Source organism: Microcebus murinus, chromosome 1 (assembly GCF_040939455.1).
Source record: "Microcebus murinus isolate Inina chromosome 1, M.murinus_Inina_mat1.0, whole genome shotgun sequence".
NCBI lineage: Eukaryota > Metazoa > Chordata > Mammalia > Primates > Cheirogaleidae > Microcebus > Microcebus murinus.
Window position 1 is genome coordinate 77,413,875 of NC_134104.1, and position 128,838 is coordinate 77,542,712.

Here is a 128,838-nt window from a genome sequence, read left to right on the forward strand (position 1 = left end):
GGTTAAAAGAAATTAAGGCCTCTCTCAAAGGTAACTAAGATTAGAGGGCTCGGTTTCCGTTTTCTGTGTTTCTGTGGGCCAAACGCCCGGGCCGGTCAGCGAGTTTCTCTGTGTGGAATGACGAATTCCTCTCGCCTGAATTCTAAAATGATAACTTTGCTTGGTGCCGCAGCTGCGAACGTCTGGCGCCAAGCGACCCAAACTGGCCGTGGCGTTGCTGGAAGGAGATGTGGGGGTAAGTGGCGAAGGGGGAAGAGTGACGCCTTAGCGAAAAGTCGGGAAAGCGGCGAGAAGGGAAGTAACGGCGGCTCCTTCTGGTCTCGGTCCCTTTAAGTGCTTCACTGACTCAGCTAAGCTTCCCCCCTCGGGTCGCGTTTTTTATGAATGAAAAACGTCCTTACATTCATTATATAAACACCCTGTGCTGATTGGCCAAAGGCCCCCGGTGCATAAATTATGTAAAACAGGCCCCTGAAGGGGTGGAGAGATATGCACTGTTGGCCAATGGGGACCAGAGTTGATGAGGCGGCTCGGCTGGATTTGCCCTCAGACAGGGTAAACAAGAGGTGATGGACAGCCGCGGTAACGGCCTCGAGCCAATGGGAACGAGGCTGGGCTAGGCCCCAGGCCAATGGCGGCGGGCGGAGCAGCGGGCCGCGGGGGGCCGGGCCAGCGCTCCAGCCTGGTTGGCAGCTGCAGCGCAGAGTCCAGCCGCTGGTGCGCGGAGCGGTTCTCGGTCTCCGGAGCGGTTCGGCCCAGCCAGCCTTTCGCCTAAGCGCCCAGGCCCGGTGCGCGCGTGCGTGAGCGCGCCTGCGCCGCCGGGGCCGCTGCAAGGGGAGGAGAGCGGCCGCCTCAGGTGAGGGGGCGTTGCGGGGGCAGGGGGCGTTCAGAGGGGGCGTCCAGCAACGGGTCCGAAAGGCCCCCCAGCCGGCAGGAGTTCACGGGCTGATTGGGAATCCTCAAAGTCGGGTGCACTGTCTGGGGTGAGCCACCCCGGGGCTGACCCCTCCCCCCGCGGCCCGGCCCGGTTCGGTTCGGTTCGGTTCCTGGGAGGCGTCGGGCGGGTGCGGCTAACGGTTCCGAGCGCGCGGAGAGCGGGCGTCCGCACGCCGTGGGGGAGGCGCGCCGGAGCGCGAGGTGCGGGGGCTCGGGTGGGGATGGGGGAGCGCGGAGTTGCGAGGCTTTTGCAGTCTCTGGAGATCGGAGAGCCCCGAGGGGACTTGGAGGCTCGCGAGAAGAGGCGCTTGGCGAGCTTTGCAGTCGGGAGGAGGGGGCGGGAAGCAGTTTGCGGGGGAAGGTTTGCGAGGTGCTGCCCCCCCAGCACCGGGAGGGGTTAAGTGACACAGGCATGTGCAGCCCGCGGGGCTGGGGGGCGCCCGGGAACTTATGCTGGCCTTTCAAGTTTGAGGTTGTGGGAAGTGGGCACCCAGCCCCCTGCTCCCACCCCCAGCAGGCTGAGGGCGTTGGGCTGCGCGGCGACTCCCGAGAAAAACCGGGGAGCACCGAAACAGCAGCCTGGGGTTGGTGGGGAGAAAACGGGAGTGGAGGGGGAACGGAAAGATGCTGGGAGCTTCGCGCTGGATTGGGGGTCTGGCCGCATTTTCAGAGGGGAGAGGAAACTCCGGGGGGAACCGAACTCCTGGTCGAGGAGGGGGTTCCAGGAGAGATGTTGGGGGTAGGGGGTGGCTTGGAGGCGGCTGGTAGCGTTGGGCGCCGCACCTCGTTTTTATGAATGTGGGTGACTTTATGAATGAAGCGGGTTTGTTTCGTTGGCCCGCTGCTCCCTGCGGCTTTTTTTTTTCCCTCTCCCTTTTTGTGAATGAAGCATAGAGCTTTCTTCCTAAAACGCTGGGGTGAGGGGCCTGCGTCGGAGGCTGGGCGTGCGTTGGGAGTGGGGGCGGGGGCGCAGCTGAAGGAGTTTTCATGAATGGGGAAGGCTGGGAATTGGGTGGAAGTGTGTCTTGTTTTGTGAATGGGGCCCAGCGCGAGAGATCCAGTTACAGCCTCTACCTGATGTGGCGGCCGCGGCTCGCTCTCCCATTCATAAAACCGGGCCCGCTGCGCGCCACGGGGGAGGGGCCAGATCGCTCCGCTGCGCTGTGTTAAAGTTTTCCTGGGGGCACCCGGAGGGGGGGGGGCACAAAGGAAGTGGTTTAAACTCCTGGATAAACTCGAGCCTTCCCTTCAGGCTTAAAAAAAAAATTATGCTTTGAACACAGTTTCTGTAGCCCTTGAACTCTGAGAGCTGCTTTAAAGATCCTCTTTTGGGTTCGCGTATGGTAGTTTCTTTCTCTTATTTAATTTTTTAAATGCTCTTCAAGGTGATATATTTCATCATGAAACTCTGAAAATACCTCCCCCTCCGGTCTCCTACTCGTCCCTTCCCTGTAACAGACATTTATGGGATTTCTGAGGCCACTTTAATCTGACAGATTTTCATCGGTGACAGAGAACTCTTTTTCATGCTCTTCAACTCACTGCTGAGGTTTCTCAAATTTTGTCTACGGGTTGGTGACATTTGAGAGAGAGAGGCTTTATTCTGAACGTTTTAATGCTGTTTGGAAGGCAGGCAAGCAGGCTGGCGGGAGTGTTTTTCTAGGAAGTTATGAACTGTGTGCTATTTTGCTCCTCTCTTTCCTTTGACTTTGAAAATATCTGATTACTTGAGCCAAAGTGCTGAGGAGGAGGCTGGCTGTGAAGGGTTTCCTTGTATCCTGCTCACTTATGAAAATTTGATATGCTCTACACAGTGTGAAAAACAAATTGGATGGAATTGCCCACTGGGAAAAAATGTTTTTTATTTAAAATTTGTATACAGGTTAAACAAAAGAAATAATCCTTTAAGCATATTTGCATTGCTTAGAGCTGGAGTGAATGAAATAAATTTTTTCCTCCATTTTGTTGACTTAACTGTATTTTGATTTAGAGAATAAAACAAAGTGTTTAGGAAGACGAAGACAAGGTACCTCCTAAAATTGTTACATTATTCCTCCCAAATTAAAAGAAGTTCTCTCTTTTCCCCTCTGACCCCCAGCCTGTCTTCCCAGCCCAAACAGTTATCATTGCTGAAATGAGTTTAATTTAATTTTTTTGGTATGTCTAGGAAAATGGACTTTACTGTAAGAAACAATCTGCATTTTCTTTTTGTGAATCGTTTGCTTTTAACACTTTGTAAAAGACCTTTTGCAGAGACATATTTTAAATACATGCAATGGAATTTAGTTTCCTTTCTCTATTACTTTTTGCAGATATTTTATTCCTTTAGAAGTTGGAAATAACACAGATATCTCCATAAGTTGCCATGGAGATATTTGTGACATTACGGACACTACACCTGTTTGGACAGAGGTTTAGGTTTTAAATAGTTGTGTGTGAAGATAAGTATACCTCTGATCAATTTATTCCTGGAACTATATATAGTGTTTTGCCACTGACCTACAAAATACTTTTAGAAACACCATGTATGTCAGATTCTTAATTGCCAGTACTTTGGAATACTTAAACCCAGTTTCTCTACTTCCCATCACTGTACTGTCAAAAATTAAATTATCTTTTTTTAAAACCCTACTACAAATGCCCTGGAGGATCTTCTATATGAGAGAGTCTTAAAATCACCCTTTTCTAATAAAAATAAGGACTTTTTTTTTGTAGGAGACAAGCAGTACCAAATCTATAATTTTAATGATTAAAAAAAAAGAAAATGATGACTGAGTAAATGGTTTTGGCACTAAGTACACTGTGCACCTCTAATACTATTAATCAAGCCTGGCATTGGTCTGTAAAGCTTACACCTTGAATAGGCTTTAAGTACCTCACAGAAGGATAGTGATTTTGCAGAGGCCCTATAAAAGACCAAAAAATTGTTTCATTTCTCTTTTTTTTTCCTCCTCTCAGTTAAATCTACCAAATTCATATTGCAGGAGGATCCCTTTTCCCCCAGAAATTAATCAATGCTGAAATCTTCCAAAGTGATATTAGAGACGTTGGAAGCACCATGGATGGGTTTTATGATCAGCAAGTCCCTTTTATGGTCCCAGGGGTAAGTTTATGTGGCTTTTGGTTTGTTTTGTCCTCCCTCCTCAATATCAGTCTTCTCCTTATTGGTTTAGTGGGTCAACCCCTTTGGACCTCTTTACTGCACTTGAGTCTTCACTGTCTGTTGGCCTCTTTCAGAAATCTCGGTCTGAGGAATGTAGAGGGCGGCCTGTGATTGACAGAAAGAGGAAGTTTTTGGACACAGATCTGGCTCATGATTCTGAAGGTAGTAAGCTTCCCCTCCTATTTTGTGGCTTCCTCACATCACTCCCAGAACCAGCAGCATGTAGAGTCTTCCCCCTCTTTTCCCCAGCAGAAGAAATATCCTCATTCTGGGGTCTTCTGTTTTCAATTCCAGAGTTGTTTCAGGATCTCAGTCAACTTCAAGAGGCTTGGTTAGCTGAAGGCAAGTTTCTTGGATGTCCTATTTTCCATATAAAACATTTTACTGTGCTTTTTAATAAAACTTAAAGGTCTAAAATAAAAATCTCTTTTCCAGCACAAGTTCCTGATGATGAACAATTTGTCCCAGATTTTCAGTCTGATAACTGTAAGTACCTTTTTGGTGGTGGCGCATTTGTTCTGAAATTGTTTGGTCTTGAACACCATGTCTAGAATACTCCTTACAGTGATAGCCAGCAGATTTGGACAGTGGTATGCATTTAGTTTCTTTTAATAATTCAGAGTTAACCCTGAAAATTTTTGTTTTATTCTTTATTAAAATTATTTCTAAAGTACTATATTGCAGGTAAGATTTACTGAACATAATTTCATCTTACATTTCTTTTTACCTTAAGAATATTGCAAAGCTTCAAGCTCAAAATTATAAATTAACTAACATAATATATAAGATGTTGGACTAAATATCTAGTAGTCAGACATTACTTTATAGCTTTTTTGTTTTATAAATTAAGTCCTTGATGTGAATCGTGAAACTGACATTTTTCTTCTTTTAAAGGTGCAGAAAATAGTTAATGGAAAATTCCAGTTAATATTGGTTTCACCCAACATGTTGTCAGTTTTGTCTGTACTTCTCAGCTGACAAGAGGTGGTCACAGAGTGACCTGATTTACTCTTATTTTTTATGTAGTTGCTATGGCTTTTCTGTTCAAAGAAGGGCAAAACTTTTTTTTTTTAATGGTCATTAAGTGCTCATTACTAGAGATAATAAAATGCTGTGGGAAGCTCAAAAGGTGGCTCTCAATATGGGCAGGGGCATGGTTAGCTTTGCACTGATCTTTTGGGGCTGTCCTCAACAGGTCTGGGAGCTTTTATGGTTGGGGGCAGAGCTATCAAGGACAAAACTGGCTGATGAAATTTGAGCAGCACAGGGCTGCTCTAGAGAGCATTAGTCACTGGCGAATGAGCAGGTTTAAGAGAGGCCTGGAGAAAATGCCGCCTCTTGAGAGTTGCATCATAGAGAAATTCATGTCTCTTAGTCATAGTTTATAATAGCAAGCACCTGAGCCATGCAACGATTCGATTTCTCATTTTGTACCAACAGATTCTTCCCAGCTTTGTTTTATCTCTGGGGTATGTGTGTGTGTGTGTGCACGTGTGTGTATGTGTAAAAATGCCATTGGAGAGAGGGTATTTTGGGGTCTCTGTAAAAGCTGGGTATTCTAATTCTATTAAATGAAAGAACAGAGGTACCAGCTAAATATTATTTAATGATAGGCCTCATGTCCAAGGCACAATGCCATGAAACTTTAAAAGAGAATAAATTGTAACCCACATTTGCATGGTTACCTTGGCTTTATTACAGCTTGCTGTGAATGTTTTCTATAGCAAAGTAAATGTGTGTTAATTATTGCCCTTTGATTATTTTCAAGTGATTGGGAAGCTTGCCACTGAAAGCCTAAATAAAGATAACCTAAAGTACGTGTGTGTGTGTGTGTGTGTGTGTGTGTGTGTGTGTGTGTGTGTGTGTGTTTGCTTGCAAGATGAAAGACAGGATTTGTAATCCAACTTTGTTCTGTGTTGACAGTTTGGCCGAGCCTTTCCAGTTCTTGCTCAGAGCAGCATAAACTGCAGTCTGTTTGGGAGGTGGCTTTCTTGGCAGAGGTTCTTTGAAATGCTTTTATGACACTTTTGTTTGTTTCTCTGTAACCCAAAAGAGTTAAAAGGGAGATGAGATGGCTGCATTCAAAGATTGCATGTGCTGAAGCAAGGGTATGTTCTTTGTCAGCAAACATGATTTATAGTTGGAGATATATTTATCTGTGGGAATAGGCTAAAGTGAAGAAATCAATAAATGTGTTTTGGCTTCTTAGAAATAATTTCTGCTTATCAAATAGAATGTGCTAAGTTCTTTAATTAAAATACCATACCTTAAATAAAGGTGCTTTGGGAGATGTTTCTGCTTACCAAGTATGACGTTTTTACTTTGTTTGCCTTTTGCTTTAACTTCTTAAGGTTGAGCTCTTCTATCTTTTAAGGATAAAAACAGATGGTTGAGTAGTCTAGAAAAGTCTTTTAATAATTCTTTCCCTCTCTCTGGCTCTTTATTTCTTGAGATAGAGCTTGGAAGATAGATTCCAATAGACAGACTTGCCTGAGAGGTTAGGGCAGAACACAAATGTGGAGTGGTGCATCTCTGAGCCATTCATTCTTGCTGGACATTTCACTGCAGTTCATACCTCATAGACACATGGGAGGAGCGGGCAGAGCCCACAGCTGGGCTGCATGCTCTTACTTCTCTCTCAGCACTTTCCCAGATTGGTGTTGTGGACCAGTTCCATTCCAGACGTTTTCTGGAAGAGCCCATGATTTTTCCAGAGGAGGGAAATAAAATCAGGAGTTTCAAATTTAATGAAACCTTTTGAGTTAGTTTGACTCACTCAATTAGTGAACTATAAACCAAACTTACATTTCCCAGGAGAAAGCAAATGTTTTCCCTACAGTATCAGAAACATTTGTAACAAATGTTCTTACCAGTGGCCACTGGTAATAGACTTTCCTTTTAACAATGATTTGGTTAATTTTCCATTTTGTGTTATGTGTGTGTATGGAAGAAAGAGAAATACTAAGTAATGTGGGTGATCATTTTTATTTTGGAATATTAGTTTTAAATATCATGGCTTTTTTCCCCTAAGCACTGTAAGCTCAACTTCTACAAAGATTATATTTTGTTAAGGTTTTCAGGTTTGAGTTCCTTGCCCATAGGATAGGCATCCATCCTTAAGTAGCAGGTGAAACCATTGTTTTTGTTATAGATATGTCCATCTTCCTTCTAGCTTACGGATTTCACCTTTACCTCACAAATATAGACATTAATAAAACTTCCCTAACCTGGAAGCTCTTAAAGGTCAAATTCAAGGGAATAGGAACCTATACACCATAGGGGTTCTGCCTGTGTCCCCCCATTGTCCCTTGGTCCCAAGAAGTCACTGAGGATCCCAAATTAAGCTGGAAGTCGCTTACGGAGACGTTCTTACCCAACCCTCATTGTACAGAGGCGATAATACAAGTAAGATCCAGATAGCTGGAGAGACTGATCAGTGGTTTGGGGGGCAAATTGGAAAGATTAGATGAAGCAAGAAAAAGAATTTATAAAATAATATCCTTAAAGAAGCTCTCACAAAGCTGCGGAACCAGGGAATATAGGCATACTGAGGTGTATTCCAGGCTCTCCCGTTACTTCACATACCTGGAGATGGCTCTCAGGAAAGCCTCAGGGAGACTGCGAGTGTCCAGCCCAACACTTCTGTTCTCAACCTTCTGTGGTCCTGAGAATGTTCTTCAATATCTTGGTGCTTTGAGTTTTTCCATCTAGTATTTGGAAGAGAGAAATTATGAAATAAAAAAAATTGTAAAAACACATTTCCTTGAAGATACATTAATATGTGTGCATATAAAACGGTACATATATCCTATATATTTATAAATAAGTGTGTGTATGTGTGTGTGTATATATATATGTAAAAGTGTGTGTAGCTAAATATGTACATTAACAAATAGAGCTACTAAACAAGGGAATCTGGGTCAGTACATAGATGTGTGTACTTTTTTTTGAGACAAGGTCTCACTCTGTTGCCCAGGCTGGAGTGCAGTGATGTGATCATAGCTCACGGCAGCTTTGAACTCCCGGGCGCAAGTGATCCTCCTGCCTCAGCCTCCTGAGTAGCTGGGACTACAAACTCTCGTCACCAAGCTTAGCTAATTTTTCTATTTTTTATAGAGGTGGGGTCTTGCTCTTGCTCAGGCTGGTCTTGAACTCCTGGCCTCAAGTTACTTCTGCCTCAGCCTCTAGAAGTACTGGGATTACAGGCGTGAGCCACAGTGCACAATGTATATACATCTTTACTGCACATTTTCACAGAATTAACTCAAAGTTATAGATAAGATTGGAGCTCAGAGTCCTTTGATGTGGGTATCACATGATATGTTCCACTCATTTTTTTGAACTGACTGCTTGGGTACTTAAGGGTATATTACTAGACTTTAGGATATATAAATAGCAGTTTTTAAAAATGCAGGTTTAATTCCTAATTTTTTTAATCTCACTAATTTGTTTCAGTTGTGATATAGTGACTATTTACCTGTCAGCATCTTGAATAACTAAAATATTTTATGCTGAGGAAAGGGCATGATGAATTTTTATTTTAAAATCATGGTCTCTATGCCAAATATAATTTAGAGAATTGTTTTAAAATCCAAATGACCCGATTTTCCTCATGAAGTGTTCTTTTTAGATTTATGTTTCAAAAAGAATGAGACAGCTGAAGGAAGTTCAAGTAATTTCCTAAGGACTGGCTAATTAACTGATAAAATCGACTTTTCTTAAATACTTTGCAATAGATGGCTGAGAAAATAGGATTAACTGTTATGACAGCCCTCAAGCCTAAAACACATTGATCTTAAGCCCCTTTCACTAGGAGATTATTCAACTGGATTTTTTTTTTAAATGTGTGAGCTTAATATAGTAGAGGCAATGCCTTTCTTTTGAAAAGGGTATATATATCATTTTGGTTCCACATGTGGTATAGCAAAACTCCACATTCACTTGCTATGTGGTCTGGCCAGTTTCTATGTGAAAGGATCATCCTAAAGTCTTTTTGTTTTGCAAGGTAAGAAAAAACAGCAGGTACTTTAAAAATAAGAGGCTTGAGGGAGAGGAAGCTATTTAGTTTATGCTTTTCTGGAGCGGGTATTTCTGAAGGTAGGGAGAAGGAAGACAAGAATGCTAAAGAAAGCATGAGGAAAACATGGAGGAGAGATTCTTTGACTCTAGGTTTTACAGCATTACTTTCAAAATCTTTGTTAGCTAGCCCACTTACCTTAAGGCTGAGAGAGCACCAATGATTTGAAATCCTTCCTGTTTTGACAGTCTCTAAGATCTTTAGACCCAAGGCTCTTGAAAGGACCCAAGACCTAGAGTACCCATTCATCTAAAAAAGCCCCTATGTTTAACAAAATCTGCTTTCATCTAACTTTAATTCAGTTAGGCTTGTTTATTAAAGCAATGGATTTTTCTCTTACTCTTCTATGTCTCTTCGCTCTTAGTTCTCTAATAAAACTCAGTAGGCTTTTCAGTCATTTGTATTTGGTGAGAAAGACTTGGGCTGGAGAATTACATTTGTGTCGGCCAGGCAGATTACTTGTGTGGGTGCCAGGAGTAACAAAATCCTGGCATCAATCAAGAAATTACCATTTATCCCATGCTCTTTAGCGTTCTTCAGTTTTACAAGATTAAGACATGGGTAGTATAATGAAGCCGAAAATCTGTACTATCTGCCATTTCTACCATCTAATATTATTGTTTTAATTTCAGTCTCAGAAAAAAATGTTATTTGTGGTGGGGTGAAGTGGGGTGTGTGATTCTCTAGCGAGGGACACTTTTCTTGGGTTTTAGTGGTGGTAAAGTATATCCAGCCTCGGAGGCTGACAGCCCCCTCCCGGGCATACGGCTGCCCTTGAGGCAGCTTGGGCCCATCTGTGCCCTGGCACACAGTGCTTCTCCACTTGGAATCCAAGGAGCTCAGAGGCTTGTCATGTTGCAGCTCCCAGCTCCTGGACAAGTGCCAGGCATACTGATGCCATTACCGGATTAGGTTGCTTTTTTAAAAATTCATTTTGTGAACTCATCAAGCTCATTTAACAGAGGCTTTGGTCGTCAGTGTCTATCATTGTCCTATCCCTCTAGGCTCAGCTTAAAGTAGTGGCAAGATACTAGGCCCCTAGTATGTACATGCACTCTTGGCAGGGGCGGGGGGAGTGTGTGTGTGTGTGTTTGTGTGTGTGTGTGTGTGTGTGTAAATTGTAACCATAATGTAAATATACCTTTGGGCCTGAAAGGTAGATGACAATGGACTAGCAACTCAGATGTTAAAGAAAGAAGAGCTCCACATAAAAGGACCCCACATAGCAAATAAAGGGGGCTCCCCTGTTTAGAAGGAAGAAGCATCTGGGGGGGAACTTGCAGCAGAGGGTGCAAGATTCCAGGGAGCAGGATAAAATCTAGCTATTAAAAGACCACTAGTCCAAGGCTGACTGCTGAACAGCTAAGCCATGGAGCAGGGACTCTGTGGTCAGAAAGACTTCAGAGAAATGCATCCAGTGGCAGTGTGGGAGCAGGCAGTGAGAAGACATAAACATAAGACATTTGAAAATAGCCAAATACAAAAACGGGGAAACAACCCATGAGCTAAAATTTATCTCCTGGATTTGGTTTTCATAACGAAGTATGCTTTTCCTTGAAATAAATGAAGTCTGGTTGTCAGACTGGCTCTGGCTGCTCTCCCTCAGGGTGATAGTTGAAGGTTTGGAAAAAGCTCTGAGAAACCAAACCAGTTTTTAGCCTTGTACTTTGCAGAATCTTGGAATAGATTTCACCCCCTCAACCTCAGATCTCCACACACTTCCCTTTTGATGTTTCATGGGCATTCAGGATGGTATTCTAAATCCTTCAGGCTGGATCTGAAGCCAAGGAAAGGAACTGTGAAACAGTCATAATAGGTGGCTCGTCCCCTCCTCCTCTGCAGCCAGAAAATGTAGTAGTGTCTCCAGAGTCCTCCTCCCCTGGGGAGGAAGCCAGGTGGCTCCTGACAATGTAGCTACTGGCGAAGAATGGGAAGGAAAGTCTGGAGAGGGAGGCTTCCAGAGAGAGCTGCCCCCTAGTGCATACCAGCTTGCCTGGGGCAGGAGAAATACCACTGAAGTCTGTTCCTCTCAGCTGGTAGCTACAGTCTGATTCTGAGCTGAGCTGCACTTGATAGTTTTTCTTTTGCCAGAGGGCACTTACCGACCTCACTTCTAGCAGACTTGCTTGCCCTTGCAGATTTCAGCAAAGGTCTTGGTCATTTGCATCTTAGGGAGGATGCACAGTGGGCAGCCCCCCCCCCCCCCAGTGTCTGAATTTCTTACATAAACACAGCGCACTGGGCGAGCAAGCGTCCCGGTGGCGACAGCTGGGCGCTGGGCACTATTAGGTCTGCCCCGGCTAGCTGAGCTGCAGATTCCCCCTCTTGCCTAAATGGAGCATTCCAAATTGGTTGTGAATGGAGGGCGGGGCTCACTTGCAGACTTTTTCAATGAATAACCAGACCCCATTGTGCAGCCTGTGGAAAAACAACCAACTCAAACAACACTGGGACTGTTAGAAATATGCTTGTGATTGGCAGCTTGGAGAGCCTCCAAAATTAGTTTCCTTTGGCTTCCCTGCTGCTCCCTGTTCTCCAAGCCTGGGCTTAATGGGGTTTGAGTTTTCTTTTAAGTACTGACTTTAACCCTCAAACTGCCAGGCTGATGGCTGGGATTATGGGGAAAGGCTGCTACTGACCAACAAAGCCAATGAAGCCCACTCCCCTTTCTTTGTCTCCCATTTTAGACTGTAGCTGTCTAAAGGGAGTGATAATAGAGGAGAGGGTGGTTTACCTTCCCTTTGAGAGGGAGGTGTTGAGACTTGATCTGAGGATATTACCCTTTTATCTCCTTCTCATGGGGTTGTGGCTTTAGCTCCCCATTGAAGATTCCTGCCAGCTTTTCTACTCTGACCTCCACTCTTTACTCCAGGCCTGAAGAACACAGGTGTTTGCATGCCACCATGCAGATATTTCTCCCTTAGGCTGACATTTTAACATGGGGCAGACAAAGGAGTAATTTCTTTATTCCTTGGCCATTTCTCTCTTGTTTAATTTCCCACTGAGATCGGATAAGTGTCATTTTAAAATGACACTTCCCAGGCTGGTTGTGGTGACTCACACCTGTAATCCTAGCACTTTGGGAGTTTGAGGTAGGAGGATCACCTGAGACCAGCCTGGGTAACATAGTGAGACCTTGTCTTTACCAAAAAATAAAAAAATTCTCTGGGCTTGCTAGTGCCTGGGCCTCTAGTCCCAGCTACTCAGAAGGCTGAGACAGGAAGATCTCTTGAGCCTGGGAATTTGAGGTTGCAGTGAGCTATGATGATGCCACTGTACTCTGGCCCAAACAACAGAAAGAGACCCTGTCACAATAAATAAATAGATAGACAGACAGACAGACAGACACTTACCAAACTCTGGTACTCAGCTATGGGGAAACCTCATTATGGCTGCAGTCCTTTTACTGGGCACTAATCAAATGCTTTTCCGCCCAAAATGAACATAGCAGGAAGTACCAGAAACAAAAAAACAAAACGCATCCTCTGCACAGCCCCCAAACCAGAGTGACCTCACACCAAAACAAGGCTAGGTTTTAGGTGTACACGTGCTTCCCTACAGTGTCACCCTCACACATCTTCCAGCATCTTAGCTAACAGCTCACAGACACACCCGCAGAGGGCCGTGTGGGTTAGCCCAGGCATGATAAGTATAAAAAGGACAATCAGTTAAAAAGCAAAACAAAACTTAATAGTAATGATCCAGTACAATTTCCTCAGGATTTTAAATAGCTTTTCTTAATTCTTACTCTTCATCCTCACAACTCTAATAAGGCTGTTTGCACTTGTTTTGCTGTAAGGATTTATTTTTTCCAGAACTATTCCCCTTGCAGTAAATTGGTCTTACAAGCACGTCTTCCTTTCCCTATTAAAAAAAGAATAGTCCTGGGCAGATTGTCCTTTTGTGAGAGAGTTTGAAACCTCTCAGGAGGTAACCCTAGATATCAGCTGTGTAGGAGGATGCTGATATGTGTGCTTCTCCAGAGGGGCTGAGGAGGACTTAGCTTACATAAACACTTTTCAGCTGAGTGCCTGGAAATGCTTTGTAATTGCCTGAAAGAGCACTTAATGAGGGTCTTTTATACTTTTCCCATAGAAAAGGTAGAATAGGAGAGGGGGATGTCTCTTTCCCATGATCACCCACAGAAAAGGCCAGATCTGGAGCTTACCCCAAATTCCTAATCTGAATTTTAATAGAGAATAATGAAGGGGGATAACTTCACTGTGCTGAGGGATATCTTGAGTTAGAAAATTTCTGCTTTCCTCAACTCCCTTTTCATTCCTTTCCTTCCCCACCAGCCATGGAATTTTATTTCTTGAGCAATAAGGAGAAAACAGCATAGAGTTTTGATATATTCCATATTTCAATGAATATTAAACTTAGTCCCTGTTTCCCAATTTCCATGCCTGTTAGAACAGGAAACAAACCATGTTTCTCAGGCTCTAAGTGTCTCCAAAAGCAGAGGAGCCCTGTCGTGTGTTTCTTCATACCCCCCTCAGCGCAGAGCCTGCCCTGCACACAGTCGGTACTGGTGAGTGCAGGTGACATGCCACCACGTTCTCTGCTGGTTCCCTTCCTGCCCCAGCTTTCTACAGCCCTAACACCAGCCTCCAGCTGGAAGGGAAAAACTCTATAAAGGGTCTCAAAAGCTGAGAGTCCTTGGGATGACCTTAGAGATAAATAGAAAAAAAAAAGTTAGGGCTATTTCTCATTTTCTGTTTCCTCTTTTAAACACACACACTAGCCAAGTGTTGCTAGGCTGCATTTAGACTTTGAGCAACTAATGCTATGTTTCCCAGCAAGACTGCATGTGCGAGAGAGCAAGTCACAGTTTAGCACCCTTGACGCACTTGCCGAATTTCTCCTCTTAGGAAAAGGGATTGTAGACAGGAGCGAATGGTTCTTGGGGGAGAAGCTCATTTCCCCAGGGTTTGGAGTTTCTCCTGTCGGATTTTCAAGATGAATTTTAAATTTGAAACTGAAGATAAGATTTTCCACAGTGCTTAAATCCTATTTCAAGTGCTGTTAACATTTCACTTTAGTAGTGCCAGTTTAGATGAGAATTATATAAGTTGGGAGTAAATTATAGAAAGGATGTTAAAGCTTAAGGTTTAGTTTTGCATTTTTTTTCTTGCAGGAAAAACATCCTGTTCCCCCTTATTGTGACTGTGTGTTGCACTGTGAGCAGTCCTTCATGGTAGAATCCCCTGTGGTTGATATAAGGCCACAGCAGAGGAAGCCTTCCTGTCATGCCTAACAACCCTGGACTTGGGGGAACAGGGCTCTCTTGAGACTTCTTTCTCAATCTTAAAAATAAAACAAAAACTTGTCCATCATATTTGTACAGGTTGAATATTAAAATTCGTTGAACAGCTGCCCAATGAAAGTAGTAAAGCATCGGTTCAAATAATGCTCAGATCCTCCTTTTGGTGTAATCAGGCCAGTCACATTTTTATCCTGCTGGTCTCTCAAGCATAAAGGCAACCAAGCGCCCCTCGTGGGAGCCAGCCCTGGTAGGTCTGAAAAGCCCCAGCCCATGGTAGTCAGAAGCGGGCAGTGAATTGGAAACCAGAGAAACCTCTTCTTTTTATCTTGACTCTCTTCATAGTCAACTGTGTATACTCAGACAAGCCTTTTATTTGACTGTTAAATGCTTTGGTTTCTCCATGGCCCACAAGTTCTGAGATATGATACTCTTATGCAAATAGAAATATTCATTCTATACAAAGTATTTTTATGGGAGAGCCCCATATCTGTTACTGTATGAGCCCTACCTTAATCAAAGTTGGTCTTGTTTTTTCCTAAGTTCATTTCCCAACATTTAATTTCTAACTCTTATATTCCAGGCCTCTGGATTTCCATTTTCAGAATTCTAAAGCATAATCCTAAATTGTTAAAATAAATGAGTCCTTTGAAGAAAGGGAACTGTGTAAGTCCAAGCTGTTTCAAGAAAAATGCTGAAGTTTGGAAAGAATACAAACTTTAAGGAAGTAAATCTGAAACTAGTTCATCTGGGTCAAAAAAAAAAAATCTTTCCATTACTATTGGCATTCAGTTTTCTTATTTGATAACAGGTTTTCTGTTTGGAAATGACTACTTGAAAGAGGAAGTTTTGTCCCAAGAATGAGACGCAGCTATTCAGTGATATATACAGTCGTTCTTACCCACAGGTCACCATCTGTGAGTCACGATGCTCCTGATTTAGTACATGTGCCCAAGGTGGGCTCTTCTTACTTAAATGACCACTACTTTGGGGAGGAGGAGAGAAGGAGCATTAATACAAAGAATCTGTTCCCTTCTGTTTTAGCCAGACTTAGAATAGAAACCTTTGAAATCACCTGTGTCATTATTGTTAGTATTGAGAAAGGAGAAGAAAGGACAAGGCCAGTATCTCAAAATCTATTAGCAACCAGACCACTTAGTTGATGACCAAGGCCGTTCCCTGCCAGCTTCTCTACCCTGGCCAGCAGTAGCTCCATATGTCACCCTGGTGATTCTTCTGCTCTGCAGGCCTATTACAGACCATTCTGTGCCTCCCTGTGTACACACCCATTGCCCTGAGCTCGTCCTGGGCTTTCTCAACCTTTGGAAGGTGGGAGCAGCTTTCAGCCTCAAGCAACACAAGAGGTAGACAGCTTTGGGGACCACTTTTGCCCCTCTGAGCCCAGGATATCCCCACCATCTGTCCCCCTGTCTGTCCTTTAGGACCTGGGTGTCATCCTTGACCTGGATCACCTTTCTTCTCTCTGGAGGGGGAGTAAAGAGGAAGAGGAAGCCTTGAGTTCCCCTGGAGTTTGGGGTGCCCCCCCACTTCATCTGTTTAGCCCGAGTAGTACTATCCCACCTATTAGGTTACAATTGTGTGTTCTACAGTGACCTCCCAAGCTGACTTCCATGGCCAAAATTTAGTTTTCTATCTTGTGACCAATAGTATTTTAGTTGGTGATTCGATCGTGAGATACCATGCGCTAGTTCTGCTGCTGCCATGGCTAGAAGAGGCTGTAGGGAGGAAATGTTTTGCTGAATATTGCAATCATTGAGCTGGGCCTAGCAGAAACAAACCTTTAAACCACCTACCCTCCCCCCATGTTACATGAAGTCACTAGATAATATAAACATTATAGTTCAAATAATATGATTCCAACAGTGTTAAGAATACCCCCAACCGAAGCCCTTTCCTAACCCCCTTGTCAAGTCAATCCCCCTTCTCACAAAGAAATTAAAATCCCTTTATATGTGTAAAGCCACCATTTTTATCTTTTCCTGCTTTTACCCTAGCCAGAAGGGCTTTGTTCTCTGGTCTAATACAAGCTACTACCTGGGGGCCTCCCAAGCAGGCTTTGCTGATGTGCTTTGGCACCTTCAGAGCTGGGTTTCTGCCTTGTTGAATCTATCTGTATCTCACATAGCCACATTCCAGGGAGCAGAAAGAGCATAAAATATCCTAACACCGGCCCTGTACAAACACCTCATTCCCCAGAACCAAGTGAACTCTACAGGATCTTATCGTTAAAGCACCAATTCCATATACAGCCAGCATTTCCCCAGAGAAAGCAACATCCTACCAATGCACGGTGTGTATCACGACCTGGACCTATGTTGCTGTAGTCAGCTCAGAGTCCATAGCAGAGATTTAGGGTTATCTGAGGTGAACGGAAAATGCAAGAGAGGCTTCAGAGCATGGCCTCATGGTTTTAACTTCTTCACATGATCAGTTCTCTTAACTAATTTAAAACCCAAATGGGGAGAATTCTATCAATAACTCTTAAGTCCTGTGTTCTGGGAGAAATTCCACTACCTGTGCAGGTGGCTTCTTAAGAGATGTTTCAGATATCATCCTCTAATGCTATTTATACATTTTCAAAGTTGGTTTAGTTCTTTTCTAAGCTCCTTTTCCTCTCTTTAATTTCTAACTCATATATTCAAGGACTCTGGGTTTCCATTTCCAGAATTCTAAAGTAATCTTCTAGTGTCCCTGATAATTGTGTGTTTCTCCCTCCCTATTTATGATTTGAGAGTGGGTGGGTTCTCTGGAGACGCCGTCTTCATACTGTCTTTCTCGAGCAAGGTACCTTGCATTTTTCAATGGGAGCTCACAAACAAAGTTCCTCAGCTTGCATTTCAAAAATCCTCCCCAAAAAGGTCCTGGCTCTTGAATTTCCAAACACTTGATATAACCTCATCTACTCTTACGGGCAAGAAAGGTGTCTCCTTCCCTCACTTCTTTTCCCACTGTGGCAGGACCTGGCTCTAATTTCATTGGTTATTATTTCACTCTGATATCCCCAGCCGTTTGCATGCAAGGTCATCAAAACTTTAAAAAATTGAATCTTGATCTTAGGTTGGTCCTGTTCCTGTACCAATGTAACCCTAACCCTATTTGTTGGATCTGTCCATGTCATGATAAGTTCAAAACCTTTTTCTTGAGCTAATCATATTAAACCCAAGTTTCTAGGTTTAAATCATGAACAATAGGATGGTTATTTTGTCCACAAACCAGTTCCTGAAGCCTCTTTTCTGCTGACTGTAGGTTTTTCCCTACTGCATAAGAGAAATCTGATTCCTGGAGCCAAATGTTCCAGGAACTGGCTTTACCAGTTCCTAATTTGGCTCTGGTGTTATTTATTGTACAGAAGATGATAATTGGCCATATAGGAAGAGCTTCTATTCTACAATTATTCATTGGTGAATTCTGCTACCTCATGGCTGATCCTATACCCTGGAGCCCTGAACAAGACCAGTCAGTCTTATAGTCCTCACAGAGAAACAGACAAATAGAAAAAGAAAACCTGCAGTCATCAACACCATAACCCCCTGCCACTACTATGATTAATCACCAATCTAAAATCCTGAATACTGCAGCTGTGCTAATCCTGAAGTGATCTTTCCCTATGCCTACTAACAGCAAATCCTATCCCAGAGCACAAGCTTTGCTTTCTTCATGTAAGACTTTGCCCAGGACAAGTGCGCCATTCTTGTAGTTTGAGATTGCCAAATGAGCCTGCCCTGAAAGCTCAGCCCCTGTATGTGGTATGTCCACCTAGGTGTTGGTTGCACCAGGTGTTTGTCATATCTCTCATGAGTGTGTGGAGAGCCTTGGTTCCACACCAGGCTCCTACTGCCATCCTGGGTTCCTAAGATATAAATGTATAAGAGATTGTCCCAGCCAATGTATTTTGTTTAAAACCATTTAGGGCTGGGCACGGTGGCTCATGCCTGTAATCCTTGAACTCTGGGAGGCCGAGGCAGGTGGATTGCTCAAGGTCAGGAGTTCAAAACCAGCCTGAGCAAGAGTGAGACCCCGTCTCTACTATAAATAGAAAGAAATTAATTGGCTAACTAAAAATATATATATATATAAAAAATTAGCCAGGCTTGGTGGTGCATGCCTGTAGTCACAGCTACTCGGGAGGCTGAGGCAGGAGGATTGCTTGAGCCCAGGAGTTAGAGGTTGCTGTGAGCTAAGCTGATGCCTTGGCACTCTAGCCCGGGCAACAGAGTGAGACTCTGTCTCAAAAAAAAAACAAAAAAACATTTAGGTCTTCAGCTCCACATTCCTTTCTGATCTCTTAGCCTGATAAATTAAGTTGAGCCAGGTGGAACCCCCAGAAACTCTGTGCCCTTTCACCCTAAGGCTCAGAGCAGCAAAAGCCTAGGCCACCCATTGCCAGCTTCTCCTTGCCCTGGTTCCAGCCCTGCTAAGCCTTATATGGGTAAAAGGGGCCAAACGAGCTGCTTGGGCGGGAAGAAATGAAGGAGAACCACAGGAAAGAGAACTCTAGTTCTACCAACCTTCACAGGTTGGTGATGGCTCCATTGTGTTCTCTTGAGGATCTAGGGATGAAATCTAATGGACTGTCAGCTGTTCTATCATACACGTATAGTCACAAGGAGTGGGAGTTCTCCATTTTTTTCTCAAGAATGCTTTGTGGTCTTGAGTTGGGCATATATTTTGTTCTTATTGTATGTGCTTTACTATGTGATGGCATTATAGATAGGTTCTATTTTTGCTGATCATTTTGTACTAGTGTAGTTGCTATCTTCTTACCCAGGTGTGGATGTGTTGGTAGGGAACAATCATCACAGTGATAGCAGCAGCAGTTTTCATTTTACCTTTTCTAGGGTGTTTCCTTGTCCTTTCTAAGCAGGCCAATGCCAATAAAATATTTGAACACCACTGGCTTAGACATTAAGTATGACTAGCATTTATGCTTGTGTAATTTTAGATTCCCAGGGTTATAATATCCTTCCAATTTGGTAATAGGCCAACGGTGGTTTTCTTCATGTGTGAACGCATGGTTTTGAAGTTCTTAGCATTTCTACTTTTGACATGTCGGTCAACCATAAGATAAAGGATTTTTTTCCTCCAGATATTTCAGAGGAAATGGGATGCAACATCTATTTTATTGATTTATTTTTAAAACATTGCTATATTTGCTTCATCTTTCTCTCTGCATATATATACTTTTTTCTTTCTGAACCATTTGAAAGCAAGTTGCATACATTATATTTCACCCCCAATACTTTGATGTGCATTTCCATAGATTAAGGATATTCTCCTATATAGCCTAAGAAAGTTAACTTTTATTCTGTAATATTCAAAATTCCCCTGTTTTCCCCAAATGTCTTTTATAGCTGATGTTGGTATTGTTTTTGATGTAGGATTCAATTAAGAATCAGACATTGCATTTATTTTTTTCCTCATTGATCTTCTTTAATCTACAACAGTCTCCCTAGCTTTTTTATTTTCCCTGTAACATTGAATTTTTTCAAGAGTCCTGGCCAGTTGTTTTGTAGTTGTTGACTTTTTTAGGGTACATTTTTAAAGAATATATAGAAATGCGAACAGCATCCAGAAGTGCTGATCTTAGGCTTAGAAATCTCCTTTATCATAAGTTGGTTCTCTCCCCTCTCACACCCATGTTATTGTGTGGACCATAAAGCATGGGTGAAAGAACAGAGTGACATAGTTTGAGATAATTGGGTCAGAGATAGTTTGTCCATGTTTGAGGAGAGGCCCTTTGTGGGGCACATTAAAAAGTTTTAGCAGAGCTTGCTGAATAGTTGATTTTACTATTTTAGATGTTCTTCAATATATTTGAGAATTTATCCTTACAAAGGTTAGCTGTATTAGATATTAAGGACAACAGCATATTCTCCCATACCTACTCAATTTTGCTTTTAGAACTTGTGCCCCCTAACTAAATTTGATAACATTGCCAACTTTTATTTTTGGAAACTATTGCCAGGCAGGGTCAATGTTAACCGTTCAAATGTATTTGAACATGCGTCTTACTTGGTATGGAAATCCAAAGTCATCTCCTTTTCCAGATGTTCTTTTTTAAGTACCAGAAACCATCCACTTACCTTATCTCCCTGTGAACTTTCTCAGTTCCCAGAACAGGGTATTACCTACTATCATTGTCATTCACTAGTGCTTCCATAGCAATTCCAAAGCATATTGAGATATTAATATATGTTATGCCAGAAATGAGTTTCTAATCCACTCATTCCTAAAATAAATATTTCTGACCCCTTCTGGTAAAATGGTAGAATTTTAAAAAAATAAGCCTTATCCTGTCTACATCTTTTTTCCTACTAACTAGCTATTTGAGCTTTGTCTCAAAATCCATCAGAAAAGGCCAGAGCTAAGAATAGGCAGCAGTATGTTGGAAAGTAGACCTTCTGGCTTTGTTTTGCTTCTCAAACCACAGAACACAGGGTACACTCCCTCTGGTGACTTAAAGCCCTCTGGTCTTTGCCAGTTAAGTACTCAGACGAACTAAGGGCAAATCAAGGGAGAAGAGGCCATACCTGCTCTACCTGCTCTTCCTTGGTGGGTTCTTCATTTCTGTTTTGCCGGTGTCATTTTTCTATTTTTTCTTTTTGGGGGGCATGGGGTCTTGCCTTGTTGCCCAGGCTGGTCTCAATCTCTTGAGTTCAAGGGATCCTCCCACCTTAGCCTCCCAAGTAGCTGGGACTATAGGCATGTGCCACCATGCCCAGCTCAGTGCCATTTTTATATTTATATGTCCCTCTGCTTGACAGTCTTTTCCTCTGCCTTCTTTGCTCATGTTCTGCTCACTGTCACAACCAAAGAATAGTACAGGCAGATTCTCAGGCCTCTTTCCTCCTCCAAGCCCCCACCCATTCTTGAACTAAACAGGACATACTTCTTCCTCTGCAGGGAAATGAAGTGGGATGGTAGTGTCCAAGACAGGAGCAGTGACCCAAAGCTAGTGGCCAAGAAAGTAGTAAGCTTAGGAATAGACCTGTACTTTAGGATATAGCTCTGGAATCCTGAGAGGAATCTGGCCGTGACTGTGCACATTCCATATCATGTTTGTTCACAATTGCTATGGGAGGCTCTGGAGACATAGGCTGGCCACCTGAGACCTACCCTCATGGACATGCCATTCAGAAGCAGGTGTCAGTGCTTGGGTCAGCTTCCGCCGTGAGGCACAACTTTCCATGTAAAGTAAGAGGACCGTGGCTACTGAGTGTGACCAAATAAGGGCCTCTCCCGAGGTCAGGCCTGCACAGCTGATTTGGGAAAGATGAGTCTGCCCCAGATGAAGGTAATGAAACTGAAGAAGGGAAAAGGAAAACCTCAAAACAAAACCTGAAGGATGACAGCTGGTGGAGGGCAGGCAAAGCCTGCGTGTGAAGCAAGGGATATAAGGATGGGTTTAGTCCTTCTCCACGCTCTCTCCGCACTCAGACATGGTATAGCTGATTGGCAATTTCTTTAACACTCAGCAGCTACATGAATGTGTCATGTATTCACAACAAAGTCAGTGGCCAATTGAAACTTTGATGACTATGAAAACAATAATATAGAAAGCATAAAGGGACAGCTGCTGGATGAATTATCACAAACAGTGTAAGCACTTAGATCACAAACTTTTAATAACCTATCAGAATACAAGAAGACTCCTTATGTCCCCTCAACAGGCGCTGTCCCCTCAAGGGTCATCTCCACCCTGACTTTAAACACCATAGATTAGCTTTGTTTCTTTTTGAACTTTATATAAATGGATTCATTCAGAATGTACCCTTTTTGTCTGGCTTCTTTTTGCTCAGCATCTTTATGAGATTTATCCATGTTGTAAAGCATAATTGTAATTTCTTCATTCTCACTTCTGGGTAGTGCTAAGCTTGTTTCATGTTACATTGAACCTATAGATAAATTTGGGAAGAATTTATATTTTTAGAATGTCAAGCTTTCCAATCCATGAGTATGACGTATCCTTTCATTTATTGAGAATTCTTTAATTTTCCTTAATATTTTATAGTTTTTGGTGTAAGTATCTTACATGTCTTTTATTAGACATTTTCCTAGGTATTGGTGGTTTTGTTGCTATTATAAATGCATTTTTTAAAATTTCACATTGTTTTAGTATATAGAAATAGTTTTGTTTTTATGTATTGACCTTGTATTCGATGACCTTGTTAAATTAGTCTACTGATTCTTATACTTTGTAGATATTTTTATATTTTCTATATACCCAATCAGACCATCTGTTAATAATGACAGATTTCTTCCTTTCTAATCCTTTTGCCTTGTATTTATTTTTCTTACCTTATTGCATTGGCTAGGACCAGGCCTGGTTTTTGATCCTTGCGTCAGGTAGAAAAATCTTGTAAGGAGTTCCTTTTGATAAGAAAAGCAGCCATGAAGTTGGTTGACTTGTGAATGTCATGTCTAAATTTAAAATGGTGTTATGGTGGTCTACAAACCAACATATTGTACTTTGTTATACATACCCACAGGTATGGACTTAATTAAATCTTATCATCTAGCCACCCTTTTCTTTGCCACACCTGACAAACAGAGATTCTCATATATTTGTGCATGGATCCTTAACAGAGTTTTTGTAGTCAAATAGGGATCCAGACAGCTTACAGTATTCTTCCCTCAGAGGTGGTAGTAAGAGAGGATTATCCAGAGCAACTGCAGAGAGAAAGGCAGGGTTTCTAGGGAGAGAAATGCCATCCTTGGTAACAGTGTGGACTCTGGCTAGTCAGTGACTGGCTATAGAAGACACCAGGTCTACCAGGTCTTCTAAAGTGCTTGAAACTGTCTTAATGAGCAGAAAGGTTTGATCAGCTAGAGTATAGAAGGGAGAATGAGAGCTTTTAGAAGGAACATGAGAAGGAGAGGCAAGGATTACAAAAAGTGATGGCTGCTGGAGTCCAACATGATAGTTGCTGATAGGGGTAAAAGAGAGATCCTGAGCATTTTAGTGTCCTAGAGATAGGGAAAAGTATAAGTCCTTGAGTGGATTTAGGTGTACAAGTTGTACTGCCAGGTGGAGAGTGCAGTAAACAAGAGGACACAGCCCTGAGAGTTGGCAAAAAGCATTCTTCTGTTGTCTTGTCCTGTGCTGTCTCTTACTTTTGTCTTTCCCTATTTCTTTTAATCCCTTTTTTATTTAATCTTTGTTCGCTAAGATTCCTTCTGGGAGGCAATATAATGAAATGAGTAAGAACTGCTTAGGTAGGAATCCTAGCTGTGAGACCAGGGCAAGTTACTTTAAGCCTTGTTTTCCTGTTTGTAAAATAGAGGCAGTGGAAGTAGCTTTCTCACTGAGCTGGGAAGATTGAATGAAATAAGGTATGTAAGAGCAACTTGGCACAAAGTAAATGGTAAGGGGGGCTGGCTGCCTCTCTCTTGGTCTCTCTTCCTTGTTCTTTTCCAGTGGTATTAGTTCTTCTCGTCCATTTTCCTTTGTTCTAGAGCACTTTCTCTCAACCAGGTGTGATGTGATATTTTTGTTGTTTTAGTTGAAAAAAAGGTTTATGCCTTCTATTTTTAATGTACAAAGTAAATGAGTAGAATATCCCTAATTTCTGACAGTGTGGTAAAAGATTGCTGAAATCACAGTGGGAAGCCCTTGCCTCTTCTGCCTTCTAATAGCAGTAGCCCTAAGACCTTGAGCAATTCCTTTAACTCCTTTGGACCTTGGGATCCTTATCTATAAATGTAAGGGCTTGAATTAAGTGTACTGAGGCCTGAGTCTGTCTCCAACTGCATCTTTAAGAAGATGCTAAGGCCGAGTGCAGTGGCTCACAGCTATAATCCTAGCACTCTGGGAGGCTGAGGCGGGAGGATTGCTTGAGCTCAGGAGTTCGAGACTAGACTGAGCAAGAGTGAGACTCCATCTCTATTAAAAATAGAAAAATTAGCTGGGTGTGGTGGTGGGTACCTGTAGTCCAATTACTCAGAAGGCTGAGGCAAGAGGATCGCTTGAGTCCAGGAGCTTGAGGTTACAGTGAGCTACAGAACAAGACTGTCTCAAAAAAAAAGATGCCAAAAGTCAGATCCCTCACTAAATTAGACATGACATGAGGAAAGGACCATGTCTGTTTTGTTTACCATCATATCCCAGCACCTCCACGATGCTTGGCCTATAGATGATAATGAATGAATGAATGATCTTTATGACAAAGAGGGTAGTCCATATACAGCAGGATTTATTATCAGGGTACCATCAACCTTGTGGGCACATCATCTATAACTCTGAGCTTAAACTCAAAGTTTCTAATTGTAGAAAATGTTTATCAGCTCAACTAGTCAAATTTTTTAGCATTTCTTTTCAAACTTCCTTAAGAAGTTCATGATCCCTTTTCAATTCCAATTTGTTGCCATCCTTTATAGTCCTAGGTCTCTGTCATGGTTTAGTAAGTCAGCTGTGCAAATGTAAATACTCTATTTTTGAAAGCACAGGGTATAATTACACAACCTCATAGCACCATCTGCAAGGTGCTGTGCCATTTTCTTTATTTCTCAAGGCAGCATCGCATACCTCATTTTACAAATGAGGAAACAGACTGAAAGCAGGGAGCATTTCTTGGGATTCTGAGTTCCTGCTTTAAATACACTACTATCTCTGACTAAGGCATGCCATAATTAGGCTCCCTCACACATCCTCTAGTCCCGCAGACCTTTGAGAATCTGAGCCTTTGTCCTCACCACTCTCAGGGCCCCTGGTGGCTTTCCTGTAGTGCAGATCTGTGAAACTTTCCGTTCTCGTTCCTCCCATGTTCCATTTTCTTCTTTCCTTCAAATGGTCAATTCCTGGGGGAAGAAGTATTTATAACTAACATTGTGCCTAGCCTTGTAGGGTAGATGTGGTCCCCGCCTTCAAGGTTAAGAATGAATGGCTTATATAGAAATATATATGAAATATTTATAGAATTCATATAGAAATATTTCTTGAACTCTTCCTTTGTATAGAGAACATAAGAGTCCACATATAAGGCAATTTGGGGCAGAAGATACCATATAATTTAGAACCAAAATGATGCGGTACTTACTAAGAGTACCGCCTAGATTTGAAGAATTCAAGTTTAGGTTCTCTTTTTAAATGGATATATGCAGTTCCGGAAACCATTATAAAACTTTTCTTTCTGGGCAACTTTGGTTTACCTTCTGGTATTAGTCTTGTCAGCAGAACTGGTAACTTTTCAAGATATTTCTAAAACCTGAAATGAGAAAATTGAATAATACTACAATTGCTTACTTTCTAAACTTAGATACAGCATCGATTGCAAATAATTATCTTTAGATAAGAAAAGTAGACTTTTCAAGGACATGTAACTTTTGTTTAAATTGGGGCATCATTCACTTTTTTCATTCTTTTGCCAAAACTTTCATAGCAGAAGACTGGTAGGAGGTGGGGGGAGTGACCAGGGACGGTGCTGAGAACTGCCAGAATGCCTACCGCCCTGGAGGAATGGCTGTCCGTGTCTTATCGTCTGACTCTCCCTTCTTGTTTACTAACAATATTCAGACAACAAGCTTAGCTATTTTCTGTGTCTGAATGTCTGAAAACATTTGATAACAATTGAGCGTTGGCTGCCATGATGTCATCAACAAAAAATCACGAGAGAGTATCTAATGACTTCTAAATATAATCTGCTGGTTCTCAACTTATTCCATGTATTCAGGAAAAAGCATTTGGCATTATGCAAGAAGGGAATTATAAAAACCTGTCTTTTCCAATTAGTCGCTGGCAGGACTTTGCAGCAGCATTGCTTATAACCTTGTCATCTGTGATAGAATTATCTGTCTCCTGTGTTCATGCCTGGGCCTAGAATTTGGGATCGGAGGAGGCACCTGAGAAACCAGTTTGCTGGAAGACTGTTCATTCTTATCAGGCAGAAAAGTGATGATCATATAGCTGATTCTACTTAGTATAACCACTAAGAATTAACGAACTCCTAAAAGTGTTTTAGGAGTAAACATTGAGTCAAACTGAAGATGTTAGCAGGTCATCAGAGCCACTAACCACTGACTGTGGTTAACTATTTAACAAGACCTTTGATATAGTGCAAAGTGGCTGGCACAGAAGCTTAAGGCCTTCTTCTCTCCCGCCGTCCAAGGTAGCTAGACAGGGAATGGCCACTCTAACTTACTACTAGAAGACAGCCCTCATAGTGCAACATCTTTAAAATTTGTCCTTCTCCTTTAGATAAAATGCTCTCTCTGGAACAATTTAGCTCCCAGATAAGACAGAAAAGGCAAACCTGGTTTTCTGTTCTTTGGGGTTTTTAGCCACAGTATGTAAGGCACTGTGATTTGAAAAATTCTTGTTATTTTGACCTCTCAGCATCATGTATGGAATGCGTAGTTGGCTTCCAAGCCTAAAGTAACAACTCTGTGTACTTATTTCATGAAAAGTCTTTGCTACCATCTACAAAAAACTGGTTATAAAAGCCTGTCCTTGCAGATTGGTCACTGGGACAGGCCTGGAGCAGATGTTGTGAGCACAAAGGTAGCCAGGCCTTCACCTGTGTGTAGTTAGCCTTTGCTAGGTGGTAGATTGGTCTGTTGTTTTATTCCTTTGCTTTTAAAATAATCTGTAATACCTCTAAAGTTGAGTATTTCTTACTCAGAGCTAATATTTAGAGTTACTTGAGAAAGGACATTTTAAAAACTGTATATTTAATTTGTAAATATGCCCCTGAATATGAAATGTATTTGCCACAGCAATTTTAAGCCTTCGATAAGCTAATGTGTAATGTCTGCCAACACATTTTTGCTGTTTTGTCCTTTTTTGCAAAGATAATTCTTCATGTCTGCAACTCTTGGTATTCTGTCACCACCTGTATTTTTCCTGACCCATCACCTGTAGGATTTGTAAGGATTTTCAGAGCCTCTGGGAAGTAAGACCCATGACCAAAGAAGTTTGGGGGAAAAAAGGCTTGCCTAATTCAAAGTGTCAGATGATGATTTCTGACTTTAAAGAACTTTTAATTGGCTTTAAATGGAGGGTTATGTGTTTTTGTGTTTTGCTTTCTCTGACATGTGACTTGACATGAGATCCAAGAACAATCAGCTAGTTAGAAAGTTTGCAGAGGAAGCATTGTGCTCCCTGTTAATCAGCTGTCCTCTCTCTGTTCCTCCCTCCTCCCTCTTCTGATTTCAGTGGTGCTTCATGCCCCACCTCCAACCAAGATCAAACGGGAGCTGCACAGCCCCTCCTCTGAGCTGTCGTCCTGTAGTCACGAGCAGGCTCTTGGTGCTAACTATGGAGAAAAGTGCCTCTACAACTATTGGTAAGTGGGTAAGTGGAGCTGAAGAAAGGCTGCCCAGAAAGGCTCTGGAACTAGCCATGTTCCAGGTGTTGTCCTGCAGACCCTCAAGGTAGAACATGCCCTTCTTTCATGGCAATATAGTCCTCTAGGTGCAGCCTAGTCCCGTTAGGGTCATTGAGCTGCAAATGAACACAAACCTGTGAAAGCCTTGTGGCCCAGCAGGGAACTCGGTTCATAGGGGACCTACTGAGTCCTTCTAGGGCAAGAGCCTCTAATACTGAGATATTTGATCTGTGGCTTCAAGCCAGGTAATATATACTTCATGTCTATCATATGTTAATGTGAACTTTAAGCACCAAAGAAGTAATCTTCAAATCAAAATATATGAAAAAGTCCTGATGCTTGTGCCCTTTACTTAAGAATATCCAGGCCCCAGGAATGAAGCTTTAATTTTAAATCATTCTTTGCTCTAGAAGATAAACATAGATCGGTGTGAGAGGGGGAGGAGAAGAGTTATTAATTCAAGTGATGTTACAGCAGAAATTTATCCTCAGCAAAGGTTCTAATTCCTGGGAACCTGGAATACTTGGGAGAGGGGACCAGAGAACACCTGACAAAGCATAAATTCTTCCCTCACCCATCCACCCCTACACGTGCACACATGGAGAATTCTTTTAGAAGGAGGGAAAAAGGAAACCGGAAGCAGAGGCTAAAATTATCTTTGAGAAAAATCACTAGAAGTGTTAAACAAGTCCCTGTGACGCAGTGTGTTTGTCACTTCTCAGAGGTACAAATATTCCCTCAGGGCTGCTAGAGATTTAACTATGTTAATACTGTCATTTCCTGGCAACAATGGGCTGCAAACTAGGTTCTGCTGGACCTGGTTACCATGCTAATGGCTTCATTTCAGCTTAATGGTTCCTTCTCTTTTTCTGTTTACAGTGCCTATGATAGGAAGCCTCCCTCTGGGTTCAAGCCATTAACCCCTCCTTCCACCCCGCTATCACCCACCCATCAGAATTCCCTGTTTCCCCCGCCTCAGGCAACTCTGCCCACCTCAGCCCCTGCAGCTGGCCCTGTACAAGGTGTGGGCCCCGCCCCGCACTCGCTTCCAGAGCCTGGACCACAGCAGACATTTGCGGTCCCCCGGCCACCACATCAGCCCCTGCAGATGCCAAAGATGATGCCTGAAAACCAGTATCCATCAGAACAGAGGTGGGTGCTGATTTGGGCTTCCTTAACTGCCTTCCTTTTCTCACTACGAGAGGAGAAGCAGTTAGTCATATTTACCAGGTACCTAAAAAGTTCTTGCATGGAGACATCCTGTGAGGTTAAGACTAACACCGATGTGAATATAACCTGTTTCTATACCACCCTGTTCCCGAAGTACTCCGAATGGTGTGTGGACATCACAACATCCTTGTGGAGTAGGTAAGAGAGAGAGAATGAGTACTGTCCTGCCTTACAGAACTAGAGGACAATGACTTGCCCAGGATACACATTCTTGACTCTCCCAGGGGCAGGTTCCTGTCTTCTCATTGGCTACTGCATATTAGAATTGAACTTATTAGGAAGGATAGCTGAGTGACAGGAGGTGTTATTACTGATTTGATTTTAATACAGCTTAACTGTAGGAGATTAGCTAAGGACCTTATTTATTCATCTACTTTTGTGATAGAAATCTCCTAATTACACTCCAGGTTGTTTTACATTCCTAATAAGGAAATTGAGGCATGGGGTAACTTGTCCAGGGTCATTCATTTATCAAAAAAAGATATAAAGGGAACTTGTTCTGTGCACACCAAAGCTGACCTCTTAAGTCCCAGCCTTCTAAGTCTTATCATCTGTGGTATTCTAGAATTTTGCATGCTTGTGGCCTTCCTTTATATGGCATATTCTAGGAGGCTGTCTTTTTTATTTCCAGTCTCTCTGGGATAAGGAGATAACCATGGGAGAGTTGTCAGTGATGTTACTAAGGGATGCAAGATGGTGACCATTGTATTTCCTTTCTATCTTTCCTGGTCTGCATTGGGTAGGTGGGCATGCAACAGGGCAGGAGAATGGAGAATCTATGAATGTACCATTCATAGGCTTGGCCCAACCCACATGCCTACCAGTATTTACTTGGAGGTCCCTTTATTTCTAGATTGTAGGGGGAAAAAAAATAAGGCACCTTTGTCTGATTCTTATCCCCTTCCTTGCTTGCTCTGAAAGTGACTATATCTTTATGGCTGCATAACGTGGCTGGTTGGTGTTTATTCTGTTGGTTAGTCCAGCAGCCACAAACATTAGTGCTGTACCAAGCCCAAGGGTGAGCACTGACTGGGGGGCTGGCTCAGGAGTGGGCCTCTATTGTGACTGGGAGCTCATCTGGAGGAGACAGCTGCCACTATGCTTTTGGCAATTGTTGCCATGTATTAACAACTTTGTACTTTTTCAAGAGAATTTGGCAATTTGTTTTTTTATGTAAAAATTGCAGATTTTTTTTTAAGTTGGCAACTAATTCAAATTAAAAACAACACTTTGCAGACTAAACAAAACCTCTCTGTGGGCAAAATTACCCTGCATGCCTGCCAATTTGTGAACTCTGGCCTAGATACCATTTGTATTTCAATAGTTTTTTGATGCTTTTAAATAGCATCTTGCTGATTTTCTGTAGAGGTTATTAATTGAGGAGGAGGGATGGGATGGGCATATATTCAGTTTTTTTTAAATACTTAGTAAAGTTTATATTATTTCATGTGAAATCTCTTTTACTAATATTTCCCCCTAAAGCTTTGTTTTTTACCCAGGGGCCTTTTATAACATACTGTATCGATGAGCTGAATTGTGGGGAGAAACACCCTAATTCTGCTAAAGGTTGTTTGTCTTCCTGCAGTGCTGGCAGACTGGGTAGCCTGAGGCTCCCTTTGAAGTAAATTTGGCTCCAGATTACCTAGGCTTCTCAAGAAAGGGAGGTTTGGGTGCCTGAGATTTATGCGTTACCTGCCCTCAAGTGTCCAAAGGGAGAAGCAGGAACCAGAAAATGGTTTTTTTTTTTTTTTTTTCAGGGCGATTCTTCCCTGAAGTCTGCCTGTCCATTAGGGGCTCAATTCCTTTTACACTCTGCCCTTAGGAATGATGGTTCTAAGATAAAAAGACCTCACACATACAGGGGCGATATCGAGATCCTTGAGAGAATTGGGGTGAAGTTGAATAGAGTAAGCTCTTTGAGGATAAAAACCATGATTTAGACCCTTTTCTTTAGATGACGTTTAGCTCTATATCTTATTTGTCCTCAGTGTATGTTTATTGGTAGTGATGACAGTTTGCTAGGATTATACTTTAAACAACTAAATTGTAATCTAGTCAAAAGTACATTCTTACCAGGCACGGTGGCACGTATCTGTAGGCCCAGATACTCAGGAGGCTAATCTGGGAGGCTAAGGCGGGAGGATCTTTTGAGCCCAAGAATTCCGAGCTGTAGTACACTATGCCAATCAAGTGCACTCTATGTTCAGCATCAAGGTGGTGACATCCCGGGAACAGGGCACCACCAGGTTGCCTAAGGAGGGTCACTGGCCCAGGTTGGAAACAGAGCAGATCAAAACTCCCTTACTGATCACTAGTGGGATCACCTCTGTGAATAGCCACTGGGCAGCACAAGGAGACCCCATCTCTAAAAATAATAATAAGGAAAGGAAAAAAAAAGTTACATTCTTAATGTTTTATATAATCTTAGTATATAATTCTTGAAAATTCAATGTATTTTTAAAAAATAAATACTGTGTTCGAAAACCATGATTTATATTGATAATTTCCTTCCTGCAAGGAGGGGGAAAAAACATGAAATTTGGCATGCTCAGGCATGTTCCACTCATTTATCCTGAAAGGCCAGTTGCTCCTGGAAGAGGAGTGCTTTTCCTTCAGCCATCCCAATTTTGAGTTTTTTCATGGTATTATTATTTATGATGCTTACATGTACCAAGTAGAAGAACTTAGAAAATACTCCTATGCTGTGCCCATAGTACTGGCCAAATACATTTTTGGCTTTTATTATACTATATCTCATTACATCTTGAGTTGAAAGTCCCATTAATTCAAACGGAGAGACTCCACTAAGAAATGTATCATCTAAGAATTTTAGAATCCACTGCTCTCTCACTTGTTATAAAGGAAAGAAGCAAAATGAGACAAAATTTAAGAAAATGCTTCTGTGGCAGAAGAATCCTCTGCTCCGGGAGAGCCCTTACGGGCATCAGGATTGTAGTAGGCTAGCGTGATGTCATTGATGGTCAAAACATAGTGCGCCAGGGACTTCAGGAGAAGGTCAGTTGTGTGTAGTGTCTTCTGAAGGAGGAAATGGCCTAACCTGTTTGAGGAAGTTCTTTCCCTCCGTGGTTATGATCAGGGCTTCAGAGCTCAAAAAGGGATTAGCTAAGTTTTCTGGAATTTTGATTTAACAGAAACTACTCATTCCTTAAAGATGCTAGATCAATTAAGAGGTTTAATAAATATACTCAAGTTTTTCTCTTGTTTCTGCTTCCTCTCATAAGGTCCATTACTCTTGAAGTATTATATGTAGCTGTTCCTTTTTGTCCTTCAGATTTTGTAGTTTTTAGAGAGCAAAGAACTTGACTATGATGAGTCACATTTGTAGCCTGACTTGGAATGAAGCGAATGTGTCTGGCATATCTCTTCTCCATGTGCCTGTTAATAGCATGTTATGTGTGGCAGCAAAAATTCACTTTGGGATCCGAAAACGAGTTTCAGGGATGCTTAACGGAACCTTTGACAGACTGAGTAATGTATTTCTAATGGTTAGAGTGCAGGGGGTTTTAGTTCCGAATCTTAAGAGGGCTTATTTTCAGCATTTTATCATGTTTACTGTGGGGTTTGGGTACCTTTTATCAAGTTAAAGGAAATTTCTTTTTATTCTCAGTTTACTGCAAGTTTTTAATGTGAATGAGTATTGAAATGTATCAAACACTTTTTCTGCCTCTATTGAGATATTCTAATTATTTTCTCCTTTAATTTATTTAATGTGGTGACTTATATTGATTTGTATGAAACCAACCTTGCATTCTTATGACAAACCTAACTTGTTTTTTATGCATTGTCTTTTGTACATTACTGAACTTGGTTTTCTAACATATATTTAGGACTTCTATGTATGTATGATTGAGAATAATGTACAGTTTTTCTTTCTTGTACTTGTTGAGTTTTAGCATTGAAGTTACTCATCAAATGAGTGGAGGTTGTCTTCCTTTTTCTATATTCTGGAATAGTTCATGTGAAATTGGAAATCTTTATTTCTTGAATTTTTGGAAGAATTTACCAGCAAAACCATTTGGGCCTGGTATTTTCTTTGTGGGAAGACTTTTTTAATTATTGGATCAGTGTCTTCACCTTTTATAGTTTTGCTCTGGATTTAGTTGGATAAATTTTTTTTCTAGGAATTTGTATGTTTTGTGTGGGTTTTAAAATTAATTGGTATAAAGTTATTCTTGATGTCCTTTTACAAATCTCTTTAGCATCTGTAGTTGTCTGTTTCAATTTTGATATTATTTGTCTAGACCTTTTTTCCTTTCTTAGTCTTGGCAGACAATATTGTCTTTTCAACAAATCGACTTTTGGCCTGCTTATTCTTCTATTGGGTGTTTTCTATTGCATTGATTTCTGCTCTTACTAAAATACTTTATTTTCTGCTTTCTTTGTGTTTATTCTGTTTTTTTTAACTTCTTTGGTTGGATGATCATCTCATTTGTATTTAGCCCCTTTTCTTTGTAATATATAAGCATATAATGAAATAAAATTTCTTCTATGAGTGTGGTGACCATACATGGAGATTTTCCCAGTTTACTTCTAGTTTATGCCTTGTCTAGAAGTAATTGCTAATAGCTTCCCCTTTGACTCCCCAAAGTATCCTGGTTTAGACAATCAGTTATTTGGTCTCCATATCCAAGTCTTACTTTAGCTGTATCAAGTTCTGATTCGTGATATTTTTAAAATTCAGTTCTAAGTATTTTCTATTATTTCTTTCAATTTTGGAGTTCTTTACAAATATGTTTCTTAATTTCTAAACATATGGCATTTTTCTAGTTGCCTAGACTGTATGATTTTTATTTAAATGTCATCAGGAAAGTGTTTGAAAACCATTATAGAAACAATTGTAGAAACAGTATAGGCTCGTGACTCTGGAGTTAGACAGACTGACAGACCTAGGGTTGACTCCCAGCTCCGCTGCTGTATGTTGTCAGACAGGTACTTCACTTCATAAGCTTTGGTTTCTTCACCTCAAAATGAGAGAATAGTAGATACCACATAGAATCGCTCGATGGATTAAATAAAATCACATGTGGACAAAGAAGATGTTAAATAAATGTTAACTTCTTTGACAATTTTACTTTTTAAAAATCATTTTTGGCTGGGCACAATGGCTCACACCTGTGATCCCAGTACTTCGGGAGGCGGAGGCGGGAGGATTGCTTGAGCCCAAGAGTTTTAGACTAGTCTAGACAACACAGTGAGTCCCCATCCTCTACAAAAAAAAAAATTGTTTAAATTAGTCAGGCACGGTGGCGTGCACCTCTACTCCCAGCTACTCGGGAGGCCAGGGCAGGAAGATCACTTGAGCCCAAGAATTTGAGGTTGCAATGAGCTGTGATTGTACCATTGCACTCCAGCCTGGGCAACAAAGCAAAACCCTATCTCAAAAAAAAAACACTTTTATTTTCCAGAAAGTATACTAAAGAAATCTTCCTTAAATGATGAATGATGTAGATACCACAAACTTTAGAAACTTAATTGCTTCATTGTTTAATATTAACTTTTTAAAATGTAAAGCTGCCTTTTTCCCTAATCTTTTCATTGTCAAACTTACTTACATTATGTGTACAACTAATACTTTCACCATCAGATATCCTGGGGGGCATGTCTCATTTTCATCACCTTCCTTCTCCCATGTTTGATCTTAGAAACTAGACAAACATCTTGGCCTAGAAAGCTAGAAAGGACCTTTTTTTGTTGTTGTTCCTTAGCTCTCAATGCCTTATCCTAGCATAGATAGGCCAATTTGAGTCTAAGCAGCATTGATGGGCCTCTTGGAGTCCTGGGAGTTGTTTCAGAGTTATTGGGTGTGCTTTTAGGGACACTGTCTGGCTCTTGGTTATATGGCAGAAAAAATAAATGTTAATATGAAGTTGGCACATTGCCGCCAGTAATAAAAACCAGCATTCTCTTTCTGAAAAAGGAGAATGGATATTGGGTAGGGAGCTAGTGGGCTCTTTTTGATTTGTGTGTGGCTTGTATGTGTGATCGGCGTCTCCCAGTTCCTTAAGGTCTCCCCTTATATTTGCATAGCTTCTGATTTAGCTTGAGGGTTGCAGGGAAAAGGTGGGACAGTTGAAGGTAATGTATATTGAGAACTTACCAGTGTGCTGGGCCCTTTGTGCAGGTGTCTTGGCTGTCCTTATGTTATTGGTAAGGAAACAGGCTCAGAGCAGTCACATAACTCACCCGAGGTCACACAGCTAGTAAGTGGTAAATACCAGATTTCAGCTCAGTGTCCTGACTTCACAGCTAGACTGTGTTGTTGCTTCTTACCCAGCTATGCTGCTTCCGTGTTTTCCATCTTCTGCCTTTTAGCCTTAACGGGAAAATTAAGTGTGCGGTGTTGGTTTCTATCAGATTTTATATGTCATCTTTCCGGTAGGCTCTGAACCATCCCTACTTCACCTGGCACCCACAGCCACAGTGTAGCCTTCGTCAGATCTTCACTTTTCTCCTTTTTTCCTGTAAGCATTGTGTTTACTCTGTGTGTTGGCAGCAGAAACCGAAAAGGAAATGCAGAAAAAGCATCTAACGGTTTTCATAACGTAAACCAAATGTTGGTAGCGTGGGTGAGCTCTTGGGAGGAAAGGCGCTATATAAATCTAACAAATAAATAAATAACTGGTTCTTTAAATAAACTGGCACTGAAAAAGCCTTAATCTGTGACCTATTGAATTTAGGCTTATTCGGTAGTCAGGAGTCCTCTGTGCTCATCAAATGTGAGTTCCTTGCTCACAAGCTCTGTTGGTGGGTGGGGGAGGGAGGAGGTTAAAGGGAGGAAGAAGAGATTTGTTAGGAACCAGGCTGCTCCAGCGTTGAAAATGATTGTCTGCTTTGGTAAATAAGAGGCATCTTTGTCAGAGCTGTAGTATGTATACAACACAGTCTTAGATACTTCAAAAGGACCATGTGAGAAGGGAGGGGGGGTTCAAATGAAGGTCAGTGAGTCAAGTTCACAGAATGTATTTTGAGGACAAGAACTGAATTACTTTATTTATCTCTGCAAATAAAATCCATTATCAGCAGCAAGCTCTCTCAGAGAATCTTTTTTCCAAATGTGTTGGTTTTGTGACCTCCCCCCAAGATTCCCTTTGCCACCTCCACTCTCTCAATACAAACCAGTGCCGAACCGTCCCAATTGTAGAATCTGTTCTGCAGATCACTGGCCTCCAAGCTTCACCCTTAAAGTTGTGCTGTGGGGAGGGGGTGCGGTTGCTGGCTCTTGCCCATATGGAAGTACCTTTTCCTGAGGCCACAGTGGGCCAACTCTAGAGTTTCATTCTGGAAAGTGAGAAGTTGAGCACTGAGCGGAAGTGGGGTGATCGGGCCTGCCAGCTGCAGGGCTCTGGTTACAGAACTGAATGGTACACACCATCTCGGAGCTATCAGGGGAACTGGTTTGTAGAGGTCACCTTGGATGGTGCTAGAATGGTGGCAGAGGGAAAAAGGACAGAAAATGGAAGGCCTTGTTACTGTTCCCTTCTACAAGTAGCATAAAGTTTGGGCACTTTACAAAAATAAGGCCTTACAAATATCTTCTTTCTTTTCTGAGCAAATTCCCTCCAGGTTTGCAGTGTGCTGCTGGTGCCTGTATTCTAAATGTCAAGTGTAAACCTGCGTTGCAAATTTACACTTCTTCAAAGACCATTAAAGGGTTTCTTTAAATAACAGCAACCTGATGAAGTTCTGCTGTTGTGCACTCAGTGCCCAGTGAAAGGCTCTCGCCTCACTGAGCCTCCTCATGTAGTTTGTAAAACTTGTTTAAGACGTTAGCCAGGCAAATTCTGAGGCTTTTGGTGTCTTGGGATCAAGGGCTAAGTATGTGTAAATTGCTCAGTGATCTTCATATTATAAAATGATCTTATGGTTCTGCTTTCAGTGGATAATAAAAACTCACCCAGAACATACCATGCCATGCTATACTGTGATCTAAACAGTATTTTATCTGCACCTAAATCTCTTCAGTTAAGCTTTTAAATCTTGATGTTCTAGAACTGAGTTGGCCAACTGTTCCCACAGATTCAAATCAAATTCAAATTATTTGATTAAAGCTATTAATAGACTTCAAGCTAAAAGTAGAGAATAAGACCTTAGTATTACAGGATTATAGTGTTGATTTTTTTAAACTTCATTAAAATTAATTGTTCTAAATCCTTTATTTTTTCTTTGAACACTGGCTCCTACTTTCTACCTGAGGCTATATATTCACAAATTCATTTCTTTATACACATAGATCAGCACCTGATGCCTATTTCATGGTTTGAGGGTCACTCATCTCTAACCTCCACACCCACCCTTCTAAAGTCTGTCCCAACCTGTCAATGATTATGGCAGGGGCAGAAACCATGCCTTGTGCACAGGGTTGTATTTCACCATTTCGGAACCATCTGAGAGAGAATACATCCCCATGTCACAGATAAGGAAACAAAGCCCAGACATTTTGCTTTCAGTCACTTCCCTAGTAAGGGATTGCAAGCTTTCCGTTCTACTACACTGCCCACCCAACAGGCGAAAGGCGTTTGGCAAACATCTGGATTTATCTGATAGCTACAAGCTACAGGGTGTTATGGATATTTGCTGTTGAATAACAATAACAAAAGGTTTTATTGTTTTGTCTGATTATAAAGACAATGCCTATTTATTATTAAACTATAGTTGAGCCAAAAAGGAAAGTCACATAAATTTATAACCACCCCAAAGATAAGCAGTGTTAACGTTTAGGTGTAAATCTTTCCACAATTTTATACAACACCGTAATACTTTTTCTATTTTTGCTAAACTTTTATGCTCTATGTACTATTTAGCAACCCGCCTTAATGTCAACAATACCTTTACAGGTCCTTACATATTTGTATATTACATCATTTCTAATGGTTACTTTCAACTAAATGGCTATATGACAACGTACTTAGCCCATTCCTTTGCTAGACATTTATGTTGGTGACCATCTTGGTAACTATATCTAATGATCAATGATTCAAATGCTATTTAAATGCCAGGCACAGAATTATTAACTGCCTGCTCATCTTCCAAGTTAAAAGGAAAAAATATTTCTGTTTTTACTTTGTACTTTTTTTATTACCCATGAAGTTAAACTTTTTTTTATGACCATTGGCATTTTTTCTTTAGTAATTTTTCTGTTTATGCCCTTTACCCATGTTTCCCTTGAAATACTCATCTTTTATTGATTTTAAAGGCTCTTTATGTCAGTAACACTAACATTGCTATGTCTGTTAGAGATTTTTCTTCTGTTTTGGTTTTGTTTCTGGTGTTTTCTGATTATTACAGATGTTTTTTCTCCCTGGTTTGATGTTTTTCTTTTGGTTTTGTTTCCAGTGTCTCTTTAACTTGTAGAAATTCATACAGTGAGGTATATTCATGTTTATTTGATTCTGCTGTTAATATGATACTTAGAAAGGTTTTTCCTCAACCCAAAGTTATGTAAAGGTTCATATATATTTACTTTCATATAATGGTTTCACTTTTTACATTGAAATCTTTAATCCATATGAAATTTATTTTGGCATGTGGTATACAATGGGATCTAAGTTTTTCCCCCACTAATTTGAAATGCTAACCTTAACAAGTAGTAAATTTGTAATATACTTGACAGTTTTTGACTTTCCATTTAATTCCTTTGATCTACTAGTCTTTTATTCCTTGCATTACTGTTTTATTATAGTTTTATCAAAAATTATTTAATATTTTTTAGTAAAGTTTAGAATCAAGTTGGTTGGAAAGGCATTTGCTTTTATAGAATAATTTTCAGCAAATCAACAGCTTCAAAGTCCTAAATATTTTTCTCTTTACTTAGATCTTCTTTCTTTTCCTCAAAAAACAATTTTAAGATTTATATGAGCTATATATTTCCTAATGATTCCTAGGAATTTTATGTTTTTTATTGCTATAGGTGGTGCTAAAAGTGCTCTCTTTTTTTACTATATTTTCTTACTGGTTAATTTGTACTTTTTAGTCTTTAAAAATTTATGTATATGTTTGTGCTATTTGCAAATAATTATTCTTATATATTATAATATTCAGATACATAATCTGACCCATCTGTACAGATAGACTATGCATGCAGTAAATATACATGGAAAGATAATAGGCTATCATGTTATCACTTCAATTATTATTATTATTATTTTTTGCTACTCCCTGACTCAAGAGCTTTGAAATGTGCAATGTGATTTTGGGAGAAGGGTAAAATGCCCCGAAATAAGCATTAGTAAGTACTTTGCAAATGATTTCATTAATCTGAACTTCTAGTCCCCAGTGCTCAGTTATAGTAAGTTTTCATTATGTCTCAGTTAAACAAGAAAACTTCTTTCTTCTTGCAGATTTCAGAGACAACTGTCTGAACCCTGCCACCCCTTCCCTCCTCAGCCAGGAGTTCCTGGAGATAATCGCCCCAGTTACCACCGGCAAATGTCAGAACCTGTTGTCCCTGCAGCTCCCCCACCCCCTCAGGGATTCAAACAAGAATACCATGACCCACTCTATGAACACGGGGTCCCCGGCATGCCAGGCCCCCCAGCACATGGGTTCCAATCACCAATGGGAATCAAGCAGGAGCCCCGGGATTACTGCGTTGATTCAGGTTAGCATCAAAGCATGCCTTTCATTTCTTCATGCTCATGTTCGTGTGTCTTGTCTCGTGTGTAGGGCCTTGGGGAATAGTTTATAAGAATTGCCCTCAAAGAACTTAGGAACTAGTAAAGCAGACAAGTGTAGGCACAACTGAATATAAAACCAATCAGAAAAGCAGTGCAAATGCTAGGAAGTGCAGTAGGCATTCAAAAGTGGTACAAAATAAACCTCTAAGACTGAAGGTTGTTGGGCTTCATTCTTGGGTGGTACCTTTTTAAGACCTATTAGCTCAAGAGTCACTGGACATAGGGAACATTATTTCTGTATTTTAGTCCTGTCCCTAGTTTTGTGGCTTTGTTTTTTAGTACAACAGAGCCATTGAGCTTCCAGTATAGGACAGGATTTTTTCTATTTTTGAAGTGAATGGTGTTCTGAGGAAGCACCTGGTATTTCATGGCTGTGGACTGGATACATCATGGATACATGATGTACTGGATACATCATGGAAAAGGCTGTCTTGTCAGTTGCTTCATGGGATTCACTGCTGTATTGCAGTGCTTGCAACTAGGAAGGTTCTTGTGTCCTGCACCAGCTGCTGGTATAAGCAGGAAGAGGTTTAACATGTTAGGACACCTATTGTTTGGTTATGGGATACTTCTTGCCTAGGAACCTAAACATATCAAGAAGTTTGAGCTGTACTTGGGGGAGCTGCTCCTCCCACTCCCCATTCACTGCCTCCATATTTTGTAGGGCAGGCATATTAAATGAGACCATTAATGGAAAGGAAAATTAGAATTCTAGAGCTTGCACACTTAGAAACTGTTTCCTCCTCTTCATTTCCCCTTTGCCTTTCAGAAATGACTTAAACTTTTTCACTATTTTTTTTGCAGTTGGTGCTAAAGGAATTTGAGGATAGTTGGTAGATTTTCAACTTTTCCCTTATGTGCTTTTCTCAAAGACCCTGGGGCAAGTTGACACAGTTTGAACTTGATTGGTTTTTGCAAATAGAATGGGATATAGAATTTGTTCTTGGCCTTCTCTGAGTTAATACATAGATTGCTACATCCAGGCAGAAATCGGTTATGGGAAAGACTGGGAGGTAGGCAGAAGGGAGACATCTGTTGCTTTATGACAGAAAAATTACCAAGTGTCAGGTAGCGATAATTTGTAAAAATTTCCACTTGCATTCCTTTTGAAGGTTTTGATGTATTTTTCCCTGGAGTAGGCATGACCAGCAACATTTTTTCCTTTGGGATTGACATTTCAATCTGTCCTGATGGGTTTTTCACCCCACCTCACTCCCCAAAAGCAAGATACTCAACACACGTTACCATATTGTAATTCTTTGATCTGAGTGGTGTCCCCACGGTAAAGACTCATCTCACGTGGGCACAATTCAATTCACTGTCTTTCCTCTCGATGGACACCTTGATAACATGATGCCGAAAGAGAAGTGATCACTTGAGTGTGTTTTGATTTCAGTGTAACGGTCGCTACGTGGCAGAATATGTGCTTTGCCAAACCACAGTCTCCCACCCCTGCCAGTTCTGGTGTGGACTTCATAACTTCAGATCCCTTAATCCCTTTGGCCTAAAAATACTCTCACCACTTGAAGAAGAATTTTATGTGACCACCAGCAGTAAAGGGGAGCAAATTGGAAAAGATCTAAAGCAATAATACTCTTCCTCCTCTCCACCTTAAAACCCAGGAGTCGGTATAGGCAGGAGGCCAAGCTTGGCCTTTTGAAAGCCTTTTTTTTTCCTACCATTAGCTCATTCATCAGATTTGGTATTAACTAATTTCTAAAATGAGTGAATTATGAGAGTGAGGCCTCATTTCTTTCCCTCCCATAACTCTTGATTAAGAGTGTCTTCCTTTCAGATGGTGGGTTATAGTGTTTCCCATATTGCTTATTGAGATGGTAGCTCTTTCCCTGATCAAGGCCAAAAAGACATAACCTCGGAGCAGGAGAAGGTTTAGGGGCTTTTACAGAGTTGCCGTTGATTGATCTTCTGCTTCCACTGCAGAAACTATTGACGGGAGTGTGTCCCCCTGTGTTTCCCTTTTAGAAGTGCCTAACTGCCAGTCATCCTACATGAGAGGGGGCTATTTCTCCAGCAGCCATGAAGGTAAAGAGCTTGCTTTTTTTGTTGTTGTTTTTTAAGTAATGGTCAAGCTTAAAACTGCTCAGTTTCTAGGCTAAGATTTGAAATCATAGATTAAACCTTCCTTAGCTCATGAATATGAGAGCTAATTGATAATAATTTTCAGTTATTTTGCACATAGGCTTTAAGGCATGCTCCTAAGCACTGTGAGGGCTGCTGTCATTTTCAATAGCGATAACCCTAACTTTTAAGAGTTTATGGGGGGGCCGGGTATGGTGGCTCATGCCTGTAATCTTAGGACTCTGGGAGGCCAAGGTGGGAGGATTGCTCGGGGTCAGGAGTTCGAAACCAGCCTGAGCAAGAGCGAGACCCCGTCTCTACTGTAAATAGAAAGAAATTAATTGGCCAACTAATATATATAGAAAAAAATTAACTGGGCATGGTGGCACATGCCTGTAGTCCCAGCTACTCTGGAGGCTGAGGCAGCAGGATTGCTTGAGCCCAGGAGTTTTAGGTTGCTGTGAGCTAGGCTGATGCCATGGCACTCACTCTAGCCTGGGCAACAAAGCGAGACTCTGTCTCAAAAAAAAAAAAAAAAAAAGTTTATGGGGGGAGGGAGGAGTGGGAAATAAAAAAAAAAAGAGTTTATAGGACAATATGATGAAAAAAATGAACCCACCTGGTTTCTTCATTTTCAGATAATGGAGGTTATATAGTTATATAACACCATCGGCCTAAACTATAATTTAGCAATTATATCAGTGAGGGTGCTTTTATATGGGTCCTAGGATGTCTTAGGAGTTTTAAAATGTGTTTCTAGGTTTTACTTAGTTTGGGTGCTAGGGTGGGTAATTCTTCATTGTAATTTTTATTATATAATAACTGGTTGCCACTTTTAACATGGGAGGGAAATTTAAGGTGTTCTTCACTAGCCTTGAGAGGGTTGGCAGGGAGGTGGGAGTATGGGGGATGGGGATGGAGCAGTTGGTGAGACTCTATTGAGGTATATACAAAATGCATTATAGAAGGACACAAAGAAATGTTTTCTAATTGGATAAACAAAAATACCTCAAAGGAGAAACATGAGAACAGATATAAAGCAATTTACCCACAATCCTGGATTATCACATGTCCTGACATTTATTTGTATGTGAAGGTGATGGTTTTATGTCAAGGGTGTGCTGTCTGTCCCAGTGCTGTGCTCAATCCCTTTGGGACCAACTAATTCAATAAATCTCTGAGATAATCTCACTATAATTAGGAGCAGGAAAGTGGGCAGGGTTGAGCCTGTGATTTTGCCTTCCTTAGCACTGACCTACTAATTAGAGTGAAAGTAATTTGGAACAAATAAGATGCATAAGTGTTATACAGCATATGACTTCAAAGAAGTGGTCACAATGGAGCTAGAATCTCAGTTTCCTAGAGGAGCTTGCTTTTGAGCTAGTTTTGTTTAAAATATAAACTTTTGTAGTTTATTCTTAGCACAAGCAATAAATATTGGTTAGACAAAATTTAGAAAATACAGACAGGTGAAAAGATAAAAATTAAATCTCACTGTCCAAGGATAATCATTAACTTGCTATATAGTCTTCCAGTCTTTTCTGCGCATACATAAATATAGAATTGTACAAGCTTTCCTGTTATGAATGGGGGGCCTGTTCTGTGGCCAAATGTATCTTACTTAATAAACTTCACCTTGTGCTTGCCTTAAAAAAAAAAAAAATTGGCCAAGCATGGTAGCTCATGCCTGTAATCCTAACACTCTGAGAAGCTGAGGCAGGAGGATCACTTGAGTTTAGGAGTTCAAGACCAGCCTGAGCAAAAGCGAGACTCTGTCTCTACTAAAAATAGAAAAACTAGCCAGGTGTCTTGGTATGTGGCTGTAGTCCCAGCTACTTGGGAGGCTGAGGTGGGAGACTCACTTGAGCCCAGGAGTTGGAGATTGCAGTAAGCTGTGATGACACCATTGCTTTCTAGCCCAGACGACAGAGTGAGACCTTGTCTAAAAAAAAAAAAAAATTATACAGATCATACAGAGCTCATTGTTTTATGGTCTTTGTTTTCTTTTAACAATAGTCACTAATTCATATTGAACACTTACTATGTTTCAAACACTGTTCTAAGTTCTTTACATGCACTACTCTAAGTTGTTTATTCCTTATAGCAGTCCTATAGGATAGCTATTTCTATGGGCCTAATAATACAATGAAGAAACTGAGACCCAGCAATTACAAGTTTTGCCCAAGACACATGGCTATGAGGGTAGAGCCAGAATTGAGCCAAGCTTTGTGTACTCCAGAGCCCCTTATCTTCATCTCTTTCCGCACTCTATAGCCAATATTATCTCTGTAGCAGCATTCATCTATGATTTCCCCTTAAATGGCTTCACAGTACTCATTGCATGGGTATGCATTTAGCTGATCACCTGTTGCTGAAAACTTAGGCATTTCCAGAATATTCACAAATGAACATTCATCTAGCTAAATCTTTTCACATTCCCTTGATTAATTCTCAAAGCTAAATTCCCAAAATTTCTGGGTAAAAAGGGTATGACATTTTTTAAGGCATCTGCTCTCAGTTTTTGTGAGGGCCTGTGTTTTGTTGTTTGTTTTAAGTGCATTGTCACAGATTTTTAAAATTTAGGATTTCTTTAAAGAAGTAATTAGATGTGAATCAAAAGGAAGAAGGAGCCTTTTGTTGAGGAGAATAATTGAGCTTTCAAAGCCGCTAGAAGTATTTGTTGAATAGCTCCTGCATGAATGGATGACAATAGCAAATCAATGGGCTCTTTTAACAGAAAGGAGCCCTGTTGGGTACTAAGATGGAGTTTGTGGGGCATGAAAAGCCTTGAGAGGTAGGCTCAGAGCTTAAAGTTATCCTTCTGGGCAAAGGCATAACTTGAGATGGTAGGTTCAGAACTTCCCTTCTGAACATTGAAATAGGGAAGATTTTTTTTCTTAGAACAGGTTCACCAGAAGTATGCCTTGCTGTCTGTCAAATACATCTCTCCATAAATATCTAGATTAGTGTGGTTCCTCAAACCTGTGGCATCAGCTTCACCTGGGACTTGATAGAAACGCACAGTCTCAGGACCCACCCCAGACCTACTCAATCAGAAACCCCAGGGGTGGGACCCAGCAATCTGTTTTAACAAGCCCTGCAGGAGATTCTGATACACCTTCAAGTTTGAGAATTAGAGAGCAGTGATTCTCCACTTTGGCCATACATTAGAATCACCTGGGGAGCTTTTGAAACTTTTGATTTCCAGGCTTCATCCAGAGCAATTAAATCAGAAATTTGGGGGTGCAACCCAGGCATTAGTCATTTTTAAAGCTTCCTGGGTGATTCCAGTGTTCATGCAAGGTTGACACCCAGTGGTCTCTAGCATTATAGACGAAGGTCAAAAGAGCTGATAGCCATGAAGCATTGGCTGGTTTTTAGAAGTGATTAGTTCACAAGAAAGGTATGTGGTAGCTGCTTCCGAGTGACTTGCTTAGATGTAGTTTCCCTGGGCACCTTGTGAGATTCTGAGTGAGTGTCCAGCGCTGGAAGGGAGGGGCTGTCTACTGGACCACTGGCTGTGATGGGCACAGCTGTGTGGGGCTCTCTTCCAGGTTCCTAAATGTTTCTACAGCAGCAGTTGATGTCTGCAGCAGGCAAACTAGGAGGGAGTGGGGGAAGAGAGGGAGGAAAACATTTTACATAATTACAACATTTAGGAAAGAGCATGCTCTTAAAGGAAATATTTTTAGTAAGGCATTGGGTTGCTTACTACACACTACACACAGACTATCTGGTGAGTTTGTGTGTGTGTTTCCCTCCACTCTTTCTCATTCCTTTCCCAGACTCCACACACATCGAACAAGTTAGTTTCAAAGAGACCAGGATTTTTAATTGTTCCAAATTACCCTGACATGGTTCTTCAGTCCTTTTACAGGCTTGACCACAGATGCCTGTGAAACAGTTAGAGAAACAAGTGTTTCTGATTGGCATCTGTGATTGCTAAGATAGCCATCCTGCCTTAAGTGTTCACCTGGAATCCTTGACTAATGTTTTGAATCTTTCATTTCCACTTGGCCCCTTAAACAGGTTCTTCCTTCCTGCCACCTTTATTTGAGTGATTAGATGGTTGTGGCCACAACTGTTGGTGCAGATTTAACTGACTTAAACTTCACTTAAACCAATAGCATGTACCAGATGTTTTAGAGAACTATATGAGGCAATGACAAGAAACCACAAAATACACTAAAATGATACTTCTTATAGGCAGGCTTTCATCTGATTAGTTTTGAAAACCAAACCAAGAATTTAATCTAGATTTACTGGTTTTTCCCCCCTGTACTGTGGATATACTATCCTTACCTTAGAGGAAGAAAAGCTCTAAAAATAACATGGCAAGTTTGACAGGTGTGTAAACTTTAAAATAGTTCACTTATAATGATTTTATAATAAGACCATTAAAACTTTACTGGAATGTCAAAATACATATGAAAGGTTGGGAAATATATATAGCTTCGTGGTAACCAAGGTAAACAGCATGAAGCATAATGGATTATGAAAGTCTTATTTATAATATAAAATATATAGTATACATACTATATTATATAGTATGTATATAATATAAAGTATAATTTGTCATAGAAGTAAAAAGGTTTCCTGCTACCAAATTGGAAAATAAATTTATCAGGAGTCATTGAAACCCTGACTTAAAAGTTAGCATTATATTCTTAAAATCTTTTTTTATGGACTATAGAATCTCTCATTTGTTCGGATATTTATTTAGTACTTAGTATGTGTAAGGTACAGTGAGGACACTAGGAGAGCCAGGATATGGTCCTTATCCTCAACAAATTAAGAATCCTTGATGGATATAAGATAAAGCTTTAACTATCATTTATTATATACTTATGTACCAGGAGCTATTCTTAGCACTCTGGTATAGAGAAATAGATCAATGAAACAGAATATGTATAAACTGATTAAATTCTCATAACAACCCTATAAGGAATTATCTTCCCCAGTCTTTCAATGAAGACATTGGAGCACAGAGAGATTAATTTATCTAAGATCACACAGCTAATTAGAATCCATTAGTCTAGCTCCAGGGCCTGCCTTTCTTAACTTCCACCGTACACCATGTATTTTTTGTGTCTTTTTCTCCTTTATGTCTGTCTCCCCCACTTGGGATATAAGCTCCATGAGAACAAGGACTGAGTCTATATTCTTATCCTTGCTATCTACCCCTGTCTGGCATAAATATTTAGTGGATTAAATAATAAATAAATGCCAATAAAATATAACTTCCTTTGATGTAGTTAAGCAACAGAGAAATCATGCTTATGACTAAGAAAACAAAAATGAATAATACAAACCTCAAAACAGTCTCAGTTGGGCAGTGTTTCTCCGGTCCCAGACCTCTTAAAAATGGTGCTGGTCCTGCCAAGAAGCTACTTGATCTGGGCTGACTAAAGGAACAGAGAATAGCAAGATTATGTCTTGGCGCCTTTACTCATGGATTTTTCAAGTCACAGTGAATCCCTCTCCAACTCTGCTGAAAGCCCTTCACTGCAGAGCGCTTTCCACCGCCTGCCCCTACTGCATATCCTGCTCACGTACACCTGTACGGAACAGCCAGGTGAGGCAGCCTGAGAACAGAGCACAGGGAGCCATAGTGGTCACTGATCAGACAGGAGCTCCTGGGGCTTCTCCCTAGAAGCGTGCTGGTGAAGGACACCGGAGTCCTTACACCTGGGACACAGGCTACACTGCAGGATGTGATTCCCATTGACACCGTCTGTTAACTGGCTCTGATTTGAACCGCTGATCTTGTCAGGGTGCCTGGGGACATGGTGGCCAGCACTGAAGCCATCCTTCTCCTCAACCCCTTCAGCTCTTTGTTTTACCGTCCTATCATTTCCTTGGCATGTGTCATTGGGCCAGTCGGTTCCCCTTTCTTGGCCTCTGTTTTGTCCTCCATATAATGAGTAAGTTTTATTGCTAGAAAGTCTCTTCAAAGTCTATCCACTGTGTCTGATAATAACTGGCTTTTCACTTCTCTTCAAAATCCTCTACAGGCCCAGCTTTTGTTCATTTTGTCAACATTCTTTACCCTCCAAGCTCTTTTATAATTGAACGAGGTATGTGGGTGGCCTGGACAACTTTGTAGGAAAGGTTGAAATTAGTATTAGCGAAAAGGGAAATGGCAGGGCTGTGTGCAGATCAACCAAGTCCAGCCAGGCAACCAAAATAGACAAGATGTCTTTTCAGATGTAAAGGCTTAGTCACAGCAACACTGATCCATGCAGACCTCACGAGCAAGATGTGAAGGAGCGCACTGGTGACTCAGCGCTTCCTCCCAGTCTTAGCGGGAATAGCTGGGATTGATGCTGCTCCGACTGAGGCTTGGGTGATCACATCAGACCCCTAAGTCCTTGTGAAGTCCCTGAAAATTCAGACAGCAGTAGGGCTCAGGACCTGATATGATAGAATCCCATTTTAGTCCTTAAATCCACAGATTTAGTACAATACAGATAGAATTGGTTAAGCAATGTAGTCTCTTTTTAAATTCTCTTTCAGGTTTTTCATATGAAAAAGATCCCCGGTTGTACTTCGATGACACTTGTGTTGTGCCTGAGAGACTAGAAGGTAAGTAGCCCATCCCGGGTCTGTTGGTAGAGGGTTGGAGATGCCAGAACACCTCAGTCAGTCTTACCACACCAAATGATTAAATCAGCATTAACAACTCCTTTTGACCAAATTAACTGAGAAATTGAGGACTAAAGTATTACACACGGGAGACGGGTGTGGTGGCTCACACCTGTAATCCTAGCACTCTGGGAGGCCGAGGTGGGAGGATCACTCAAGGTCAGGAGTTCAAGACTAGCCTGATCAAGAGCAAGACCCTGTCTCTACTAAAAATAGAAAGAAATTAATTGGCCAACTAAAAATATATTTAGAAAAAATAACCGGGCATAGTGGTGCATGCCTGTAGTCCCAGCTACTTGGGAGGCTGAGACAGGAGGATTGCTTAAGCCCAGGAGTTTGAGGTTGCTGTGAGCTAGGCTGATGCCACGGCACTCTAGCCTGGGCAGCAGAGTGAGACTGCGTCTCAAAAAATAAAATAAAATAAAAAAAGTATTGCGTACGTGTCTTTATTCCAAACAGGCAAAGTCAAACAGGAGCCCACCATGTATCGGGAGGGCCCCCCTTACCAGAGGCGAGGTTCACTTCAGCTGTGGCAGTTCCTGGTCACCCTTCTTGACGACCCTGCCAATGCCCACTTTATCGCCTGGACAGGCCGAGGCATGGAGTTCAAGCTGATAGAACCAGAGGAGGTAAGCACTGGATGCTGGACTCAGAGCATTTTTGATTTGTCGTTTATGTTGATGGTTATTTAGATTTCCACTGAGGCTTTTTATTGTGTTAAGTCTGCTGTTTCTTCTCATTCACATTCTGGCCTGGCCAGTGGGCTTGGCAGTGCCCTTCCTATTAATAGAACAGTTTACAATCCATGGATAGGCAGAGTTCTCCACTGTAGCATACATAAAAAGTGTTTTTAACACTCCTAAAAATCTGGGGAGTGAGGCCATGAGAACTTATATGCAAACAGGATATGGTCTCCCTATTGGAAAGTCTTTTTCAAGTGTTGTCTCAATGATACAGACTCGTTTTGTTCTCAGCCCTTGCGTGTCAATAGCCTGTGTCTGGGCTACATGAACACATTGTATGACATTTTGGTGATATATTACAGGATGCAGCTGCCCCACTGTGTATTTCAAATGGCACTAACCTGGGGAAATAAAATTATCAGAGATGGATCAATCTTAGGAGCTTGGATTTTTTTTTTGTTTAAAGTGTGTTATGTGGCATCACAATAATGTATTTTAGAGATGATACAAACCTCCATTATTTTGTTAGTAGGAAAAAAACATTGTTACTGTTTTTTTGCCCAGACTTATTGACAGAAAGGCCTATGGACAGAACCAGTATCGTTTCTTCAGTGGAGAAGACACACCATAGACTCCCTTTCCTGAATATCACTTAACAAAGTAAATTAAATCAGGCTCTCAGTAGATTCTAAAGGGGATGATTTTTTTTTAATTTAAGCATATTATGTGGGTACAGATTTTAAGGTTTCAAATAATGGTAAAGGGGCTGATTTTTAATTTGTTTGATTTAGAATCTGGAGGGATTATAAATGGACAACAAATAACTGCCCCCAAAAACTGACATATGATTCTTTTGGTAGCGGGTACTTAGGCGTATGTATTAAACCAGCAGAGCAAAAGGTATCTGTTTGGGTTGGGTATAATTAAAATGGGAATAACACTGTTGGAAGGCATTTGAGCAACAACTGTAGTTAAGATGTTGTTCAGTTAACTGCAGGGCTTGCTTTAGCACACGAAGGGAATACGTTGGCATGGGGGTTAACAGTAGGAGGTAATAACCTGGCACTTGGTTTGGAAGAAGGAAATGGTCCGACAGTTAAAATGGGAAAAGGAGGAAAATGTATGGATTGGAAACTTATGAAGATCCTGATTGGTAGGAGAATAAGGCAGGCTTCATTAAAAGCAATAATAAAAGATATGCATAAGTTTTCCCTGTCTTGTCTTCATCCACAGAAATGGAAATTTGCCAACATCTAGACTGAACACAGCTTCTCTTAGGCTCAGTCTACCTTCAAAGCCAGAGTTTAGTGCTGCTGTGTTTTCTGATGGCTTTCTTTTTGGCCAAGTGATGTAGAATGGAGCCACGTTTTCGGCTTCCAGCCCCTGGAGAGCTATGCACGCTCATAGGCCCATTCTTTTCCTCACTGCTTTCCTCATATCGTGGCCTGGATTATGTGACATGTGAGGAAAGCATGTCGTCTAGATGCACCGAGGCTCTTTGAAAGTAGGTCTGTCATGTGGGCAGGCCTCATTGATTTATCACATTTCACAAACAGGAGCTTTTATTACTTTATTGTCACTGCCTCGGGCCTAAGCACAGGCTGTCCAGCTGCAGGTAAACCTGGTTATGACCCTTTGCAAAGCTGTTATTGAATCTTCTGCACTCCTACCAGTGGTAAAGAAAATGAAGAACAGATGGCAGAGGGCCCCTGCTTTCTTACTTAATAAAGAAACTAATATTAATCCAGAATGCTCATAAATGCCAAGCAGCCAGGTCATGTGAGAGACCTGTGGCAGGCAGCCTTGAGTCTCCCTCAGTTGATTGGGCAGCTCCATTTCTTCAGGAAGGGCTTCTTTCCACCCCAGCTCGAAGTCCCCTCCATTCCTCAAGCTCCAAGTGTTCCATTCTCTTACCCCAGGACCAACTGGGTCCCCCCTGTGCACTTCAGCCTCAGGGCAGGCAGCATTTGTTGAGCCTTCTCCCCTCTACTCCTCATATAACTATGAGGACCCTGTTCTTATTAATGTCAGGAAGATACCGACTCCTGGAAAAAGCTGGAAGAAGTCGTCATGGGGGAGCTTGAAGGGTGAAGTGGAGGAGGAAGCTGTTGGGGACGTAATTGTAGGCAGCTGTGTGGCTGAGTAGTGCACTCTGGGTAATTATCCATAATACCCATTACACTGTGCATGGAAATTGTGGTTTTAGAACTGTGCTTTGGCAGGCCCCCTAATCAAATGTCTTTTGATAGTCATCCAGCTTAGCACCCTCTCAATTATGTCTGACTCGGCTTTAATCTGGAGCCATTTTAACTGTGAATCTGCATTAATGAATATTTTGGGGGTAGGGTTGTTTGTTGAACATGTGGCAGATAACTGATGCCTGGAGGTTTTAAGGGATGGGCTGCTAGAAAGAGCCACTCCCTGTGCCGTGGCTGCTCTCTCTTTAGAGGGGTGGAGGAGATAGGTGGATTCGTTAACTCCTTCAGCCTCAGTCCTCAAGATGTGTGTTACCAAAGTAACTAATGGGCAAGATGAAAGAAAGAACGAACTGCTAACAAGCTATTGCCTGCTCCCCCAACCCCAGAAGAGGGGCAGCCTTAATTCCCAGCTGCTCTGGAGCTGAGCCGCATCACGCATTACTGTAGAGCAGCCGTGGTGAGGGCTGCGGAATCAGGGCTCTGGCCGGAGAGGATGAGTCAGTAACTATGGCTACCAGAGCTGCTTTGAAATCTATGCATATATCAAACCCCTCTCCAGTAGGCAATTGCATATGCAAGTGACAGCAGAGAGGTCACCGCTGAAGTTGAAAAATATCCAAGGATTGTTTTCCACCACTGAACATAGGAAAATGATGAGGCTGAGCTTCTTTTAAAATTTCCCTGTGTCACTTGAACCAGACAGCAGTTAAAGATTAGTTTCATAAAATGTCATTTCTTTTGAGCAGGTTAGAAGGACATATATTAGTTTTGCAGGTTTTCCTTCTTACCACTCTTTCCATTGGTATAAAATGTTTTTCTTCTCTAACCAGGCTGTAAGTTTTGGTTAATTTTGCCTTTTTGGCTGTTTCAGAGATAGAGTTGAGTAGGTGCAATGTGGAGAAGAGGAGACCAGGACCTCGGGTATGCCATAGGGGCATGAAGCAATCAAATGGAAATTTAAATTTCACAGGGTTTCTTGCAAGGCAGAGTAGAATTACGGCTATTGAATTATTCTAATGTAATTAAGACAGATGCATTCTTCCTTATCAGATCATTCCTAGAACTTATTAAAGGTCATTTTAAAATCCTAAATTTAGATGTTGCTCTTCTTTCTGCCCAGATATTTTAAGGAAAGACTTTATGTGTAATGGTGTTTTCTCCCTACTTCGTGGTCCATGTTTAACATTTAGTTTTCAGAAAATCAAAGGAATGTAGTTTGTTTTTTTTTTAAGTTTCCACGAATGATCTAAAATGTTTAAAACATGGCCCCTTGGTTTGCATACATTTAAAAACCTCTGAGAAATCTCAACATTTCTAGAGTTATTCTTCTCCTACCTTGACACTCACCCTCATAAGTTAGATTTTGGAATTGGAGGTACTTGAGAGCAGAAATTGCTTGGCCACCCTGATAATTGGGAAACTCTACTAGGAAGTTTTCCTGCTATGAGGCTTCTTTGCCCAAAGCTCCAATTACATCTCCCCATCACTGCACCTCAGGTGGACTGAGCTGGACATAATGCACTTCAGAACTGTTTGGAAAGCCCTGTTAATTTTTCATTAAGTGGATAATGGTGCTACATGCTTTAATGTCCATTCTGCAGGTCTGCTGGGAGCAGAGGATTGGATGGCAGCAGGCTGAAATGATCTGATTCCCCCTTGTCCATGAACTGCAATAAGCAAACATCTCCCAGCCCCTCTCCAATCTTATTAGAATTGAACTTTTGCTCTGCTGGCCCATTAACAACTCACTAGTGTGTTTCTAATGTTTCAGGAATGACCATTCTAATTATTCCTTATTGACTGCTACAGAAACCATAGCACTTAATGGCAACATGTTAATGGTCGATGGGTATTGGTCAATAATTCATACGTGAAGAAACAGTAGAGAGCCTGCATCCTCTGGGACGTCAGCCAAGTCCTCTGCAGTCTTAAAGTGCTAGGATTCTTCCACCTTAGGTCTCACCTTGTAGCAGTTGTGACTGAATCATCACCTTTGTTGAATGTTTGGTCTTGAGGGAATTAAATGCTCTGTCTTCCGGGTCAGAGAAATGGATCATTAACCAAAGCAGCTGGGTTACAGAACTGGCTGTCCTGGGATTGGGAAAGAACCACTAGGCCTAAGGAATGTGTTTCCATTGCTCTTTGTTTTCCTGTCTGTTCAGGTTGCCCGGCGTTGGGGCATCCAGAAGAACCGGCCAGCCATGAACTACGACAAGCTGAGCCGTTCTCTGCGCTATTACTACGAAAAGGGCATCATGCAGAAGGTAAGCAGTTGTAGGAGACAATGAAACCATCCTAACTGCTTTTAAAGGCAGTGTCCGGGGCTTCTGTAGTAAGACCATTTATAACAACTGGGAAGAAAATGGTAGGAAAAAAAGCTTGAAAAAACAAACATGGTATGAATCAAATGAGATAGAACTAAGTACCTTTTTTGGGTATGTAGAAACCAGAAGTTGTATGTGGAACACAGAATAGGAAAATTAGGTTCCTCTGCTTTACTAAAACTGCCTCCAATTATGTAAATGTCCAGAAACTTAGGCCAACTGTTGTATCCATAAAGGAGCACATGAGGGAACCAAGTTGTATGTCTCTACTCCCTCAAGAGCTTGGTTGAAGTCGCTAGTTGTTAAAACACCTAGACCTCCAGTCTTTTGGTTTGACGTGCTCAATGGTGTTAGTTAGAGGAATAAGAACATTTTATTTCTCTTTCATAACCTAGAGAAACTGGAACTCAAGTTAAAAACCCAAGATTTGTAAAATGGTAGCAGAGTTACCTGGTAGCAGGTTGTTCTTTGCAGAAGAGAGAATGTATATTTTGAGGTATTTTGAGTATATTTTGAGGAAGCCAGTACAAAATCCTTATTGGGATATAGGTAGTGAGGGATCACAATCTTAACATCCTGTGGATAAGTAGAAGGTGAGAATGGCAAATCTTTTTGTTGGTCTTTCTTTGCCACCCAATTTTATACTGTACAGTTCCCTAGATCCTAGCATTTACACATTTAGGCAGTCGACATGGTAGCAGCCAACAAGATGAACTTGGCAGAACATATGGGCATAACTGCTGAGAACTTGTCTATAAAGAAGCTAAATTCATCTTTCTCATAGGCAGGTGGTAATGTGACCCCATGTTCCCTTCACAACCTTGAAAAAAATATTCAACAGCTTTTTATGATCCTCTGAATAAAATGTAGACTTTCCAGTGCTTCGTACAGATTCTAAGGTTGTTCCCAGTCTGGTTACCCCTAACTCACATTTCCTCACTCATACTTGATGCTCAGTAGCACAGCCACCTTTTCTCTTAATTAATGTAGTATTTGTTTACCAAAGAATACATGTCACATTCATGTAAGTTATCAGGCTTACTATATAATGGGAAAACAGATAAAATTACCATCCTACTTAAGAACTAAAACATTCCCAATACTTTTATTACCTGGCTGGCTTCTGCTTGTTTTCTGCCTCAATAGTCATCTTTTCACTTCAGATTGGGTTAGGTGGTTCCCTTTTCTGCTTCTAATAGCACCTGTACTTATCTCTCCTACTGCTTTTATGTCTGTGCTATCTATTACTCCTTTACTTGTCAGTATCTCTCACTAGAGTGTAGGCTCCTTTGGGGCAGGAACTGAGGTTTGACTTCAGTGCTTGGCACAGACTTAAATGGTGTAGGATGAGTAGCCACCCTACCCTACCTCCCAGCTTTTTTTTAAAGCATACAATTCAGTGGTTTTTAGTATATTCACAGAATTGTGCAACTGTCACCAAAATCAATTTTAGAACATTTTATCACCCCAAAAGAAACCCCATATCCAATAGCAGTGCTCCCCATTTTTCCCAATCCCTCTTATTCCCTGTTTTTAGTGTTAATGTCATTGGGTTGAGTCCTAAGTTCAAGAGAGAGCCATCATTCCTTTGCCATCCCCAACTCCATATCCAACATGATGGAGTGTAACCAAGACATAGTGGCTTAAACTAATGGAAATGAATTGTCCCTGTGACTAGCTCCTAGGTTTTCTAAGGAAGTAGAAGAGAACTTTATTTCTGGGAATAAAATATGCAAAGAGTTACAGGAAGGCCCAGGAATGAGGCTTGGGTGGGTCCAAATCCTAACACTTCCTTTTGTTAGCCGTATGCTTTGAATAAAGTCAATTAACCTCCCAAAGCCTCTATTTCTAATAACAATCCTTGTTCTAGTTTTATAACATAATATATTTGAAAATGTTCCAGGAATAATAATGTGCTATCCAATGTAGGGGATTATTATTTTATTTATTATATGACCCATGAATAAATGAGAACTAAATAAAAGGTGAATGATGGCGTATCAGTGTTGGAGAAACTTGGAAAAGCTGAAGTCCCATACCCTCAATTATTGAAGGGAAAAATGAAGTTCACAGAAGTTAAGACTCATTAGTGACTACACCAGGACTGGAAGCCATACTGCTCCTGTCTTCTGACCTAGTATTATTTCCACTATGCCCTCCTGCCTCACTCTCTAATACAAACTAACTTTTGGGGTTGGGGTCGAAGGTCAAACTGTGGCTTAAAAAACAAGATAGGGATGGCTGATTGTATATAACTCTGCCACCCTTAAGACTTGCTTTCATGAAGACACTAGTGCAGTTCACACACACAGTCCCTGATTCCTAGTGTCAGAGTTCCAGGGAATGTTGGTGCAGACACCCAGGTCCTGGTGACTGAACATAGAAGTGTCACTGTAAAAGAAACCTTAAGACCTGTTGGGATAATTGTACTGTACCTATACAACCAGCCTCTAGAGCAGCAGACTTCTTAAACCCAAGATTTGGAAGCAAAGCTGTACTTCTTTAGTTAAAAAGAGATTTTAGAGTCACAGCAGAATGGTCGAAGGGCAGGATTAAACTCAACAATTCAAAGTTTTTAGTCTGAAATATTTATCACCAATTTTAGCTCCTTTCCCTTGCCCCACTGTGTTTCCTGACAAAAGCCGATGGTCAAGTTTGATTTTTGGTGTTATGTGCCCTCTTGTACTGTTGCTAAACAACCAGCAGAGACAGGGTGATCCTATTGACCTAGATGGCTCACCAGCTACACCATGAGGCTCTTGGATAATCGGGACTTTTGGGTTTTAATATTATAATGCATAAAGTCCATGTAAAGGTAGTCGTCAGTTCCTTCAGTGTAGCTGCACCATGCAGTGAATGGTTTAAAACTGCAGGTAAGCCAAAAAACAATGCTCTTTGGCATTGGAACATACTTAAAATTTCCACACAGGCTCTCTAATCAAATCTCTAACCCTTCAAAATAACAATGCCCTGCTGGGAAGACTGTAAACTTTGGAGGCAACTGAAAACGTAGTCTGGCTTCTGCATTGTACATCTCAATCCTTACACCGTACTCTTGGAACACCAAGCCTATCTAGTATGAATTTGAAATTCAGATATCTCTTTCAGCTGCTAAGCTGTGGTGTCAATAAAACACTTGGCAGGTAATAGGTGCCCAGGATTTCTCAGAATAAACCTGAGCGATTCGGATAATCAGCTACCAACAAGCCTTCTCTGGTCCCTGGCTCCCTGAGAGCTTGGTAACTAAGGAATGCCTCATTTGACTCCTTGAGCCTGGTGCCCTGTTCCAGCTGAGCCCTGTAAGCTGTGTTTTCTCTCCCAGGTGGCTGGGGAGCGATACGTCTACAAATTCGTCTGTGACCCAGATGCCCTTTTCTCCATGGCTTTCCCGGACAATCAGCGTCCGTTCCTGAAGGCAGAGTCCGAGTGCCACCTCAGCGAGGAGGACACCCTGCCCCTGACCCACTTCGAGGACAACCCAGCTTACCTCCTGGACATGGATCGCTGCAGCAGCCTCCCCTATGCTGAAGGCTTCGCTTACTAAGTTTCTGAGTGGCTGAGTGGCCAAACCCTAGAGCTAGCAGTTCCCATTCAGGCAAATGAGGGCAGTGGTTTTGTTTGTGTTTTTGGCTGTTCCTAACGCTTGCCCTTCGAGTATTATCTGGAGAACCTAAGCCGTCTCTGGATTGGCACCCTTAAAGACAGACACATTGGCTGGGGAGTGGGAACAGGGAGGGGCAGAAAACCCCCAAAAGGCTGGTGCCTCGACTCTGACTCTGATGAGGTTTCTGGGAAGAGATCAAAATGGAGCCTCCTTACCTTGGACAGTATATGCAAAGCAATACCTTGTTCAGGTTAGTACCCACAGAATGGGACAGAGTGTGTGACAATCTGCATTGATCCCGGACTACTAAATGCCTTTACACAGAAGGGCTCTGATTTGCACAATTTATTGAAAAAGAAGTCACAAACCCATAGAAAAGTAGGTAGGCTAAGCTGGGGAGGCTCAAACCATTAAGGGTTAAAAATATATCTAGAAATTTGGAGAGCTCTTCCAGCTCTATCTGAAATGTCTCCCCTTGCTCTAGAGGAAAGGGGGGCAGTCAGAACAGCTGTTACCCACTCCATGGTTCTCAAATCATAAACCATTGCTATCCTTGGGAACCTTCCGGCCATGTGATCACCAAGTAGAGCAAGTACCCTTTCTCTTCCTAATCACATGGCTGAGTGTGGATGGCTTTCATTTTAGGAGAAGGGCGATTAACACTTGACAGTATTTTGTTTTGCCTTGATTCGGGGGATTGTTTTGTTTTGGTGGTTGTTTTGGAAAAACAGTTTATAAACTGATTTTTGTAGTTTTGGTATTTAAAGCAAAAAAAAAAAACAAACCTTTTGGTAACTGTGCACTGCGTCCTTTAGCCAGGGCCGTGCCGACTTTCAAAGACACTGCAGCTTGAGAGGGGCTTTGCTGGGGGCTTCCCCTTAGCCGTGTAAAAGCCCGCTTTGTTGCCTGCTTAGTGCTTTCTGCACCAGACAAACCGATGGAACATTTGCACCTGAGTTGTAAATTTTTGAAGTGTGCAGGGTAGCCTGGACACACCCTTAGATTCTCTGTGTATAGTTCCCCATGTTCACTAACATGCCCTCTCTGGAAAGCATATGTACATAACACATGTCATGTCCATTGGAAACCTGGTCACCTGATGAGAACCCTGGGGATTCTTCCCTGGGCATGACTGATGACAATTTCCATTGCATCAGTTTGTTTTGTTTTCCTTTACTTTAAATCTTGGACTTTAAACCCTGCCTATGATTCAGTAGGGTTTGAGACTTATGTGTGACACTGACAGGTAAAACAGTGCTAGCATTCTAGTTTCCTGCCACTTTTTCCTTAAGTTTATTCTGATTGTTGTATTATATTGGGAAAGTTTTAAACAACCAAGCTAAAGCTGTGTGAAAGTTGAGCTCAAAGTAGAGGAAAGGCCACTGGAAAGTGGCAGTACCTTGCTGCCTGCTCTGTTGGCACAAATCTACGCTCCCCGCGATGCTTACCACACCAGGAATGACTGTGCTGTTCCGCATATGTGAAGGGAGGCAGGGATGACTCCGTGAATGTAAGACACATGCTTTGAATGGCTTTTCTATTAATGGGGCGCTCCATAGTCTCAAACTGTCCCCCTTTGACCAACAGCACGTTTGTGAAAAGGTTCACAGGAATAAGGGGTGCACTTTACAGCTATGGAAACATAAGATTCTCCTCTGTTGGAAGCTAATTAGCCCATAAAGATGGTGAACCTATAGCTTGGGCCTTAATTAGCATTCTACTCTAATCAAAGGACTCCTAAACCATATTTATAGCTTTCTAACCTACACATAGTCTATACATAGATGCATATTTTACCCCCAGCTGGCTAGAGATTTATTTGTTGTAAATGCTGTATAGATTTGTTTTTCCTTTCTTTACTTATCCTGGTTTGGGATTTTTTTTTTTTATGGATTTATGCTATCTTAGCAAGTATGAAAATAATCCTCTGTAGCCTGAGCTACCCCTTCCCTGCTGTAACTTCGTGGCCTGTGCTGTCACGGGACATAGGACGGCGGCATCACCGTTGCATTCCCATTGGACTCATGCACCTCCCGAATGGTTTGTTTTTCTCGGGGGTTTTGGGGTTTCGTTTGTTTGTTTGCTTCTTTTCCAGAGTGTGGAAAGTCTACAGTGCAGAAAGGCTTTAACCTGCCAGTTATTTGATATACTTTCCCCTGCGCAGGGCCGTTTGCATCCTGCCAAGCTGCGTTATATTCTGTACTGTGTACAATAAAGAAGTTTGCTTTTCGTTTACCAAGTGCCTGAAACCGCCTCTTTCTTGCCCACATGGTCTAATTGTAAGGCAAGAGGAAGCCACCTGGCTTCCTCTCCACCCCCAGCCACCCCTCCCTCTCAACAATTTAGATTTAGCCTTACCAGTGGACCCTGGGGTTGAGAGTAGTTTAGGAACCTCTTACCTAAAAATAGAAGTACACCGCTGCTCTTAAACTAAAAATTGTGTCCAGAGTGGTGGGAGGTAGAGAGACCTTCTTCCCAGCCAGTAGTGACCTGAGATCCCTCCTCCCCTTGAGCCCACCTAGTCACCAACTCTTAGTAACTGTTTTTAAAGCATAGCTCATGTTTGGGCTTCAGGTTGTGTGAAAAGATTACTAACTCCGGCTAGGACTTTCTAGTCCCAGAATTATTCTAGCTCAGCCCCTTAGATGGATACTTTGAAACCCAGTAAGAACAAGAACAGACCATTCATTTACTAATTTTTCCCCAAAAAGTTTTGTCCTTGACAAGTAAAAATTTTACTAATGGCTGGTCCCTCAAAAAAACAAACTTAGGAAGGTTTTTGCCTCTGTTTTTTTTTGTTGTTGTTTTGTTTTGTTTTGTTTTCTGGCCAGGCAGCAGTAAAAACCTTTCCTCCAAATTTGTCTCTTTCTCATGAGTATACACCATCACTTGGGAAATGTGTGGAAGAAAATAAAGTTTGCAGGGTTGTGTGCAATATTATACACCTTTTAGTGTTCTTATTTCAACCCTTTTCTGCACCTTTAATTTGGGCTTTTCACGACTCCTATTACAGTAGAGAAATAAAGGAGAGCCTTTTTTCAAACCTAGAACAGAAGGCTTTCTGTAACTTTATCTACTATCTGTCTTTCACTGTTTTACAAGCCTTGTAAGTGTAGAAACATCCGAGACTGAATCAGTGCACAGCCGCTTGAATTGGAGCTTGTGAGGACTGAATGTCTGCCACAGAAACCCCATTAGCTCCAACAGATTAAGAAAAGATGCTTGGGGAGAAGTGGCAGGGGAGTGCAAGGAAAGGCCGTCTCTGCTCAGCTTCACCGTGATAAGCCTTTGACAATCAGCTCCCCATTATTCTCCGGCTCATTATCCAGCCTGGGCCCAGGCCCAGATCGTTAACCTAACCGGGGAGGTCACCAAACACTGCCGCCCTTCTAGTGTTGGGCGCTAGGATAAGGAAGCCCAGAAAAATGGGAAGTTTACTCTTCATCAGGGTCCCCTTTCACAAGCCCGGCCAGGCGAACAATGCGTATTCAGTTGTTAGATGACAAAGAGGTAGTGTGAGGGCAAAAGAATGTGGTTTTGAGAGCCAGAGTATGTGCAGAATCTAAATTCTACTGCAGCTGGGACTAATGTAAACTAATGTAGAAGAAAAACATTCGTGTACCCAGACGGTTGGAAACCTTGGACAGACAGTCCATGCCCAGCGGTGCAGGTGGTTGGAGCGCGGTGCGAGGCCTCTGAGATACAAGCAAATGGAGAAAAGTGCAGAAGATCATCAGCTTTAATGCAAATACATAATGTAAGCACTGATTCGATTCAGTGTAAGGATATTGTACTTAAAATAGGGGGTGGGGGTGGTGCACAGGCAAGCAACTGTGTCCTTTTGGTCCCGGCAAGTACACTGGTGTCCCATTCAGAAGGGGCCCCTTGAATGGCCAGCCTTTCCTTAGCTCCTCCAATTTAAGAGCTGGCTCTGCACCCAGCCTGGAATTGTTGACCTTGGCAGTGAACCTCAGATAGCTAACCTTTGGATAGCACTTTACAGTTTACAGAGTGCTTTTTCATCTCCATTATCTTTTTGGCAGGCTTTCTTAATTGGTAACACTTTGTTGAAATTGAATCTGAAAATACTCATGGCTGCTAACCTCCAAAATTACTTTCTTCCTTGGAATTTTCACAGTGGGTACAGGGGAAAGAGGACTAGACGACGGGAGGCTGGACATTTAGGTTCTTGCCTCAGCTCTGTGATTGACCCAATTTAACTAGGTGGTCTCGAAGGGCCTAGGTCAGTAAGTACTGCTTCCCAGACAGGCCATAAGAGAGAAAGGAGTTTCTTGGGAAGTCCAGGGGTGTGTGTGCAGGCAAGTTGGGCAATTATGAACATCATTCTCAAGTCACCACTGTTAAGAAAGCTCTAAAGATTGCTCAGTCCCACCATTAAAGGCACACGTTGGCCGGGCAAGGTGATTCACACCTGTAATCCTAGCACTCTAGGAGAACGAGGTGGGAGGATCGCTCAGGATCAGGAGATCAAAACCAGCCTGAGCAAGAGCGAGACTCATCTCTACTAAAAATAGAAAGAAATTAGTGGGAAAGCTAATATATATATATATATATATACATATATATATATATTTATATATATAAATTAGCTGGGCATGGTGGCACATGCCTATAGTCCCAGCTACTCGGGAGGCTGAGGCAGGAGGATCGCTTGAGCACAGGAGTTTGAGGTTACTGTGAGCTAGGCTGATGCCATGGCACTCTAGCCTGGGTAACAGAGGGAGACTCTGTCTCAAAAAAAAAAAAAAAGAGCCACAGGTTTATTCATTTTCCAAGCATCCACTGAGCACGTCCTCAATGCCAGACACTGTCGGATGCTAAAAATAAGTGATTTAGATGGCATTTTCAAACTAAAGCCCTGTTCATGGTATAGTAGTACATGTGATGACCTCTTAAATATTTAAATGCTCTACTTCCCAGCTCATACTTAAAACACTACTGACATCATCTTACTCTGACCACACTGACCAGAGGCTGGGAGGCTGGGGCATTTATCTACCAACTCCTGCCCTTATTGTTCAATAGTTACCACCAGGGATGTTAACTCTCTGATAGACTTCCTACCAGGAAGAGAAGAACAGAGTAGGTGCAGGTGTCAGTGTGCTGGGAACTGCTATCAGATACAGTTAGCTCAGGTGGGCTTGGGGGACATGGAGCTGGCATCAGTGGTGTCTGCTAAACCTACCTGTAACAATTAGGGCTCTCCTGGATGTCCTTGTGTCCTTGTCTCCATGCTTAAGGTGGGTGTGTGTCTTTGCTTCCGACATTCAGTAGTCATGGCTCAACCACCTACGATGTGTAAGACAGTCATAGATACTTTGCAGGTGGAGATGGGGGAACCACGTGAAACCCACCTCCCCTTAAGCAGCTGAAGGCTAGCTGGGGAAACATCTGTCTGCATGAAACCTTGTATTCTTCTAGAATACAAGGTATAACATACTGAATATTGCTCATCCAATAAATAGTGCCTCTTCAATGCCTGGGAAAGGGAGCAAAAAGCAAGTGAAATAAATCAATGATATCATTTGTTAGCAGGGAAGAGAAATGGTGACTGAAGTGGGTAGAGGTCACAATTCTAAATAGAGAGGTCAGGGAAGGTCTCACAGTCCAGCAAAGATTTGAAAGAAAGTAGCAGCCAGATGGTTGTCTGAAGGAAAAGCATTCCTGGCAGAAGGAAGAGCAAGTGCAAGGCCCTGAAGCTTTGAACATGCCTGGAATATTTATGGACTAGCAAGGGCTGTGAAACTGGATCAGAAGGAGTCAGATGGAGCAGAGTGAAAAATAAAAGTGAGGTTCTATCCTCTGGGGCTGTATCCTAAGGCTTTCTGAGGACTGTGGCATTTACTCTGTTTATGTTTAGAGTTTTTTGAGCTAAGAAGTGACATCATCTGATGCATATTTTAAAGATCACTCTGACTACTAAATTGAAGATAAGCTGCAGGGAGCCAGGAAGGAAGCAGAACGGCCAAGTCGTGGGCCACTACAACAATCTAGGTGGGCTGAGATGGTGGCATGGCCCGGGGGCACAAGGAGAGCATATGTGAATATATTTTCAAGGTAGAGCTGAAAGGTTTTGGACATTAGAGTGAGAAAAAAAGAGTCAATTATAGCTCTAAGGTTTGTGGCTTGAGCACAAGGAATACTGAAGTTGTCATCTACTGAGATGGAGAAGACTGAGGAGGGACGATTGGGGTGGGGTGGGGAAGAAGAGGCATTCTGTTTGGGGCATGTTAGTTTCAGGATGCCTATTAGACATCCAAAGGGGAGCACCAATTGGAAGATAAGAGTCTGGAGTTCAGGGGAGAGAGTCAGGCTGGAGATAAAAATTAGAAGTTGCCAGTGTGTAAGAAGAGTATTTAAAGCTGAGACTGGATGAAATCACTAAGGGAAGAAGTATAGATAGAAGGAAGAAAAGTACTAAGGACTGAGCCCTTGGACAAGCCAAGATTAAGAGATCGGAGAGACCAAGAACCAGCAAAGGAGACTGGAAAAGAGTAGCCAGTGAAACAGGGATAACCAGGAGGGTGTTTCCAGAAGGGAGGAGAGATCAGCTATGGCAGATGCTCCTGACGTGTCAAGTGGGGTGAGGACTGGGGCTGGCTAGCAACTTGGAGGTGGCAGGACTTGCACGAGCCATTCCACAGAGTGGCGGAGATAACAACTGATCAGTACTACTGGAACCCAAAGGAGGTTTGAATTTACCCTCAGTTGGGAACAGGGATCAAAGAAGGCGCTGTGGATCTCAAAATCTTGGATTTGAGTTCAGCTCAGCCTCTGCCACCAGCCCTTCTGCTCCCAGACTCTCCAAATCTGAAAACGGCCTAGGTATCCGAGCCAGGTGTCCTTACCCAAAGGCATAGGGTGGGAAAGAGTATCGGAGGATAAAGGAAGAAGGATCGAGATCCTGTTACACCACCTTTCCCATCCCTCTGGGGCTCTATTTATTCTTGTTTTGTGTTCTTAAAATAAATGTCTATTTTTGAAATGTTAAGTGTTTTTAAATAACTTTTTTCATATTACACAATTAGCATATGTTCTTTGTAGAAAACCAGAAAAAACCATAGCCCAAATTAAAAACTATTCTGAAAACTCAACCTAGAGATCATAGTTAACACTTTCTATTTTTCCAGATGGCTTTTCTCTATACCATTTTTATAATATTAAAAATGGTCATACTATACATTATACAGAGTTTTTAAACTTTTTTTAAACAATATATTTTGAACATCTTTCCATGTCAAGAAATATTCTTCTCCAACACCACTTGTAATGACTGCATGCTATTCCACGGGACATATGTATGGCTGGAGATTAGGACACCACAAATATGCCATGCCCAAAACCAAGCCAAGTGGTCCACACCCCCCAAAATCAAACAAACAGCAAATAATAATCTCAGCCTTTCCTAATGTCCCTAATTAATAATCAACTCCTATTAATTCTACCTTCTAAATATCTCTCAAATCCATCTCCACCATCAGCAGTGTACCTCGATTCACCATTCTCTCTCACCTGGACTGCTGCAGCCCACACCTGGCAGGTCTTACCATACCTACTCCTGCCCCACTGCACCCCTTCTCCGTATTGTAGTCAGAGTGACTTTTGTAAAGCCCAAGTCCTTCCCCTGCTTGAGGATTTTTCGTGATACCCTCTGGAATGGCTAAAATCAAAAAGACTACCAACACCAAATGTTGGCAAGGGTCCAGTGCTGCTGGGAGTATAAAATTGTACAAGCACTTTGAAAAACTATTTGACAGTTTCTTACAAAGGTAACACACTATACTCTATGATCCAGCAATTCCAATCCTAAGTATTTGCCTAAGTGATACAGACATGTATCACAAAAAGACCTATATGCAAGAACATTTATAGAAGTTTTATTCACAACAGCCACTAAAAACAACCCAAATGTCCATCAAAGGGGGAGCAAGTAAAGTTGTGGTAAGCATACTACAGAATTTAAATTTACTCAGCAATTAAAAGAATGAACTACAAGGCCTGGCACCATGGCTCACGCCTATAGTCCTAGCACTTTGGGAGGCTAAGGTGGGAGGATTGCTTGAGGCCAGGAGTTCAAGACCAGCCTGAGCAAAAGCAAGACCCTGTCTCTACAAAAAATAGAAAAAATTAGCTGGGCATGGTGATGTGTACCTGTAGTCTCAGCTACTTGGGAGCCTGAGGCAGGAGGATTGCTTGAGCCCAGGAGTTTGAGGTTGCTGTGAGCTGTGATGACACCTCCACTGTAGCCTGGGTGACAGCGTGAAATTCTGTCTCAAAAAAAAAAAAAAAAACAAAACCTACAGATGCATATAGTACCACTGATGAATCTCAAAAACATTATGTTAAGCTAAACAGGAAATAAATAACACAAAAGAATACATACTGTATAATTCCATTTATATGAATTCTAGAATAGGCAAAACTAATCTATAGTGATAGAAATCAGAAAGTGGTAGCAGGGGATGGGTGGTCAGGTGTTGGTTGGAAAGGAGTAGAAGAAACATGCCAGGGTGGTGGAAATATTCTGTACCTTGGTTTGGGTGGCCGTTACATGTATATGTTTGTTAGCACTCATTGAACTGAGCACCTGAAGTCTGTGAATTTTATGTTAATTATTCCTCTGAAAATATTTATAGTCATTTCTTGGGATAAAACCAAAATCCTGAACTTGGCCTTATGACGTAATCCCTGCCTATCTCTTCAGCCTCATCTTGAACCATTCTCTCCCCCATCTTATGTGTTCCAGCACCTCTTGCTTTCTTCTGGTGTCTCAACCAAACCTTGCCAGCTAAGAAATAAACTTCAATTACATTTGAACCATGTTTGGGTCTATTTGTAACAGCAGTTTAACCTACCCTAACCAATATACCTTGTTCACTTAAATGAGTTCTTAAGAATGGAAGGAGTTTTGTGTGTGTTTTTTTAATAGAAATGTCACTACATTTTTGGAAGTCTTTCCAAGTTAATGCCAAAGTTCACATACTATTCTTTTATCAGAAATTATTTTTAATGATCTATCAATTGACAATTCTATTAGGTACTCCTTCAATTTTGTTGAAAATAAAAGATTGGAAACAATTTAACTTGTAAAAGGATTTGTTAACAGTCATTAGAATCTAATCATTTTCTCAGCTTCTTAGAAGTACACCAAAAAGCCTTTACCAAGACTGAGCTACCAGCTGACTCTACATCAGTGGCTGTCAAAGTGTGGATTCCAGACAAGTCACATCAGCATCACCTGGCAGCTTGTGAGAAATGCAAATTCTCAGACTCTACCCCAGACCTACTGAGTCAGAAACTCTGGGGGTGGGATCTAGCAATCTGTGTCTTACCAATAAGCCTTTTGGATGACTCTGATGCTTGCTCCAGCTTGAGAACCACTGCTGTACATTATACCTATGATTATTTCACCTGGACTCCCATTTAATCTGATAGATTCCAAAAAGGTTCAAATATTGAAATGTTAATTTCAACATGCCTTTTCCATTTGTATTAGCCCTACATTGGTGCATAACAATAATATCACAAACTTAGTGGCTTACAACAACACACATTTCTGTGGGTCAGGAGTCCAGGCATGGCTTGGGTAGGTCCTCTACTTCAGGGTCTCACAAGGCTGCAATCAAGGTGTCTGCTAGGACAGCAATATCCTCCGAGGCAACTGTGCGAGGATCCACTCCCAAGCTCACCTGGTGGTCGGCAGCATTCAGCTCTTTGCTGGCTGTCAGCTGGAGGGCACCCTCAGCCCCTGGCTACAGGGTCTTCCCACCATGGCCACTTGCTTCTTCAAAGCTGTCAAGGGAGTCTCTCCTAAAAAACTGGTGTTACAGTTTTATACAACATGATCACATATTCATAATCAGTACATGCCATCGCTCTTACAGTATTCTGTGGGTTAACAGTGAGTCCTAGAGCCCCCCCACACTCAAGGGGAGGGGATTACCCCAAGGCAAGAACCCCAGGAAGCAGGGATCATGGGAGCCACCTTAGAATCTTTCTGCCACATCACTCCATAATTTTTGTTTAAATGCTTTTCTCTTATTGCATTTTTTAACTCTGTTTTATCAAAACTTCAGAGATTCCATTTAGGTCATTCAATAATAAACATCCTGGAAGACGTTTGCTAGAACATTTTTGGCAAAACTGGGCCTCATTGTCAAACCGATAAGCTAAATCGGACTCGAACTCTGTCAGAAAAGAATCTGATGTCATTTTTCAGTTCAAATTAATGTGTCAGCACAAATTTAAGGAATATTTTTAAAAATTGAAATAATGCATTTTATAGCATGTATTATAAGAAATATTACCAAAGCAGGCAGATCAAGATTGAACTGATGCATATCTAATATAATAATCATATCCAAGTTATATAAACAAGATGATAATGGAAGTTCTCATTATTTTATAACTATCCATTGTGATGTGTGGCTAAAATTATCAATTATTATTAACCTGATGAGTATTATGGAACACAAGGTACTCCTTTGGTAAATGTATGTCCATGTAGGCATTAAATACTGGTGGATGGCTTTTGGGAATAATGCAATTAAGTAATGCATTAAAAAGGCCAAAATAGCTCCATTAACTTCATTAGACATGATTAAATTTTCCATTTATTTAATGAAAAAGAAAGGTGTATACTGCTAAAACCGATTGGTCCGGCAGCTAGCATATAATTTTATTTTTTTTAATTAGGAGATATAAAATCTTATTATAAGCTGAAATAAGATGAGTATTGACTATGATTGTAGTGCACATTTTATAATACGATTTGATAAAATAGCTTTAACTGAATGATGCACACCACATTTGAAAACATGGGAGATTTTTGCATATTATATATCTTATGTGCTTATATAAAGGATACTTTGTTGTTTGCAAATTTGTTTTTGAAAAATTGCAAACTTATGAAAAATAGAAATAATAATATAATGCACACATGTGAACACTTTACTTAAATTCATCTATCCTCCTGTCTATTTACACACTTTTTAAAAAATTTTTTTTTATGTCAGCATATTATGGGGGTATAAATGTTAAGGTTACATATATTGCCCATGCACCCCCTCCCCCCTCGAGTCAGAGCTTCAGGCTTGACTATCCCCCAAACGTTGCACATCTCACTCATTATGTTCAGCTCCTAAGTGCAAAGACATTCTCCAGGCCTATTGTCTAGTAGAATGTTTCACAATCTGAATTTGTCTGATATTTTCTCATGATTGGCAGGAATATATTTTTGGCAGGAATACTACTTAGGTGTTATTGTGTACTTCCTATTGCATAGTTTCAGAAGGCACGTGACAGTTTGCTCCAATACTATTGTTGCTGAGTTTGATCATTTTGTAGGGGGTGATGCCAATTCTTTTGATTACAAAAGTGCCTTTTCCCTTATGTAATTAATAACCCATCCCCCAGCTAAATTTCACCTAGTGGTTTTATCATCCTCTGATGATCTTCCTTGAATAAAGCTACACATTGGTTGTTGCCTAATGATGATTACCTGAAAGATCTTGAAAGGTTGGGAGATCCAGGAAACTGCAGATACATTTTAAAGAATCAACATGCTTAATCTTAAGTGTCGCTTCTGTTGTTAGAGGGGCTGCCTCTTCCCGTTGGTGACAGCTCCTAGGGATGAATGTTATGAATACCTGAAAAGAATTCCTTTCTGTCTTAGGTCAGGTTCCCTAGAAGCCTGAGGCTGGGATTCTTGCTCAAGTGGTTTATTAGGAAATGCTTTCAGGACAGAAGGAATAAAGGCAATAGGCTATGACAAAGAGGAAAAGCTAAGCAAGAATGTTCTGGAACACAAACATAGTCCTCCTTTGAAACCAGGTGATTGGCCTTTTGGACCCCATGGATGTCAGTCACTTAACAGAGTTTGGAGGGGCCAGGACCACAGCCTCCCTGGTGGGAGGGCTTCAAACAATAGCAATTATCTGAAGAAAGGGGAGCAGCTAAGAAGTATTATTAGCCATTACTCACAGCAACATTCAAATTCAAAATGTTTTTAAACATTGAGCTAACCAAACAAAAGACATCTGAAAAACAAGTTCCTCTAGTTTATGACCCTTGGAGTAGATCAACAGGACAATAGGACAGATTAGAGGGACAAGATCACATCAGAATTTTACATATGATAAAAAGTATTATTTCAAATGAATGGATTTTTTTGAGTCAGAGGTCTTTTGGTTGCAAGTGAAATTATTTATATATATATATAATATATATATATATTATATATATATATATGTAATTGGCTCACATTACCAAAACATGCCAGTGTAGGACATAATGGGACCAGAGGCTCAAATAATTTCACCAGTACATAATCTCTTCATCACACAAAGCTCTGCTTTTCACTGTGTTGGATTTATTCTTGGGCTACAGATGATAGAGGTCCCTGGAAGCACAGGCTTATAGCTTCAAGTCCAACAGAAAAAGACTAATTCTTCTGAAATAATACCAATAAAGATCTTAGAGCTTAGTCTCCTTGACCTGATTGGCTCAACTTGGGTCATGCCCCATCCTGAACTTAAATCTCTGTGGCCAGAGAGATGACACCAAGATTGATTTACGCACCCAAGCCTGGAGCCGGAGCTGGCGTCAGTTCCAAGCAAACTATATGGACTGAGAGGTAGTTCCCCAAGGGAAATAAAGGGGCGATTACTAAAAGAAGAGGCAAGGGATGCCGGGCAGAAGGCAAAAATAACAGATATCCACTACAACCGATTATTCAACAATGTTTAGACATTTGATAAACCATTTGAAAAGACCAAGGTTGAGGGTAAGGAGTGAAGCTAGGTAGCTACTCACTCTTTGCATCAAAATAAATTCCACAGGGTTTTTAAATTTTTGTGTAAAAAACAAAACCACAAAAGTACTGGAAAGAAGCATGACTGAAACATTTTAAAAACCTGGAGTAGGCCGGGCGCTGTGGCTCACGCTTGTAATCCTAGCTCTTGGGAGGCCGAGGCAGGCGGATTGCTCAAGGTCAAGAGTTCAAAACCAGCCTGAGCAGGAGTGAGACCCCATCTCTACTATAAATAGAAAGAAATTAATTGGCCAACTGATATATATATAAAAAATTAGCTGGGCATGGTGGCGCATGCCTGTAGTCCCAGCTACCCGGGAGGCTGAGGCAGAAGGATCACTCGGGCCCAGGAGTTTGAGGTTGCTGTGAGCTAGGCTGACGCCACGGCACTCACTCTAGCCTGGGCAACAAAGCGAGACTCTGTCTCAAAAAAAAAAAAAAAAAAAAAAAAAAAACCTGGAGTAGAAAAAGCCTCTTTAAGCATGACACAAAACACAAAAACCATAAAGGATCATATTGATAAAATTTGACCACATAAAACCATAAAAGCTTTTATATATGAAAAAATGCCATACCAATGAGATAGGAAAGATCTACAATGAAGACATAATAGTTATAAGAATCCATACATCAAGCAAAGAACAGCCATCATATACCATAAATTATACAAGATACAAGAAGAAATAGAAACACATCAGCAGGAGACTAATTCACCTCCCACAGACCATGACAGTTCAAGTGGGCAAAGAAATAAACAATGAGGAGTCAGATTTTATGTGTACAGTTATTAGTAGGGAAGTTGTAATAGATAAAATTTCAACCCTGTACTATGACAATAAAGAATATATTCTCCTTACCCCATAAAACATTCATGAAACTTGACTAAATATTGGGTCACAAAAAACATTTTCAGACTTACATACAATAAAACCAGCAATATAAGAAAATCAGAAAATAAAAGAGACCTTCCACCTTCAAAAAATGAAAAGAATGTTAAAATTCTGTCTTAGATATTTCTTGGGTTTAAAGAAAAATAACAAGTTGTAGTCTATCTAAAACAATAATAATAAAAATAACAATGGAATAGAGCTAAAACAGTGCTCAAAGGAAATTCCATATCTTTATTTATATTGATAAAGAAAAAGGAAGAAAACAAATTAATTAAGCATCTGATACCAAAATTAGAAACAGAACAACAAACTAAAGTAGAAAGAAAAAACATAAATGTGTTAGAAATCAGAAGCATAGTAGAAATAAGAATAAACCAAGACATAATTAATAAATTAAGGGAAAAAATAATGAAATAGATAAAAATTTAGCCAACCTTATCAAGAAAAAAAGGATAGCAGGCTGAATAGCAAAGATGTCCAAACTCTAATCCCCAGAGCCCACGACTACACTACCTTACATGGCAAAAGGGACTTTGCAGTTGCGTTAAGGTGTGTGATCTTGAGATGGGGACAGTATCCTGAGTTATCCAGGTGGGCTCAACATAATCACACGAGTCATTAAAATTAGGAACGTTTCCTGGCTGAGTTCAGAGAGATGTGATGTAAGAATTCAACCTGCCATTGCAGGCTTGAAGAGGAAAATAGAGGGCCAAGGAACGCAGGTGGCCTCCAGAACTGGCAAAGGCAGGAACAAAGGCTGGGCACAGTGGCTCACATCTGTAATCCTAGCACTCTGGGAGGCTGAGGCGGGCGCATCGATCAAGGTCAGGAGTTCGAGACTAGCCTGAGCAAGGGTGAGACCCCCGTCTCTACTAAAAGAATAGAAAGAAATTAATTGGCCAACTAAAAATATACATAGAAAAAATTAACCAGGCATGGTGGCGCATGCCTGCAGTCCCAGCTACTCAGGAGGCTGAGGCAGAGGGATTGCTTGAGTCCAGGAGTTTGAGGTTGCTGTGAGCTAGGCTGACGCCACGGCACTCTAGCCCGGGCAACAGAGTGAGATTCTGGCTAAAAAGAAAAATAAAAAGAAAAGAATGAGGAAATGTCTGTGACTAAAATAAATATGTTCAATGTATAACATTCAGAAAATATAGAAAAGTATATATAAGAGAACAGAAATCACCCCTCATATCAAGCCCTAACATGAAGGTTCACTGATACAGGCATTTGGGGTGCAGGCAGGCCAGAGCCAGAGGCCTGCAGCACAGAGCCATAGAAGAGCCCCCAGAGGGCCTGTGGATGTGCTCCCTTGTTCCATAGATGGGGGAATTATTTTCTTTAGCTTACAGAGCTAGCTAAAGGCAAACATTATTTTCTAGTTCCTGATGCAATATTCTTTCTACTTTCTAGGACCTATCATTGCAGTTCCCAGTGCTTGTCACTCAAGGGAGATACTACCCCCCTAAGAGCAATGGCAGATGTGTGGGAGCCTTTTTAATGGCAGTAAGGAAAGGGATGCTACTGCCATTTAGTGGATGAGGACCAGAGATGTTAAAGCTGCAACAGTGATGCAGGAAGTCCTGTACGATGACTCCAAAATACCAATTGCACCTCTGTCAGAAACCTCATAGGAGCCCAGCCTAGAAATCAGCCTTCTTGTCAAAGTCCAGCCCACTGTTACTCATGCATGTGACTGGACAAGTCACCAGTCCTTCTCATTCAGCTTGAGAATGAGAGTTTTATTCCAGGTGGGAACTCACACCCTCCAGCCTCTGACTTGTGCGGATTCCGTCATCATGTTGCGGTTGGCCACTCAGAGGAGGCCAACCGTGGTCACAACTGATTTAGCCAATGGCACGTAGGAGCAGGCAGAGTCAATCCCCTGCCGAACCCTCCACTTTGTGACCCGCTTGGGCTGAGCTGGTTCACAGACTTACTATGCTGGGTTTCTAGCATCTTAGATGGTAACTGTGCTCTTGTTTGTAAAACTGTATAGTTACAAAGCTTTTTCCCCTGCACTGTTTCATTCAATCCTACCATTAGCGCTATGAAGTAATTACAACTCCAATTCTGTAAATGAGAGAAACTAGACTCGGGGTACAAATGATTTGCCCCAGATCACACTGGGCCACTAAGTGAAAGATGGAGCTGGGATGAAGATCTGTCTTCTGAAGCCAGTTGTGGAGCTCTTTCCAGCTCACCTCATTGCCCTCAGGGCAAATGCCAGTCTTGGACCTGCTACCTTTGGTCCAGGCTGGGCACTGATAACCTCTCTTCCCTATCCTCCTTCCCTTAGGCCATTCTTTTCACTTGGATGAAAGCTAACTAAAGAGCAAACCGAGGGACACCCAGCACACTCTCAACTTCCTTAAAAAAACAGCTTTCTTACACCAATGGTTTGAAAGGTAGTGAGCTCTCTGTCACTTGGGGTGTTTAAGGAGACATTACTGTTTAAGGAGACATTACTACCATTTGATCCAGCAATCTCACTACTAGGCATCTACCCAAAGGAAAAACAGACATTCTATAAAAAAGACATCTGCACTAGAATGTTTATTGCAGCACAATTCACAATTGCAAAGATGTGTAAACAACCCAAGTGCCTATCAATACATGAGTGGATTAATAAAATGTGGTCTATGTATACCATGGAGTTCTATTCAGTCACGAAAAACAATGGTGATCTAGGACCTCTTGTATTACCCTGGGTAGAGCTGGAGCCCATTCTACTCAGTGAAGTATCACAAGAATGGAAAAACAAGCACCACATGTACTCACCATCAAATTGATATTAACTGATCAACACTTAATTGCACATATAGTAGTGACATTCATCAGTTGTTGGGCAGATTGGAGGGAGGAGGAGGGGAAGGGTATATTCACATCTAATGGGTGTGGTACCCACCATCTGGAGGATGGACACACTTGAAGCTCTGACTAGGGTGGGGCAAAGGTAATATAAGTAACCTAAACATTTGTACCCCCGTAATATGCTGAAATATAAAATAAAATAAAATAAAAATAAAACATAAAAAGGAGATATTGGATGACCACCTGGCAAAGATGTGGTAGAAAGATTCCTGATTTGCAAATTAAAAAGATTTCTGGGGTCCCTTCCAAATTTGAGAGCAGAGGACTCTGTGCTTAGGGAGACAGCATGGTTCGGAAGCTGGCTGGGCAGAGGCCCAAGCAAAGGGAATGGAGACAAGTCTGGAGAAGGAAAGAAAGAAAGAGAAGAAAAAAATCTGAAAGTGATTGTGAAGACTAAAGCAGATTCTTCTTTTCCAAGAAAGAGACTGAAGCTCCAACAGGGATGAGGAGACAAACTGGGTTGATGCCTGGAGAGGAAGTTAGGGGAAATGTCAGTGTTTCTCAAATAGCCTTGCCCAGAAAATGTGTCAACAAACACCCAGCCAAACTTCACTGACTACAACTCAGGCAACACAGCCGAGAAACAGAGGAGGAGCAGTCTCTTGAGAGAGAAGCACTTGAATCGAGTTAAAAATATATTAAATTCAAAATCAATCAAAAATGCTAAAGGCCCAGAGAATATCTTTGGACTAGACTTTTTCCATTTCCCTGAAAGTAGGTGGTGTGGGATTCTTTTTTAAGCATTATCTGAATCAACACTGGGGATGGGGAGGACTGACTCGCCTTGTAGTGGGAAATCTGCATTTCACCTTTTAGCCAGGCAGCATCCTAAATGCAATTCCAGAGGGAACTCCAGGGACTTCTCTTAAAATGGAAAGCGGGTCCAGAATGCATCTTTGCAGCCTGGCAGACCGAAGTAATAAAGTTTCAGGTGAAAAAAAGGGTTCATTTCTACAGTATTCTCCAAAAATGCCTTTTTTTCTGAAACCTTTTCAAAATCTTGTTCAACTCCTTTCAACCGTGGGTACAAAGACTTAAAATGTTTCAAAATAACTGCTTTCTTATAAATGTAAAACATTGGGAAAATACAGATGCACTAAAACAAGGGAATAAATATACCCTGTTTCACCCAAAAATAAGCATTTTGGTATGTCTATCACATTTTATAATTTTTATTTTTTGAATGGTTCAAAATCAAAGTGGTATTAAAAAGACATTCCTTGAGAAATGTTGCCCCTACCTCATCGCCCTCCATCATGTCTCCCACCCACTCCCACCTTCTCAGGCAAACTCTCAGATTGTTTGCGTGTCCTTCTAATGTTCTAAAGCTTCTTTCTTTCTTTTTTACTTTTCTTTTTTTTTTCAGATAGGGTCTCTCTCTGTCACCTAGGCTAGCGTGCAGTGGCATCATCGTAGCTCACTGTAACCTCAAACTCCTGGGCTCAAGTGATCCTCCCGTGTCAGCCTCCTGAGTAACTGGGACTACAGGCGGTTGCCACCATGCCTGGCTGATTATTTTATTTTTTGTAGAGATGAGGTCTCACTACGTTGCCCAGGATGGTCTCAAACTCCAGGTCTCAATCAATCCTCCTACCTCAGCCTCCCAAAATGCTAGGATTACAAGCTTGAGCCACCACACCCAGTCTCTTGTTTCTTAATGCAAATATGAGTACAAACATAAATTCTTATTTTACACCTTTCTTATTACAAAAGGTAGCATGCCACATACACAACATTTAGCTTTTGACATGACAATATATCTATCCTATTGCAGATTTTTTTTACAAGTTTATACAAACATTTTAGTTTTTACTAAAAGGGGATCATACTTTTGTAACTTGCTTTTTTTACTTAAGAATTTTTTAAATTTTATTTTTCAGTTGACAAATAATAATTATACATATTTGTGGAGTACATAATGATTTTCTATACATATAATGTATAGTGATCAGATCAGGGTAATTAGCATATCCATCATCTCAAACATTTACCATTTCTTTATGTTGAGAACATTCAATATCTTCTAGCTTCTTGAAACTATATATTAGTGTTAACTATAGTCATCCTACAGTGGTACAGAGCATTAGAACTTATTCCTTCTATCTAGCTGTAATTTTGTATCCTTTAACAAATCTCTCCCTATCCCTCCCTTCCCAGCCTTTAGTATCCTTTGTCCTACTTAAGAATTTTTATGGACATCTTTGCATATTTTCAAATACTCTTCTACAGTGTAATTTTCAAAGGCTTTGATGTCAGTAAAAAGCCCTGAACACTACCACGGCTGTTTTTTGCTTCCCCCATGATAATCTCTGGCATAGAAAAGAAGAATGCCCTGCCCCTGGAATTGAGAGGCCCTGTCTATGAACAACTTTGAGCTCAGCCAGTTACCAGCTGTGTAAATTTAGGCAAGACTGAAGCTCTGAGCCTCAGTTCCCAATACTAAAACTTCTCACCCACTGTAATGCCAGCCTTGCCTCTAACCCGGGGCTGTGGTGGGAATTAAATGAGACAAATGGTTAGGAAAAGACCATTCAATAGGAAGCAACAAGGTGCTAAATATCAAGATAGCTACACTATACACACAAACACACACACACACACACACATCCACAAAGTGTTTGCATTTTTAATAGGGAACTGGTTTTGGTTACTGTTGAGTTTTTAGTAAACACTTTTTCTCAAAATTTTAAGTTTTTGCGCGGTGGCTCATGCCTGTAATCCTAGCACTCTGGGAGGCTGAGGCGGGCGGATTGCTCAAGGTCAGGAGTTCAAAACCAGCCTGAGCAAGAGCGAGACCCCGTCTCTACTATAAATAGAAAGAAATTAATTGGCCAACTAATATATAGCAAAAATTAGCCAGGCATGGTGGCGCATGCCTGTAGTCCCAGCTACTCGGGAGGCTGAGGCAGAAGGGTTGCTTAAGCCCAGGAGTTTGAGGCTGCTGTGAGCTAGGCTGATGCCACGGCACTCACTCTAGCCTGGGCAACAAAGTGAGACTCTGTCTCAAAAAAAAAAAAAATTTAAGTTTTCTAAAAACATTTTTCTTGTTACATATTTAATTTATATGCATTATAGAGAAATTAGGAAAGGTAAATAAATCAAAAGGAGAAAACTGAAATAATCTATAACTTATTTATAAAAATTCTTCTAGATATTTCATATATACATGCATATATATATTTATGTGTGTACACATATGTAAATACATATATATATAAAATTTACAAAACTGGTTCATGTAGTACATTCTGTTTTTGTAGTCTCCTAGTCCTACTCACCAATATAGTCAAATACTCTTCCATATTCATAAATATAATCTTCATTGTTATTAACCCTTTGCACTGGGATGTCCACTGTGACTCGACACGGTTAGCATCGGTAGCAGCTCATATGTCCAACCACACTCAACACGTAGTTTCACCGTGGGGGGAAGGGGAATTTTTGTCTATTTTCCCAGTATCTTTCTTGTTTTCATTAGCATGAAAGGACAAGTAAAATGTAAATGCAGAGATGGTACACTAACTTCCAGGGGTAGATTATTATCCACTAACTTAGAGCAACGTTTAGATGGAAAGCTCCATATAATCACACCTCACCCTAACAAAAAACACAAAGATTGTGTTGTTTGTTCTAACAGAAAAATCAAAGGAGGAAGAAGAGAGATGATTTATATTTGCGAAACATGTGAATGTAAACCAGGTCTTCATGCGGGTGAATGTTTCAAAAAATATCACACCATGAAAAATTATAGAGATTAAAATTACTCTTTGAATGTATCAATAATTTGAAATATTAAAAAATCCAAATAAATAAGTTTGTATGAAAAGAAACTCCAGTTTTTTATTCTACTGCCGTACTTTGTAAAATCTGGGGTACTTAAAAAATTAAATCCCGAGTAGAATAAAGGAATCAAGAAAAAAGCAGGCGAGTGCAAAGGGTTAATAAATATATGAAATTCTGTTGTATTAGTTAATGTACCACATTTTTTCTAGCCAATCCACTTTTGTTGGAAATTTAATTTCTTTTGAGATTTTCATTGTTATATATAATGTTATGCTGGACATCTTTATAGTCAAATATTCACATACATTGACAAAGTCAATTTAGATTGAGTGTTTCATATTTTATTTAAATCAACAAGTGCCCAAAAGCACCTACTATTCTCCATGAACAGTCTAGGTGCTAGATTTACAAAGATGAATCTGGCACAGGAATTGCTAGTCTAGGAAAGAATACTATAATAAAACAATCAGAACTGCATTTTGGGCTCACTGACCTCCCTAGGGTTTCTGGTGTGGCTGGCAGGACCTTCTATAACCTTGAGCTTTACTCACAGCCCTGCTCCACTCCCCAGCCTGTAATGACCCTGTCCTTCTCTGCCTGCCAAACTTCTACCTATTTGTAGAAGACCCAATCCAAATATCCCGTGCTCTGTGGAGCTTTCCCTGGTACCCCCAAAGAAAATAAGACTCTCCCAGAGAATTTTATGGTCCCAGAGTACCTGTCACTTTCCATTTGAAATTACCCATCTGCTATTTTATCTTATCTCTCCCTCTGCACTGTAGGTTCCTCCGAGCTGAAAACTTTGTCTTACTATCTCCAGCGATGCTCAGCAAGATGCCTGACACTTAGAGGATGTTCCCGCTGAACATTTACTGAATGAATCCCTAATATCATATGCTTAGTAAAATAATAAATACAACAAGTTGCATTTTTGGCAAAGAAGAGCTGGTCAGCAACCAGTTTAAGGGAAGTCTCAGCTGTCCTGGCCCATGGACTAGACTCGCTTTTCCATATCCCAATTTTGTCACTCTTTCTCTCGACCTTGACTATTGAAGATATACCATGTTTCCCCGAAAATAAGACAGGGTCTTATATTTATTTTTCCTCAAGAAGACACCCTAGGTCTTATTTTTAGGGGATGTGTTATTTTCCCCTCAAAGCCTTAGCTTGCAGCACGCACGGGATGACCGGGACCTGACAGGGGGAGCCGACCTTGTTGGTGGGGCTGCCCGCACCTTTCCAGTCACCTCTGGGATAGTAGCTGTCACGATGGGGCAGATGAGAAGGGCTGCTCGTCTTCTTTACTGCTCTGTGACCAAATGCATGGGTTGTGCAGATTCGCTGCATAGCCACGCCCATCACTAGGTCTTATTTTCGGGGTAGGGCTTCTATTGCGCAAATGCTTAGAAATCCTGCTAGGGCTTATTTTATGGGTAGGTCTTATTTTCTGAGAAACACAGTAGACCTCATCCCTAAATGCCTTGGCTCACTTAGGCAGCCAAGGAGCGCCAGTGACTCACCAGGTGAAGATCTAGGGCTAAAATTTTATAATTGGGGGGGACTCTTTTTTTTTTTTTTTTTTAGCTAGAGTCTCACTCCGTTGCCTGGGCTAGAGTGCTGTGGCATCAGCCTACCTCACAGCAACCTCAAATCCTGAGCTCAAGCGATCCTCCTGCCTCAGCCTCCCAAGTAGTTGGGACTACAGGCATGCACCACCATGCCCAGCAAAATTTTTATATATATGTTTTTAGTTGGCCAATTAATTTTTTTCTATTTATAGTAGAGATGGAGTCTCCCTCTTGCTCAGGCGGGTTTCAAACTCCTAACCTTGAGTGATCCTCCCGCCTCGGCCTCCCAGAGTGCTAGGATTACAAGCATGAGCCATTGCACCCGGCGGGGGGGGGGGGGGCACTCTTTTAAAGCAAAATAAAATCACGAATACCAAATTTGGTTTAAAAGTACTTATTTCAAATGAAAATAATCACAACTAACAAATTTTTAAAGCTGACTAATATCACAAACCCTAATTGCCCGACACAAAACTCTAATACTTTTTAAATTTTTCGATTATTCTGAGGGAAAAATACAACATTAATATGAAATTAAAGAGTATACAAGAACAATACATTTTTCTTTTTTTCCTTTTTTTTTTTTGGAGTCAGAGTCTTGCTTTGTTGCCCAGGCTAGAGTGAGTGCTATGGCATCAGCCTAGCTCACAGCAACCTCAAACTCCTGGGCTCAAGCAATCCTTCTGCCTCAGCCTCCCGAGTAGCTGGGACTACAGGCATGCACCACCATGCCCGGCTAATTTTTTCTATATATATTAGTTGGCCAATTAATTTATTTATATTTATAGTAGAGATGGGGTCTCGCTCTTGCTCAGGCTGGTTTTGAACTCCTGACCTTGAGCAATCCACCCGCCTTGGCCTCCCAGAGTGCTAGGATTACAGGCATGAGCCACTGTGCCCGGCCAATACATTTTTAAATGGCTACAATCTGGGGCAGGAAATATACACAATGAGCCTATAGCATCTTGTAGTGTGAAAAGGTAAGGAAGTGCTAAAAAAAAATTTTTTTGGTCATATTTCACAGGGGCAAGAGCTAACTGAAAGAGCTCCCCATGGCCAAAGCTGGAACAACTTAAGCAACAAAATTAAGAAGTACAGGTATAACCTAGTTTTATCGTGCTTTACTTTATACTCTTTGCAGATATTATGGTCCTTACAAATTAAAGGTTTGTAGCAATCCTGCATCAACAAAGTCTATCAGCACCATTCTCCCAACCATTCTCGCTCACTTCATGTCTCTGTGTCACACTTTGGTAATTCCCATAATATTTCAAATTATATCCATCATGGGGATCAGTGCTCCTTGATGTGACTATTGTAATTATTTGGGGGCACCACAAACCACCCCCAGATGGTAACTTCAGCCGATAAATGCTGTGTGTGTTCCGACTGCTTCACTGACCATCCATCCCCCTGTCTCTCTTCCCCTCCTCGGGCCTCCCTATTCCCTGAGACACGACAATATTGAAATTAGGCCAACTAATACTCCTACAGTTGCTTCTACATGTTCAAGTGAAAGGAGGAGGAGCACATCTCTCACTTTAAATCCACAGCTAGAAATGGGTAAAGTTAGTGAGGAAACCATGTCAAAAGCTGAGAGGCCAAAACTAGGCCTCTTGTACCAGACAGCCAAGTTGTAAATGCAAAGGAAAAGCTCTTGAGGGAAATTAAAAGTGTCACTCCAGTAAACACATAAATGATAAGAAAGCAAGACAGACTCACTGCTGGTGTGGAGAAAGTTTTAGTGATCTAGATAGAAGATCAAAGCAGCAGCAACATTCCCTTAAGGCAAAGCCTAATCCAGAGCAAAGCCATAATCAAGGAGTAATTTTGACTTTCAAGTTTTATTATTTAAAAAATACATTTTGTAAGGCCATAGCTGCCATAGATATTGATTCCTCTGACGGATGTGGGCAAAATAAATTGAAAATCTTCTGGAAAGTATTCACCATTCTAGATGCCATTAAGAACATTCATGATTCATGGGAGGAAGTCAAAATATCGACATTAACAGGAGTTAGGAAGAAGTTAATTCTCACCCTTATGGATGATTTTGAGGGATTCAAGACTTCAGTGGAAGAATTAGCCACAGATGCGGTTGAAATAGCAAGTGAACTAGAATTAGAAGTGGAGCCTGAAGATGTGACTGAATTGCTGCAATCTCATGACAAAATTTGAATGGATGAGGAGTTGCTTCTTATGGATGAGGAAAGAAAGTGGTTTCTTGAGAAGGAAACTACTCCTGATGAAGATGCTGTGAACATTGCAAACAGATAACTGAGGGTTTAGAATATTATATAAAGTTAGTGAATAAAGCAGTAGCAGGGTTTGAGAGGATTGGCTCCTACCTTAAATTTATACTTTGGGTAAAATGCTATTAAACAGCATCACATGCTACAAAGAAATTTTTTGTGAAAGGAAGAGTCAATCAATGTGGCATACTTCATCTTCATTGTTGTCTTATTTTAAGAAATTGTTACAGCCGTCTCCAACTTTCATCCTGATCAGTCAGCGGCCATCAACGTCAAAGTAAGACCCTCCACCAGCAAAAAGGTTACAGTTCACTATAGACTCAGATGAGTATTAGCAATTTTAGCAGTATTTATCTTTAATTAAGGTATGTACTTTCTTTAGACATATGATATTGCATACTTAATAGATTACAGTATAGTGTAAACATAACTTTTATATGCACTGGGAAACCAAAAGTTGGTTTGACTCACTTTATTGCAGTATTTGCTTAATTGCAATGGTCTGGAAGCAAACCTGAAATATCTTCAAGGTATGCTTGTATTGGATTATACTCCAAAGTATAAAATAAACATCCAGAGTTCATACTAATATAAATGATTGAAGAAAGACAAGAAGGAAGGAAGGAAGCAAGGAAGGAAAAAAGAAAGCAAGGGGGAGAGGGAAGGGGGAAGGGAGGAAGAGAAGAAGAGAGGAAGAAAGAAAAGGGAAGGAAGGAAAAGAGGGAGAGAGAAATCTCACATAGAAAAGAATTCCAAATAATTTACGTAGTTACTGCCCCCTAAAGGAAGGTTATGTAACTCCCCACCCCTTAAGTGTGGGCTGTGCATAGTGACTTCTTTCTAAAGAGTACAGCATGAAAGAGGGCGTGGGGGAGATGGGAGGAGTAAGTTTACAGTAGAGAACCCTGACAAACACTACCTCAGCCAGATGATCAAGGTCAACATCAACAATGATAAGCTAACACTGATAGTATTTCCCTTGACATGAGATTATGAAAACAGCACTTTACCTCTGTGGCCTTCCTCCCCAAAACCCATAATCCCAGTTTAACCATGAGAAAAACAGACAAATTCTAATACAAGGGTATTCCACAAAACCTGACCAGTTCCCTTCAAATTAGGCAGTGTCTTTAAAAAAAAGAAGGTCTGAGAAACTTTCACAATCAAGAAAAGCCTAAAGACACGTGGCAACTAAATATAATCTAGTAACTTGGATGGGAAAAGGAACATTAGGTAAAGGGACATTAGAAAAAGGACATCAGGTTAAAAACTAAGGAAATCTGAACAAAGTTATGAACTTTAATTGATGATAATATATCAATATCAGCCCATCAATTGTAACAAATGTACCTTCCTAACATAAGCTGTTACTAGTGGGGAGCACTGGGTACAGGGTATGGGGAACTCTCTGTACTGTCTTCACAGTTTTTCTGTAAATCTAAAACTGTTCTAAAAGATAAAGCCTTATGAAAATCGCTATAATGTATTGAACTCCATAACTGTGTAACTAAATTATTTTTAAACTATAAAACTTGTTAATGAGTACGTGTTGGAGTTTTGTCTCAGGAACACTTGTTCTTCAGGCCATTTAGCTGCATCGGGAGAAATTTTCCCAATTCTTTTGTCTAGAACGACCACACTTTATCAGTAATGAGAGGTTTCCATATCTTATCTGGAAGCATTTTATAAAATGACAGATAAAAGTGAGCTGCTCAATGGAAGTAGCAAAGAGCCTAGAGCCCAGTGAATTGGCCCTCCTCTCCCCAGCCCTCCAAGGCGCCCAAGGGAGTCCCTGGGGCTTTGAGGAGTAAGTTTGATCTTCATTCAACAAATATTTGTGTCGCTGGGGGAAATGGTGGTGAACAAGAGAGACAATGTCTCTGACTTTGGTAAGAGGTGATCTGGAAACCCTGGACTGTGGCAATGGTTCTCAATCCTGGCTGGACTTTAGCATCACATGGGAAGCTTAGAAAACAAAACAAAAAAACCCCAAAAAAACAATTCCAGGGCATCTCCCCAGGCCAATTAATTCCAACTCTCTGAGGGTGGGACCCAGGAATCTGTATGCTTTAAAAGCTCCCCCAAGAGTCTCTAAAATGTAACCAGAATTGAGAAACATTAACTAAACAATCTAAGCACAACCAGCTCTAAAATGGGTGTTCTGTGATCTTTGTCATCATGGAACAGCAGGAGGAAAGGGCTGAGGACCAGACCCTGGGGCATGTCGCCTCCCCTAGGGGAGTCTGGAGAGGAACAGGCGGTGGTAGCAGAGGTTCCTCAGCCGAAGGCAAGGCTGGTGCTGGCAGAGTGGGGGCGCGGGGAGTGTGCCGCAGAGCAGTGCAGAGCAACCCACGCACTTGCTCGTTTTAGAACAAGTCAGTGCTTCTCAGACATATGTGCTGAAGAAGCCTCCCCCTGGAATTTTCCAGAGGACTACAGAGCTGAGGACTACTCCCAGCAGAAAAACACCAAGCCTAGATTCTGCTTGTCTCGATGCAAAGGATCTCAAGACTGGAAGGTTCCACGAAGGGTGGCCAATCTCTGTATCTCTCTCTCTCTCTCTCTCTCTCTCTGTCTGTCTCTTTTTTCTTGGACACTCGTGCACACGCTACAATAATATTAGTGCTGTGAGTTGTGTGTTTAGAGCAAGTTTTCATGGTGCATCTGAACATGCCATGTGGATCTTTGATCTGTCTTTTGGCATTTTTACAACCCAAAACAAGAACTCAGCTAAGCAGAAGCCTGGGAAATGTGGCTGGGGGGTAAAGAAAGAGAAGAACAAATGACCCGGCTGCACAACTACCCTTTGGCTCACGCCCTTGCGGGGGAGGTTATAACACTACTCTCCTCACTTTACAGAGGAGGAAACTGCCTTCAAGAATCAAATGTCTTCTCCTGGGTCATTTAGCTAGCACAAACAGAGCTGAGATTTACTCATCTTCACAATTTCAGTCCTGTTTCAGATGAGGGGTCTGAGGCAGGATAAAGGCAGTAGCAGACTGGGCTTTGACTTTTGAGAGTAGGGCAATACTTTCTCCTGGGTATCGCAGCTGCCTATTGATCTGAGAGGCAACATCTGCCCAACCCCCTGTCCCTGACATACACACACACACCAGGAAAGGCTCTGGAGCATTCTCTATACTACCTTTTCTATAAATGTAAACTTTTCTATAAATGTAAAATTCTTCCAAAATAAAAAGTTAATTTTCAAATGCATGTATTCAATATCATCACTCTCAAAACTCTTTTGTATAAGTAAAAAAGATTTAAAAAATTTTAAATACTGGTTTTTCATCTTTACATATTTTTCAATATCAATTTCTGTGTGTGCTTTATCATATACATACCATATCAATACACCAGCACATATATGAGTTGTATTCCTTCTTAGGGCTGCCATAACAAAGTACCACAACTACAAGGCTTAAAACAAGAGAAATTTATGATCTCACAGTTTGAAGGCCAGAAGTCCAAAGACAAGGTGTCAGCAGAGATATCCTCTCTTTGAAGGCTCTAGGGGAGAAGCTATTTCATGCCTTTCTCTTAGCATCTGGTGTTGCCAGAGATTCTTGGTGCTCCTTGGCTTGTAGACATACCACTCTAGTCTCTGTGCCATTGTCACATGGCCTTCTCCTTATGTGCCTCTTCTTATTAGGACACCAGTCATATAAGGGCCCATTAAGGGCCCTTCCTACTCCAATATAACTTTGTTTTAACTTATATCTTAACCACATCTACAAGTACCCTATTTCCAAATACTATCACATTCTGAGGTTCCAGAAGGACATGAATTTGGGGGGAACACTAGCTAAACCAGGGAATCTGCCCTCTTGCCCCCCAAGAGTTCATGTCCATCCTACACACAAAACACATTACACGTTCACTTGATCCCAGAATCCCAATAATTTTTAAGCCACTCCATTATCAGAGTTGATAAACTCTAAGTTCAAAAATCTCATCTAAACATCACCAACTCAAAAAGCCCCAAATTCTATCGTCTAAATCAGTTATGAGTGAGACTTGGGTATGGTCCCTCCTAGGCAAAGTTCCTATCTGTGGATCTGTGAAATCAGAAAATAAATCATCTGCCTCCAAAATGCAATGGTGGACAGGCATAGGATAGACATTTCCATCCCCACAAAAGAGAAATAGGAAGGAAAAAATATGTCACAGGTCCCAAGCAAGTCTGAAACCCAATACACAAGTCTGAATGATAGTCTAGGTTCATTGGTCTAGTCTTGCTATTTTTATATCTGTTTTTAAATTTCCAAAATTAAAAAAAAATCATAGAAAAAAGAAGCTCCTCTTTCCCTAAGAAGTACAGACCTATTACAGAAAAAATACAAACAAACAATAAATATCACTTCTAAGTTAATGACCTAGAAGTAACCCACTGTTCACATTTGGTATACTTTCACATATATGTCAAATTTATTTTTGTATTTTATAATTTTTTTACATTATATCTGTATTAAATGTGTGAGAAAAGGGAAAACTATGTATTATATATCCCATATATATAGGATTCTACCCACTTTGTCTAAAAAGTTTGTGTCCTGGCCGGGCGCGGTGGCTCACACCTGTAATCCTAGCACTCTGGGAGGCTGAGGCAGGCAGATTGCTCGAGATCAGGAGTTCAAAACCAGCTGAGCAAGAGCGAGACCCCGTCTCTACTATAAATAGAAAGAAATTAATTGGCCAACTAATATATATAGAAAAAATTAGCCGGGCATGGTGGTGCATGCCTGTGGTCCCAGCTACTTGGGAGGCTGAGGCAGCAGGATTGCTTGAGCCCAGGAGTTTGAGGTTGCTGTGAGCTAGGCTGACACCATGGCACTCACGCTAGCCTGGGCAACAAAGTGAGACTCTGTCTCAAAAAAAAAAAAAAAAAGTTTGTGTCCTGTGCCACATGTTTCCTAGTCATTGTCACCAATAGCCTTGTTGGAAAAGGCGACCATAGTTTTAAGCAATATTGAGCCCTCAGCCACTCACTGAGCCCCACTAAAGAGATCTACTGGGATGTGGAAGATTTCTAAGTATAGATGAAGTTACCTTTTTCAGATGGAAGTCCTGGGTCTTTCAGGCTTTCAGTACAGTGACTTGCATTATTTCTTTTCTTCTTTGGGCGAATATAATGGAGGCTTTAAAGAAAGTAAACTCTGAAATATATTATCACAATAGATTGTGAAGGAAAGTGATCACAAAAATCATTCTTTGAGTTAAGATGTCCTCCTATGTCAGAATCTATAGTTGTTTTGCTTTAAGTATTGAGTTAAAATTCTAGAATCATACATTAATCTGGGAGGGGTATTACTTCAACAAATAAATGTGATTTAAAATGAAACATCCCTATTTAGGACTAGGGGTGAACTAGAATTAGATCAAACTGATTGACAATACAATGTTGAAAATTATTCAAAATAACTCATAAAATTCCATCCGTATATTTATATCTCTGAAAACTTTCTCAATAAACACAATTTTTAGAGTTAGGATTTGGTAATAACATTTAAGCACAACTATTTGATAAATGTTTTATTTTAAAAAATAAAATAAGGCCGGGCGCTGTGGCTCACGCCTGTAATCCTAGCTCTTGGGAGGCCGAGGCGGGCGGATTGCTCAAGGTCAGGAGTTCAAAACCAGCCTGAGCAAGAGCGAGACTCCGTCTCTACTATAAATACAAAGAAATTAATTGGCCAACTGATATATATATAAAAAAAAATCCATGAAGTGGGAAGTGTGAAAAAAAGAAAAAAATAAAAAATAAAAAAAAAATAAAAAAAAAAATTAGCCGGGCATGGTGGCGCATGCCTGTAGTCCCAGCTACTCGGGAGGCTGAGGCAGAAGGATCACTGGAGCCCAGGAGTTTGAGGTTGCTGTGAGCTAGGCTGACGCCATGGCACTCACTCTAGCCTGGACAACAAAGCGAGACTCTGTCTCAAAAAAATAATAATAATAAAAAAAAAAATAAAATAAAATAAAATCACAGTCAAATGCAAAAATTCCAGAAACCTAGCATCAGTCAGCTCCCCTTCTGTTGGACCGTGAGTCCTTTGCCCATGACTGTTTTTATTAACTGGGATACCATCTCTGTGCAATTCTATGATATGTGTTTTGGCTTAGCGCACAGAAAATCCATTTAGCCATTAATAGTCTAGTTGCAAGTTATGTTATTCATTCACAAGAGTAATAACAGTGTGCTGTGATTTTTTTCCAGCATTTTTCCCTTAATTTTATTGGCTAATAAAATCCAAACACTGGAAGCTTTTGCCCAGAAAGTGGTGCCAAAGGAGAGCAGCTACCCACCCAGACCCCCAGGGGCTCTCCAAGTAAGACCTCAGAATCCTGGGTGAGGCCCCAGGGGAGAGAGGAAGTCCTGCTCTCCAACTGCCAGGCTTCCCTACAGGGTCAGCCAGAGGTTTTCCTTACATCTTCCTAACTAAAAGAAGAAAATTCAGATCTCCATCTAGTTCTCAAAATTCAAAATGGTGGTATCACTGCAACACATTGCTTTATTCAATTCTTTTACTCAAATGTTCTCTTTCTTCAAAACCTCAACAAGCAATTTGGAGCAAATATTATGTACCAGACCCTATGTAAAATGTCGGGTGTATATACTATATAAAAGTAGGTAGAGATATATATTAATATAAGAACATCACCTCAGCCCCATTAGACAAAATGGTAAAAGGCATAATAGGCAGTTAACACATGAAAAAATAAAAATGATAAACAAGCAGTTTTAAAAGATCCTCTATTTTATTAGCTTTCAAAGACACAAAAATTAAAACAATGAAAACAAAAATTTATAAAATCCAATTTTCAGAAGTCTGCAGGAAAACTAAAACTCCACTTAATCTGATAGCAATGTGAATTTGTACAAACCTGTAGGAAGATAACCAGGCAATATGACACAAGTCAAATAATAATTATCTCTTTAAACTTAGCATTCCTAGTTTCACAGAATTTATTCTAAGGAAATAACTATAATGAAAAACCATATGTATAAAGATATTTGTCCCAGTATTATTTATATTATTGATAAACTAGATCTAGCAAACATACCTAATACAGGGGGAACATTTTAGTAGATTGTGAAAAATAATTATGTCTCTGTAACAACAATCATTATGTCTCTGTAACAACAAAAAAGTGGTTTACTTATTATTATAAAATTTAATAAAAGAAAAACACAAATTGTATATGTATATAATAGATATAACTCAGGCCCTCAGATCCAGCTGGGACTCCAGCATCAGAAACTCTCAGCTAGAACAGGCTTCAAAGGGGTTTTGGAAACTTTAGGCCAAATAATTCCGTGGTCGGTATTAATCAGCCCTTCCTTTTACATATCTTTTTTCCTAGGCACCCCCACCCTTGTCATCCTCGGCTTTCTTTATTCCATTTTAAGATTCTTCTTTACCTCTGGGTACCACCACTCCGCAGAGAGTAAAAAAATATGAGAACTACAAGACTAGGAAACTATGAGAAAACTCATCTTTGTAACCACCTACCTGCAACCAGCCTCTAACAAGTTCAATAAAGTCACGATTTATTTCATTTATTTAATGTAAAAAGTTATATGGGAGGAGATGAAGATAGATAACAATAATTTTGTTAGGCTGGTAGCATTAAGGGAATTTTTTTTTAATTTCCTTTTATGTTTTGTTTTACAACTTTAAAAAAAAAAAAAAAAAAAAAAAAGGTAGAGCCAATTCCGGGACAGGATTTCACGGTGGTATCTAAACTCAGTCTCTAGGCATTTACATCCCATATAAGTAAGCAAGTTTATCTGGAGTAAGCAGGTTTATTTATAAACTTGAGAAGAGAGATTTTGGGGGGAAACGTAAGAAGGGGGACCTTCTTCTATAGATGTTCTAACTTCTTTTAAAGCTACAATACTGATGTAAATGAGAAAGAAGCCAGAACTCCAGGCACGAATCTGAGTGTGACTGTGCTGTCTGAGCATTGCTGGAAGAGGGCTGACTGTGAGATGCACGCAGGGCCAGTGCATCTGACTGCTCCATAGTGCTGGACACCCACACATTTTTCATTGTAAGCCACGATGAGCCTAAAGGGCCACACTTGGCAGGGTAGCATAGGACCTACCTTGGCTACAATTCAAGTTCACAGTGAGGCTTCATTTATTTCCTTTTTCCTGTTGTCAGTAATTCTTCAAAATGTTCCAGTTTTATGATATGGCTTTTAAAGGAATTAAATTTGAATAGCACAAAATTGTATAATTATGTTACAATTCCATTGCAATTATTAACAGATCCAAGTCTGCTACATCATTATTAGGTAATAATGATGATGATAATAATAATGACAGCTAACATCCATAGTCTGTTTACCACGTGCCAGATAACATGCTAGGCAACTCAGAAGATGATTAGACCTACTAGCCTGCTAATTCATGTGTGTTAGTTATTTAGCATAAAAAATTTCTAAGAATTTAAGGTGAACCACAGTTTGGAGGCAGATAAGTCACATGTAGCTCCCAGAATACATATTAGATGCACACACTCTAGAGCAATGCCCACATTTCCACATAGCAACAATGGGCAGGAGTTGAATTTTGAGGTTCCCTTTAGAGAGGGCATGCACTTCCTAGCTCACCACAGTCCCCACTGCTCCCTACTAGGCTTATACCCAGCCTCTTCATTCATTTACTTGGCTTGCCTGTCTTCCTTACATTTGAGTTCTCAACCCCCACACCTAGACACTGTCCCTGCAATTCAGGCATCTGCCACTAGAATGTTACGATTCCAAAAGGCGGACATAAGACTACCAGGGACATTGGCGATCACACAGCCTAATAGTTTTCCCAACCTTTTTATGGCAGTGAAGCATTTCTTCTAATAACATCTTACACAAAGGCCCATCTGTAAACAAAAAAAGTGGAGCTCTTCTGTCTGAGGGTGGGGAAACTCCCAAGAAGTACCCAACCTGCTTGGCTGCCCATCCTGATCCCCTGCACCCCTCGACACTTTAGGGTTGTTGGCAACAGTTGAATCCCCTCATTCCAAAGTGGAGGGTACAAACAAGTGAAGTCATCTATCTTCAGTCACACAATTATCAGGGAAGCACCCAAGTCTCTGATAAATAAGTTAGTATTTGGCAGTTCCTTCTATTAAAAATTTGTTGAATTTGTTGAAAGTAAAAAACAATAATAATGACTGTGAATAATGATTATCCATCTACTTCTTTTTTAAAGCCCTCTTGTTATTCCATGTCATATACCAGCAAGTATCTTCATTAGAAAAGTTTAAAACTTAATAGTCAAGTATAGAATCATGAAAGTACATGGTTTTAGAGCTGAAAGGAACATTGAAACTTTTTTTTTATCCCACCTCCTTATTTTACAGGAGGAATGTGCTTGAAACCAATTTCCCTCTTAAGTGTTCCAAGTCACCGTCCTGTTCAATATATCAAGTACGTACTGTTACATCTGGACTGGATGGTCAGAAGCCAGAACTTTCTATTTTAACCAGTTCCTCCATGAAAATCATGAACAGTTAAAATATAAACTAAAGTTGTGATTTCTTTCTCTTTGTGATTTTCTTCCATTTTTGACGCACACACTCTCAACTGGCAATTCAAACATCTCTTTACATCAGAAAGTGCATTTATAAACTTATGAGGAGATAGTTTGCTCCACACTGAACTTTTTCCAAGAGAATTCAAGTCAAACTCTGTTGTCAAAGAGCTTTTATTTTTAAATTTCCAATTCATTGCATTGTAGACCAATACTTTGATAAAATGAAATAAAATCAAATTATTAAGACAAATGAAATTTTACAAGACACAAAATACAAACTCATTTTTATTATTAGATTATAAACATAAAATTACCATAAAATACCATCAAATTTCCATACTATAACAGTTTCTAAATTCCTGCTTCCTATTCCTGTACTTACCCCAACCCCAACTTGTACCAATAAAAATCACTTCATGCACTAACCCTGGAGCTCCTTTGGGTAGCTCTGGGGCAAAGCACCAGCAGATGGTTGGTCTGGGGACAGGGCATGTTAATGAGGCCACTCATGTGAACCAGGTATTGCTTCCCATCATTTAACCCTAGCCCCAGTCAGCCATTTTGAAAATGTGGTTGTGGTCCCCAAAGGCCTGGGGCACAGTCAACACATGGCTGGTTCATAGGAAAACAGAGTACACAACCTTCCGATTGTACTACTCAGAAAAGAGGATGGAAGGGTTCAGAGCACAGAGGGCTCGTAAAATGGATTAAGGAATTTTGAAACTTCATCCTGAAAGCAGTGGGAAGTTGTTAAAAAAGAAAAACAAACTTGACTCATAGCTGGGTTTTAAGGAGAGAGGTCTGCCTACAGTGTAGAGCATGACTTGCAGGAAAACAAGATCCATCAGGAGGTGTGTGCAAAGTTTCAGAAGAAGCTGATATGGCCTGCACTCAGGGAGTGGCATTGGGATGGTCTTTGAGAACAAATCAGAGGACTTGGTTATTGACTGGATGTGGGTGATGAAGGCAAGAAGGGGAGCAACAGTGACACCCAGGTTTGGGCTTGAGCAATCAGATGGCTGGTGGAGCTATTCCCTAGGATGGGGAGCCCAGAAGGAGGAGGGTGCTGAAAACAATGAGTTCAGTAGGATGGGTCGTGTTTGGGTTTTCCTGATCCTCTGCTGTTGCTCATGGTGGTCTATTAACTGGATTGCCCTGCCCTTAGGTTCACTCATCAAATCTCAACCATAAAAGGGCTTGGCAACCATTAAAGGGCTTATTAAAAACTTTGAAGCAACATGGGGAAAAAAATTTATTAAGTAATGTTAAGTAAAGTAATAAAAATGCAAATTAAAACAAGGTAAAGTTCTTCCCCTGTTAAATTGGCAAAAAAAAATTTTTTTTAATTAAAATACCCCAAACTGCCAAGGGTGTGGGAAAGCTGGCACTCTCACACATTGCAGGTGGCAATATAAATTGGTACAAACCTTTTGGAAGAAATTTGGCAAAATCTATCAAGAATCATTTTTTTAATAGTTTGTATCCTGTGACCCTATAATTCCACTTCTGGAAATCTATTCTAAGGAAGTAACTCAAAATGTGGGGGAAAGCACTTCATATACAATAATGTGTATTGCAGCAGAAACTGGAAATAAACAAAATGTCCAATAATAAGAGATTGGTTACATAAATCACGACCAATTTATTTGCTGGCTTCTTGTGCATAATGAAAATTGTGACTATGGAAACTGCTTAGGAAGGAAGAATGCTTGTGCTACAATGTTAAGTATATATGTATAATATATGTCTGCTATTATCCCAATTATGTAAATAATTTCCACAAGCAAAAGACTAGAAGGAAATGATAATAATTACTGGCTAGGGTGATGGGTCCACAGATAACTTCTAAAATTTTCTTTACTGAATTTCCCCAAATGTATTATAAGTGGTTAAAATGCATATGTAATAGAAATCATAGTGTATTATGAAGAAAAATGTTAAGTGAAAAAAGTAAAATAAAAAATTTTATCTGTGTTAGTTACAAATAAATATGTATGTTTGCTCATGGTCCAAGAATGGAAAAGACCATAAGTAAAAGGAAACAGTTGATTTGTCTAGGTGAAGGATTTTCAAAATGTCATTATAATTACAATATTATTTGTGAAATTATATTCATTTCAAGCCATCTACCAAATCTTCAAAACCCATCTCAAAGACTTCCTCTTTTCTTAAGGCTTCCCTCATCTTCTGACCAAAACATTATTGCTTCTTCTTTGAACCACCATGGTGTTTGGTTTTAGCTCTTGTATGACAGTGATACAATGGTTCTCAAACTTTAGTGTGCATCAGAACATCTGGAGGCAATTGCTGGGCCTCACCCCCAGGGTTTCTGATGCAGAATGTCTAGGTTAGAGTCCAAGAATTTGCATTTCTAACGATTTCCCTAGTGATGCAGATACTGCTAGTCTGGGGGCCATACTTTGAAAATCATTATAGTGTTAGGTGCAGATGCAGTAGGACATGCACCCCCAGCAGCAAAGTCTGTTCTCTTCCTCCTTCAACCCTTGCCCGTGGCTGATTAATCCAAGAGTAGAGATACTTAACCTGAATTGTACCATTCAGAATATATCATGCCCCTGGGCACGTAATTGGTTCGAAGGGCAGGCAAGATATTTATGACAGACCAATCAGAGCCCTTCCCCATGATTTTTCAGTGTCGTTAAGATGGATGTATGGAGCCTGTCACTTATGAGCCCTCCTGCAGTGGACTGAGCCAGCATGCAGAGAGAACCCAGATGAAATACAGAGTCCCAAAGGTATTTGAGCCTGTACCAATTTGGATTCTTTTATATAAAAGTATTAATAGCAGACACTGAACTCAAAATGAAATTAAAATTTTTCAAAATTAAATGTCTTACAAAACCTGAGGTAAAGTGGGGTCCAGGGCTGGCTGATATAGCAGGTGAACGATGTCACCAAAGACCTGGGTGTTTTCTTTGCTCTGCTCTTACTACTTGGATATCATGATTGGTTTAGTCTAACCATTGGAGTAGAACATTAAAGAGACAGGCAACAGCAGTGAGTATAACCCATACTGCCACTTAACCAGTTAACCACAACCTTATTCCCCTCCCCAACCTGCAGCCTATGGCTTTAGCTGGGGTCCCACCATGGTTCAAAGATGGAGCTGAAACCTAGACCTAAGTTCATCAATGGATCGTTTCTCTCCCCACCAACACAATGGACTAAGAAATGGGCATGTGACCTGGTCAGAGCCAGTGATGCATTATGAGGCTTTTGCTGATAATCCTAGGAAAGAAACTATTCTCTATTTTCCATAAGACATGAACCAGATTGGTAGTCCAGCAGCTGCTAGGAACCACCTTGCAAACATGAGGGCAAAGCCTGTCTGAGAATGGAGTCAATCCACAAAAAGAAAAATTGGGTGCTGAGCCGCTAGCCTCTGGGCCCTCCTGTTCCTCTTCTCTGTATTTGCTTAAGTCAGATGGACTCATCACTTTCATCATGTACAAACAAAAGGGTAAGAACTGATAAGTCCTATTCCTCACCCCTCCTGCTGCAATTAGACAGTGTGCTTTTTGAAACCAGAGTCTAGATCTTACCTGCAATTGTGTCCCTAGCAGTCATATTAGTGTCTGGCATACAGAGGTACTGAAGCAGAGTTTCTTGAATGGGCTTGAAGCTGCCTCCAGAAGACAATTGTAATCAGGTCCCAGAGCTCTGGGTAGCTAGGAGAGACCTTTGTCCTTTCTCTGAACAGTTACTTATATAAGACCAGGACCCTTCCTGGATCATCAGCACAGATGCACAGGTTTGGGTCACGAGGACAGCTACAGTGTGGGTTATAACCAAGTGCTGACCTTGAAAGTTCTGGTTGGAACTATAGAAGCCAGTTTCACCCATCTCGATGTCCACCTTCGCACAGAAAAGGCCTTGCAGTGCAGCAGTTTCCACAAGAGCTGTTTATTTTGCACCTAAGAAGGAGGCCCTTCTTATATATTTTGCACAGGGGCCCAATATTAAACCTAGGGTCAAGGTCCCCAGGACTGCCATGCACCTTGTTTACTAGAACCTGTCAGAACTCCTCACATTCCAACAGACCCTCACTCCTGGCACAGCCTGGAACTAAGATCAGAGAGAGAATTACTGAATAACTTGAGTTCCCTTGGCAGCTGATGGAGGACATCACAGCCCTCTCTTTTGTGCTGTGACCTAGCCTGTTTACAAGAGGCTAGGGACCTCTCAATCCCTAGCATGTCCCTGGCCCATCAAACATGCTTGACACAGAGAACTTTACTTTCTAACCACAGACTAGCCTAGAAGGGAGTGCTCAGGCTGTTCTTTCAGAGCAAGGATGTCTAGCTGATTGTTTTTCCAGAAAGAGGTGCATGCTTTGTCTTTGGACGGCATCTCAGCATTGTGAGGTGCTGGGTTGCTTTCATTCCGATCTCTGCTGCTAAGAGGCGAGTCAGCTTGAGCATACCCATGTGGGGCAAGGAGGTGCATCACAAAGTGTGGCTCTAGTTGGAGAGGGTGGTGAGGGTCAGGACAGGGTCCTGTGCTAGAGGAGAGGGCCACATGGCTGGAGACGTTGTGGGGGTGGGACCACAGGGTGCCAAGCCTGCTCCGCAGCCCGAAATCTTCCAGCACCACCCACATGGCCCCCACCCCTCAGCTCCTAGCATGTCCTTCTTCCCTCCTTGGCTGTTAAATTCTAAGGCGAGGAGATTCCAAATGCTGACTACATCTTCCTTGGCCCATCTCAGCTTTTGGCAAATAAATTGGTGCCATTCCCCAGAAAGCTTTTCTTGAACTTCATAAAGTTAGCAGAGAGGAGAAGTGCTAACAGTATGATATGTTGAGTCCCAAATTCTAATCCCAGCCCTGACACTAACCGAGCTTTTTCACTCCCTGAAGTTCTGCCAAAATCAAAAGAGAAGGTCTGTGCCAGACACAAGTAATTTCAGCTGAACAAGCACTCCAAGGGTCACAGAGTGTTGCTACGTTCGCAAAATGTTCTGTTGTGGAACTGGCTTTGGGCTGCTGGTGGCAGTGCATATGGATGACACAGTCTAAAGAGCATGGACAGTATTTTTCTTTGGTAAACAAATAACTCATTGTTGATGCTGAATTAAATCAGAATCTCCAAGAAGACAAGTGCCACCCATTTATTATTAATAAAAGAGTAGAGTGGCCAGCAGGGTGGCTCAGGCCTATAATCCTAGCACTCTGGGAGGTCGAGGTGGTAGGATCACTTGAGCTCAGGAGTTCAAGACCAGTCTGAGCAAGAGCGGGACTCCATCTCTACAAAAATAGAAAAATTAGCTGGGCGTGGTGGTGCGTACCTGTAGTCTCAGCTACTCAGGAGGCCGAGACGGGAATCACTTGAGCCCAGGAGTTTGAAGTTGTAGTGAGCTATCATAACATCACTGTACTCCAGCTGGGGCAACAAAGCAAGACTGTCTCAAAAAGAATAGAGGAAGAGAAAAGGCACAATTCTGTACTGTCACCTTCTAATGAGAGGCAAAAATTATTTGCCCACCGCAGCTGGAGAAAAGTCAAGGTTTGGGGGGACAACCAATGCATGTTCTTGAATGCTATCATGTGTCTAATTCTTTCTAAAAATACTATTGCATTTAATTCTCACAATCACATCAGGTGGTGTTATTTCCATTATCCAGATGAGGAAGTTGATGTTTAGAAAGATAGTCACATGCCTAAGGAACATGCAAGCAAACTTTGGTACAGTGAAGTTCTGACTGTATAAAATATTCTTACTTTGAGAAACAAGAGGAAAAAATGATGTTGATTCCTGCACATTTGTATAGGATCTAGAGTTTGTGAAGCACACTTACATGCATTATTTTCACACCATACTCAGAATGGCTCTGTGAGAGGGATAGTACCATTCCCATTGTAGAGCTGGGGAAACGGAGAGTCAAGGAGAAGAAGAGATTTGACACCTGGAAACTAAGATTTGAACATAGAACTGAGTCCAAATCCAGGTCCTTTTCCATAGAGGGAGGCTCTATTGAAAAAAATAGTTTGATAAGAAAGAGAAGGGCACTCCCAGCAGAGAGATGGCTGGCTGCAGTGTCTCACACCTGTCACCCCAATACTCTGAGAGTTTGAGGTCACAGGATAGCTTGAGGGAAGAACTTTGAGCCCAGAAGACAGAGGACCAGGAAAAAAGGTGCCCAGGGAGAATTTAGGGTATATGGCAGGGAGTCTGAGATCCACATGCACAGGTTATACTGACACACATGGTTTCACAGCCACATGTGCCAGGCCTGGAGCCACACTACCTGAATTTGAACACAGGCTCTGCCGTTCGGCCTACCTGTGCCCAGTTTCCTCTTCTATAAGTAAGGACAATGACAGTACCTGTACCTCCTTCATAGAGAATGTGGTGAAGAGTCAAGATAGGAAAAGTACTTAGAAGAGGACATGGGACATATACAATCTTAATGAAGGTTTGCTATTGGAAATATCATCATTATTATTACTTCTAATATTTCCTCTACCGCTGGGGAGACCTGGGGGTGAGGCTGGGCCAACACAGGGGACCTTAGAATCTCCGGTTGCAAAGTCTGAACCTGAAGAAGCAAAAGTGATAGAAAGCCAATTTTGGTTGAAACAGGTAACAGTGTTATTTTAGGACGATGAATATCATCCTGGCAGGAGTATATAGCTTCTCTAACACCTCCCCCAACGCCTGCCCCACCCGGGTTAGTGGCGCAGCTGAGCACTTCCGCCATTGCCACACTCACCCCACGACACTGTAATTGCCTGTCAATTCCTGCCTCCCCAGTGGACCATGTCCCTGTTACCGGTACATCTAGTGTCTAGTGCAGTGTCTGGTACTCAGTGGGTGCTCAACAAATATTCCTCTGATTAATGAATGAAGGAATAAATGCATGGAGTGGAATGATAGTTTAGAAGGGGAAGAGTCTATATGGAGACCAGCCAAGAGGCAGATACAAGGCTCTGGGCTAGGAGGGAGGCAGAGAGTGGGGAAAAGTAAGACATGTAAGAGGCATTGGGAAGAAAGGACAACAGGACTCTGAATGAGAGACTGGGGGAGTTTATGAGGAGGAGAGACAACCTTGAATCTAAGCCTGGGCTCCTGGACACCAGCAATGCTCTGCTAAAAATGAGAAGAAAGAAACAAAATTTGATTTGAGAGAGAAAATTTGTCCTTGACTTTGCCCTTTTTGAGCGTTATCAAAGTTGCAAGTGATGAAAATGGGGTAACAGAGCAGTTTGGGGTGAGAGGTACTGGCTGGACATGGGGATCTGGAGAGAACCAATCCGATAACTTGCAATGAGTTCATCTTCTTCTGGGAAAGGAGAGAGTGGTAGCACTGGCCAGGCAGAGGACTGGGCAGGAGACTTGGTAGAGGGAGGGAGCAGGCAGGTGGCAGGAAGGACTACCATTCCCTGTCAGTTTTGTCTCGGGCAGCCCTACCTCTCTAGCAGAGCTAGCTATAAAGCCAAGGCTTGGCCCTGCCCAGATCCCTCTTTCACTCTACCTCCTCGCCCTGCCCTTCTCTGCTCTTCCCTTCCTGTCAGTGCCCGCTCTTTCCCCTGCTTCACAGAAAAAAACATAAAATAAAATACAAGCAGGAAAAGGGCACACTCACCAGGTGTCTTGCTCCCAAGTGGCTCCTGGACACAGACAATGGCCCTGTTAAAAGTGAGTCTTCCTTTCTTCCTTAATCCACACTTGGCCCAAGACCTGCCAATGGAAGAACTGAATAGAAAGGAGAGCAGTTTATCTCAGAAAGCCAATTTAGTTCAAAGTGAAGCACAAAAATAAGAGCAAGCCATTTCATTTTTTGTTTTGTTTTGTTTTCTGGAAACATTTTGTTACAATCATGGCTTTCGTGAACCCATTCTTCTCTTTTCTGAATTTCTGCAGGAGAGCTGCTGCTGCTGCAGTTCTCAACAGAAGGAAAGCACAGAACCATTTCTGCACATTTCTACACATTTCTGCCTCCTCCTGGTAGGTGGAAAATCAGGGAAAAGAAAACTAATGCTCATTCACAGTACGGTACAATGGAAGGAAAATCAGCTTGGGGTCGAATAATCTCAGATGTGCTCTGCGAGTAATGGACTGACTCTTCACCCTCCTGAACAGGTTTCCTCCCCGATCAAATGCCAGATAATGATCTTAGCTCAGGTGATGGCTGTGATGATGAGATAAGGGGTTAAGTCCTGTGCACAGTGTAGATGCTCCAGGTATACCAGTTCCCAGCAGAGCTGCTGTTTCTCTCACGAACCTCCCAGGCTTCTGCTATCTGTGCGCTTCAGAGGGGCCACAGAGGAGGGAGCTAGTAGTTCATTCCCAAGGGAGCTTTCAGCCTAATAGCTTCAAGGAATTTTCACTTTATTACACATTCATTCAGGCTTCAGTTGGATTTGACTAAACTGTAGAGAAACCTCATATATTTGGAGTGGCCATAGCAGCCTGGCTTCCTAAGCCAATCACACCCGACGGGCCCACATTTAACCTTATCTCCAAACAAAATGTCTATTTCTTGCCAAAAGAAGGCTGGGAAAGACTGAACTGTCTACCTCATCGAGTGGTGCACTTGCTTGGAAGGGATCCAAGCATGTCGGAGTCCTGGCCAGCTAAAAGCACCCGGGCCACTTTTGGAGAGAGCAGGCGGAAGTGAGAACTCTGATTTTCATGTTAAATCCTCATTTGGCCTCGGAAATGTTAAAAATAAACTTTCACCTGCATCTGATTTTCCTCTTTGTTATTGCAGCCATTGTCTGTTTGAACAAAGAGGTAGCAAGAGCCTCTTTGAGCAGTTCACAGAGTTCAAGCCAGAGCCCAAATTGGAGGGACACAGATGTTAATGAACAAGAGGACCAGCAAGAGTGCCACTGGGAATCAAAAACTGGCCCAGGATTTGCAGGCCCCTGATGGCAGGCTGGGGCTGCAGGCCCAGTTCTTCTCTGCCAGCGGCCCCACCTGGCTTTCTGAAGGACCTGCGAGTGGCCTGTGGATGTCCTCCTAAGCAAATTGATGTTAGAGTGCAATCCTGACGATGCAGCCCCCATTACCTCAACTCTTTCCTCCCACGTGCTTAGAATTTGGAGGCTCTCATCAGATTGGGAAGTGGATTACAATAGGATGAGAAGCCACGAAGTAGGCACTACAGAAGTTATTGGTTACCTTGAAAACAGTATGTTGTCATAGAAAGAGCCGGGCTCAGGAGCTAGATAAATCTGGGTTCAAATTCCTACTTTTCAGTTGTGTGACCTTGGGCAAATTACTTGACTTCTTTGAGCCTCAGTTTGCTTCTCTATAAAATGGGCATAAAAATACTGTACTGATTAAGGCAATGCTAACTGCTATAATAAACACACACCCCCAAAAATGTAAATTGCCTCTATGAAAGGGAGTTTATTTCTTGTTCATATAAAGTGCAAAACAGGTGTTTGTAACCTATAGGCCCTTCTCCTCCAAGAGGGAGTGTAGATACCTGGGCTCTACCATTTTATAAACATGGTTTTTAAGGTTATCAGGTTCGTGTATGTTAGCCCAAAGGCAGGGGGAGGATGATGGGGGACCAAGGCAAGTGTCAGCGTTTTATGCCTGGCCTAAAGTGTCACACATGACTCCCACTCTGGCACTCGTGTCTGGAACAGTCCTGGAGCTATAATTAATTGCAAAGCACACTGGGAAATAGGTCCAGTCGCTCACCAAGGAAGACAAGGAAACAGGTTTGGTAAATTATCTAGCTAGTTTTTGCCACATATACGAATCGGGAAAATAATAGGCTGGAATAAAATGGTGGCTATGAAACAGTGCGGGTTTCAACAAATGTTAGTTTCTGGCTTCTTTCTCTTCCCCCACAGCCAAACATTGGCTAGAAGCAAGGAAGGAATGCTTCATTTGTAATGACACACAAGTGGGAGCAGCAACCGCCGAAAGCTCCTTGACCCCTCCCCCCCCACGGCCGTGGCCCCACATTTCCCCATTGCTAAGCAGGGGCCCCGAGGTCTTGTGAGGCTCCTACCCCCAAAGATCGTCCATCTACCCACAACAGCCTCACCAATCCCTGCCCTTCCACAAAATCAGAAGGCCCAAGGGTTAATCCCTAAGGTCAGAGAACCCCATTTTAGTAATAACTGGGCAAGTGACGTTTGGTCATCCCTGTGTTTCTATTAAAATTATGTTTATTGCCTTCAGGTGGGTCACACAGTCTCCCGTGGGCGTGGTCACCACCATTCCCTCTGCGTCACATCTGGCTTGCTTCCACCATTTACTAGCCCGGCTCTTGGAAACATTTGGGTTTGATACCCTGAGACCTCCCGAGGGCTCGCTAGGTTTCCACCCAGGGCTCCCTCGTGCACCCCTAGGACCTCTGCCTTGCCCCCAGCTCAGCCCCCCTGGATCCGTGGCTTTGGCCTGAGGCAGACCTCGTCTCTGCTCCCTCTTTCTGTACACATACATGAAATTTGTGACCCAGCCTCTCAGTACTGCCTTGTCCTCACCCCAGTGTTAGTTTCATTATTCTCTCCTATGTGCAGCTGGGAGACAGAGCTCACAAGCAACATCCTATTGAAATCGTGGTTTCACTGTGTGTGAGTAGACGTGGTTTCACCAGCTTTGGAGGGTTGATCTTTATATCGTGTTGCAGCTTAGCATTTAGATATTATTTCTAAGAAAGATATGTCCAAATTCCAAACAACTGAACTCTGAATGAATTTGATGACCCGATCCTTTCATAGCTTGAGAATCGCATAGTGATTGGAGTTGTGGTATGGTGAAAGCTCATGGAATTTGGAGGCATACAGACTTAGACTTGAAACCCAGCCCTACCATCCAATAGCTGCGTGATTTGGAGTAAGTTACCTAAACTCTCTAAAGTATGTTTCTTTATCTGCAAAATGAGGAGAGAATCTTGCTTAGAGTATCGATCGGTACAAGATTTAATGAAGGTATGTATACATAGCTCTTAGCATAGTGGTTAGAACATAGCAAACACTCCTAAATAACAATTTTTATGTTTCATAAGGAAGAATTAGGACAATGTATATTTGTTAAATTTTAAAAATAACTGTTTACATAAAAGGTCAACATTAAAGTAATATATTTTTATTATGGAAAACTGGGAAAAAGGGGAAACTTAAACAAAGAAAAATAGAAATCAACCAAAATTTCACTTCAGTGAAAACCCTTATTAATGTTTTGGCATTTTTCCTCCCAATATTTTATTATGTACATGTATAGTTTATCAATTAGGATTAGGCTAGATACAATGCTATTTTATGTCCAGTATTTTTCACTCGAAACATAAGTTTTTTCAGTAAAAATTCTTCACAAAGGCTAGTTCTAAAGAATTTAAAATTTAAAGGAATTTTAAAACTTCAATAATTGAATTATCTATTCCTTAAATGCAGACTGAACATTTTCTTACTTCCATTTTTTTGTTCTCAAGAGCACTTCCATATAAAATCCTCAAATTTTTATTTTTATCTATATTTGTGTTTATTTATTTAAAACAGTTTCTTAGAAGAAATGTTACCAAGTAAAGGTGTACACAATTTTTTAATCCTCTTGCAACACTCAGTTGAGTCAAAAATGCTGTAGCAACTTATACTTTATGTTTTAAAATTCATATTATTGCTTTCCTGTTTGTTTCTGCAAGGAGTCTGAGACATGACAGTATTGCCAGCGTGTTCTACTCCATTACTTTGGAGAGCAAACAATGTTTGAAGGCTACCAGGTGTGCATTTCTATTTTTTTTTAATAGTGCCCAAGTTTCCTTTTGGTGAACTGTCTCTGCCTCTAGTGTAGTCTTGGTGGGATCTCAGAGTTGCGAGGGTCCCTTGGGTGGGAGAGAGGATGACAGGCAGCATGGCAGATGGAGAAGCCAGATGCAGGAGCCAGCAAGGAGCAAGGCTCTACCCAGCTACCGGGTGGAGAGCAGGCCGTGGCAGCAGGCTCGCCTTTGCCCTGAAGGGCCTCCCTTTGCTGTGGGTTGAGCTGGGGCTGGAGCCACTGGATAATGCGCTGGTTCTTCTTTTCCTTCCCTTAATCCCAAATTGAGCACAGAGAAGCCACTTCATCCCAGTGCCAGGCCCAGAGAAAGTGCCCAGTACATGTCTGTTGAAATGACCATGAAGGGTGACCGATGACACATAGGCTATTATATGCACAGTATAACTATCTCTTTTGGCTTTGTCCCTCAAAAGCCCCTGGAAAAATCTACCTGGGATGAGGTTGGAGCGACTCTTTCTCATGCTAGACTCGGCTGCCATCTAGTGGGGGGAGAAGGGAGGTGGGACGGGGAGGTGACACCTGGTGGCAGTGGCAGTCAGAGCATGAGGAGCCTGCAGTCCAGGAGGTCAAGACTGAGTGGGCAGGTGAGGGGACACGTGGAGCAGCCTGGTGGGCACCTCAGAATTTGGGGAGCCATATGAAGGAGGCAAGGGTAGGAATTATGCTCAAGAATAATTACAGTTGTTTCATGAGCATTTCCTATCTTACTGTCTACCAAAGACTACACAAAGTGCTTCTCATACTTTCCACCTTTTAGTGCTCCCTGTAGCCCCTTGTACGGATCAGGAAACTAAAGCCCAGAAGCCAAGCAACTTGGCTTGGCAAGCCAAGCAACAGGTTCATATAACTATAGTCAGTGGCATAGGCGATCAAATCCAGAATTATCTGACTTCACAGCTTGAGTTTCTAGGGACATTTCTAGAATCGCAGAGAGAAATCTCCTTCTGTTCCCTCAACCATCTCCAACACCCCAACTCATTCATGGACAGTTTTGTTCACAGAGATGCACAGCCCCATTGCTACTTCTGAGTCTCTTCTGAGTCCCTAAGTCTCTACTCTGAACAACTCCAAAGGTAATCTTGTCTATCCCTTAGCCTGGAGACTATTGGGCAGGAGAGGGAGAGGGTGGTAGTGGAATCTCGTGTCCACTTTCAACAAATATTAAAATGTCTAAGACACAAACTTTTGAAGTTCTTTTACCTTCTTGGTTATGTGAGATCAAGGTCCCTAAAGTGCATGGTCTCATTTCAGTTTGGCCACTTGTAAAGTTTGGTTCTAAATCCTGAAAGGACTTCTCACACTTTTCAGAAACAATGGCTAGGGCTGGCCCATGGCTACGCAGCCTTGTCCCAGACTGAAAGAACCAATCTACCCTCCCAGTGAACACACAATGGGGCCAGGGAACGCTTGGGCCTATAGATGCTCGCAATTTGAGGGACCCCGTGGTTCATTTAGGGAACAGCATCCATTCTTCCTGCGTGGTCCACTCAGATGAGTAATATGCCATCTATTTTTAGTTTAGGGTTTGTTTTTCTTTTCCCTTTTTAGAAATTTATCCAGGCCCATTTCCCAAGGCTGAGTATTTATTTATTTATTTATTTATTTTATAGAGACAGAGTCTCACTTTGTTGCCCGGGCTAGAGTGCCATGGTGTCAGCCTAGCTCACAGCAACCTCAGACTCCTGGGCTCAAGCAATCCTTCTGCTTCAGCCTCCCAGGTAGCTGGGACTACAGGCGTGCACCAGCATGCCTGGCTAATTTTTTATATATATATATTTTAGTTGGCCAATTGATTTCTTTCTATTTTCAATAGAGACGGGGTCTTGCTCTTGCTCAGGCTGGTTTCGAACTCCTGACCTTGAGTGATCCTCCCACCTACGCCTCCCAGAGTGGTAGGATTACAAGCATGAGCCACCTCCCCTGGCCAGGGCTGAGTGTTTAAGTTGCAAAGCAATTATTGCTAGAGGGCATTGTGCTTTGAAAAGGAAAGTGGTCCTCAAATGCACTTTGATTGTGATTTTCCCCAAGAATTGATACTTATCTGCGACATCATTTATCCAACAAACATTTACCCTTTGAAGCCTTAAAGATAAAAAAACGAAAGAAAGGTTGACATTTGGCAGCCCCAATTGTCCTTCCCGAGTCAGATCCCCGGCTGCTGTCTCCTCTCACACATGCCACCATCCCTGTCCTCGCTCTGTTGTTCCCAGCACCATATGTTGGGTAGTGGGGTTCCCCCCACCCCAGAGGTGGACAATCTCTCACTCTAAAAGTATCTGTTGCTAGTTCTTATCTCCACTCCCCCTTCAACCTATTCACCTGTTTTTCTGTTTTCTTGTAATGATAGCATCGATTAACATTATGCACTCATTTAGTCAATCAGCATTTATTGATCATCTATTATATACCAGGCACCAGGATAAAGAGGAGTGTTAAGTCACTCACAGCCAGGAAGAAAACTATTAACAGTAAATAAGATTATTGCAAGATGGTATAGAAAATGCTAAGCCAGAGATATGCAAAGGTTGTGTGGGGCCCTCTGTCACCTCCTCTTTCCACTTCCCCACCAGGCCTTGCCTCCAGTTTCCTGGCCTTCGCTCACTGCAGATCCTCTGGGTTTCACTTGGAGATAAATGGGTGGATGGCCCCTCTTGCCCTGGCGTGACACAAACCCAGTCACAAACTGAAAAGGAACCACAGTGGCCTTTGGAGAGTGGATCATTCCAGTAAGAAAGCATACAGGAAGGGAGCAAAGTCCACAAATGCACCAGCAGTGCTGGTGCTACAGAAAAATGTCTGCACAGTGGGTAAATGAAGAATAGACAAATGAATAAATAAATAATTGATTCAATAGATGATTTAATGAATGAATCAGAGAATGAACTTCCAACCTTGAAGCAAAACCGAATTTTAGAGTTTCTAGGGCTTGTGCTTGTTCATTGAATACCATGTTCTCCAGAAAGTTCTCTACAAAGATATTCATTTTTAAAATTCCAATGACTTAAAAGTTCACTGAGTTTTGCAATGCCCTTGAGAAAACTGGAGCTGCCACGGGGAATTTCAGAGCCAGGGCTTGAGATCACTCACCCAGGAGAAAGCTGAGTGGCCTCCCATTCATGTTAGGAGAGAAGCTCCAAGTTCCTCAGGCCAGAGTTTTTTGAGGGAAGTTGAATCTTGAGGAGAGAGAGAGAGCTACAAATGGTGATAGGAGTTTGGGACTTCTCATTTAACCGAACAGGTGCACTACCCTTATCACTAGCCAGAAAGTTAAATGTGAATCAAATCACTGTGTCAAATCACCAAGGCAGTGTTACTACTGAAGAGAGGACTGCAGAAAATCCTTTTGTGTTGCAAATAATTGCATTCTAGTATGTTCTGTAACTGTAAATGTAACTGTAACTGTGAATGTTGTGTTGCAAAGAGGAATGAGATCAGCGAAGAAAGGCTGTGTGGTCAGGGCCTGTCTGCACTGCTGATTTTCTACATGTCCTTAAAGGCTTCCTTGTTCTCTGATATAAATTGGCTGAAGCTTTTGACTTTGGGGTTTAGTCGGTGGGTGAGCTTGACATCACGATCTGGCTTCGTTTGATAGAAAAGACACATATTGGCTACTTCTTCTGCCACGGGGAATCCCAGCTTCTTGTAAGCTTCCGGTGTGATCTTTTAAGAACAAATAAAAAGGCAGGAAACGTTAGAGCCCACATTTAAAATAGTTTGAAAGGATACCATTCACCTTAATGATGATACAGGTCCACAATTGTTTAGCCTAAATCCCAAATCCAAGAAACTCCAAAGTTTTTTTTCCATAAGCCATTTGACAGCACACTGACTTTTTGAACTACTTTGGTGGCAAAACCTGACCGGAACTATATGAAGCTATTTATGGTCTTTAATTATTCCATTTAGTGGGAATATTCAAATATTTTTCTGCAGAGCTACGGATGTGTTTGCTTACAGGTTCCTGCCCCAGCCCCTACTGGTGATGTTACATAATATATGTAGACAATAATCTATCTAAAATCTGAAAGATTCTGAAAGCTGAATTTTTTCCAGCCCCGAGCCTTTTGGATAAGGGATAGTAGATCTGTACTCCCTTCATTCGAATACCTCTGCATAGCGCTTTCATCTACATTTCCTCGTGGGATTCCCCCAGCGGCCCTCTGAAACAGTCCACCCCCTTGGCCCTCCATGCCGTGTCAAGGTCCCCTCATCTGGCACTAGGCTCTCTTTCTCACCTGGCTCATGTCCCATCTATCCTCACTCCCCTTCTTGGTTACAGATTTACATTTTACCTTTGATCATCCCAGTCTCTGCCAGGGTGAGGCCCCAACGGAAATGGAGCCCAACCCATACCTCCTGAGCTGCCTTAAAATCCACTCCTTAAACCCTTGCTAACATTAGCTAGATCGATAATCCCTCTACCGAATTAGCAAAGACCATTTCTAACTATCTTGTCCACTATAGTCTGTCCTTAGCCCTCAGAGATCACTCTGACCTCTCAATTCCACTTGGCCTTAAAAGACACAAACAACTTATGGAAAACAATAATTGTCTGCCCAGGCACGGTGGCTCACGCCTGTAATCCTAGCACTCTGGGAGGCTGAGGCGGGAAGATCGCTTAAGGTCAGGAGTTCGAGACCAGCCTGAGCAAGAGCGAGACCCCATATCTAGTAAAAATAGAAAGAAATTATCTGGACAACTAAAAATATATATATATAAATTAGCCGGGCATGATGGCGCATGCCTGTAGTCCCAGCTACTCTGGAGGCTGAGGCAGAAGGATAGCTCGAGCCCAGGACTTTGAGGTTGCTATAAGCCATGGCACTCTAGCCTAGGCAATATAGTGAAACTCTCTCAAAAAAAAAAAAAAGAAAACAATGATTGTCACATGCCATTGATAATAATGAAAAAAATCAATAACAACCTACATGTCCAACAATACAGGTATGGTAAAATAAACTGTGGTGCTACTCTAAGAATATGATGCAATTATTAAAATTAATGTTTTTTAACACATTTAACAAAATAAAATACTCATAATGTTAAGTGAAAAGGACAGATACAAAATGGTATGCTTACTGTTATTTTGTATAAATACACACACACACACACACACACACACACACAAACACACACACACACATATATATATATGTTGGAGACAGGGTCTTGCTCTGTTGCCTGGGCTAAAGTGCAGAGGCGTCATCACAGCTCACTGTAGCCTCAAACTCCTAGGCTCAAGTGATTCTCCTGCCTCAGCCACCCAAGTGCCTGGGACTATAGGTGTGTGCCAGGATGCCTGGCTAATTTTCCTATTTTTTGTAGAAATGGGGTTTCACTCTCATTCAGGCTGGTCTCAAATACCTGAGCTCAAGCGATCCTCCTGCCTCAGCCTCCCAAAGTGCTAAGATAACAGTTGGAAGCCACCATGCCTGGCCTATATTTTTATATATACAAGAAAAAGGAAAGAAAATCTGCCAAATCTTAACAGTAGCTATCTCTGAGAGATTGACCTATGTGTGATTTTTATTTTCTTTGTCATAATTTTCAGAGTTTTCTATAATAATAATTTGTCATTTTTTAAATCAGAAAGAAATTTAGACTTTAAGTGACTTTGGAAATAGAAGTGTCTGTGTGAAAAGCATAAAAGATGACTTCCAGTATGTCTGTCTCCTTGAGTCACTCTTGCATTCTGTGACTTTGATACCTAATATGTCTTCAGTAAAATATGGGGTTCTTTTACTGCAGATTTTTGAAAATAAGACACTAGTTCTGTTGTGTCTCACTTTCTGGAAGAACTATCTTCTTTTTCAGGCTAGACAGCTCCCCAGCCAGACTGACTGACAGTTTCACACCACTTGAGGCAGGTGGAAGTCAGACTTCCAGGGCTGGGGCGCCACCTTGTGGCCATATGCATTCCCTCCCCAGAATTTGCACAGTGCTTCAAGTCAGCCTAGTTAGTAAGAACAGCATTAACCACTCTGTAAAACTTTCAGTCTCAAAGCCTTTTGGTGCCAGAGAAGCTTCAGCCACATTATGAAATAACATTCAGGGACCAGATACATGACTGAGAGATTCCTGTGAGTTTCTCAGTCATCCAGAACAATGTTTAACCTGTCTTCTGAAAATAAAGACACACACACACACACACACACACACATCCCATACACTCACACTCCTTCTTCTTTCTTTCCTTCCTTGCAGAGTTCAAACCCCACAGGACAAAATCAATATACGACCCAAATGCAAATGCCCTGAGAAAGGGTCACGGAGTAGTAAATCCGCACCCAGGTATGGGGGACTTCGAAGGTGGCTAGACTGACACCTACAGCAGTTTACCAGAAAAGAAGACCTCTTCACCTCCTCACAACTCCAGTAGCTGAAGCTGAATTGGGAAACTAGATATCTCCTCAAGACTCACAGGACCAAGAGCTGCTAATGCAAACAGGAGCCAACCTTCTATCACTGATTCTAGGAAACATTCTAGAACAGGGGTCAAAAATGTTTTTAAAGGGCTAGGTATAAGTACTTCAAGCTTTGTAGGCCATAAGGTCTCTGTTGCATCTACTCAAGTAATCATTGTATCCTGAAAACAGCCTGTTCTCTTTTTCTTTCCTCTTTTTGTTTTAATAGAGACAGGGTCTCACTCTGTTGGCCAGGCTGGAGTGCAATAGCACAACCTCAGACTTCCAGGCCCAAGCAATATTCCTGCCTCAGCCTCCTGAGTAGCTGTGACTACAGGCATGTGCCACCACACTCAGCTAATTGCTTTTTCTTTTTTGTAGAGATGGAGTCTTGTTATGTTTCCCGGGCTGCTCATAAACTCCTGACCTTAAGCAATCTTCCTGCCTCAGCCTCCCAAAGTGCTGGGATTACAGGCATGAGCCACTGTGCCTGGCCTCTTTTTCCTTCCTCTTATGAACACCTGATTGGGAAAATGGCTGGTAATGCCCAATATCAGCAATTCTCACTTTTCTCCCATCCAAGTACTAACCAAGCCCGACCCTGCTTAGCTTCCAAAATCTTACAAAACCAGGGTGGTATTCACTTTTCTGTAAGAAGTTAGACTCACTTTTCTGCAAGAAGTCTGTCCTAGCCACACTCTAGTCAAGACCATTCCTGCATGAATTATAGCATGATCAGTTATTGAGGGCTTACTAAGTGCCAGACCCATTGCCAAGCATTGGCAATGAGTATCATTTCCAAATGAGTATCTCATTTCATCCTCACAATAATCTTACAAGGGAAGTACAATAACTTTTTTGAACATATAAAGAAATCGAGGCTGAGAGAAGTTAAGTAAATTGCCAAGATTCCCTACATAGATAAGGGCAGAGACAGGATTGGCCTACTTCCCCATACTGCCTCTAGTTCATTCACGTTTCCTACAGCATTGAGCCAGGCCAGCTCTATTGCTCCCCTCCCCCTGTATGCGGTTTTGTCCTCCCTCAGTGACCAATCAAGGCCACCTCTTCCACGAAGCCTTCTCTGGTCACCTATAACACACACAATCTGGACAACACAATTAACCCCTAGAGGGTTATGTCTTGTAATAATCACAGTGACTTCATGTGCATCAACATTTTCACTCCAACTCCGCTGCAAACTCCTTAAAGTAGCGCTGGGTTCATAAATATACTCAATACATCTCTACTATGTGTCAAATACTATGGCAGGCCTGTTACACATATTTTCTGTAATTTTCACAAGAACACCTTGAAATAGATACTATCATCCCCCACTTTACAACTGAGGAAGCTGAGGCTCTTGGCTAGTGCCTTGCCCCACACCAGCTAGCTCTGGCAGACTGCAGTGGTCAGCAGTGGGGGCTTATGAGGGGGCTGGGATAGCGCATGTGAAAAAACTGTATCTCGGTCTTAGGATTGTAAGTTCTTTTCACCCAAAAGTTATCTTACTTTAACAAGCTGATTAACCCTAAGCCAAAGAAATCAAGCCATTTGGGAGAGATTCAGCTGCATCAAGCAATGAAGATAGATTTGTGGAACTGGAGTCCTTTTCAATTTCTTCTGACAGTCTAAACTCAATCCTACCTAAATCCGTATCAGAATTAATAAGTTAGTGGAATGTTAACCAAGGTGGCCTTTTGTGATCACACTAATGTCTCATAAGAACTCACCTTTGCATCTCGGATGTCTTTCCCCAAACACTTGGACAAAACATCGGCGTATTGCTGTATTGTTAGTTTTTCTGCACTGAGGCCCACGGCCTTGCCTATAAACTCCTCTGGAGAATTAAAAATGCTAGAGACAACTGCTCCGATATCAGCAACAGAGATACCATCCATAGGCACATCCCCCATGGGCAGGACTAGTTTAAAAAGAAAACAAGATAAAAATAGCTAATTATATCGCATCCTCAGTAGGTCCCACCAATCTAAAGTAATCAACCCCTTAAACAAAAGGTGTGGGAAGGCAATGTAAAACCAAGTGGCCACAATCTATGCACAGATAGAAGGTTTTGTTTGAGACAATACCACAGCACCTGCATACTGATTAAAAAGGGCAACCATTTACTAAATATCTGCAGTGTGCAAAGTATGGATAAATATATCTCCAGCCAAGATACTCTGCTGAATTCCAGACTCATATGTCCCACTTCCTACTCAGCATCCTTACTTAGCTATTTAATAGACATTTTTAACTCAACAGACCCAGAAATGAACTCTTATGCCCCTCTACAACCTGCCTCCCCCCACCAATTTTCTCCATCTCATTTAATGGCAACTCTGTCATTCCAATTTCTCAGGTCACAAATCTTAGAGTCAGCCTTGACACTTCTCTCACATGCTATATCCTATATTTTTGGAAATCCTATTCACAGTATGTTCAAATCTGACCACTTCTTACTATCTTTACTGCTATCACCCTGGTCCAAGCCACCATAATCTGTAACCTAGATTATTACAGAATCGGTCTCCTTGTTTCCACCCTTGTTATTCCATACTCTCTTTTCAACACCAAAATCAAAGTGATCTTGTAAAAACTAAAGTCAGCTCATGTCACGTCTTCCCCTGCATACCCACAAAGCTCTCTATCTACCTTCATCAGAAGGTGCTCAAAGAGAGCCCAGTACCATGGTACACACCTGTAGTCCCAGCTAATCAGGAGGCTGAGATGGGAGGACCCCTTGAGCCCAGGAATTCCAGTCCAGCCTGAGCAACATAGTGAGACCCCTTCTCTTAAGGATAAAAAAAAGGTACTCAAAGAGACCTACTTAATCATCTCGTTTAAATTGTTACTGCTAATACTCTATGTCTACCTGTAGCACTTGCCACCTTCTAACATACAATGTATTTACTTATCTATTGTGCTTACTGTTTACTCCTCCAGCAGAATATGAGCTTCATGAGGGCAGAGCTTTGTCTGTTTTGTTCATTACTGACTCCCTAGTGACTGACATATAGAGACCCTCAGATATTTATTGAATGAATGAATGAACGAACATATTGGCTAGTTTAATCCTTGAAACAATAGTTTAATCCTAGTTTAATCTTTGAAATAGAGGAATCATCAGGAATTACCAAGTACTAAGTTATTAGCCAACGAGCATCAGAAGTAGATTCAAACCCACATCCTTCACTCCAAAGCCCATGTCCTTCCTACAGTGTGATATGGCCTCTCATAGATTTCCAGATTGGTGGGTCTAGAATCCAATGTGGAAACAATCTAGCCCCAGTGCTCTTGTTTTTTAAATGAAGAAACTAAGTCTAGAGGCTCGCCCAGGGCCTGGCAGCTAGAAAGCATCAGGCCAGGCCAAGAATCAAGGTCTCTGAATTTCAATCCAATGTAAAAGTGACCTCAGGCTTAGCCGCCAGGGACTAAATACCCTATTTCATCTTATGCAGCAAAATCATCTTCCTGCCTGAATTTCTTGGTAAGCAAAATGTCTGCTCATTCTGTAGATTAAATTATAATTGTATTTTATATTTGTAAAGCAGTTTTAGCTTTTGGAAGCACTCAAAGTCAAGTCTGCTGTGACTCTGAGGTCTATTTTTATTTGAGAATTGAGGGTCTTGGGCTGAGTTTACAAATAACTAAGAGACAGTGGTAAAGAATATGGGATCTAGAGCCAGACTGCCTGGGTTCAATCCTGGTGCTGCCTTATTGGTGATCTTGAGAAAGTTTCTCTGTGCCTCAGTTTCCTCATCTGTAAAACAGCAGTAATTAGCGCAGTGCTGGCACCTCAGTTGCTTAGTAAATGTTAACTATTCCTATAGTAAAGAATGAGGCTCAGGGAAACCTGAGGCTGAGTTTTTCAGATCTGGGGCCTCCAGATGGGACTAGGTAGTAGGAGAAATTTAAGGTATCTCCTCTTTACCTAGGGCTGGTCTAATCCATAGATTACAGTCTTCTAGTTCAGGACTTGGGAAATGTCAGGTAAGCTGGTTTCTGAAACCAGCTTACCGTACCGTAGGGGGATAGGAAGAAAACGGAGTGAAGAGACATGTCGCATTTATGCATTTTCCTAGTCATTTGTTGAACTGTCACCTGAGTCATCTGTGATGTATGGCAGGAGATCCTGGCTCTAGTTCAGGTCTACTTTGACTGTGACTGCTTATGCCCCTGATGAGTCCTTTTTTTCTTTCTTTTTTTAGGAGACGGGGGTCTCACTATGTTGTACAAGCTGGAGAGCAGTGGTTATTCACAGGCGCAATCAGTGCATGACAGGCTCACACTCCTGGACACAAGCAATCCTCCCATTTTAGCCTCCAGAGTAGCTGAGACTACAGGTGCACCACCACGCCTGACTTCCGAAGAGCCTTAATTAAGTGCCAAGGAAGAAAGACTGAATTGCTGCCATGGATATTCCCACATTCCTCTATTCCACAGAGGCCATCTCTGACTACGGCCAAAGAAAGTGTCCCCAAAGGCCAGAGGAATGCCGGCCAGAGCACTAGCAGCCTTGGGATTACCAGGAGTCCCTGTCAAAACTATTCTCCCAGGCCCCAACCGAGACCTACAGATTCAGACTCTGTGCAGGTGGGCCCTGGGAACCTGTCCCCTGGAGGGGGTCACGGTCTCTCCAGGCTCTAACTCTGACCACCAGACCCAAGTCAGGAGGAGAAGCCTGTCCTCCTCCCCTGTTGGCAGGGAAGGTCAGATGGATGAGCTAGGAGGGTCCTTAGAAGTCGTCTTGCCCAGCTTTCCCCTTAGACATAAGGAGCAGAGGCTGCAGGTCACACAGTAACTGCAGTGTGACAAAAGGAGGGTCAGAATGTTAAGACTGGAAATATGACCCTTTGTGCTTCCTGTCCCAGGCCAGTTCTCTGCCCTGGAAGAGTGCCTGCCTGGAGGAGGTCTCTAGGACAATCTGGCACCCCTCCTGGCACTCCACACAGAGCTAAACACATAGCAGGCTCGCAAATGATAAGTGTCCCCTGAAGAGGGGACAGGCGCGAGGGGGAGGGCAGCCTGGTGCTAAGTTAACTCTCGTTAACTCTCGCTGCAACCTTCCATTTACCCAAGGTGTAGTAATCGCCATCGGGGGCCTTCGCGGGCTTCCACGCCGTGAGGAAGTTTTCGAAGTAGGCTGCCACGCGGACGCTGGTCATGGGAACGCCCGTGGCCCAGAAGTACTCCTCCACCTCGCCCTTGCCGTCGAAGTGCGGCACCTCCAGCTTGCCGCCCGTCAGCCGCTTCACGTTCTCCAGGCCGCTGTACACCACGTGCTTCAGGCCCAGGCGCTTGGCCACCTGCGCCACCATCTTCCCCTGGGCGACAAAGGAGATCCTTTATGCAGAGTGCTGTGTCTGCGCTCGAGGGCGGGTGCTGGGTCCCCTCCACCCGCTCCTTTTCTTAGTGCCCTCATCCCCAAGTACCGAGAGGCCAACCAGCCGCAGTGAGCAGAGGCTCCTCCCCAAAACGCCGAGCCCTCTGCTGGGAGACCCGGAATACTGGGCTTGCAGGGAGTAGCAGAATAGGAAATTGCGGAGGGGAGCAGAGAAGAAAGGAATCCCAGGAACCCATCTGAAGCTAAGGGGCAATTGGGTGGGAACCGTCACTGAACAGTTGGCCCCTTCCACTGGGCTTTCAGTATTTTTGCAATCACCTACGATCACACTTATATATCTTTTTTTTTTCTGGTAATGGACTACATCTGTACACCATTTGGATATTGAGGGTATAATGGACAGATATACACACATGCAAACACACAAATACATATTTTCTCTCTTTTGTGTTTTTAGTTACAAATTTTCCAAAGCATCTTAATCTCTCTCTCTCTCTCTTTTTTCCTTTCTTTCTCTTCACTGTTTCTTACTTTTCTTTACAAAACTTCAAGCAATAGGCAGAGAAGACATAATTAATCTGGTTTAGCAGATGCAGTTAGTGAGGCAGAGAGGTGACTTGTATCCATAGTGAATGAATGTTAGAATTCAGAGCTCCTAAAATAAGCCCTTTCAGAGTTTATCACTAAAAAAACAGGCTGTAAATGGGCATAATTAATTTAATAGACATTCCTGAAACAGCTCGATCCTGCTCTTAATTTTTTGAATTGTGCAATTTCTGCAAGTGGCTGTTCTCATCCATTACATTTTAAAAATCTAATCTTCATTTTTTCCCCAAATTTGTACATATACATAGTTTCAATTGTCAAATAGTACTGTCAAAGGGAAAAGTAGATCTTACAATGAAAAAGAAGTTCCCTACACACCCATACTGATTACTGCCCTTTAATCTAATTTAGCTGTTTATTTAAAACATGTTTATACTACAAATCCTTAATTTTTTTCAATTTGAAATACTAAATTCCTACTAAATAAAAGATGAGGATTTAATTATCTCATTCTCTCTCTCTCTCTCTCTCTCTCTCACACACACACACACAGAGTCCACCACCACCACCACCATATTACATATACATAATTCCTTTTTTTTATTCCTTCAACATTATAGGTTTTTTCATTTTGTTTTGTTTTTATTTTTTTGAGACAGTGTGTCCCTCTGTTGCCTGGGCTAGAGTGCATTGGTATCATCATAGCTCACTGGAACCTGAAACTCCTGGGCTCAAGTAGTCTTCCTGCCTCAGCCTCCCGAGTAGCTGGGTCCACAGGGGCACACTATACCTGGGTAATTTTTTATTGTTTGTAGAGATGGGATCTCACTATGTTGCTCAGGATGCTCTCAAACTCCTGGCCTCAAGAGATCCTCCTGCCTCCCAAAGTGCTAGGATTACAGGCATGAGCCACCATACGAGCCCCAGTATTATAGTTTTGGCTACAGCAACATTCAGTGCTTACATACAGGTGAAGCTGTGCCACGTGAGACTCTATGGTTACATTCATTTTTTCTACAAACTTTCATTTTCCCTGGAATTAATAATTCATTGTGGACTTATTTACTTGTTTTTCAATGTACTCATTACTTATTCATCCCAAAAGTCTCTGTCCGAAGTATAAATAAACTCACTACATTTTTAATTGTCCCCATTTCTCTCTCAGAGTAGCCTCAATGTATGGGGTATCCTTGCTGCCACTCCTCTATGCCATCTACAAACAAATGGTGAGAAGTGGAGACTGTAATGACTGGCTTCATTAAACAGTCACTCTTGAATTTCAAGGTCTTGAGATATGGACAAATGCCACATAACATTAATTTCGCAATCAAAGACACCTTAACAAGTACCTAAAGTACATATTTTTCATAAAAGCCAGAGGGATGCTGTGGAGGGAGACTTATATTTTTGCCCAGACTGAAGGCCTGCACCCCTCCAGAGAGGACAGAAGTAGGTAGAAAGGGTAAGAGGAAAGGGCTCAGAGGAGAAAGAAGAAATAATCTGGTTTCTACCTGACACACTTCCTTCTTTATGCTGAGATCGTCCCAGAAGTTGGTAACCAGGAAAGCCCCATAGACACCTTTTAAGGCGGCCTCCACAGATGTTTCATCATTCAGGTCCCCTTTTACCACCTCGGCACCAAGGTCCCGGAGTGCCAGTGCTTTTGGTCCCGTCACATCCCTGGTCAGCGCTCTCACTGCGAACTTTTTGTTCTCCAAAATGGCCCTGGCCACAGAGCCACCTTGAGCACCTGCAGGGTCAAGGGAAGAAGAAACACAGGAAGAATCAGGAAAAATGTTCACTAAAAGAAGTTGGTCAGGAAGTCCCATTACTCAGAGCAGAGCTGCTGCAGTTCCTACCTCAGGGGGTGCCGCAGGGTACTTTAGCTATCCCATGGCTTTCAAACCATGTTCCTTGCAGCTTCTTCAGAGTTACTTTGCAGAAGACATGGGAAAAGAGGAGTGGGAGAGGCTTGAGGCAACAAGATGCCCAAGTGAGCAGGGTGACAGAATTAGGGGTGCCAGCTCGGATTCAACAAGAGCAATTCTACTTTTATCTGGTTATAGATTTTATAGTGGGGTTATTCATACAATTTATTTTCAAAGGAGGTTTCTAGTCTCTCTCTCTCTCTCTCTCTCTCTCTCTTTCTATATATATATATATATATATATATATATATATATATATATATATATATATTTGTTTGTTTGTTTTTTGGGTTTTTTTTTGTTTTTTTTTGAGACAGAGTCTCTCTTTGTTGCTCAGGCTACAGTGAGTGCTGTGGCGTCAGCCTAGCTCACAGCAACCTCAAACTCCTGGGCTCAAGCAATCCTCCTGCCTCGGCCTCCCGAGTAGCTGGGACTACAGGCATGTGCCACCATGCCCGGCTAATTTTTTCTATATATATTAGTTGGCCAATTAATTTCTTTCTATTTATAGTAGAGAGGGGGGTCTCACTCTTGCTCAGGCTGGTTTCGAACTCCTGACCTTGAGCAATTCACCCGCCTCAGCCTCCCAGAGTGCTAGGATTACAGGCCTGAGTCACTGCTATAATTTTTTTAAAGTTTGAAAACTTTCAGAAGTTTTTTATGGCATTCAAGGCCAATTATGATATAATCATTACTTACCTGATTTATTTATTTATTTATTTTTTTGAGACAGAGTCTCACTTTTGTTGCCCTGGCTAGAGTGAGTGCCGTGGCGTCAGCCTAGCTCACAGCAACCTCAAACTCCTGGGCTCAAGCGATCCTCCTGCCTCAGCCTCCCAAGTAGCTGGGACTACAGGCATGCACCACCATGCCCGGCTAATTTTTTGTATATATATATATATATATTTTTTTTTAATTGGTCAATTAATTTCTTTCTATTTTTGGTCGACACGGGGTCTCGCTCAGGCTGGTTTTGAACTCCCAACCTGGAGCAATCCGCCCGCCTCGGCCTCCCAGAGTGGTAGGATTACAGGCGTGAGCCACCGCGCCCGGCCGCCTGATTTATTTACTCTGCAAATATTAGTGGCATGCCCTGTGATACAGGCCAGGTGCTGTGCTGGGTTACTGACATTTGTGTTCCTCTGTCAAATTGGCCAGATACCTGTGCTGGATACATTTTTATGCTTCCAGATCCACATTCACTTTCTCCATCCTGCTCAGTGCCCTGGGAGCCTGACCTTTATGGAGTCCATCCATGGGCTCTCTCGCACTCAGGTTGGGTGCAGCAGGAGATCCAAAGGCAGGAGAGGTGACCCTTGTCACATCACTGCTCTCCCCAGGTTCTGGTCAGCTCTCTTGCCCTTTTTTTCCTTCCTTCTATTGCTTACTTATTCTTTATTGCTGTCTTCCTTGCCCACATTTATTAAATTTTTCTCAGCTTCTCTGACAGAGTATGGCATCAGTTTCTTGTGGGACTCCTGCTGATACGCCACTCATAACCCCATAGTATGGTCTACCATTCAATGAGCCTGCCCTTGTGCACAGAGCTCAATCAATGTTTCATGGTAAATTGTCTAGTAGTAAATATGAACACATAGCCAAAATTCACCAGATGTTGAAGAAAGCCTCCAACATGAGAGGCAAAACCAAAATAAACAAACTAATAAAAACAGAAACAGTGCAGGAAACTGAAGAAAAATATTGTAAGAAATTCATATTCTCCAAGATTGGAGAAGACATTGCATTCCAAACACTATGTCTGCCCAAAAAAAAAGATGATGGGAGTAGGAAATTGGAAAAACAGAGACAGCAAGAGAGAATTCAGAAGACAAGAGGAAGCTCTCAGAAATTTATTATAGCAGAAATAAAATTTCAGTAGAAAAAGCTGGAGAAATCGCCCAGAATTAAAAGGGGTGAAAAATGGAAAACAGAGGAAAGAAAAGAATTAGAAGATCAAGGCAGAGGAATTCCAGAATGAGATAACAGAGAAAATCAGGTATTAAAATTATCAAAAAAGGTAATAATTTCTCAGAGTCCACAGATATTGACTGAGATTCCAGATTGAGAGGCTACTGAGTGCCCAACACAATGACAAATAAAGTCCCACATTATGCTATCACTGTGAAATTTTGGAACACTGGGTGCTATGGTTTGTGTGTTTGTCCCCTCCCAACCTCATGTTGAAATTTGGTCCCCAGTGTTGGAGGTGGGGCCTAATGGAAGGTGTGTGGGTCGTGGGGGCAGATCAGTCAGGAATAGATGAATGCTCTCCCTCCCTCAGCAGTGAGTTTTCACTCTACTAGTTTCCACAGGAGAACTGGTTATTAGAAAGAGGCTGGTGCCTTCCCACTCTCTCTCCCTGTGACCTCTGTACACACGGACTCCCCTCACCTTCTGCCTAAGGCTCTCACCAGATGCACATGCCCAACCTGGAACTTTCCAGCCCTCAGAATCATGAGCCAAATAAACCCTTTTTCCGTATAAATTACCCAGCCTCAGGTATTCCTTCACAGCAACACAAATGGACTAAGACATTGGGGATAGAGAGATCTTAATGTCTTGGTGGTGGGGGTGTCAATTCGAAGACGCAGGATAAAAATAGCATGAGCTATTTCATTGTTTTTAACAACAAGATCCTTGACTTGTAGGGGAAACAGTACTTTAGATTTCTTTAAAGCATCACTTAGGAGCTGCTACCCCAGGAAATCCAGAAATAGAGCTGCTCTGCCTAAGAATTGGCAGAAATGAAGGGAAAATATGAAGATACTATAGAAGAAAATAAAAATCTGAAAGCAAAACTTGTTCAGTATGAACCACCTCAGGAGGAGAAGTGTGCTGAATAGATTCTTCTCAGTTGAAAAGACATTGGAAAATGGTTTTGTATGACTTGAATAGTTTGTATAGTAACATAGTTTGGATATTTGTTCCCTCCAAATCTCATGTTGAAATTCAATCACCTGTGTTGGAGGTGGGGTCTGGTGGGAGGTGTTTGGGTCATGGGGGTCGACCCCTCATGAATGGCTTGGTGCCCTCAGTGTGGGAATGAGTGAGTTCTCACTCTGTTAGTTCAAGTCAGAGCTAGTTGTTTAAAAGAGCGTGGGCTCTCTCTTGCTCCTTCTCTTGCCATGTGACATGCCTGCTCCCCTTCACCTTTCGCCTTCCGTCTGCTTCGGGTGAGGGCTCCCTGAAGCAGGGCTCACCAGAAGCAGTTGCTGGCACCAAGCTTCTTGTACGACCAAATTAACCTATTTTCCTTATAAGTTACCAGTCTCATGTATTCCTTTATAGCAATGCAATATGAGTGAAGATACATAGTATATAATCTTTTCTGAACTGATGCTGTAGAATTCTTTTAATATACTGTTATAAATACATATATCTAGAATCATCAGTAAAAACTCAATATGACTTTCTTGGGGTCTTAAAGCAGGAGAATCCAAAGTAAACCCTGAAAAAAAATCTAAACATAGCCATTTAGTTCATTACCTTAAAAAACATGGTTTATTAGTCTGATAAGGAATGATGGTACTGGTTGTATTTTAGCCAAGGAAGTTTAGCAAGGAACTACTCCTAGATATAGTTTAAGATATGAGCACAAGTACAGTCACTCTTTAAAATGAAGATGACACTGTTGTTTATATTCCCTGTAGGCAGCTGGAGAGATCTGTGTGACATAAGATGCTTTTACACAAGTTCCCATGAAACTTCTGCTCTTGTTTACATAATGCAGTATAGTTAACTCTTCGCTGCCACCACTTTGCCTTAGATGCCTGTGTGTGCCAGTTTGAATTTTGATACCACGTTTTTTTTGTTTGTTTGTTTGGTTTTTTTCGGCATATTATGGGGGTACAGATTTTAAGGTTTCAAGAAATGCCCATTTCCCCCCTCCCCCCAAAAGTCTGAGTCTCCATCATGACCATCCCCCAGATGGTGCACATCTCACTCATTATGTATGATTATACCCACCCCCCTCCCCCCTCCCACCTGCCCAATACCCTATTACTGTAGTACCTATGTGTCCACTTAGGTGCTACTCAGTTAATACCAGTTTGCTGGATAATATATCTGGTACTTGTTTTTCCATTCTTGGGATACTTCACTTAGTAGTATGGGTTCCAGCTCTAACCAGGAAAATATAAGATGTGCTATATCACCATTGTTTCTTAGAGCTGAATAGTACTCCATGGTATACATATACCACATTTTATTAATCCAAGATACCACGTTTTTTCTTCCACGCAATCATGCCCTGCCTGATAATCTTGCCTTGCTTTGCTTTGTGCTTTAGTGGGTCCTAGTTGCACATTAACCTTTCTGTGCTGTTTTTCAATTTGCTTAATGATAGCAGTTACCTTGATTGTAATTTATATAACTTCAAACAGGATCACACTGTTTCCCCTGCCTTACTTAGTTGCTTAGCACAGAACAGAGGCAATAGAAAATTCTGGGTTCTCGCCCAAACTGGACTGAGAAAGGGAATGAGCTACATGACATGGAAAATCATAATTTGTGGGAATAATCACATAGTACTTTTCCCCTCAAAGTATTATTCTAGCCTTGAATTCATTTTATCTTCATTATCCTTGTGAAGTAGGTAGGGCAAGTATGAGGGGAGGCTGGGTACTGATTTTCCATGTCATGTAGCTCATTCCCTTTCTCAGTCCAGCTTGGGCGGGAACCCAGAATTTTCTATCGCCTCTGTTCTGTGCTAAGCAACTAAGTAAGGCAAGGGAAGCAGTGTGATCCTGTTTGAAGTTATATACATTACAATCAAGGTAAATTTAGGTAGGGCAAGTATGAGGGGAGGCTGGGTGCTGAATTTTTAGGCCAAAGACGAATACAAGTCATCCACCAACTGTAGAACCTTAGACATATCGCTTTCCTCTAAGATTCACTTTTCTAAAGGAATATCTGAGCCACCTACCTCCCAGGTTTGTTGTGAGGGTCAAATGAGAATGTGTGTGAAAGATTTATAAATGGTAAATCACTAGGAAAAAAAGATTCACAAATCGGGCAGCTCTCAGAATCAAAACAGGTTCAGAAAATTCCAGCTAATAATATGATCTGATAGCTTTTATAGGAAATGGAAGTAAGGTATGCCGGTAAGCTGTAATCGTTTACAGCTTATTTGGTTAATTGGTTACAGAGCCTCTTGCAATTAACTACAGCTCAGCTTACTGTGATTAAGCTCAACATTGGATTGCTCTGTGGAGGCCAGTGCCAGAGCTCAGTCTGAATAACAGCCTCCTACAAATGTTATTTAACATATACTATTGACCACTTAGTAAAAAAATGAACGAAACAACAAAAAAGCAATATGCTTGTGCACATGTGCCAGTTACTTTATGTACATTAAAGGAATGGGGAAGGGGAAAATGAAAGAATACAGAAAACTATACTGCAGTAGTCAGAATGTGGTAGAAACAAATTGTGGTTTTCTAATTGGGAATGTATTCTTGGTCTGTAAGAACAGAGTTCTGCAGTAAAGTAGCAGGTTTCCTTTTTAGCAGATACCTCCTGTCTCCTGCTAGAACACATCAGTTATATCATCAGCCTCCATTTCCAACTGTGCAGGTATTATCTGTTTAATTGACTGGCTGCCCATCAAATTGGAATCTGATCTGCTGCAATGACAAATGCAGTCATTAACAATAGGCTTTCATTAGTTTACTAAGTGATGTATGACTCTTAACATAAACTGCATCATCACACAACCATCCCGCCCACCACCTTCAAATATGATTGTTGTTCTCAGTCTTGACTCCTTTTTTTTTTTCTTTTGAGACACAGCCTCACTCTCTTGCCCAGGCTAGAGTGCCATGGCATCAGACTAGCTCACAGCAACCTCAAACTGCTGGGATCAAGCAATCCTTCTGCCTCAGCCTTCCAAGTAGCTGGGACTACAGGCATGTGCCACCATGCCCGGCTAATTTATATATATAGTTGGCCAATTAATTTCTTTCTATTTTTAGTAGAGATGGAGTCTTGCTCTTGCTCAGGCTGGTTTTGAACTCCTGACCTTTAGCAATCCGCCTGCCTTGGATTGCTAGCACTCCCAGAGTGCTAGGATTACAGGCGTGAGCCACCATGCCCAGCCTTGACTCCTTCCTTGGGCTTTTCCTGGGCCATGGTGAGCTCCAGGGTCTCATCAACTGCTACTTCACAAAAGACGTACAAGATCCGCACCAAAGGAGCACACCAGCAGCACCATTAGGAGAACCAGAAGGAGGCTGCAGTGGAGGAGGGAGAGGGCACACACATGTCATGCACTGCCCCCCTCCACCATGTGCATGAGCAAAAGCCACCAGAGCTTCCCATTGGCATCAGACTTGCTCTAACATTGAAAGCAATGGTATGATGCCATTTGGGGAAAATTAATTGTTATCTAGAAATCTAAACCTAGCCAAATAATCAATCAAGCCTAAAAACTGTACATAAAGATATTTTCAGACAGACACTCAAGATCTCAAATATTTAACTCACATGTTAACGGTAGCACTTGGTTGGCAGGCACTGCAGGTACTGCTCAGAGTTTGATGTGCAAGCAAACTCTGACAGGTAAGGGTTAACACAAGTCCCAGGAATGGTGAGAATGTTCAGTATCTGCAAAATGTGTACTTTCCAGACATTTGTGCACAACTACATATACATATGCCCTCCTTTGGTGGGAAGTATCTGAAGTGGGGGCTCAGGTGAGAGAGAGCAGCCAACCAGCTTCCCCCAGCTCAGTATCCTTGCAACTCTGATGTCACCATCTCCTGCTGGAAGATGACTTTTTCTTCTTCTTTCATTTTTATTTTTTCCTTTATTTTATTATTTTCCCTTCTGCATAATTTCCAGGGCCTGGTGTAGAGGCTCTATGTGCATAGAATGGGTTCTTCAATCTTACTTCCTAGATGTCATTTCCATTTCATTGTCTTCAAAGATCATGGAAGGTATTAGTTCCTCAAATATATGTTTTAGAGATGAATCTATTCCAAGTTTGTTTTTATTTCGGAGTTCTTACCAAATATTGGGCATTGAACAAGACACTTTACATACATTATCTCAATTCTCACAATAACAATTTGAGACAGCATTATGATTTCCAATTCATAAATAGGAAACAAAGGCTTAGAGAAATTAAGTAACCTGCCTACAGTAACAGAGCTAGTGAGTGGCAGAGATGAGCAAACCAGCCCTGTTTGACCTGGAAGCTCAGTGTCTTCTCTCCCAAGCAGTTCTGCCCCTTACTAGCTGCATGACCCTGGACAAACTTGTCCCCTTCTGTAAGGTAAGGCTAGTAATACCTGCCCTCCTCCCTTGGGAAGTGATGTGCCTAAAGCAAGTAGCACAGGCCCTGGCACCTTGAAGATGCTCTTATTTTCCCATCTTGACTTATAGGTTTGAGCTGAGGCCTGGGCTAGGAACATGCACAAGACACAGACTTCCTAAGCCTGCACCAGGGCTCTGGGAGTTTTTAATCTTCCAGACATTAGCAACGGCAGCAGCCACTGCTCCCAGACTGGGCCACTCCCAAACTTGGCACAGAAGGGCCTTATACTAGGGTTGGCAGATGAAATACAGGACACCCAGTTAAGTTTGAATTTCAAACAAACAGCAAAAAAAAAAAAAAAATTAGTATAAATGTGTCCCATGAAATATTTGGGACACACTTAAATTAAGAAAAAAATTATTTGTTGTTTATATGAAATTCTACTTTAACTGGGTATCTTGTATTTTTATCTGCTAAATCTGGCAACTCTACCTCAAACACCCAAACATACGCAGTTCTCCAAGGTTACTGAACTGGGGGCAAGAACTGGATAGCAAGGTAATCAGCCCACCACCTATGCTAATCAGGAATAAACTTCCTCAGCTCTGACACATCGAACTTGATTCCTTTAGGACCCTCTCTGGGACCCTTTAGGAGGACACTTTAGGATCCTCCTCTCAAGGATCTCCAATTGCCTACTTCCTCCCTGGATGCCTAGTTGGCAACTCAGTTTCAAGGAGACTAAAACAGAGCTCCTGACCTTTCTTAATCTGCTCCTCCCCACTGTCTCCCACGTTTCATGAATCTCAACTGTATTCTTCCAGTTGCTCAAGGCAGAAAGCACCGAAGTCATTCTTAACTCCTCCCTTGTTAACCCTGACATCTGGTCTATCAACAAATCTTGCCAACTCTACCTTTAAAGCTTACCCAGAGTCTGACCACTCCTCACCACCTCAACTGCTTCCACCCTGGCTAGGCCACTATCATCTTGCCTGGTTTATGACAACAGCCTCCTAACAGGTCTCCCTCCTTCAGCCCTTGCTCCCTGCAGTCTCTTCATAAAACAGAAAATGATCATCTCCACACTGATGTCTTTCCTTTGCTCAAACCCTTCAGTGCTGAGCATGGTGGCATGCACTTGTAGTCCCAGCTACTCCGGAGGCTGAGGCAGGAGGATTGCTTGAGCCCAGGAGTTTGAGGCTGCAGTGAGCTATGATTACTCCCACGAATAGTCCTTGCACCCCAGCCTGAGTAACACACTAAGATCCTGTCTTGGCCGGGTGCGGTGGCTTACGCCTATAATCCTAGCACTCTGGGAGGCCAAGGTGGGAGGATTGCTCAAGGTCAGGAGTTTGAAACCAGTCTGAGCAAGAGTGAGACCCTGTCTCTACTAAAAATAGAAAGAAATTAATTGGCCAATTAAAAATATATAGAAAAATCTGGGCATGGTGGCTCATGCCTGTAGTCCCAGCTACTCGGGAGGCTGAGGCAAGAGGATTCCTTGATCCCAGGAGTTTGAGGTTGCTGTGAGCTAGGCTGAGGCCACAACACTCTAGCCTGGACAACAGAGTGAGACTGTCTCAAAAATAATTAAAAATTGAAAAACAAAGACCCTGTTTCTTAAAAGCAAAAACAAGCAAAACCTTCCAACAACTTATCTCTTTCAGGAAAGACCAACATCCTGTCATCACCCTAACACTTAACACAGTTAACCCCCTACCCCATTGCCTTTTTTTTTTTTCCTTTTAAGGTCGATATCACACTTGGCTATTGGTTTTTGAGAATTTATTTCACTCTGCCACTGCTTTAGCCCTTGCCTTCCTCCAGGCAAAATCCCTGTCCTCATAGAGCTTATATTCTAGTATGAAGAGACAGGCAGTACTAGAAGAAATCAAGCAGGAAGGGAGCCAGACAAGGGCAGAGTGGAAGTGGAGTTCCAACGTTAAATATGGAGGCCTGGAAAGTTCTCATGGAGAAAGTGACACCTGAGTAGAGACCTGAATGATGTGAGGGAGAAAGCAATGTGGGTAACAGGGGTAATCCAGGCTGAGAGAGCAGCTATTGCAAAGACTCTGGGGTGGGGCATGTTGGAGAAACAGCAGTGATTGGAGCAGTGAGGGAAGGGAGGTAGGAGTGAAGTCTGGCGAGGGTCTTGCAGCCCCGTAGCAGGACTTTGCATTTTACTTGGCGTGAGATGGGGCTGGAAGGTGTTGGAGGGTTTTGAGCAAAGTGCTGACATGATCTAACAGTGTAAAAAGAGAATAGATTGAAGGAGAATAACCTGATTTTATCCACATTTTGCAAAGCTGGCTCTGGCTGTTGAGGAACAGACTGTGAGGGAGGCTAGAATCAGGGATCCTGGTTAAAAGGCTCAGGCAGTCATGCAGGTGGAAGAAGCATCCTGCTAAACCCCACACGCCACCCTTTCAGAACCACTAGAGGATTGGTCAGGCAGTGGGTACACCTACAAACCCACGGGCCTCTCACACTTGCTCCTTTTGTTTATCATGATATGTGTGGAGAAAAGACTCCAGGGGATAAGATAGCCTGTGCTGAAATGAAACTGACACCAACAATTAGCCCCATGACAAAAAGAGAGACTATGTCAGTTGTTCTTGCCCCAGTTTTCCAAAAGGAAAACACAAATTTCAAAATTTCTTATATGACTTTTGGATTCCCAAAATAAGCCTAAAGATCATTTTTTGACAAATCAAGTCAAATCACCCTGCCCCTTTACCACATCAAAAACTGAAGCAATGGGGTATCTTTCTTAATTTCATCTGAAGGATGCTTTGTTGAGTCCACATTTGCAGGCTCTGAAGCTAGAAACAGGAAGACAGGAGGGTGAGCAAAGTCAGCGTACACTTAAAAAGCAAATATTTTTTTACCTGTTGCTCCAAACACTGCAATTACTTTCTTGTTGGCCATATTACTAGGCAAAGAAAGAGTTGGTGGAGTAGCAGAACTTTCCTCAGAGCAGTGACAGCAGCTGAAATGCAGTATTTCTCCCCGGGTGAGAGCAATTATATATACTGAGTCTGATAGCCACACCCTTTATTTTGCCTCTCCCTTCCAAAGTTTCCCTTATTACTAGAACTAGTTTATTCACTCTGACACTGCAATTTTCTAAATGCAGATTCATTCATTTATTCAGCAAACGTGTATTGAGTGCCTATAGTATACAAGGCATTGAACTAGAGGTCCTGGTGATCTGGATCTTGTAAGTAGGCTAAACTTTTAAATAAATAAAATTACAGTACAGGAGAATGGCAGAGGCCCCAGGTCATGGAGGACAGGCACAAAACCCAAGCTTAGGGAAGCTTTTTTAGAGGAGATAATGCTGGAGCTTGCCTGGAGACCTCATATGAGTTATTTAACCAGGGAGAGTAGGGAGAGAAGCCATCACAGGCAGGAGGAACCCCCCATAGCCAAGCTCAAAGGCAGGGCAGGCATGGCACAGGGTCATGATGGCTGCGGCAATGCTATGTGAGCAGTAGAAAACAAGATGGGGAAGGATGGTAGAGGCCAGAACACAAAGGACCTGGTAGGCATAGCAAGGGGCTTGGTTTATCCAAACAGCCACAGTGAATTTATGTGATCTTCTGGCAGCAGGATGGTGGCTAGGTTGAAACAAGACAATGCTGGAAGTAGGGACATTCCTAAGGAGGCCTGAAGAAATGACATAGGTAAGAAAACTGAAGGTTTGAACAGAGGCAGTGTTATGGGTTGAGTGTTTCCTGATTTCCAAAATTCATGTTGAAGTCCTAACCCCAGAACCTCAGAATGTGACCTCATTTGGAGATAGGGTCTTTACAGAGGTAATCAAATTAAAGAGAGGTCATTACTGTGGGTCCCAAGCCAATATGACTGGTGTTCTTTGTAAAAAGGGAACTTTGGACACAGAGATACATACAGAAGGAAGACAATGTGAAGATACAAGGAGAAGACCAGAGAACACCATGTGAACATGAAGATGGCCATCTACAATCCAAGAAGACAGGCCTGGAGCAGATTCTTCCTTCCCAGCTCCCAGAGGGAACCAATCCTGCCAACACCTTGACTGCTAGCCTCCAGAACTGTGAGACAATATAAATTTCTGTGGTTTAATCCACCAGTTTTATGGCATTTTGTTATGGCAGCCTTAACAAACTATTAAAGGCAAATATATAAAGATATTTAGGAGGTATACCGAGAAGGTCTTTGTGATTGATTGAATGTAGAGGAAGAGAAAGGACTAAAACATGACTCTGCCTACTGGGTGGGGATGGTTGGAGCAAAAGCAGGGCCCAGGAAGAAAAGAGTTAAGAGTTGGACTCATTGGGTTTGAGGCTACAGCTTGTTCAGTGATTGGGAGGTAAGGAAGTGAAGAATCCAAGTACAGGTGTTTCTCTAAGGAGCCCTGCTACTAAGGAAGAACAAGTGACCTGTGGTTACAAGATAAAATGGAATTTTAGGCCAGGCATGGTGGCTCATGCCTGTAATCCTAGCACTCTGGGAGGCTGAGGCAGGAGGATTGCTCAAGGTCAGGAGTTTGAAACCAGCCTGAGCAAGAGCGAGACCCATCTCTACTAAAAATAGAAAGAAATTAATTGGCCAACTAAAAATATATAGAAAAAAT

At 41.7% G+C, this 128,838-nt stretch overlaps 2 protein-coding genes across 3 annotated transcripts; one reads left to right on the forward strand and one right to left on the reverse strand.

The window, feature by feature from the left end:
- The first annotated feature begins 685 nt into the window (after window positions 1–685).
- On the forward strand, window positions 686–59,474 carry ETV5 (ETS variant transcription factor 5). 2 transcript variants are annotated; one of them, XM_076003297.1, is made up of 13 exons: window positions 686–856; window positions 3,921–4,039; window positions 4,174–4,264; window positions 4,394–4,441; window positions 4,535–4,585; window positions 27,611–27,740; window positions 28,662–28,934; window positions 39,371–39,630; window positions 41,690–41,749; window positions 48,302–48,370; window positions 48,890–49,059; window positions 53,474–53,575; window positions 56,958–59,474. In XM_076003297.1, exons 2-13 carry the CDS (start codon window positions 3,995–3,997, stop codon window positions 57,177–57,179), a joined length of 1,521 nt encoding a protein of 506 aa, XP_075859412.1. In that variant the 5' UTR covers window positions 686–856; window positions 3,921–3,994; the 3' UTR covers window positions 57,180–59,474. The 2 variants fall into 2 exon arrangements, with proteins under 2 accessions (XP_075859412.1, XP_012645126.1); XM_012789672.3 differs by having other exon boundaries at window positions 4,174–4,261.
- A 45,648-nt stretch (window positions 59,475–105,122) lies between these two features.
- LOC105863060 (nmrA-like family domain-containing protein 1) lies at window positions 105,123–127,217 on the reverse strand. Its single transcript, XM_012749803.3, has 5 exons — window positions 127,109–127,217; window positions 116,549–116,787; window positions 114,222–114,471; window positions 110,878–111,068; window positions 105,123–106,400 (listed from the first exon to the last, which is right to left on the reverse strand). Exons 1-5 carry the CDS (start codon window positions 127,146–127,148, stop codon window positions 106,221–106,223), a joined length of 900 nt encoding a protein of 299 aa, XP_012605257.1. The 5' UTR covers window positions 127,149–127,217; the 3' UTR covers window positions 105,123–106,220.
- Between the last annotated feature and the right edge of the window lie 1,621 nt (window positions 127,218–128,838).

Excerpts from the sequence above, each read along its gene's own strand:
- ETV5 (XM_076003297.1), top strand. The coding sequence starts at position 3,995 with ATGGATGGGTTTTATGATCAGCAAGTCCCTTTTATGGTCCCAGGG. Across the intron at positions 27,741-28,661 it reads AAGTGCCTCTACAACTATTG|TGCCTATGATAGGAAGCCTC; the intron begins GTAAGTGGGTAA and ends TTCTGTTTACAG. Across the intron at positions 53,576-56,957 it reads AAAAGGGCATCATGCAGAAG|GTGGCTGGGGAGCGATACGT; the intron begins GTAAGCAGTTGT and ends TTTCTCTCCCAG.
- LOC105863060 (XM_012749803.3), bottom strand. The coding sequence starts at position 127,148 with ATGGCCAACAAGAAAGTAATTGCAGTGTTTGGAGCAACAG. Across the intron at positions 116,788-127,108 it reads TGCAGTGTTTGGAGCAACAG|GTGCTCAAGGTGGCTCTGTG; the intron begins GTAAAAAAATAT and ends TTGACCCTGCAG. Across the intron at positions 114,472-116,548 it reads TAAAGAAGGAAGTGTGTCAG|GGGAAGATGGTGGCGCAGGT; the intron begins GTAGAAACCAGA and ends TTTGTCGCCCAG.